General features: G+C 45.1%; 3 protein-coding genes across 7 annotated transcripts in view; 2 read left to right on the forward strand and 1 right to left on the reverse strand.

The window, feature by feature from the left end:
- The window catches only part of LOC139533804 (EF-hand calcium-binding domain-containing protein 4B-like), a 10,665-nt gene extending 8,924 nt beyond the window's left edge, over positions 1–1,741 (forward strand). For both annotated transcript variants that reach the window (XM_071332200.1, XM_071332201.1), the window contains exons 14-17: positions 1–24; positions 171–272; positions 842–918; positions 1,132–1,741. The exon at positions 1–24 is cut by the window's left edge and continues 91 nt beyond it. In XM_071332200.1, coding sequence (XP_071188301.1) covers positions 1–24; positions 171–272; positions 842–918; positions 1,132–1,219 — 291 coding nt within the window. In that variant the 3' untranslated portion in view covers positions 1,220–1,741. The remainder of the gene's footprint in view (positions 25–170; positions 273–841; positions 919–1,131) is intronic.
- A 22-nt stretch (positions 1,742–1,763) lies between these two features.
- Positions 1,764–24,240, reverse strand: LOC139533805 (protein arginine N-methyltransferase 8-B-like). Of its 2 annotated transcripts, none has more exons than XM_071332203.1 (10): positions 24,053–24,240; positions 23,004–23,228; positions 18,635–18,790; positions 16,778–16,841; positions 12,995–13,137; positions 10,735–10,822; positions 7,856–7,971; positions 6,060–6,210; positions 4,815–4,933; positions 1,764–2,552 (listed from the first exon to the last, which is right to left on the reverse strand). In XM_071332203.1, exons 1-10 carry the CDS (start codon positions 24,116–24,118, stop codon positions 2,469–2,471), a joined length of 1,212 nt encoding a protein of 403 aa, XP_071188304.1. In that variant the 5' UTR covers positions 24,119–24,240; the 3' UTR covers positions 1,764–2,468. The 2 variants fall into 2 exon arrangements, with proteins under 2 accessions (XP_071188304.1, XP_071188303.1); XM_071332202.1 differs by having other exon boundaries at positions 4,812–4,933; positions 24,053–24,239.
- Positions 24,241–41,980: 17,740 nt separating this feature from the next.
- tspan11 (tetraspanin 11) lies at positions 41,981–80,640 on the forward strand. 3 transcript variants are annotated; one of them, XM_071332207.1, is made up of 9 exons: positions 41,981–42,137; positions 44,818–44,919; positions 47,391–47,582; positions 67,311–67,385; positions 68,359–68,463; positions 68,966–69,124; positions 71,385–71,471; positions 75,515–75,637; positions 78,227–80,640. In XM_071332207.1, exons 2-8 carry the CDS (start codon positions 44,833–44,835, stop codon positions 75,590–75,592), a joined length of 783 nt encoding a protein of 260 aa, XP_071188308.1. In that variant the 5' UTR covers positions 41,981–42,137; positions 44,818–44,832; the 3' UTR covers positions 75,593–75,637; positions 78,227–80,640. The 3 variants fall into 3 exon arrangements, with proteins under 3 accessions (XP_071188308.1, XP_071188307.1, XP_071188309.1); XM_071332206.1 differs by having other exon boundaries at positions 41,982–42,128; XM_071332208.1 differs by lacking the exon at positions 75,515–75,637 and having other exon boundaries at positions 41,982–42,128.
- The last annotated feature ends 63,539 nt before the right edge of the window (positions 80,641–144,179 follow it).

The following is a 144,179-nucleotide window of genomic DNA, read 5'->3' on the forward strand; positions in this document are numbered from 1 at the left end:
CGACCCTGGCTCATCAACGTACAGGTCAGCCCACATTTGGCCTTTGGCCAGACAGGACATGACAAATAATTGTCTGTTCTAAACAGTTTAATTGTCTGTTCTAAACAGTTTATTTCTATCTGAACGTTTTAAGCAGACGCCTGACCTTTCATTGACCTCTGTTTTCCCAGGAAGCTGCGGGAGTGGGCATTCCCATCCTGCTCCTGGGCAACAAGATGGATGCGACGTCCGAGAGGGAGGTACCACTTAAAGATGCAGAGACTCTGGCCCACGTGAGTTCTCTGTTTAGGGACTCATAAGTATCATCCTATAGCACACTATGACAATAATCTCAAGAACTGAACGACCAACACAGAGTGGGGGAAATCTGTTCACTGTCTATAAATATGGACGAGACCTCGCATAGCTGTCACTATTGTCATCTGTAGGTCCTCTACAGATGCCATATCTTAATTTGACCATCCTGTTGCAGGAATTTTCTTGCACAGCAGGAAATGTAAACTTGTTGCATATTCAAGGTATAAAAAAGCTTCTAAAGTTTGTAATTTCCACGTAAAAATGTTTGACTTGCCAGCAGCATACCATCGTGCATCCTACTGCTAGCTTGCCTCTGTAGCTAAGCCGGGTCGGTCCTGGTCAGTCCCTGGATGGGAGACCACATGCTAATGGAGGTGGTGTTGGAGAGCCAGTAGCTGGCACCCCTAAAAAATAAAATGAATGTCCATTAATTATAATTAACATTTCCTGTTGCTGCAGGATTATTTTCCAACCTGGTTCAAATGAAGATCCTACAACTGTAGCTAAATTACAACCAGTGACCTGAGTCTCTTCTCCCCTGTAGGACACCCGTGTGATATTCTATGAGGTCAGTGCCTACACCGGCTACAACGTGACAGAGGCCATGATCCACCTGGCCAGGTAAGTGAGGGAGAGGGACAGCCCCTAGGTATCCAGATCTGAGTGAATTGGACAGGTATAAGCTATGTTAATGTTCCCACCTCCCCCTCTGATAAATTAGAATAGGAATTTTGTATGGATGTTAATCCTTTCAGATGAACTCAAATCTCCAGAGGTTAGGAGTCAATTTGGGGACGGTGTGTGACACGTCAATGCATCTGTCTGTGTGTCCAGAGTGCTGAAAGAGCAGGAGGATCGGGTGAGAGACACGTTTGTCTTATTGGAGGCCCTGCCCATCAAGAAGAAAGCCTGCTGCAAGTAAAGACACTCTGACAGAATAGAGAGAGAGAGAGCATTTGGAATGGCTGGAGACTCCTGATAACAAGTGAAGGAACTCTTCAATCTAACTATTTCTCTGTGCTCTCGGAGCCAAATCCTAACTTTGTGTACATGTGTTAATCAATGTCTCAAATTAGGACGGCTCTTCTTTCAGTACCTGTTTTGTTAAAGGCAAAAGAGCCCAGTTGAGCTGGATCATAGGGGATTTAGCTCTAGTCTACATTACAACCCGTTTTCTGTGTTGTTATTTGGACCTGCTGACTGTTATGAGCAATAGACATGTGTTCTACTGTAGAACTAATGGTATATTTTGTCAATTTAAAAAGTGGATCAATCATTTCAATGTCTAGAATGAATGTTTTTCTTTAGTTGTGATTTGTTGTTAATAAAAACACAGAATGGATATGTAAATAAGAGCCTGATTTAAGTTGTTAGTCTGTTACAACATAAGCACAACAAAATAATGATTGTCATAAATTGATTAAAATACTGATGTGAAATCTAATTATTTGATTCTTTCCCAACAATTCTAAGTAATTGTTCTTTATTTGTTCATCACTCCTACACCACACCCCAAAATCAAAATGGTAAAATATCTTTTCCAACTGGAAATGGAAGACAAAAGACATTTCTCACAGGTTTCTATCATTAAACATGTTCCATTAGCAATTGTGAATATCTCAAATGATCAAATCATGATACCTGAAATCAACCAAGAACAAAAAGATAAACATGCAAATAACGTACCAGTACTGATTACCAACAAAATATACCTAACTTGAACAAACACTGAATGACTTTCCTGTTAAACTCTTAGGTTCTGCATTCGTTGAACTTTGAAAGACATCGGTGAAACAGATGTGTAGTCTGTCTGTTTTCCTTGATAAAAGACATGCTCAGAGTTTGTCCTGAAAGTGCCTCTGGACTGGCATCTAAAATCCCTATAACTCCTTTAGCTCTAGTACTAATAACACTGAAACTCAACCTGAATAAAATAACAAATCAAGTTCATCAGGGATATTACATTCTCAGGGCAGCTTTAAAAATGTGGCAGGTGATGGCGCTATTGCTTCGAAATGGCTTGTTTTTATGACATCACTTAGGTGCTGGAACGCTGTCATCCAATCAGATGTGTATCGTGTCCCCCTCGGACCAATAGGAGAGCCTGTGCCCTCCCTCAAGATGTGTCCAATAGGGGGCTGAGGAGGGTGATATCGCCCTTTGCTGGTCAGCTAGCGCATCTTGTAGTCGTGGGAAATGGCCGCATCGCACAGCTGTCCTTTAAAGTCCAACTCCAAGGTGAACTCCAGGTCCCGCTGGAATACAAGAGAAGACTCTTCAGTCCACCTATAACCATTTGACAGTATCGTGTCGACCCCAACCATAGGTGCTGCCTCTGGTATTTTCTTTTCACATTGTCCTCCTACAATTTCAGCAACTATGGATGTGTAACCAGGCCAGCACAGTACGACTTGGCTTAGTAGTATGAAAAGGGTATTTGAGATGGACACAACAGTAGGGATATTTAGCCCTTTTGAATGCTTTGAAAATACATCCTTCTTTACTCCCTCCATTTAAAGTAGCCACTGACCTACAGTTGAAGTCGGAAGTTTACATACACCTTAGCCAAATGCATTTAAACTCCGTTTTTAACAATTCCTGACATCTAATCCAAGTAAAAATTCCCCGTCTTAGGTCAGTTAGGATCAACACTTTATTTTAAGAATGTGAAATGTCAGAATAATAGTATAGAGAATTATTTATTTCAGCTTTTATTTCTTTCATCACATTCCTAGTGGGTCAGAAGTTTACATACACTCAATTAGTATTTGATAGCATTGCCTTTAAATTGTTTAACTTGAGTCACACAAGCTTCCCACAATAAGCTGGGTGAATTTTGGCCCATTCCTCCTGACAGAGCTGGTGTAACTGAGTCAGGTTTGTAGGCCTCCTTGCTCGCACACACTTTTTCAGTTCTGCCCACAAATGTTCTATAGGCTTGAGGTCAGTGCTTTGTGATGGCCACTCCAATACCTTGACTTTGTTGTCCTTAAGCCATTTTGCCACAACTTTGGAAGTATGCTTGGGGTCAATGTCCATTTGGAAGACCCATTTGCGACCAAGCTTTAACTTCCTGACTGATGTCTTGAGATGTTGCTTCAATATATCCACATAATTTTCCTACCTCATGATGCCATCTATTTTGTGGAGTGCACCAGTCCCTCCTGCAGCAAAGCACCCCCACAACATGATGCTGCCACCCCCGTGCTTCACGGTTGGGATGGTGTTCTTCGGCTTGCAAGCCTCCCCCTTTTTCCTCCAAACATAATGATGGTCATTATGGCCAAACAGTTCTATTTTTGTTTCATCAGACCAGAGGACATTTCTCCAAAAAGTACGATTTTTGTCCCCATGTGCAGTTGCAAACCGTAGTCTGTTTTTTTTATGGCGGTTTTGGAGCAGTGGCTTCTTCCTTGCTGATTGGCCTTTCAGGTTATGTCGATATAGGACTCGTTTTACTGTGTATATAGATACTTTTGTACCTGTTTCCTCCAGCATCTTCACAAGGTCCTTTGCTGTTGTTCTGGGATTGATTTGCACTTTTCACACCAAAGTACGTTCATCTCATGGAGACAGAACGCGTCTCCTTCCTGAGCGGTATGATGGCTGCGTGGTCCCATGGTGTTTATACTTGCGTACTATTGTTTGTACAGATGGACGTGGTACCGTCAGGCGTTTGGAAATTGCTCCCAAGGATGAACCAGACTTGTGGAGGTCTCCAATTTTTTTTCTGAGGTCTTGGCTGATTTCTTTTCATTTTCCCATGATGTCAAGCAAAGAGGCACTGAGTTTGAAGGTAGGCCTTGAAATACGTCTACAGGTACACCTCCAATTGACTCAAATTATGTACATTAGCCTATCAGAAGCTTCTAAAGCCATGACATCATTTTCTGGAATTTTCCCAGCTGTTTAAATGCAGAGTCAACTTAGAGTCAACTTCTGACCCACTGGAATTGTGATACAGGGAATTATGAGTGAAATAATCTGTCTGTAAACAATTGTTGGAAAAATTACTTGTGTCATGCACAAAGTAGATGTCCTAACATACTTGCCAAAACTATAGTTTGCTAACAAGAAATTTGTGGAGTGGTTGAAAAACGATATTTAATGACTCTAACCTAAGTGTATGTAAACTTCCGACAACTGTATATAAAGTTGGATAAGTGATGGCAAGTTTCCCACCGTACTACTTTCACCAATCCAACCCTCTCCGATCTGTGAATACTTCGAATAAGGGAAGAAGGGAGGATGCATTTGAGGAGTTTTAACAGTTAAAGTGGGTGGTACAGCAATAGGATGGCGGTTTTGCGGCGTCTGAGCTAATACTCATATAGGGTTTCACTCTTAGAAAGACATATTCATAGATCATGTTAAAGACTTGACATCTATAGTCAGGAGTCGTTGGCTGGACTATAGAAAAACCCCATCTAGAATAAAAAAAATTAAAACAGCATTTTATTCTATGCTGGTGTGGAGTGAGCTGCAGTTCTAGTACAGCATAGCACTATTCTCACCACGTTCTTTTCGTTGGGCTTGACTGCGATGCTGCCCAGTATCTCCTCTCCCTTCCTCACAGTCAGGTAGTCCTCCAGGTAAAACACTGTCTGCTTCCAGTGGGTACTGGCGGCGTCAGGAGCTGGCCATGGGAGAGAGGGGAGGAATAGGAGGTGGGGAAGAAGAGAGGAGGGGGAAATGGAAGAGGGGGAGGAATAGGAGGAGGGGAACAAGAGAGGAGGAGGGGGAGATGGAAGAGAGGGGGAGGAATAGGAGGAGGGGAACAAGAGAGAAGAGGCGGAGATGGAGAGAGGATTAGGAGAAAATGAAAACGGTATTGAGACATAGGGGAGATCTCAATTGCACACACCTTGCGTCCTCTCTCCTTGTCTCCTTCTCATCACCCATTGGATAAGAAAGCCAGAGGTCTCTCCCCTCTGACCTATCCTATCCTGCAAAGGGTTTTGAGTAGGAAAGAGGACGCTATGAGTATGCAATTGAGATCTTCACAGAGATAGTGGAGAGTGAAATAATCAGGAGGGAGACAGAAAAAGTACCATTGGTCTGTATTTTTAACCTGTGCAGTTCCACTTAATACCACTAGAGGGGGTCAAGAGCTGAGAGCCAGAGTCAACTTCTCATTATAGGAAACAGCAAAGGATGTTATTACTACATGATTTTATGTCTAGCAGTACCTTTTGATCATCAGCCTCAAACCTACACCTCACAATAATATCGCCCTCCCCTTGTCAAAACCTTGAAGAATTAAAATGCAAAAAATATGCTGTGCTTCCACAATCTTCCAAACAAAACCAAAGGATTATTGCCAGAGACAAGAATATTTGTACAAGTGCTACAACTGACTGATTTACACAAAATGATTGATGTCTGTTTGAAATGACAACTTTCCATTGTTGCATAACCTGGACAGGACCCAGAAACCGAACACAGTGGTTCTCTCCCTGTAAAAGATCTCTAGTGGCTTCAGGTTCCAGACCTTATAACAACACAAGTGGCTTGTGTGGAAGACATGTAACTTATATTGTCATACACCTAATTTCAAAGGACCTAGCGTTTAGTGTACATGAATGTGGTCACATCGCGGGTTGTGTTCATTAGTGCACACCGTAGCAAAACGTTTTTGCAACGGAAAACAAAAGTAGGTCTTTCTTATTGGACTAGTTCAGGTAGTCCTTCCCTGTTTCAGTCTGTTTTCTGACTCTTGGTGCCAAATGAACACAACCCATTTGTGTGTGGTGAGGTCTAACCGGTAGAGAAGCCAGTCTTCTTATGACACTTTGTGAACTCGATGTTGAAGTAGGTGACCATGGCGTGGACATAGTCGTTCCTCTGGATCTGCAGGCAGAAGGCCGTGGTGAAAGACAGGTCCTCAGGCTTCACCGTGTAGATGTCCACTTCCTGGGTCATAGGTTACAAAGGAAATATGGTACAGGGAGACATGCATCGGAAGAAAGATATCTCTCTCTCTCACCTCTCTCTCTCACACACACACATACACTTCTCCTTTCTCCTCTATTTCAACATATCTCTCTCAATCTCTCTATCTCTCTCCTTACATCTATCACTCCCTCATACATAAAAGCACTGTCAGACATACACCAATGCACATCTCTCAAACACACGTCTTCGGCTCCATTCCGCCTCTTCAACCTCATTATCTATGGGATGATATTAGATTGTTGAGAAGTTTCATGACATGCTTTCTGATCCAGTGCTTTTTGCACCCCCCCTCCCACACCTGCCCCCCCTCTGTGGTGTTTTCTTCCCAGTCAGTGAACAGGTTTCTCTGCTGTGTGTCAGGAGCTCTAATGTATTCTGTCACACTAAAGCACTTCAGGCTTGTAACTGGAAGTGGAATCCACACCCTGTACCTGACTAAGCTCCCCTTCCATTTTGTGTTCTACTCTTTATTTCATTCAATTCCACCCAATATATTTGTTTATTCATTCATTCATTAATGTATCCAATCGAGTCAGTCAGTGAGTCAATCATCTTTTTTATTAATTCATTCCTTCATCTGTTCAATTCATCCATCCATCCTATCATTCATACGCCCTAGAAAGCATGGCACCTCTCAGCATCAAATACTTTCCTCCTGAAGATAATTCACACAGCATCTCATATCATGCCTCACACATTGAAATGGAGGATATATTATCTCTTTTGGATGATTCATGTGACATTGGACAGGACAGACAGGCCGTCATTGGACAGGACAGACAGGCCATCATTGACCAGGACAGACAGGCCGTCATTGGACAGGACAGAACAGCAGTGTTAAATCCCAATGTGTCACACAGACCCGGGAGTGCCAGGCCTATTTATGGCTCAGATACGGTGGCTGGCATGGGTCCCACTGTGAAGTCTGTACAGTCTAGACACATTCATTGACATGCAAATCACAGACAGGGACACGGAACCCATTTAGGGCTCATCATAATTCTTGGCTGGTAGTCTCTCTGTGACACTTCAATTTTGGAAAGTAATTTTTTTAGTCTGGATTCAGGCAATAAATAATAACAAGTGTGTATTATACGGAAGTGAGATTTAGATTTTTTGTTGTTGTTGCATATCCCTGTCACGCCCTGACCATAGATTGCTTTGTATGTTTCTATGTTTTGTTTGGTCAGGGTGTGATGTGGGTGGGCATTCTATGTTGTATGTCTAGGTTGTCTTTTTCTATGTGTTTGGCCTAGTATGGTTCTCAATCAGAGGCAGGTGTCAGTCGTTGTCTCTGATTGGGAGCCATATTTAGGTAGCCTGTTTTCCTTTGTGTTTTGTGGGTGGTTGTATCCTGTGTTAGTGTTTTCACCATACGGGACTGTTTCGGGTTTGTTTGTACTTTTGTTATTTCGTTCAGTGTTCTGTTTGATTTAATAAAAATATCAATATGGACACTTACCACGCTGCGTATTGGTCCGATCCTTGCTACTCCTCGCCAGACGAAGAGGACGAAACCCGTTACAATCCCAACTCCCCCTGAGAGTAGGGCCAGGGTCAGCCATTATCACACACACACACACACACACACACACACACTGACCTTGACTAGGCAGGAGTTGGTCACCACCTGTTTGGGGTCCACCACGTCCACCAGGGGCTCTCTCATGGCCACGTTACGGATGCAGGTCATGTCAAAACCGTACACGTTCTCCCACCCTGAATACACACACACACTCATATATGAGCAAAACTGGTACACTCTGTGTCTGAAGTGGTGGTCATCACACAACCTCTCTCTCTCTCTCTAAGTGGTGGTCATCACACAACCTCTCTCTCTCTAAGTGGTGGTCATCACACAACCTCTCTCTCTCTAAGTGGTGGTCATCACACAACATCTCTCTCTCTCTCTAAGTGGTGGTCATCACACAACCTCTCTCTCTCTCTCTCTAAGTGGTGGTCATCACACAACCTCTCTCTCTCTAAGTGGTGGTCATCACACAACCTCTCTCTCTCTCTCTAAGTGGTGGTCATCACACAACCTCTCTCTCTCTCTCTTTAAGTGGTGGTCATCACACAACCTCTCTCTCTCTCTCTAAGTGGTGGTCATCACACAACCTCTCTCTCTCTCTCTAAGTGGTGGTCATCACACAACATCTCTCTCTCTCTCTAAGTGGTGGTCATCACACAGCCTCTCTCTCTCTCTCTAAGTGGTGGTCATCACACAGCCTCTCTATCTCTCTCTAAGTGGGGGTCATCACACAGACTCTCTCTCTCTCTCTCTCTCTCTCTCTCTCTCTCTCTCTCAGTGGTGGTCATCACACAGACTCTCTATCTCAGTGGTGGTCATCACACAGACTCTCCCTCAGTGGTGGTCATCACACAGACTCTCTCTCAGTGGTGGTCATCACACAGACTCTCTCTCAGTGGTGGTCATCACACAGACTCTCTCTCAGTGGTGGTCATCACACAGACTCTCTCTCAGTGGTGGTCATCACACAGACTCTCTCTCAGTGGTGGTCATCACACAGACTCTCTCTCTCTCTCTCTCAGTGGTGGTCATCACACAGACTCTCTCTCAGTGATGGTCATCACACATACTCTCTCTCAGTGGTGGTCATCACATAGACTCTCAGTGGTGGTCATCACACAGACTCTCTCTCTCTCTCTAAGTGGTGGTCATCACACAACCTCTCTCTCTCTCTAAGTGGTGGTCATCACACAACCTCTCTCTCGCTAAGTGGTAGTCATCACACAACCTCTTTCTCTCTCTCTAAGTGGTGGTCATCACACAGCCTCTCTCTCTCTAAGTGGTGGTCATCACACAACCCCTCTCTCTCTCTCTCTAAGTGGTGGTCATCACACAACCTATCTCTCTCTCTCTAAGTGGTGGTCATCACACAACCTCTCTCTCTCTCTCTAAGTGGTGGTCATCACACAGCCTCTCTCTCTCTACGTGGTGGTCATCACACAGACTCTCTCTCTAAATGGTGGTCATCACACATACTCTCTCTCTAAATGGTGGTCATCACACAGCCTCTCTCTCTCTCTAAGTGGTGGTCATCACACAGACTCTCTCTCTCTCTCTCAGTGGTGGTCATCACACAGACTCTCTCTCAGTGGTGGTCATCACACAGACTCTCTCTCAGTGGTGGTCATCACACAGACTTTCTCTCTCTCACTGGTGGTCATGACACAGACTCTCTCTCTCTAAGTGGTGGTCATCACACAGACTCTCTCTCAGTGGTGGTCATCACACAGACTCTCTCTCGGTGGTGGTCATCACACAGACTCTCTCTCAATGGTGGTCATCACACAGACTCTCTCTCAGTGGTGGTCATCACACAGACTTTCTCTCAGTGGTGGTCATCACACAGACTCTCTCTCTCAGTGGTGGTCATCACACAGACTCTCTCTCAGTGGTGGTCATCACACAGACTCTCTCTCAGTGGTGGTCATCACACAGACTCTCTCTCAGTGGTGGTCATCACACAGACTCTCTCTCAGTGGTGGTCATCACACAGACTCTCTCTCAGTGGTGGTCATCACACAGACTCGCTCTCAGTGGTTGTCATCACACAGACTCTCTCTCTCTCAGTGGTGGTCATCACACAGACTCTCTCTCTCTCAGTGGTGGTCATCACACAGACTCTCTCTCTCTCTCAGTGGTGGTCATCACACAGACTCTCTCTCTCTCAGTGGTGGTCATCACACAGACTCTCTCAGTGGTGGTCATCACACAGACTCTCTCTCAGTGGTGGTCATCACACAGACTCTCTCTCTCTCTCTAAGTGGTGGTCATCCCACAGACTCTCTCTGTGGTGGTCATCACACAGACTCTCTCAGTGGTGGTCATCACACAGACTCTCTCAGTGGTGGTCATCACACAGACTCTCTCTCTCTCTAAGTGGTGGTCATCCCACAGACTCTCTCTCAGTGGTGGTCATCACACAGACTCTCTCTCACTCTCTCAGTGGTGGTCATCACACAGACTCTCTCTCTCTCAGTGGTGGTCATCACACAGACTCTATTGACACTGTGTTGGATTGGAAGAGTGTCTCTTGTTTTAGATTGAGATTAAAACTGTTATTCTCTATTTGCTGCCTAGGATCGATAACAACCCTCAGAAACAGTGGAAAGATAGCACAGCTCTACAGTTGCCAAAAATGTGGGCTCAGTCCTTCCACCCTCCCTTAGTGTGTCTATCTGGTGTTCCTCTAGTGAGAGACAGGGGCCTTAAATACTCTTCTACTATGTCTGGCAGCCTTGTATTATAGGTCTACTTCAGTTAGGGTTAAGAACAGAGCAGACAGGCTCTCCCTCTCTTCCCTCCATCCCTCCTCTACACAGCTCTCTGTAGTCTAGTCCAACCCAGAGGCTGGAGGAGAGAGCCTACTGGAAGAGGGAGAGGATAGGATACCTCCAGCATACATACAGTATACACACAGTAGCTAAGAAACAGAGACGGAAGGATGTTCTCACAGTGTATCTTGAAGTCCTTGTACTGCCTGTCCTCGATGGCCACCACATACAGGGCAGCCCTGTCAGGAAACATCAGCCCTCCAGGCTTCTGAATGTGAGAGGAGACACCAACATACAGTGGGGAGAACAAGTATTTGATCCACTGCCGATTTTGCAGGTTTTCCTACTTACAAAGCATGTAGAGGTCTGTAATTTTTATCATAGGTACACTTCAACTGTGAGAGACGGAATTTAAAACAAAAATCCAGAAAATCACATTGTATGATTTTTAAGTAATTAATTCGCATTTTATTGCATGACATAAGTATTTGATCACCTACCAACCAGTAAGAATTCCGGCTCTCACAGACCTGTTAGTTTTTCTTTAAGAAGCCCTCCTGTTCTCCACTCATTACCTGTATTAACTGCACCTGTTTGAACTCGTTACCTGTATAAAAGACACCTGTCCACCCACTCAATCAAACAGACTCCAACCTCTCCACAATGGCCAAGACCAGAGAGCTGTGTGAGGACATCAGGGATAAAATTGTAGACCTGCACACGGCTGGGATGGGCTACAGGACAATAGGTAAGCAGCTTGGTGAGAAGGCAACAACTGTTGGCGCAATTATTAGAAAAAGGAAGAAGTTCAAGATGACGGTCAATCACCCTCGGTCTGGGGCTCCATGCAAGATCTCACCTCGTGGGGCATCAATGATCATGAGGAAGGTGAGGGATCAGCCCAGAACTACACGGCAGGACCTGGTCAATGACCTGAAGAGAGCTGGGACCACAGTCTCAAAGAAAACCATTAGTAACACACTACGCCGTCATGGATTAAAATCCTGCAGCGCACGCAAGGTCCCCCTGCTCAAGCCAGCGCATGTCCAGGCCCGTCTGAAGTTTGCCAATGACCATCTGGATTATCCAGAGGAGGAATTGGAGAAGGTCATGTGGTCTGATGAGACAAAAATAGAGCTTTTTGGTCTAAACTCCACTCGCCGTGTTTGGAGGAAGAAGAAGGATTAGTACAACCCCAAGAACACCATCCTAACCGTGAAGCTTGGAGGTGGAAACATCATTCTTTGGGGATGCTTTTCTGCAAAGGGGACAGGACGACTGCACCGTATTGAGGGGAGGATGGATGGGGCCATGCATCGCGAGATCTTGGCCAACAACCTCCTTCCCTCAGTAAGAGCATTGAAGATAGGTCGTGGCTGGGTCTTCCAGCATGACAACGACCCGAAACACACAGCCAGGGCAACTAAGGAGTGGCTCCGTAAGAAGCATCTCAAGGTCCTGGAGTGGCCTAGCCAGTCTCCAGACCTGAACCCAATAGAAAATCTTTGGAGGGAGCTGAAAGTCCGTATTGCCCAGCGACAGCCCCGAAACCTGAAGGATCTGGAGAAGGTCTGTATGGAGGAGTGGGCCAAAATCCCTGCTGCAGTGTGTGCAAACCTGGTCAAGAACTACAGGAAACGTATGATCTCTGTAATTGCAAACAAAGGTTTCTGTACCAAATATTAAGTTCTGCTTTTCTGATGTATCAAATACTTATGTCATGCAATAAAATGCAAATTAATTACTTAAAAATCATACAATGTGATTTTCTGGATTTTTGTTTTAGATTCCGTCTCTCACAGTTGAAGTGTACCTGTGATAAAAATTACAGACCTCTACATGCTTTGTAAGTAGGAAAACCTGCAAAATCGGCAGTGTATCAAATACTTGTTCTCCCCACTGTACATTTAGTTGAGATACACCTCATAGAGAATAGAGACATCCTACAGGCACATGCATTGTCTGCACACCTGGCATCCTGTATGTAACATTAGCTCATACCCGGTCTAAAACCCTGAAGCAGCAACACTGGTTAGAAACCAGATCGTCCTCTCGCTGGGCGCTGTAAGCAGGACCTTTGTCGATATGTGGATGCACACACACACACACACACACACGCACAAACATACATGCACACACATCATTGCACATATACATGCATGGATGTACAGGTGTAGGATCTTCATTTGATCTATATTGTCACAGAAGAATTATCCTGCAGCAACAGGATTTGAACGTTTAGTCCATAATGTTGCTTGATTGGTGGTTAGGCTATTAGCTGGACAAAAGTAGGCTCCATGAAAAGTGCAATACTGTTAATATAACCGTGTGTTAGTGTGGGTTTTCACTGAATTTATGTAAATCTTCAAAGCTCATCTGCATTTCCTCTCTCTCTCTCACACACACACACCCATACACAAGAACAAACACACACGCTTACTAGCCATTTGTCCCTGGCGAAGATGACCGTATTGAGCATAGACTCGTAGAAGAGACAGTAGCCCATCCACTCTGAGATGATGATGTCGACTTTCTCCACTGGCAGTTCCACCTCCTCCACCTTCCCATTGAGGATGGTGATGACTGAAGGACAGGACACAGAATGTCACTCACAACACACACTCCACTACACTAAACACTAAACACTCCACTACACTAAACACTACACTATACTAAACACTTCACTACACTAAACACTCCACTACACTAAACACTAAACACTTCACTACACTAAACACTAAACACTCCACTACACTAAACACTACACTACACTAAAATCTACACTACACTAAACACTCCACTACACTAAACACTCTACTACACTAAACACTCCACTACACTAAACACTAAACACTTCACTACACTAAACACTAAACACTCCACTACACTAAACACTACACTACACTAAACACTACACTACACTAAACACTCCACTATACTAAACACTCTACTACACTAAACACTCCACTACACTAAACACTACACTACACCAAACACTCCACTACACTAAACACTCTACTACACTAAACACTCCACTACACTAAACACTACACTAAACACTCTACTACACTAAACAATAAACACTTCACTACACTAAACACTACACTACACTAAACACTCCACTATACTAAACACTTCACTATACTAAACACTCTACTACACTAAACACTCTACTATACTAAACACTCCACTACACTAAACACTTCACTATACTAAACACTTCACTACACTAAACACTACACTACACTAAACACTACACTATACTAAACACTTCACTATACTAAACACTCTACTACACTAAACACTCTACTACACTAAACACTTCACTATACTAAACACTCTACTACACTAAACACTCTACTACACTAAACACTTCACTACACTAAACACTCTACTACACTAAACACTACACTAAACACTCCACTATACTAAACACTAAACACTAAACACTCTACTACACTAAACACTCCACTATACTAAACACTTCACTATACTAAACACTCCACTATACTAAACACTCCACTACACTAAACACTCCACTACACTAAACACTCCACTACACTAAACACTCCACTACACTAAACACTCCACTACACTAAACACTAAACACTCTACTACACTAAACACTCCACTATACTAAACACTTCACTATACTAAACACTCCACTATACTAAACACTCCACTACACTAAACACTCCACTACACTAAACACTCTACTACACTAAACACTCCACTACACTAAACACTCCACTACACTAAACACTCTACTACACTAAACACTTCACTACACTAAACACTACACTACACTAAACACTCCACTATACTAAACACTCCACTACACTAAACACTCCACTACACTAAACACTCTACTACACTAAACACTCTACTACACTAAACACTCCACTACACTAAACACTCTACTACACTAAACATTTCACTAGACTAAACACTCTACTACACTAAACACTCCACTACACTAAACACTCCACTATACTAAACACTACACTACACTAAACACTCCACTATACTAAACACTACACTACACTAAACACTCCACTACACTAAACACTCCACTATACTAAACACTACACTACACTAAACACTAAACACTCTACTACACTAAACACTCCACTATACTAAACACTTCACTATACTAAACACTCCACTATACTAAACACTCCACTACACTAAACACTCCACTACACTAAACACTCTACTACACTAAACACTCCACTACACTAAACATTTCACTATACTAAACACTACACTAAACACTCCACTACACTAAACACTCCACTATACTAAACACTACACTACACTAAACACTCCACTACACTAAACACTTCACTACACTAAACACTCCACTACACTAAACACTCCACTACACTAAACACTCCACTACACTAAACACTCTACTACACTAAACACTCCACTACACTAAACACTCCACTATACTAAACACTCTACTACACTAAACACTCCACTACACTAAACACTCTACTACACTAAACACTCTACTACACTAAACACTCTACTACACTAAACACTCCACTACACTAAACACTCTACTACACTAAACACTCTACTACACTAAACACTACACTACACTAAACACTCCCACTACACTAAACACTCTACTACACTAAACACTCTACTACACTAAACACTCCACTATACTAAACACTCCACTACACTAAACACTACACTACACTAAACACTCCACTACACTAAACACTCCACTACACTAAACACTCCACTATACTAAACACTAAACACTACACTAAACACTCCACTACACTAAACACTCCACTACACTAAACACTCTACTACACTAAACACTCCACTACACTAAACACTCCACTACACTAAACACTCCACTCCACTAAACACTCCACTATACTAAACACTAAACACTACACTAAACACTCCACTATACTAAACACTCCACTACACCAAACACTCCACTACACTAAACATTTCACTACACTAAACACTCCACTCCACTAAACACTCCACTATACTAAACACTAAACACTACACTAAACACTCCACTATACTAAACACTCCACTACACCAAACACTCCAATACACTAAACATTTCACTACACTAAACACTCCACTAAACATTTCACTACACTAAACACTCCACTATACTAAACACTACACTAAACACCCCACTACACTAAACACTCCACTACAGCAAACACTCCACTACACTAAACACTACACTACACTAAACATTTCACTATACTAAACACTACACTAAACACTCCACTACACTAAACACTCCACTACAGCAAACACTCCACTACACTAAACACTACACTACACTAAACACTCCACTAAACATTTCACTATACTAAACACTCCACTACACTAAACACTCCACTATACTAAACACTACACTAAACACTCCACTACACTACACACTCCACTATACTAAACACTACACTAAACACTCCACTACAGCAAACACTCCACTACACTACACTAAACATTTCACTACACTAAACACTCCACTAAACATTTCACTATACTAAACACTCCAGTACAACAAAAATATATTCTAAATGTTAGAATAACATTGATCAAGTGTCAATGTTCCACTTTTTGTTCTGGGTCATTCAATTAGATGTCCATCTGTGGAGTTCCATCAATGTGACATTTCACAGTGGTAATCAGTGACATACAGCTCATTCTGATTGACGTCTCAGTTTAGGGATGTTTTGTTTGGGAGGAGAGTTGCCAGATAGAGCTGCCAGCCGGAGTCCAGGGTGAAGATGTCTGTCTGAATATCTCTCTCTCTCTCTCTCTCTCTCTCTCTCTCTCTCTCTCTCTCTCTCTGTCTCTGTCTCTGTCTCTGTCTCTGTCTCTGTCTCTGTCTCTCTCTGTCTCTCCCCTGCCTCTCTCTCCCTCTTTCTCTAACTACCTCTCCCTCTCCCTCTCTCTCCCCTGCCTCTCTCTCTAACTACCTTTCCCTCCTCTCTCTCTCTCCCCTGCCTCTCTCTCCCTCTCTCTCCCCTGCCTCTCTCTCCCTCTCTCTCTAACTACCTCTGTTCTAGAATCAGAAGTTGCCTTTAGACCCAGTTCTAGAATCAGTTTATCCTCCCCAAATCCGTGTCCCTTGACTAGTTAACTTGTAGCATGTAACTTTGACAGGACATAGCCATTCACTACCCTGTGTGAACCTATATAGATGATTGGTTTGTAGTGTAGCTCTTACCATTGTGTAGGTGGTTGGACTTGATGATCTTCTCAGAATACTCTGATATACTTGAACACTCAATCTGGGGAACATAACAAGAAGGAACAAACACAGGTTTGATGAATGTCAGTAAATAAAGAAAAGGTCTGGACTGCTCCTGTGCTTTATTCAGTGGAGAAATGTTGGATGTGCACATCACCTACATACTCGTTGATGAATGTTAGGGCTGACATTAGTTCTACAGGTACACACACACACACACACACACACACACACACACACACACACACACACACACACACACACACACACACACACACACACACACACACACACACACACACACACACACACACACACACACACACACACACACACACACACACACACAGTCTTGTACAGCTAACCTTGTGGGGACATACAATTCAGTCCCATTCAAAATCCTATTTTCCCTAACCCCTAACCCTAAACCTAACCATAATCCTAACCCGTACTCTTACCCTAACCCTAACCCTAACCTTAACCCTAACCCTAACCCTAACCCTAACCCAAAAACCTAAACTTTATCCTAACCCTAAACCTAACCCTAGCTCCTAACCCTAACCCTACAACTAACCCTAGCTCCTAACCTTAATATTTAAATTAATTCTAACCCTAACACTAATTCTAACCTTAACCCTAAACCCCCTAGAAATAGCATTTGACCTTGTGGGGACTAACAAAATGTCCCCAGTTGGTCAATTTTTACTTTGTTTACTATTCTTGTAGGGACTTCTGGTCCCCACAAGAATAGTTAAACACGTCCACACACACACACACACACACACACACACACACACACACACACACACACACACACACACACACACACACACACACACACACACACACACACACACACACACACACACACACACACACACACACACACACACACACACACACACACACACAAAGGCACCCACTGCAATCATTGCAGCTTTACCACTCATCCTAGATCCAATCTCCACTTTATCAAAAATGTTATCCATGTGCTGTATCTTTTCCCTCTCCCCTCCATTGGTGTTATATATGATTCATAAGACCATTTGGGATGCAGATATTGACTCTGTGATCTTCTGCATTAGCGATCATCTGGACGGGAGCCTGGAGATGTGCCTCTGATGTGTGTTAGCTTGTTAGCATTACCGAGGCGACACTGGTGTAGTTACATGGCATGATCTCAGAAGGGTTAGCCAAGATGCTAATGGAGGTAGAGTGTTATGACAATTTACACTATGAACCGGGTGCAGGGTGCTGGTTTGTGTGTGCATGTCTCGTGTGTGTGCATGTGCGTGTGTGTGTGCATGCGTGCGTGCGTGTGTGTGGGTGAACAAGTGTCAGTGCTACACCCACCAGGACTTGTATCATTTATATCCACTTCAACTCAACAGATCAGACGACTGTACGACAGTCGAATATCAACCATCAAGTCCTTTTGTTCCTCGCCTGGTTCACACTACAGGACCAACCCGAGCCAGGCCATGCCGATCTGGGCTGGCCTGGTTACACATCCACCATGGCTGCTTGAGCCATGCTGGAAAAGGACAATGTGAAAGGAAAATATAAAAACCAGCAGGGTATGGTTCAGCTCGGCCCTATAGTGTCCAACAGCCATTTGTTAAACGCATAGCCAGGGGCGCGTCAGAAGGACGCAACATTTTGGAACGTTTAGATAGAAATAGGCTATGTAGAACGAACATGCCTCTCCACATGGAGAATTAAGGAATCACATCAGCTCTATTCATGGAATGTCTATCTGCAACATTCGACAACATTTGGCAAATGAACAGTGTGAAAAAGGTGTTTGGTGTTTAAAGCAGGACAAGGACTCACCCCGTACACGTGCCTGGCGCCTGCGTTGGCAGCGAACATGGACAGGATGCCTGTCCCACTGCCCACGTCCAGAACTATCTTGTCCTTGAACATGTGCTTGTTGTGGTACATGGCATTCCTATAGGTCAGGGTCCGTACTTCATCCTTCAGCATCTCCTGTCCAACAGGGAACAAGATGGGATTGTTGATGGGATTGGGAATCTCACAGAGAGCTGAATCCTAACTTTTATTTAAGTCGAATATTCACTTAGAGCTGGATTCAATCCTTATCGCAGAAGTATCGCGGAATATCCAGCCTTTAGTCATGCATTGGTGTCAATGGGAGACTAAGTGAATATTTTACTTACGTGGAAGTTAGGATTTCCAGAATAAGACTTTGTAGCTCCGTGACAATGACTAGGTCCAGGAGTTTTACCTGGTCAGGTCATGGGGTCAGGAAAACATGATACCATGATACACAGAGGACGTCAAGCTCAAAAAGACTTAACCCTATCAGTCTCGAGATCCCAGCAAAGATCGGCTTTTCATTCATCTGACTTTCAGTTATCTGCATGTCCAGCCCTCACATTTAAGTGTTTTATCATTTTATTTTCAGGACAACCAGGGCTACAAGTAGAACACAAAACACAATTTGACTTATTAAACAGTTGCATTCATGAGTTTTATTGACAAATGTCAATTTTAAAACTAAGGTCTGTGTAAAATGTATATCCAACTAGACAGTGACAACTGCTAGGTGTTTGGAGTTTAACTATGTGAGCTTATTACAGTATTTTAGACAGTATGTCCTGGGATTTCCTATGATCTTCTATGTAGAAGAACCCCTTGCCTTCTAATCACTCTTGTGTGGATTGTGTGCTTCATAGAGCAAAGTGGTTTTTCATAGATAGCTTTAATAGTTTGTAGCTCAAACCATTCGGACATTGTTGTATAAAAGACCCAGCCCCAGACACCTTCGGGATCCGCCCTTGTCTCAAAAACACCCCTTTAGTGCAGCCCCCATTAATCACACAGACTAATGGTGTCTATGGGTGCAGAAGAAATGAACAAATACAATGGTACAACCCAGAAGTCTGTAACTCAAACACACTATGTTAAAAGAGGGCTGAGATGTCCAAAACGCCCAGGCAATACGGTGGGACTCATTGGGTTAATATCAGGCTAACAGAGATTCAACAGAGTGTGGAAAATGTGTATATGAATGTCCTCATACAGTACGTAATGAATATGCTACACTGAACAATTCAGAAGTGGGAGGTACAGGACATGTGTGTGTCCCAAATGTCACCATACTGTATAGCGTACTACTTTCCACCAGATCCCTATGGGCCCTGGTTGAAAGAAGTGCCCTACATAGTGAATATGGTGCCATTTGGGACGTAGTGCATGTCCTCTTAAACATGTAGAAATGACAGCTTCTGGATTTCTAATCATAGAAAACGATCATAGTGACAGAGGCAGTATTTAGGCCGCATCGCTGGCACAGGCTCTTTAAATAGAGGTAGGTCTATAACGAAACCCTGCTGGGATTATCTGATACCCATCTATCTGCACACGCACACACACTCACACATTTTATCAGGGGCAGTTCTGTTCTTGGGTCCGCTTGGCATTCAGACTGTAACCTGACCCACATGCTAAATAAGGACCTCGATAGAAACACATTTTTTGGTTGTTCCCATTCTCTTTTAGGTTACCTAGAGCATTTGGGGTATGAGTCTGACACTTCAATGGATCATTATCTGGGGTATGAGTCTGACACTTCAATAGATCATTATCTGGGGTATGAGTCTGACACTTCAATAGATCATTATCTGGGGTATGAGTCTGACACTTCAATGGATCATTATCTGGGGTATGAGTCTGACACTTCAATAGATCATTATCTGGGGTATGAGTCTGACACTTCAATAGATCATTATCTGGGGTATGAGTCTGACACTTCAATGCCTCGTCCTCTTTCCTTATCCATGCCAGGTACCAGGATGTCAGTCCCGTGATAGCCAGTCAGTTAAGCAGGCAGGCAGTCAACCAGTCAGTCCATTAGTCAGTCAAGCAGGCAGGCAGGCAGTCAACCAGTCAGTCCATTAATCAGTCAGGCAGTCAACCAGTCAGTCCATTAGTCAGTTCCTTAGTTGTTCAGTCAGTCCGTCTGTACGTCTGCTTGTCAATCCATCAATTCAATTTGCTGGCAGCTACATCTGAAAACGTGTAAAGCCTAAACCCCCCAGAGAGCAAGCAGAGGCAACAGTGGTAACAAAACATCCCAACAGGCAGGATAGTAAGAACATCCATTCGTCTCCTACCTACAGTGCCTCCAGAAAATATTCACACCACTTGACTTTTTCCACATTCTGTTGTGTTACAGCCTTTTTTTGGTCACTGGCCCACACACAATAGCGTATAATGTCAACGTGGAATTACATTTTTAGAATTTTGTACAAATTAATAACAAATGAAAAGTTGAAATGTCTTGAGCAATAAGTATTCAACCCCTTTGTTATGGAAAGCCTAAATAAATTCAGGAGTACAAATTTGCTTAACAAGTCACATATTAATGTACGTATTAATTGCATGGACTCACTCTGTGTGCAATAATAGTGTTTAACATGATTTTTGAACGACTACCTCATCTCTGAACCCCACACATACAATTATCTGTAAGATCCCTCAGTCGAGCAGTGAATTTACAACACAGATTCAACCACAAAGACCAGGGAGGTTTTCCAATGCCTCCCAAAGATGAGCATGGTGAAGTTATTAATTATGCTTTGGATGGTGTATCAATACACCCAGTCACTACAAAGATACAGGCGTCCTTCCTAACTCAGTTGCCGGAGAGGAAGGAAAACGCTCAGGGATTTCACCATGAGGCCAATAGTGACTTTAAAACAGTTACATAGTTTAATGCATGTTAGAGGAGAAAACTGAGGATGGATCAACAACATTGTAGTTACTCCACAATACTAACCTGATTGACCGAGTGAAACGAAGGAAGCCTGTACACAATAAAAATATTCCAAAACATGAATCCTGTTTGCAATAAGGCACTAAAGTAAAACTGCAAAAAAAATGTGTCAAAGAAATTAACTTTATGTTCTGAATACAAAGTGTTATGTTTGGGGCAAATCCATCACTAACTACCACTCTTTATATTTTTAAGCATGGTGGTGGCTGCATCATGTTATGGGTATGTTTGTCATTGGCAAGGAAGAGAGTATTTTTTATGTTTTAATGATAAAAAAACGAAATAGAGCTAAGCACAGGCAAAATCCTAGAGGAAAACGGGTTCAGTCTGCTTTCCAACAGACAATGGGAGTCAAATTCACCTTTCAGCAGAAAAATAACCTAAAACACAAGGCCAAATATACACTGGAGTTGCTTACCAAGACGACACTGAATGTTCCTGAGTTGCCTAGTTACAGTTTTGACTTATATCGGCTTGAAAATCTATGGCAAAACTTGAAAATGGCTGTCTAGCAATGATCAACATCCAACTTGACAGAGCTTGAAGAATTTTTTTAAGAATAATGTGCAAATATTGTACAATCCAAGTGTGCAAAGCTCTTAGAGACTTGCCCAGAATGACTCACAGCTGTAATCACTGACAAAGGTGATTCTAACATGTATTGACTTAGGGGGTTGTATACTTATCTAATCAAGATATATTAGTAATTTATTTTGTATCACTTTTGCTTAAAACAAATTTTAAAACATTTCTTCCAGTTTCACATTACAGAGTATGTGGATTGTTGACAAAAAAACAACAATTAAATCCATTTTAATCCCACTTTGTAACACAACAAAAATTGGAAAAAGTAAAGGGTTGTGAATACTTTCTGAAGGCACTATATCTACCTCATGGATGGGTCTCCTACCTACCTCATGGATGAGTATCCTACCTACCTACCTACCTCGTGGATGAGTCTCCTACTTACCTCATGGATGAGTAGCCTAACTACCTACCTGTAGATCGTTTCTCCTTGCCTTCCCTGACTGGATGGTCTGTCCCTGCCTCCTCATGATGAGTTCTGCCTCCTCATCATAGTGCTCACTCCCTGCCTCCTCATGATAGAGTCTCCTACCTACCTCATGGATGAGTAGCCTACCTACCTATTTACCTACCTCGTGGATGAGTCTCCTACCTACCTCATGGATGAGTAGCCTACCTACCTACCTACCTCGTGGATGAGTCTCCTGCCTACCTATCTGATGGATGAGTCTCCTACCTACCTACCTAACTACCTGCCTACCTACCTACCTCATGGGTGAGTCCCCTACCTACCTCATGTATGAGTCCCCTACCTACCTATCTGATGGGTGAGTCTCCTACCCACCTACCTATTTCATGGATGAGTCCCCTACCTACCTCATGGATGCCAAAGTGGGCGTAGGAGTCAAAGTAGTAGTCCTGTGATGTCATTTCCTCCGGGTTGAGCAGCTTTGCCATCTTGCCACGCCCGGGGCAGGTGGGCAGGGCCGCTACATGGGGCGTATGTGGAGGGTGTGGCACATGGTGGACAGTAGGCACAGGTTTGGGCAAGGATGCAGGCTGAAAGGACTGCGACTGGGGGGTAGTGATGGTACGCTGCCGCTAAGAGAGAGGAGGGGGTGAGGCAGAGAGAAATAGGGAATATGAAGATAGAGAGGAGGGTAGGGATAGAGCAAATAAAGAGACAGAAATAAAGATAGACAATGTGGGGAGGAAAGAGAGATGGGAGAGTGAGAGATGAAAAGGGAGGGAGGAAGGGAGATATATATATATATATAGAGAGAGAGAGAGAGGGAGGGAAATCGAGGGAGAGATTAAGAATTAGGGACAGACAAAAGTGAGTGGAGGTGTATTTGAAGAGAGGGCACATTATCAGAGAAGAGCAACAGGACTGGATCTGTTTGCAGTAACAAATCGCTTTCAATACAGTGCACTTTGATTCAAAACCATTTGTTATAGCATTACATGGCTAAATGTGTTATTTACAAATACAGTGAAGCACTTAGAACGCATTAGAGGTCACTTGGTAGGCTAGATTACATAATGTTACGCATCTACCCGTTTTCAGAGCAGCAGGAGTCCATGCGACAGATTGTGCCGAACGGATAGTGAAATCAGCACCAAGGACAGCGCACACGCTAACCACTACAGATCATTTCTGCATTGCATTTCTTTGCAAATGTAATATTTTAACGGGATATATGCCATAACAATTTACAAAAACAACTAAACGTTGCATGTGTCTGCATTGCTTTTTACAGACACCAGTAGTCGACACAATATTGATTACTTCAAAACTGACAAAGACACTAAACATTAATTAACAGAACCATCAGTATTTGATTATTATCGATTATATCAATATAACGAAAGATTTTGACCAGCATATGTCACTCCTTGGATCATTTACCAGCGAACTGACATACCTCAGAATTGTCCGGCTCCGCCATTTTTCTCCGTAGGAGCAGGCAACGCGAGTGCCTCAGTCCCATATGAGCCAACGAGATTTCTTCAACCCAGGGAGGGAAAAATCTTATATAAAATAAACTTAGTAGCTCTCTTTCGATGACCTAGATTTGTTTTCTCTAGATTGACTTTCATAAATGATGCAAACGTTTAATATCAGAAATAGTTAATATTTTAGGCTAAATTCCAACTTATTGTTAGCCCCCTAAAAAGTTATCATGCTCTTCTAAAACGTTAAAAACGACAGGTATCCAACGACAGGTATCCATCGATAAAAACGACAGGTATCCATTTTGTAAAAGTTACAGGTGGTTCCTATAGTGGCACTTGGGCATCAATTGCACCAGCACCCCGAATTAACCTTCCTCTCTCCTCTTGCGCACTGCAACATATGCCTATGATGCAAGCAAACTATACCAAAATGCCTGTAGTCCACGTTAGGAAAATACATCCTCATACTCGGCTTCTCCTCAACAGTTGTTTCCCACGTCTATCAACATATCTCACAAGTCGTTGGCTTGAAATCGCCCCATCAGTCATATTTATATTCGGAGAAGGATGCGCTATCCTCCGTTTGGCTTGGCTACGTTCTCATGGCAAAAGTTGAACTTGACTATTGAGTTGGAGCTGTTCACTAAGGCAGTCAGGCACCGGTTTTTCCAAGAACAGGCTCGTGATCAGAAGTTATAAATCGATGCCTCCCACGCGCCAGATGCCTCTCTTCACCTTCACACCAGATTTTCCGGCAGAATATAGAGAGATACTGTATATAGCGGACCAATTGCCGTACTTCTCGACTTTCGCAGGATTCCCCACCGTGCAGGGCAATTCTTATGAGCACGCAAGTGTCTGTGCCTTTGCAGCATACGTTTCCCCCCATACGGTATCTAACCAACTGTATATGAGCCATGACCTTGAAGACATGTTCTAGCTAGCCTACTTTCGTAATTAACACATGAAAGGCATTCAATCATTTGGGCAAAATGGATCGAAACTGCGTAATTGACACTCTCCCAGGCGTGCCATTCGATCTTAAATGTGAACATTTGTGAATGATCTAACTTGCAGATTCATTGTAAAGTTGGAAATCTAATCGCCTACAGGTGTTTAGTTTATTTCCCTAAAGTGTCATTATGCGTAATGAGCACTTTGATCGCCATACAATAATTGCGGCTTTTAAGGTTGCACTGCAATTTCAAAATATAAAATCTATATGATTGATGGGCAACACATACTGTAATAAGTATCATCCGTTATCATATGTTCAGCATCACACTGACCAGACCTAAGAATCAGAACCAGAAAACGTTATTGCCATGCAACAGTGTTATTACTTCTCTTGGTGTTTTACAAAACATCATCCATATATTTTTCTATCTTATTTATATCTTATATATTCATATAATAATAAAACAGAAAAAAGTAAACGTCCATTAATTTAATGACGCATATTTGCACAAACAGACTTGTATTTCAACACTAAACTGTGATACTTGCAGACACATTGTATATTATCCGCAAAACACCATATGACTAAATGTCTCTCGATTTAAGCGAAATCTTGTTCTAGAGCAGATGCCTCGAGCCTGTTCCTGATTATAGATTGAGGAGGTGTGAGTTTATTGTTAGGCAGCTATAGCAGCTTCCCCCACATTACCACTGCCTGCCTGCCTGCCTCCCACTCCCCTGCTTGTGTAATGCCTCAACAGTGGCAGCTGCTGAAGGAAACTGGGGAGCCATGCTTCCATTCACAGATGCTGAGAATGATAATACACAAGTGCGCAAACACACACACACACACACACACACACACACACACACACACACACACACACACACACACACACACACACACACACACACACACACACACACACACACACACACACACACACACACACACACACACACACACACACACACACACACATACACATACACACACACATACACACACACACACACACACACAGCTGTGGGTGGCAATAGCCTTGGGCAGCTTTTTAGTAGAAGTACCAGTACGTCTGTCTGTGCACCATGAGAGGGAGTGAGAGATGGACCATCATTGATTGCTTTTTACAAGGTTCACAAACGTTGAGGAAATAAGTATTTACGGTTGTATTAGTATGAAAATCATTGTTAGATGATACCTCAAGTCTGCACTCTGATTGTGATAGTGACATACATAGCAGTAGCATTGTTGCTACAATATTAGCCTAATTACAATGACAAGCATTATGATGTTAAAGACTCTAGGGTTGCATCACAAATGTCACCATATTCTCTCTAGTGCACTACGTTTACATTTTTAAATTTAAATGAAAGGTATTTTAACACTTTTAAATGAAAATCCAGGCCAGATGGAGAGACAGTGGATAAGGTAGACACCGGGACTGAACCCTGGTCTCCAGCGGATAGATTTGGGATGCAACCCACTCAACCACGGCTCTGCACCATTATACACTACTTTTAACCAGAACCCTGTGGGATCCAGCCTATTCTGATTACTTTGTTGAGACCAGCTTGCAATACACCACACAATATCAACGTCTCAGATGTGAAACAGTAAAAGGCCTTTACACACTGCGTTGTTCTTAGCCACAGGGAAGACTGGCCCTGGCCTAGCTTATCCTGTGTTCACACAAGCATTTGTTAACCCTGGGCTAAGCTTTAGCTCTGGGCTAAGGATTCACACGTGTATTCCAATGCCCTGGGCTAGCAGACAAACACAACATGCAACAGGTGTTGTGCCAAAAATCTCCCCCCTGCCAGAATTCCCCCTGCCCTTCGTGTGAACGCGCACACACTCAATTCTCCATTGCTGCGACCTTGTGCAGAATCATTTTGGTAACTCATGTTGACCAGTAGTGTGTGCCACAGAAAGTATTTGACTCTAGCCACAAAATTAAGGAAATTAGAAGGGGCGGGGGGGATTTCGGCAAGGCCATTTTCTTGCCTGCCGAAATTCCTTACTTTTGGGGCTAGTGTGAAATAATTTCTGTGGCACACACTAAAGGTCAACATGAGCTACCAAAAGGATTATGAAGTGTGCCAGGCCTTGCAGTCCCAAGACAGAAGGTGGAGGAGAATTTCGACAGGCAAGAAAATGGCCTTGCCGAAACCCCCCCCCCCATTCTAATTTCCTTAATTTTGTGGCTAGAGTCAAATACTCTCTGTGGCACACATCAGAGTCAAATACTTTCTATAGAACAAACTTCACGTCAAGATAGAATAAGACATGGGAGAGATTAATTTTGGCAAAGATATTTATTTGTAGACTAATACACCAAACCAAAAACTGCAGACATTACTAGTGCCTCCCCCGTGATCAAACCACCATAAAAAATCAAATGAATCTGTCACGTTCCTGACCTGTTTTCTGTTGTTTTGTATGTGTGTGATGGTCAGGGCGTGAGTTCTGGGTGGGCATTCTATGTTGTGTGTTTCTATGTTGGTTTAGGGTTGCCTGGTATGGCTCTTAATTAGAGGCAGGTGTTTTGCGTTCCTCTAATTAAGAGTCATATTTAGGTAGGTTGTTTCACTGTGTTCGTTGTGGGTGGTTGTTTCCTGTCTCTGTGATTGTCTGCACCAGATAGGTCTGTCTCGGTTTTCACGGTTTGTTATTTTGTAGATTGTTTGTAGTGTTCACTTGTTCTTATAATTAAACATGTTGAGCACTGGCTACGCTGCATTTTGGTCCTCTCCTTCACCCCAGGAAGAAAACCTTTACAGAACCACCCACCAAACCAGGACCAAGCAGCGTAGCAACGGGGAGCAGCAGCGGCCCAGTACACAGGACTACTGGACACAGGAGGAATGGTCTTGGGAGATCATGGACGGAAAAGGACCCTGGGGAAGGGTTGGAGAGAATCGCCGCTCTCGGGAGGTGAAGGAGGCAGCCACAGCCCAGGAGCGGTGGATTGAGGAGGCAGCACGTAAGAGAGGCTGGAAGCCCGAGAGGCTCACCCAAAAATTTCTTGGGGGGGGGGGGGCTAAAGGGGAGTGTGGCGAAGCCGGGTTGGATACCTGAGCCAACTCCCCGGGCTTGCCGTGGAGTGAGAGAGCGTCGTACTGGTCAGACACCGTGTTATGCGGTAAAGCGCACGGTGTCCCCAGTACGCGTGCTTAGCCCAGTGCGGGCTATTCCACCTTGCCGCACTGGGAGGGCTAGGTTGGGCATCGAGCCGAGTGCCATGAAGCCGGCCCAACGTATCTGGTCTCCAGTACGTCTCCTCGGGCCGGCGTACATGGCACCAGCCTTACAGGTGGTGTCCCCGGTTCGCCTGCATAGCCCAGTGCGGGCTATTCCACCTCGCCGCACTGGCAGGGCTACGGGGACCATTCAACCTGGTAAGGTTGGGGAGGCTCGGTGCTCAAGAGCACGTGTCCTCCTTCACGGTCCGGTATATCCGGCGCCACCTTCCCACCCCAGCTCAGTACCACCAGTGCCTACACCACGCACCAGGCTTCCAGTGCATCTCCAGAGCCCTGTTCCTCCTCCACGCACTCTCCCTATGGTGCGTGTCTCCAGCCCAGTGCCTCCAGTTCCGGCACCACGCACCAAGCCTCCTGTGCGTCTCCAGAGCCCTGTACGCACTGTTCCTTCTCCCCGCACTCGCCCTGAGGTGCGTGCCCTCAGCCCGGTACCTCCAGTTCCGGTACCACGCACCAGGCCTAGAGTGCGCCACGAGAGTCCAGTGTGCCCTGTTGTTGTTCCCCGCACTAGCCTGAAGGTGCGTGTCCTTAGCCCGGTACCTCCAGTTCCGGTCCCACGCACCAGGCCTACAGTGCGTCTCAGCCGGCCAGAGTCTGCCGTCTGCCCAGCGGCGCCTGAACTGCCCGTCTGCCCAGCGGCGCCTGAACTGCCCGTCTGCCCAGCGGCGCCTGAACTGCCCGTCTGCCCAGCGGCGCCTGAACTGCCCGTCTGCCCAGCGGCGCCTGAACTGCCCGTCTGCCCAGCGGCGTCTGAACTGCCCGTCTGCCCTACGCCGTCTGAACTGTCCGTCTGCCATGAGCCTGCAAAGCCGCCCGTCTGCCATGAGCCTACAGAGCCGTCCGCCAGACAGGAGCCGCTAGAGCCGTCCGCCAGACAGGAGCCGCTAGAGCCTTCCGCCAGACCGGATCAGCCAGAGCCTTCCGCCAGACCGGATCAGCCAGAGCCTTCCGCCAGACCGGATCAGCCAGAGTCTTCCGCCAGACCGGATCAGCCAGAGCCTTCCGCCAGACCGGATCAGCCAGAGCCTTCCGTCAGCCCGGACCTGCCAGAGTCCCTCAGCCCGGACCTGCCAGAGTCCCTCAGCCCGGACCTGCCAGAGTCCCTCAGCCCGGACCTGCCAGAGTCCCTCAGCCAGGACCTGCCAGAGTCCCTCAGCCAGGACCTGCCAGAGTCCCTCAGCCAGGACCTGCCAGAGTTCCTCAGCCAGGACCTGCCGCCCCTTATCCCGGTGCTGCCCCTTATCCCGGTGCTGCCCCTTATCCCGGTGCTGCCCCTTCATTTAGGTGGTTTTAGTTGGAGGGTGGTCATTGGGAGGGGGATACAGAAGCGGGGAGTGACTATGGTGGTGTGGGGACAGCGTCCGGAGCCTGAGCCACCACCGTGGTCAGATGCCCACCCAGACCCTCCCCTGGACTTTGTGCTGGTGCGCCCGGCGTTCGCACCTTGAGGGGGGGGTTCTGTCACGTTCCTGACCTGTTTTCTGTTGTTTTGTATGTGTGTGATGGTCAGGGCGTGAGTTTTGGGTGGGCATTCTATGTTGTGTGTTTCTATGTTGGTTTAGGGTTGCCTGGTATGGCTCTTAATTAGAGGCAGGTGTTTTGCGTTCCTCTAATTAAGAGTCATATTTAGGTAGGTTGTTTCACTGTGTTCGTTGTGGGTGGTTGTTTCCTGTCTCTGTGATTGTCTGCACCAGATAGGTCTGTCTCGGTTTTCACGGTTTGTTATTTTGTAGATTGTTTGTAGTGTTCACTTGTTCTTATAATTAAACATGTTGAGCACTGGCTACGCTGCATTTTGGTCCTCTCCTTCACCCCAGGAAGAAAACCTTTACAGAATCGCAGCCTAACGTGATCATTGACAGCTGCCTTGAAGGACACAAATAAAACCTGCTTTCTGCTACTAAGATCAGTGAAATGTAGGCTAAACTGACAACGGAGTGAAGAGCAGAAATCTCAACTAGCAAGGAAGTCGCAGCAATGATGAATTGAGTGTGTGCGCGTTCATGGAAAGGGGGGGATTCTGGCAGGGGGGAGATTTTAGGCACAACACCTGTAACGGCAGTCTAAGTCGTCCTCCTCATCGGACGAGGAGAGGCGAGAAGGATCGGAGGACCAATGTACAGCGTGGTAAGTTTCCATGATTTAATAACACGAAAACTAGACAAAATACAAAACAACAAACGAACCAACCGTCACAGTCCCGTGTGGCACAAACACTGACACAGGAAACAGACAAACTAGACACACAACATAGAATGCCCACCCAGCTCACGTCCTGACCAACACTAAAACAAGCAAAACACATAAGCACTATGGTCAGGACGTGACAGTACCCCCCTCCTGAGGTGCGGACTCCGAACGCACCCCTAAAACTCAAGGGGAGGGTCTGGGTGGGCATCTGTCCGCGGTGGCGGCTCCGGCGCAGGACGAGGACACCACTCCACCATTGTCTTTGTCCCCCTCCTTAGCGTCCTTTGAGTGGCAACCCTCGCCCCCGACCCTGGTCTAGGAACCTTCACAAAGGTCCCCCCTAGATAGAGGAGACAGCTCAGGACAGAGAGGTAGCTCAGGACAGAGAGGTAGCTCAAGACAGAGAGGTAGCTCAAGACAGAGAGGTAGCTCAGGACAGAGAGGTAGCTCAGGACAGAGAGGTAGCTCAGTACAGAGAGGTAGCTCAGGACAGAGGGGCAACTCCGGACTGAAGGGCAGCTCCGGACAGAGAGGCAGCTCTGGACTGAATGGTCGCTCCGGACTGAGTGGCAGCTCCGGACTGAGTGGCAGCTCCGGACTGAGTGGCAGCTCCGGACTGAGTGGCAGCTCCGGACGGAGTGGCAGCTCCGGACTGGAAGGCAGCTCTGGCAGCTCCTGACTGACGGACGGCTCTGGCGGCTCCTGACTGACGGACGGCTCTAACGGCTCGGGACAGACGGGCGGCTCTGACGGCTCGGGACAGACGGGCGGCTCTGACGGCGCTGGGCAGACGGATAGCTCAGATGGCGCTGGGCAGACGGATGGCTCAGACGGTGCTGGGCAGGCAGGCAGCTCAGACGGCGCTGGGCAGGCAGGCAGCTCAGACGGCGCTGGGCAGGCAGGCAGCTCAGACGGCGCTGGGCAGGCAGGCAGCTCAGACGGCGCTGGGCAGGCGAGCAGTGCAGGCGGCGTTGGGCAGACGGCCGACTCTGACCTGCTGAGGCGCACAGTAGGCCTGGTGCGTGGTGCCGGAACTGGTGGTACCGGACTGGAGACCCGCACCTCAAGGCTAGTGCGGGGAGCAAGACCAGGGCACACTGGACTCTCGAAACGCACTATAGGCCTGGTACGTGGTGCCGGCACTGGTGGTACCGGGCTGAGGGCACGCACCTCAGGGCGAGTGCGGGGAGAAGGAACAGTGCGTACAGGGCTCTGGAGACGCACAGGAGGCTTGGTGCGTGGTGCCGGAACTGGAGGTACTGGGCTGGAGACACGCACCAAAGGGAGAGTGCGTGGAGGAGGAACAGGGCTCTGGAGACGCACTGGAAGCCTGGTGCGTGGTGTAGGCACTGGTGGTACTGGGCTGGGGCGGGAAGGTGGCGCCGGATATACCGGACCGTGCAGGCGTACTGGCTCCCTTGAGCACCGAGCCTGCCCAACCTTACTTGGTTGAATGCTCCCCGTAGCCCGACCAGTGCGGGGAGGTGGAATAACCCGCACTGGGCTGTGTTGGCGAACCGGGGACACCATACGTAAGGCTGGTGCCATGTACACCGGCCCGAGGAGACGCACTGGAGACCAGACGCATGGAGCCGGCTTCATGGCACCTGGCTCAATGCTCAATCTAGCCCGGCCAGTGCGGGGAGGTGGAATAACCCGCACCGGGCTAAGCACACGTACAGGACACACCGTGCGCTCTTCCGCATAACACGGTGTCTGCCCGTACTCCCGCTCTCCACGGTAAGCATGGGAAGTGGGCGCAGGTTTCCTACCTGCCTTCGCCACACTACCCTTTAGCCCCCCCCAATAAATTTTTGGGATTTCTTCTGGGGCTTCCTACTGCGCCGTCGTGCTAACCTCATTCGCCGGTATCCCTCCGCACATTGCTCCATCGAATCCCAGGCGGGCTCCAGCACTCTCCCTGGGTCAACCGACCACCTGTCTATTTCCTCCCAAGTGGTGTAACCCAGATCCGGCTCCTGCTGCCGAGCTAGATCCTCGAAACGCCGCCTCTCCGCTTTTGCTGCCTCCAGCTCTGCTTTGGGGCGGCGATACTCCTCTGGCTCTGCCCAGGGTCCTTTCCCCTCCAAAATTTCCTCCCATGTCCAGGAGTCCTGTGTAGTTGGCCGCTGCTGCTGTCACTGCTGCCCGTTGCCACGCTGCTTGGTCCGAGTTAGGTGGGTGGTTCTGTAACGGCAGTCTAAGTCGTCCTCCTCATCGGACGAGGAGAGGCGAGAAGGATCGGAGGACCAATGTACAGCGTGGTAAGTTTCCATGATTTAATAACACGAAAACTAGACAAAATACAAAACAACAAACAAACCAACCGTCACAGTCCCGTGTGGCACAAACACTGAAACAGGAAACAGACAAACTAGACACACAACATAGAATGCCCACCCAGCTCACGTCCTGACCAACACTAAAACAAGCAAAACACATAAGCACTATGGTCAGGACGTGACAACACCTGTCTAATACAGTGCCTTGCAAAAGTATTCATCCCCATTTCCGTTTTTCCTATTTTGTTGCATTTCAACCTGTAATATAAATGGATTTTTATTTGGACTTCATGTAATGGACATACACAAAATAGTCCAAATTGGCGAAGTGAAATGAAAAAAATCAGTTATTTCAAAAAATTCGAAGAAATTAAAAACGGAAAAGTGGTGCGTGCATATGCATTCACCCCCTTTGCTATGAAGACCCTAAATAAGATCTGGTGCAACCAATTACCTTCAGAAGTCACATAATTAGTTAAATAAAGTTCACCTGTGTGCAATCTAAGTGTCACATGATCTGTCACATGATCTCAGTATATATACACATGTTCTGAAAGGCCCCAGAGTCTGCAACACCACTAAGCAAGGGGCACCACCAAGCAATCAATACCATGAAGACCAAGGAGCTCTCCAAACAGGTCAGGGACAAAGTTGTGGAGAAGTACAGATCAGGGTTGGGTTATAAAAAATATCAGAAACTTTGAACATCCCACAGAGCACCATTAAATCCATTATTAAAAAATTGAAAGAATATGGCACCACAACAAACCTGCCAAGAGAGGGCCGCCCACCAAAACTCACGGACCAGGCAAGGAGGGCATTAATCAGAGAGGAAACGAAGATACCAAAGATAACCCTGAAGGAGCTGCAAAGCTCCACATCGGCGATTGGAGTATCTGTTCATAGGACAACTTTAAGCCGTACACTCCTGTGGTATCGCAGGAGGTCTACCCCGGGGGATGGTAATAGAGGGGAGGTACGTGAGGCGACGTTGGCTCTCTCTGCTGGGAATACGGGAGCTGGGCACCCCGACATGGACAGCTAAGTGGAGGTAATTAGAGGAACGTGCCAACCAGCCGTGGAGGCTAAATAAAAGGAGCACGATGGCACACCGCGGGAGAGAAGGGAGAGAGACGGACATCAGTTAAGAGAGAGAAGAAAGACCGAGCAAAAGTTATTTCTTTGATATATTTATTTTCTGTCTTAAGTAAAGTTGTTTTCGGACTAAAGTCTCTGTGTCAATCTCTGCACGCTCAACCCAACACCCCACAGTTTACCACACTCCACAGAGCTGGGCTTTATGGAAGAGTGGCCAGAAAAAAATTAGCAAACACGTTTGGTGTTCACTAAAAGGCATGTGGGAGACTCCCGAAATATATGGAAGAAAGTGCTCTGGTCAGATGAGACTAAAATTCAAGGAAAGGAAAACGCTATGTCTGGCGCAAACCCAACACCTCTCATCACCCTGAGAACACCATCCCCACAGTGAAGCATGGTGGTGGCAGCATCATGCTGTTGGGATGTTTTTCATCGGCAGGGACTGGGAAACTGGTCAGAATTGAAGAAATTATGGATGGATGGTGCTAAATACAGGGAAATTCTTGAGAGAAACCTGTTTCAGTCTTCCAGAGATTTGAGACTGGGACAGAGGTTCACCTTCCAGCAGGACAATGACCCTAAGCATACTGCTAAAGCAACACCTCGAGTGGTTTAAGGGGAAACATTTAAATGGAATGTTCTTGGAATGGCCTAGTCAAAGCCCAGACCTCAATCCAATTGAGAATCTGTGGTATGACTGAAAGATAGATGGGTTCCGCTGGTGTACAGAAAACTTGAAGGAGCTGAGGCAGTTTTGCCTTGAAGAATGGGCACATGTGCAAAGCTTATAGAGACATACCCCAAGAGACTTGCAGCAGTAATTGCTGCAAAATGTGGCTCTACAAAGTTTTGACATTGGGGGGTGAATAGTTATGCACGCTCAAGTTTTCAGTTTTTTTGTCTTATTTCTTGTATGTTTCACAATAAAAAATATTTTGTATCTTCAAAGTGGTAGGCATGTTGTGTAAATCGAATGATACAAACCCCCCCAAAAATCTATTTTAATTCTAGGTTGTAAGGCAACAAAATAGGAAAACTGCCAAGGAGGGTGAATACCTTCGTAAGCCACTGTACCTCTGAGACTTTTATCTCTGCATTTATTAACACATTAGTTCCTCTTCTAGCCTCGTATTGTATTTGCAACAGTGATGGTTTGTATAAACCTTGCTGTCTACTTGTCTGACCTCTGGGAACAATGTTTCACTTTTGAAATTTGTGCCCCTGTATAGAGAATGCTATGCACCGAAGAGACATCAAATCGATCACATTTTATTCCTCACATGCTTAGTAAATAACAGGTGTAGACTAACAATGAAATGGTTACTTATGGGCCTTTCCCAACAATGCAGAGAGAAAGAAAATAGAGAAATAGTAGAAAGTAAAAGAAGAATAAACCATGTAATAATAATAAACCATGTAATAATAAATACACCGTAAGTAACGATAACTTGGCTATATACACGCGGTACCAGAGTTGATGTGCAGGGGTAGGAGATAACTGAGATAGATTAGATATGTACATATAACTAGTAATAAAGTGACAAATAATACACAGTAGCAGCAGCGGTATGTGATGAGTAAAACAAAATCTGTGCAAAAAGGGTCAATGCAGATAGTCCAGGTTAGCTATTTGGTTAACAGCAATATGTAGCCTAACTTATGGGAGACCCCAAAAAAATCACATAGAAATATGAGTTATAGATCTGTCGTCCTCATTGAAAGCAACTCTAGGAAGCGGAAGATCTGTTTTATGTGCCCTATTTTTATGCTTCCTCTTTTTAAGTTTAATTTTTGTATCTCTTACTTTTGGTTTTGTACACGAGCTTCAAACAGCTGAAAAAACAATATTTTGGGTTATGGAAAATATATTTCACAGCGGTTTAGATGGTACAATGATTCTCTACATTATACATGCTTGTTCTGTCACATAAACTGAAAACAGGCAAACTATTCGAATTTTAGCAACCAGGAAACCATGGAGCAATGTTTGCATAGTGCAACTTTAACTATTTAGCTAACAATTTAGCAGTGTTATGGCTTAGGGGTAGAAGCTGTTCAGGGTCCAGTTGGTTCCAGACTTGCCGTGCGGTAGCAGAGAAAACAGTCTATGACTTGGGTGCCTGTAGTCTCTGACAATTTTTAGGGCCTTCCTCTGACACCGCCTGGTATAGAGGTCCTGGAAGGCAGGGAGCTTATGTACTGGGCCGTACGCCCTACCCACTCTAGCGTCTTGCGGTCGGATGCCAAGCAGTTGCCATACCAAGCGGTGATGCAGCCAGTCAAGATGCTCTCAATGGTGCAGCTGTAGAACTTTTTGAGGATCTGAGGGCCCCTGTCAAATCTTTTAAGCCTCCTGAGGCGGAAGAGGCATTGTCGTGCCCTCTTCACAACTGTGTTGGTGTGTGTGGACCATGATAGATCCTTAGTGATCTGGACACAGAGGAACATGAAGCTCTCGACCCACTCCACTACAGCACCATCGATGTGAATGGGGGCGTGCTCGGCCCTCCGTTTCCTGTAGTCCTCGATCAGCTACTTTGTCTTTCTGAGGTTGTTGTCCTGGAACCACACGCCAGCAGGAGCCCCCCCCCCAAGAAAAATACATATTACACCCTATGTGTTGTGATAATTGCGTTGTTTGCTCTATAACCTGTTAATTCACATTCCTTGTGACCATCATATATAGGCCTAAAGGCTGAGAAGATAAGAAGGCACAGTGGCAGAATAAATTCAACCACACCTTTGTTTTATCACAAAACCGGATAGCAGCCTCTGTCCAGTGAAGTCCACAAAGCATATTGCATGTACAGTAACAGACAGTTACATGACCTATAGCATGGTCAAGCAAGTTAATCTTTCCGACATTTTAGGACCACTAAACAACTATATTGAGTTAAAACCACTGCAAGTCGCAAAGAAAGCATCATCAAATCACCTCAACCAAAAGATACCAAAAACAATTCAGTCCAAAAAACGTAAGCTAAATATGATGTGGCTGTCCATGTTTCTGATTTCTGTGTGCGTGTGTGTGTGCGTGCGCGTTAGACGCAAAGTAGAAAAACATGTTGACTCAACCTAATTGTAGAGAAACGCCAATGCCGAAACGGTCTATCACTCTGTCATACAGTACACACTTTAATTTTTTGTTGTCCTAGGCTACCTGGATAAAATGCTTGCTCGCTAGCCTAACTTCCATTCATCGGCAACGTTAGCTAGTTAATTAACATTAGCGTTCTACCTCTAGCTACATATTGAACTTCCATCCTCTCAGACCAGGGGCACAACAAAGTATTAATTAATGGTTGGATCAGAATCGCCATTACAATCATTGGCCAGTACGGAGAATTAAGTAAAGCCACAAGTCAAAAATCCCTATCTTCATCCATGGCTAATTTAGGAAAGGGTCAATTTTAGCTAGCTGGCTAGCTAGCCATCTGAGGACAACAACACAACGAGATGAAACATTTCAGGTTTTGCTGTCAAGGACATATGCTCTCAATGGGATTTGTTAGGAGTGAAGCCAATTCCAACCTAGCTTCCCTTGACACTTTTTTTTGTGTGCCAGGACCATTCACAGTTGAGCGCGCTCAGTTTAGCTCAATGCTGATTTGCACATTTTTTATACTTTTTTTGTCATAGGAGGCCAGATTCTCACTGGCTTCCCTTGCCTTTAATGCTATGGGCGGCAACAATGTCATACTCGTTTGGACCAGACAGCATCAGATAGATGGCCAACACATAGAGAGACAGAGGGGCACTGTGAAACAGAGAGGAAAGATAAATTATTTTTTTAAATGATCTTTTTTTGGGAAGCCTGGATTCCCCAAAATACACACCACTGACTGTCAGGAATACACGCCACTGACTGCCAGGTCTCTGACCTCCACCATATAGGCTTTCTCAAAATCAGTTTGTTGATCATCAAATATGGAGTTTCGCTGAGCAACTATCTTAATTTACTTGGGTTACGGCCGGTATGTATTTCCAAAAAAGGTCAAAATAAAAATGTACAAGCAACCAAAAAAACGCCTCTTCGGCGCCTCCAGTGTATTGAGCTGTTGTAAACTTCAGACCTGTGTGTGGAAGTAATGAGTGATTTATATTGGAGGTGCCGAATAGGCATTTTTTCGGTTTCTTGTACATTTTTATTTAGACCTTTTCTCTTTTCTGGAAGTACATACCGGCCAGCCTTAATGGGAGTAAATTAAAATAGTTGCTCAGCGAAACTTGGTGATCAACAAACTTATTCTGACATTATAACGCATGCAGAGCTGGTGAATGGGAGTTTGAATTGGCGCTTTCTGGGCATTAAACATATATATAACGCACAGGTACTGGTTCAGGGCCAGCTAGCTCTAGGCTAAGGTTGGTGCTAACCCACTAGAATGTGCAAGTGTGAACACTCGCTTAGCCCTGGCTAAATCTCCCTTAGCTCAGGGCTGAGGAGGCTCTTAGCCCTGGGCTAAGGTGCAGTGTGAATGCGCGTAAAGTGCATTCCCTCACGTGTTGTGTCCTTTAATCACAGTGTCTTGTTTTGAGTCTTGTTTGTTGACTATATCAATTTAATTAATCAAGTGCACCCTGTAGATTAGGCTTTGGGAGTTTAAAAAATACATATTCTGGTGAAATAATGTTATTTACCTAAGCAAAGTGTTGACTGATGCAAATCATTTCATTTGACACCTCATGCGTGAAATTAATATTTTAGAGACTGATTTGGGGTTATTTAAGGTTTTGAAAAAATGTGGTCAACAAGGAGGCGGTTCTATCAACAACAGCTCCCTCTTCATTATGCAAAGTAGTCTGCCTGTTGATGAAGTGGCGGTCTCTCCGACCCCCACAGACAAAGGTTAATTTGGTATTTATAAAGAGAGCAGAACATCATTGATTTGACTGGCGTGGTCAATTAAATAATGATGGAAGTGAAAAGGAGATTGGGTCACAGTGGCGAGTTTAGCATGTAAATCTTGGTGGGGCAAACGCTAACTATTTTTTTTAGATGCATGCCAGCAAGGTCACTACACAACACTAAACCATACATTAATTGCACTATAACGGTGACAAAAAGTGCCACAAACTGTTAGGGTCTACATAAAGCTGTCGTAACAGCAGAGCTTTCTTTCAGTGAATCCTTACCATCGCTACCCTGGCTATTAGCGGAGCCTTGTCTGGCAGCCAAACAGTTCATTCAGCCTCATTTACTGCCTTTAAATGAAACTAGCTGACATGGCTGACTTGCTTAAACAAATGGTGTTTCTACTGACAATTGAGATGTACAAACTATAAGGGAACGACGAGCTGATAAGAGGCAATCCATAATTTCGATTAAGACATTAATGAGCGAGCTAGGACGGAGGTAGTCAATATACAGTTGAAGTCGGAAGTTTACTTACACCTTAGCCAAATACATTTAAACTCAGTCTTTCACAATTCCTGACATTTAATCCTAGTAAAAATTACTCCCAAGGATGAACCAGAATTGTGGAGGTCAACAATTTTTTTTCTGAGGTCTTGGCTGATTTCTTTTGATTTTCCAATGATGTCAAGCAAAGAGGCACTGAGTTTGAAGGTAGGCCTTAAAATACATCCACAGGTACATCTCCAATTGACTCAAATTATGTTAATTAGCCTATCAGAAGCTTCTAAAGCCATGACATCATTTTCTGGAATTTTCCAAGCTGTTTAAAGGCACACTTAGTTGACTGTATGTAAACTTCTTACCCACTGGAATAGTGATACAGTGAATTATAAGTGAAATAATCTGTCTGTAAACAATTGTTGGAAAAATTACTTGTGTTATGCTCAAAGTAGATGTCCTAACTGACATGCCAAAACTAGTTTGTTAACAAGAAATTTGTGGAGTGGTTGAAAAATGAGTTTTAATGACTTCAACCTAAGTGTATGTAAACTTCAGACTTCAACTGTATATATATACTGTACATTTGAAGGTGTATGTAAACTATATATATATTTAGGTAAACAGGTGGGTTGCCACTGGTCACATAACGAATACCGAGAAGGCGAAAAACAGTGTGAATGCTCCTAAATTGCATTTTGTGTCTTTTTGTCACAGTGAGAGGGACGCACTGTTAGCAATGATCACACAGACGCCACTGTCATTACAGTGAAGCTGACTGAGACACACACACACACACACACATACACATAAAGACACACTCTATATACACACACAACCCCCCCACCCCCACCCCCTTTCACACAGACAGATAGATGTGTTTGTTGTCTCCTCTGCCAGTCCTGTCTTTGACTTTGTCTGCTCGACCGTGGCCCAAGCTTAGGCCCTCCTGCGAGACAAGGCATTAAAGAGCTTAGCGGGCTACAAACGATGGCAGATAAACTAATGACGGTGGAATGGGAAGCAACAGGCAGGTGCTGGCGAGGAATATAAATGAGTTGAGTTCTGAGAGAAGGAAGTATACTGACGCTGTTTATTTCTCTCTCATTTGAGATGCCTCCGAGTTTATTTTCAATCTCCAGAGTGTGATTAAAAGTTGCTTCAAATTCAGAGCTGTGATGATCTCCCTCTCATAAACAGCTGCTGTGTTTGTGCATTCTGCCCATTAGCTCAGTGAAACACAGAAGCCATGATAGATTTATTTGTATTTTTTATTGATCCGTTATTTTACCAGGTAAGTTGACTGAGAACACGTTCTCATTTACAGCAACGACCTGGGGAATAGTTACAGGGGAGAGGAGGAGGATGAATGAGCCATAATAATATCCCCTTCTGTAATGGAGTTTGGGGAGACTGATGTTGCTGTAGCAGGTAACATCCACACATCCTTTCTGGGTGGCACTCCATCTATTCCCAATGGGCTGTGGGGATGATTGGGTTACTGAGATGAGGTTAGAGGGGAATACACAACAGTCTTCCTGTTTGTTAGAAAGGAAGCAATCTGAAGACAACGTGTGTGAAAAACTGGGGAGAACATAACATTGAAAAAAATAAATGTAGAGCTGAGCAAGAGAGGATAAATATAACCTGGTTCCAGAATCCAGATCTGTTGGTGCTGTCATTCCAACCCCAGCGTGACAATGACCTTGTTTACATGACATCACAGACAGATCTGGAACCAGTCTAGGATCAATAGGCTTGTAGTCATAAACAATTATTGTTTTTCAATCAATTCCTATTTGGGAAAGATTAAAGGCTTACAAATCTGACACTATGACATTTGGTTAATTATTTCCCAATTACCCTAGCTATTCAGCTGGAGGCCTCTCACCCAAACCATTTCCCTCACATACACACCTGAATTATAATCTTATGTGGCACTTTCTCCCAAACCACAACATATTTCCATGTGCCATGTAATTGTCATGTAGAACCCCGTAGCCATGCTGAGGCCTAAGAATGTTCATTGACTTGGGGATGTTTGCTTCGACCTGAACTCCCCCTGCAGAAAACACCATTATTTCCAATCACACTGCTGTTACCTCCCAGTAGCGCATTTGTTTTTCCACGTCATCGTTCTGTTCATTGTGTGACCCAAACTCGCATTCTTAAAATAATTGACCACACCAGTCAAATCAATGATGTTCTGCTCTCTGTTGAAATACCAAATTAACTTTAGCCTGTGGGGTTCGGAGAGCCGCCACTTCATCAACAGGCAGACTACTTTGCATAATGAAGAGGGAGCTGTTGTTGATAGAACCGCCTGCGCCTCCTTGTTGACCACTTGATCAGAATGGATGACGTGAAGTGTTTTTTAAACCTCAAATTACCCCTAACCAGTCTCTAAAATATGCACTAACCGCATGAGGTGTCAAATGAAATGATTTGCATCAGTCAACACTATGCTTGGGTAAATAACAATATGTTCCCAGAATGTGTATTTTTTAAACCCCATAAACCTCATCTACAGGGTGCACTTGATTAATTGGATTGATATTATCAACAAACAAGACTCAGAACAAGACAACATGTAACAAACTTACTAGACTTGCACTTGTGTGAATAAACACACCACAACAATGTAATAACCGCCTGTTACATTGTATAGGCCTATAGGCCAATGCACTGTCACTGTTGCACTGCGGCTTCAATACTATCCAATCCAATGGGGGCGGGTAGTTTCATTCATTTCCTTTTCACCCCATAATGACCCCTCATTCTTCTCCACGGACTGGACGCTAGGGAAGCAACAAGCTTGATTGATTCACATAGCCTATGCTACAATAACGAGACGGCTATTTGTCCGTTTATCCTCAGAAGCAAGCCGTGCATTTGGTGAGTGAGGTAACTAAGGCTGCTTTCCTAAATTCAGATGCATGCTAAAAATATAAGCAATTTCGTGAACTCTGTCTGCTACACGCAGCTCAATGCAGGTGCATCCAGTTTGCGGTGTTTTGTTAGGGAAGCCTTCTCGGTATCCATGGCCTCCAAATGTAGCAACACGTTTTGGGAAATGAATAATGAAATCATATTTGTTATGTTTTGAAAATATTGTCTAGTGCGTAGGCACCGGTTTCCTTATTCGGTTATGTAGACAGTCAAGTTAAAAGAACGTTAAAAGTGAGTCTGCAAACCAACGTCCAGCCTATTCCACTGATCAGCGAGCGAAATGGACGATACGTAGATAGACAAACGTGATGATCTATGGCAATTTAGATTTTCATATTGACGGTGGCGATCCCTTCTCTGATATGAAGCTTATCAAGCACTCATCTCTTCATGGATTTTTTATGCGGGGGGAAATCGATTTCGCGGATCCTGCCTGCCTTCTGGTCATACATAGATTGCCGCAAGTGCCCGTAAACATACTTCCATCACATATGTTCACACAGGGTGGGTAGCCTAAATGTGATTGCATGAACCATGTTATCGTGGATATAATATTACAGGCTACATGTCGCTGGCCAGCTGACCTGGCTGGTTGCATAGGTAGCCTACTTGTGAAACATTCTGTCCAAAGCATATTCTAGAATGTTCTGTTTTTGTTTCTTGTCTGTCACATCAAAGTTACACAGTAACTGATTTGTTAGTCCGAGGACAAAACTTTCAGCTCGTTTGTTTTCAACCAGTGAACGACATACCGGTAGCCTGCAAGTCACATTTCACAGTTTGTGCGCTTTGATAATGCATGTTCAGACAGTTCAACCCATTCCCTGTGTACTGGAACTCCCTATAGCCCAAAGCCACTGGTTTGAAGGAACAGTACACACAAAACACCCATTGTGCTGAATAACGTTTGAGCCAGCAACTTCACAAAGAACTCCCCTAGAATAGAATAGAACAAGAGCCGAGTAGAGCATGAGTATAGAATACAAACAGTAGAATATAAATGTAATAGATTCGATTCACTGTATTTTCCCCAAGAGTAGAATAGAATGAATACAGAAAAGAGTAGAATATATAAAACAAACAGTGTAAAATAGAATAGCTTTATGTGTTGCAACAGTAGCCTATAAACACATACCAGCACAATTAAAGATACAGATACCAAGAAAACGAAACAGTTTTGATGCAGTTTAGGGTTTAGTTCTATTCCAGCTGACAGACAAAGCCATATTTGCAGATGTGTTACTGCAATGTTTATAGTTGGGCTGTAATGGCATGAGCTAAACTTCTCCTAGGCATCAATGTGGCTAATCTATAATTAGCAGCTTGCCATATTTTCTTATGGGAGGATGGACACACACACACACACACACACACACACACACACACACACACACACACACACACACACACACACACACACACACACACACACACACACACACACACAGTGTTATTAGCTTGAGCTAGAACTGAGAGAAGTCTTGAAAGCCTTGCAGTGGCATTCGTTGCTGTCTGTTGATTGGCAGATCAATGTGGCAGGCTTAAGTGCTCACTACCATCACCTTTTATTTAAAGTGCTGCAAGTGTGTGCTTAATGAATGATTTATGTATTTCTAGTCAAGTCCACTTGTGTGAATTATTTATTTACCTGTTGCTGTTATTGGATATGTGTGGTCAGCAGCATCTAGAAGTACTGACTCTTACACAGTGTGTGGCAGTGACTAGAACCATTCTATGCAATGCTTTGGACATAAACCTTAATGAAATTAGTTGATTAAAAGGCCATAACTATACTATAAAGACAGTCTTACAGGAATAGTTGACTCTTGTTAGTTGGTCAGTCCTATGATTGACAGGTCTGAGAAATGAAGAAGTGGATAGTCATGTCATATTAGATTAAGCTGTCCAGTGATGCTGTCCAGTGATACTGTCATGGTGATGTGTCAATCAAAGGCCTTCAGAGGCTAGGCAGCATCTTTCTCCCTCTATTTAATTGGAATGTGCGTATGTGTGTGTGGGTGTGGGTGTGGGTGTGTGTGTGTGTGTGTGTGCGTGTGCGTGTGCGTGTGTGCATGCCTCCACAAATACCTTTGTTTTGGCGGCCTGGCTTCTGTTATAACACCCAACGCGTCTTCACAGGGTGTTCACTGAGTGTGAGGATAATCAATGTCCCTTGTCTGGTGTGCTACAAGGCTACAGTTGCTAGTTATCGTGCAGAAGGGAGGAAGTAACCAACAGCAGTTTGACTGACTGCTAGTGAATCTGGGATTTGGGTTATTGTTTCTACTGATGTCATGCCTTGTGTGATGTGTTATTGTCCTCAAAATGACCCCACATTTTATGTTTTAATTTGCATTAGAATTACCGGTTTGCATTTTCTATGTTGTTAGACCGTTTTTCAGCCATTTGAAATACTATGTGAATTGTCAAGTACTCAGAACTCCTGGTTAGATTTTTTGTACCCTGTTTTTAGAATATTCTTCAAACTTTGGAGAATCTTGTGAGAACAGAAAGTCTGTGAGAACGGCTGGTTGGGGTTTTCTACCCTTTTTTCAACCCTGTTGACTGTTATGAGAACAGTCAAGTACTTCAGATTCAGAACTGCCAGTTTAAGTTTTGTACACTGTCTGTCCAGAGCTGTGGAGGGGAGATGTCGGCCATGTACAAAGACGACCAGGATGACTGGATGACCGTCTGCCTCAAATACCTCCTCTTCGTCTTTAACGTCCTCTTCTGGGTGAGTAGCACTAGCAAGCTACCCTGGATCTGTTTGTGCTGCATTAGCCAACAACCATGGGAGTTGGTCATAGGAGTTTGCTATACATGACAAACAGATCTGGGATCAGGCTATAGCAAATTAGCAAGCCCTCCTGTTTGTCTTCAACTTTCTCTTCTGGGTGAGTAGCAATCTAGCCTGGTAAGATGGCCTGGTAAACTGGCCTGGTAAGCTAGCTCGGTAAGCTAACCCGGTAAGATCTTTTTGTGTTGGGAAAGACCAAGTGAGTTGGCTTTACAGCACAAAACAGATCTGGGATCAGGCTATATTAAACCTCTAGTACACAGAAACAATACTTTTCTTCCAGTGACAGGTTCATAGTTGATTTATTTAAGAGGGGACTCAGGGAGAGAGTGAATTGGGTTAACGTTCGCGAAGGCATGCATAGGGAGGAATGATATTTGACAGGTTTTACATCAAAGGAAGCTAGTTAGACTTCTTGTGTGACTTCTTGTGTTGCTCTTTCTTAGCCAAGAGAGAGAGAGAATCAAAGAGAGAGTTACGGTGAGGAAAGAGAGGGGAAGAGTTACAGAGTGAGGAAAAAGAGACACAGAGGGAGAGAAAAAACATGACAGAGAAATGGAGTGGGGGATTACATTTAGGAGCGCTAAGAAATGGACTTGGCCCAGTGTACTCTAATATTTATGGCCTGTCGGTGTTGGACCGAGGAGCTGTGGATCAAACCTGGTCCCTGGCAGCTGCTGTACGTTTACTGTTTAATAATACAGTTAACTATTAAAGCTTTGTTCTGCTGGGCCTGAAAACAGTTGTTCTCTGTCTACAGAGTAAGGGATCAGATTCAAACAGGTTCTCTTTTATATCTCTCGCTTTACATTTCACACTAACCTAACGACTTCCCTTCAAACCCCACATTGCATAACAGTAATACCTCCCACTTTCCCCAACGGCCTCAGCCTGCTTGTTTCTCTATATTGTAACTCTGCACCCAAAGATATTACATACTAATACTCCAGAGTTGCCCATTCCTTTAAACGGTCACTTTTTCCCCTGGCATGGTGTTTTAGCACTATAGATGTCAGATCTGAATTTGAGCCAGTTTGCTACAGCAGGAAAATAATCCAATAATCCTGCAGCAACAGGAAATGTGAGTTATTATGTGAATAATAATTAATGGACATTTAATTGGGGTTGATACATTTTTCAGTGGAAATTACAAACGTCAGAAGCCTTTTTAAAAAAAAATTTAATTAAAAATTTAATTTTTTAATTTTTTAATTTTTATCCCCTTTTCTCCCCAATTTTCATGGTATCCAATCGCTAGTAATTACTATCTTGTCTCATCGCTACAACTCCCGTACGGGCTCGGGAGAGACGAAGGTCGAAAGCCATGCGTCCTCCGAAGCACAACCCAACCAAGCCGCACTGCTTCTTAACACAGCGCGCCTCCAACCCGGAAGTCAGCCGCACCAATGTGTCGGAGGAAACACTGTGCACCTGGCCCCCTTGGTTAGCGCGCACTGCGCCCGGCCCGCCACAGGAGTCGCTGGAGCGCGATGAGACAAGGATATCCCTACCGGCCAAACCCTCCCTAACCCGGACGACGCTAGCCCAATTGTGCGTCGCCCCACGGACCTCCCGGTCGCGGCCGGTTGCGACAGAGCCTGGGCGCGAACCCAGAGACTCTGGTGGCGCAGCTAGCACTGCGATGCAGTGCCCTAGACCACTGCGCCACCCGGGAGGCCCCAGAAGCCTTTTTAAACCTAAAATACGCTACAAGTTTGACATTTCCTGTTCTGCAAAAGGGTGATCAAATTTAAATCCTACATCTGTAGCAGCAGTGTTTGTTGTTTGGGAGTAGGGGCTGGCTTGGCGTGTAGAGGAGGAGGAAAGGGATGGGAGGCTGAATAGGAGCGACTCTCCCTGGGATTTCCTGCACGTCCGGGTGTGACATAGATGACAGAGATGGGGAAAACTGATTAAGGGCATCGCCACGTCACCCCTCTGATGTGACCACCATTGTTTATGGAAACAAATCACTCCACTCTGGCTCTGTTTGGCTCTCTCTCCTTTTTTGTCACTCTGCTCTCTTCCTCTCTCTCTTTCTCTCTTTCTTTTTCTCTTCCCTTCTCTCTCTTTCTCTTTCTTTCTCTCACTGTTTTTGTGTATATCCCCTTCCTCTCTGACTCACTTTATTGACACTGCGTTCTCTCTCTCTGTCATCCTCTTTGTTTTTCTATCTCTCTTTCCCCCTCTCTTTGTCTTTGTTTGTCTCCCCTTTCCCTCGCTGACTCACTTGTGGATACGCCAACACTCTCCCCCCTCCTTCTCATTCTCTCTCCCCCTCACACCCCTCCCCACACTCCTACCCTCTCTCCTTCTCAATTCAATTTCATTCAATTAAATTGACATGAAACATTTAAAGCCAAAACAACATATGGGAACACATGACATCAACCTGTCTGTCTCCTCAGGTTGGTGGAGCGGCGGTGATGGGCGTGGGCATCTGGACCCTGATAGACAAGAGTGACTACCTGAGCCTGCTGGCCTCCAGCACCTTCGCCGTGTCCGCCTACATCCTCATCCTGGCCGGGGCCCTGGTCATGGTCACGGGCTTCCTGGGCTGCTGCGCCGTCATCAGGGAGCAGAGGAGCTGCCTGTCCACGGTGAGGGAGCCCTCCCTGGGCAGGGTGACTACTCTAGGCCCCAGGCTTTCTGGATGTCTGGAAGGCCCCTGGGTCTTCTGAATGTTTATGTTGATTAAAGGGATAGTTTGCACACATTACAACATTAGTTAGATACATTATATTGAAAGTAGTGTATGGCTCATAGATAACTTTCAGGGTAAGATACTAACTAATGCTGTAGTTTGTGTGAGATATCTCTTTAATGGCAGTGTTGGTGTTTGCATAAGAAAGGGGCTGGTTATATACTGTAGCTACAGGTGACTAGTGAAATGAGAGCACACAATGAAACAAGGAGAATGGAGCTATCTGCACTCTGTTCTCCTTAAGGGAATATTCATTTAGAACATCCGTTTAGCTTGTTCCAATTCAAACTCACCTTGGTTGCACTCATCACTTTTGGGTACATTGTATACTTTCCTTTACCCCAGATACCGGTTTCCTTTGAAACGTCCCTGTACCTGACGCTCCTTCCCTGCACCCCTGCTCTCACATCTCCACTTGTGTCTTTCTCTTGTGCGTGTGTGTGTGTGCGCATGTGTATCTGTGTGTGTGTGTGTGTACACGCTGGGAGCTGACAAATGAGCTGACAATACTGTCCTCATTGTTTTAAAGATACAGGCCAGGCAGGAGAGGAGCAGGCCGGAGGTGAGCCACTAACTCTGCTACTGCAGCAGGATTGGTGTGTTGGCGTATCAACAAGTGAGTCAGAGAGGGAAAGGGGAGACAAACAAAGACAAAGAGAGGGGGAAAGAGAGATAGAAAAACAAAGAGGAGGATAACAGAGAGAGAGAACGCAGTGTCAATAAAGTGCTGGAGGCCAGGCATTAGTAGTCATACATGAAACTGATGTAGGGAGGAGAGGGGGCTTTGGGTGGTGGAGGGCAGTGGTATAAAGTACTTAAGTAAAAATACTTTAAAGTACTACTTAATATAAGGAATTTGAAATTATTTATACTTTTACTTTTGATACTTAAGTACATTTGATCAATTACATTTACTTTTGATACTTAAGGATGTTTAAAACCAAATATTTTTAGACTTTTACTCAAGTAGTATTTTACTGGGTGACTTTCACTTTTACTTGAGTCATTTTCTATTAAGGTATCTTTACTTTTACTCAAGTATGACAATTGATTATTTTTACCACCACTGGTGGAGGGTGTGTTTTGGTTGTGGGGTTAGTGTGAGTGTGTGTTTAAAGGAGAGGCTTGAGTGAAGAGTTGGTGTTCATCAGATCACTATGGCTGTGGGGTTGTATGAAAGAGAGATGTGTCTACGTGTGTGTTTGTGTAGAATACAATATAATGCAATGTTACTGCCAATCAACAATGGCTGTTAGGAATTAGCTTTAGTGTGGTGTGTAATAATACACCTCCCACCTTCCTCCATCTGCCATAACCAATATTCTGGCATAACCACACACACAATGTTTTTGTTGATGATGTGTGTGTGCTTGTGCGTGTGACTATGCGGGTGCACGTGTGTGTGTAGTGTCAGGACGTGGCCCTCTTTGGGTATAGCGAGTGCCTTCCCCCTCTCTCCCTCTTACACCCAGGTTCTGTTATATCAGGTCGTAAATTCCTAGAGGAGACTCTCCTCATGGCCAGGCAGTATAGTCAGAGAGAGTTTCACAGTAGAACAAAGGAACTTCTTCTACATCACAGAACTTGAGAACTGAACAATATCCATGTTTTGGAGAATGTGGAAACGGTCGGTGGAGAATCCAGCTACGACCGGTCCATTTTGTTTTATGATTGTATCATTACCATAATTCTGTTTATACAGGAGCCTCCGTTCTGAGGCTTGCATCTAATTATTGTATAAAATGAATGAGTAAAGATTAAACTATTTGTGAAATTGTGTAATGTGATTTTAAACCTTTAATGTGAGAGAATTGTATTTCTGTTTAAAGTTTCACTAAGTCATTGGCCCGCCCCCATGAGCACAGACATCGATCTGGCGTCATGGGACAGCTTTTCCACAGTTCCGAATAAAACTCCCACCTGGAGAAATCCTCTTTAGACCATGCCTTCCTCGGTCAGCTGAGGGAGCTAAGGTTTGAGTAGAGACCAGAAAAACCTCAGGACAAGTTAAGGTTGTAATGGTTGCTGAATTCTTAACCATACCACGTGGTTAAACTCTGAGACTATCAGTACCGACAGAATAAGAGCAAATCTTCGATACTAATTACTAGTCTGCAGCTAGGAATTATGTACCATTGAATGCGAAGACCGACAACCGCCGAAACATCTATTCTATAAGAACATTTCTGAATGTAACTCTGAAGTATCCATTCTAACCATGACGACTCCAGGGACGCAAAGAGAAGTTCAGATGAACTTTGCAACAGAAAGACGGACGATTCCAACAGAGATCATGATGACACACTGAGCGTAAATATATATATTGATTGCAATTATTCCCGAATGAGTGAGTGTTCGTGTGCAAAGGATTAGAATTTCAATTATTATAATTATCAACTGTGTAGTGTCTTTTGTCTTTCGCGCCCTTCTCAGTCCCTTTGTCTACCAAGCCGCCATACCGGTTTATGCCACTAGGGCACATCCCCTATCATGTCCTTGTAACCATATCTACTTTGTTTGTTTGTTATGCATTTCTGTGATTATTTAGTTAGTAAATAAACGATTAAGACAATTGATGTATGGATGATTTATAGTGAAGACTGGGTTTGTGCAGATAACCAACAACTTACGATGTTTGGAATGAGACTAACGTGAGGTAAAGAATGATTCATTAATTAGAAGACTAATTGCTCAGATATTCAAATATCTGAAAAGTTATATTGGAAAAATTATAACTTTGTAATCTGAAAATGTTCCTTGGTGCCCTGACTTCCTAGTTAATTACACTTACATGATTAGTTTAATCATGTAATAATAATTACAGTGAATTGATTTGATAAAATAACAGTCTTCAATTTAATGATGCCAAAGACACGACAGTAGCCTGCAAGGTAAAGAGGGAATGGCTGCTTTAACTCTGTTATAGACTATGGTCTCCTAAATGAAGGCTCCCCTACAGCTGTCTGTGTGTGTGTGTGTGTGTGTGTGTGTGTGTGTGTGTGTGTGTGTGTGTGTGTGTGTGTGTGTGTGTGTGTGTGTGTGTGTGTGTGTGTGTGTGTGTGTGTGTGTGTGTGTGTGTGTGTGTGTGTGATAAACAATGGTTTGGCATAGCTTTGTTTTTCCTCACCTCCACACGTCACATCAGCGCCAGGCTGGGAATGAGCATCTGTCTCCCGGTGATGGCCTAGAGCGCCACGCTGCATGCCAAACGCTTTGTGTCCCGCCTCTATGACAGGTGTGCCTAATTAGCCCTGGTGTGTGTGTGGGAGTGTGTGTTTGTTGCTTCATTTCGTTTTTGGATGATTAATTGTGTGTGTATTTAGTGTTTGTGTGTGTTTGTGTGTTTGTGAATGTGCATGAATGTGCATGTGTGTATAGCTCTCTAAAAAGCTCAACCACCAGTCTTGTTAGTCCATTGTTGCTTTGTGTGTGTGTGTGCGTGCATGTGTGTGTGTGTGGTTGTGTGTGGTTGTGTGTGGGCGTGTGGTTGTGTGTGTGTGTGTGGTTGTGTGTGGTTGTGTGCGTGGGCGAAACATACTCACCATTTAACATACTCTGCTGTTAAATCCAAACAGTGTTATGTCACAATGATACAGAAGAAGATTTTACACAGCAGATAATGTTTGGTTGGAACCGCCTAACCCCCAGCCACCGCCATTTCTCATTGATAAAATACACATATTGATATCTTCCAGACTAATTGGCTAATAAGGTGCTAATTAGGCCACTGAGACTTGTGTGATGTCCTCTCTTCTCCAGCAGCATGCTAATGATGGTTTCATTTTAACAAAGTGTTTTTCTATTCATGTTGCATTCTGTGGTAACGATGTCTATGAAACATCCACAGTAGATTCATTTATAGCACCTTAGTTATATCACCCCGTAACATAGACTTTATAAGCATTGCTCAAAAAAAATCCATGACAGCTCATAGCTCCTTTTAGGAATGTGTTGGATGGACATTGGTGGTACAATGCATAATAACACTTGATTCATTCATAATGGCTGATGATCCATATGAGTGAATATAAATGTATGTATGCCTCCAGTGCATCATATAGAACTCATTATTGAAAGGCAGTTTAAATCCCATGAGTTATTAGTATTATTATTAATTATCCAGAAGTGACTCAAAGAAAGTCTTACCTGTATTTTGTCTCCCGTGAAGCCTGGATTTCAGCTGTATATCAACATAATCATACAGTAGCTAATCCCTGGATCAAAGTTTATGATTCTGTCAATATTGCTGTTGTTTTCTGTTGTTATTGTTGCTCCACTGAACTAAGTACTGAATGTACTGGTTTGGAGATGTTATGTTTTTTTACTGAGGACTGGTTTGGAGGTGTTGCAGGGTTTTTTACTGAGGACTGGTTTGGAGGTGTTGCAGGGTTTTTTACTGAGGACTGGTTTGGAGGTGTTGCAGGGTTTTTTACTGAGGACTGGTTTGGAGGTGTTGCAGGGATTTTTACTGAGGACTGGTTTGGAGATGTTATGTTTTTTTACTGAGGACTGGTTTGGAGGTGTTGCAGGGTTTTTTACTGAGGACTGGTTTGGAGGTGTTGCAGGGTTTTTTACTGAGGACTGGTTTGGAGGTGTTGCAGGGTTTTTTACTGAGGACTGGTTTGGAGGTGTTGCAGGGTTTTTTACTGAGGACTGGTTTAGAGGTGTTGCAGGGTTTTTTACTGAGGACTGGTTTAGAGGTGTTGCAGGGTTTTTTACTGAGGACTGGTTTAGAGGTGTTGCAGGGTTTTTTACTGAGGACTGGTTTAGAGGTGTTGCAGGGTTTTTTACTGAGGACTGGTTTAGAGGTGTTGCAGGGTTTTTTACTGAGGACTGGTTTAGAGGTGTTGCAGGGTTTTTTACTGAGGACTGGTTTAGAGGTGTTGCAGGGTTTTTTACTGAGGACTGGTTTGGAGGTGTTGCAGGGTTTTTTACTGAGGACTGGTTTGGAGGTGTTGCAGGGTTTTTTACTGAGGACTGGTTTGGAGATGTTATGTTTTTTTACTGAGGACTGGTTTGGAGGTGTTGCAGGGTTTTTTACTGAGGACTGGTTTAGAGGTGTTGCAGGGTTTTTTACTGAGGACTGGTTTAGAGGTGTTGCAGGGTTTTTTACTATTAGTTTAGAGGTGTTACAGGGTTTTTTACTATTAGTTTAGAGGTGTTACAGGGTTTTTTACTATTAGTTTAGAGGTGTTACAGGGTTTTTTACTATTAGTTTAGAGGTGTTACAGGGTTTTTTACTATTAGTTTAGAGGTGTTACAGGGTTTTTTACTATTAGTTTAGAGGTGTTACAGGGTTTTTTACTATTAGTTTAGAGGTGTTGCAGTGTTTTTTACTATTAGTTTAGAGGTGTTGCAGGGTTTTTTACTATTAGTTTAGAGGTGTTGCAGTGTTTTTTACTATTAGTTTAGAGGTGTTACAGGGTTTTTTACTATTAGTTTAGAGGTGTTGCAGTGTTTTTTACTATTAGTTTAGAGGTGTTACAGGGTTTTTTACTATTAGTTTAGAGGTGTTGCAGTGTTTTTTACTATTAGTTTAGAGGTGTTACAGGGTTTTTTACTATTAGTTTAGAGGTGTTGCAGTGTTTTTTACTATTAGTTTAGAGGTGTTACAGGGTTTTTTACTATTAGTTTAGAGGTGTTACAGGGTTTTTTACTATTAGTTTAGAGGTGTTACAGGGTTTTTTACTATTAGTTTAGAGATGTTGCAGGGTTTTTTACTATTAGTTTAGAGGTGTTGCAGGGTTTTTTACTATTAGTTTAGAGGTGTTACAGGGTTTTTTACTATTAGTTTAGAGATGTTGCAGGGTTTTTTACTATTAGTTTAGAGGTGTTACAGGGTTTTTTACTATTAGTTTAGAGGTGTTGCAGGGTTTTTTACTATTAGTTTAGAGGTGTTACAGGGTTTTTTACTATTAGTTTAGAGGTGTTGCAGTGTTTTTTACTATTAGTTTAGAGATGTTGCAGGGTTTTTTACTATTAGTTTAGAGGTGTTACAGGGTTTTTTACTATTAGTTTAGAGGTGTTGCAGGGTTTTTTACTATTAGTTTAGAGGTGTTGCAGTGTTTTTTACTATTAGTTTAGAGGTGTTACAGGGTTTTTTACTATTAGTTTAGAGGTGTTGCAGGGTTTTTTACTATTAGTTTAGAGGTGTTGCAGGGTTTTTTACTATTAGTTTAGAGGTGTTGCAGGGTTTTTTACTATTAGTTTAGAGGTGTTACAGGGTTTTTTACTATTAGTTTAGAGATGTTGCAGGGTTTTTTACTATTAGTTTAGAGGTGTTACAGGGTTTTTTACTATTAGTTTAGAGGTGTTGCAGGGTTTTTTACTATTAGTTTAGAGGTGTTACAGGGTTTTTTACTATTAGTTTAGAGGTGTTGCAGTGTTTTTTACTATTAGTTTAGAGATGTTGCAGGGTTTTTTACTATTAGTTTAGAGGTGTTACAGGGTTTTTTACTATTAGTTTAGAGGTGTTGCAGGGTTTTTTACTATTAGTTTAGAGGTGTTGCAGGGTTTTTTACTATTAGTTTAGAGGTGTTGCAGGGTTTTTTACTATTAGTTTAGAGGTGTTGCAGGGTTTTTTACTATTAGTTTAGAGGTGTTGCAGGGTTTTTTACTATTAGTTTAGAGGTGTTGCAGGGTTTTTTACTATTAGTTTAGAGGTGTTGCAGGGTTTTTTACTATTAGTTTAGAGGTGTTGCAGGGTTTTTTACTATTAGTTTAGAGGTGTTGCAGGGTTTTTTACTATTAGTTTAGAGGTGTTGCAGGGTTTTTTACTATTAGTTTAGAGATGTTGCAGTGTTTTTTACTATTAGTTTAGAGGTGTTGCAGTGTTTTTTACTATTAGTTTAGAGGTGTTGCAGGGTTTTTTACTATTAGTTTAGAGGTGTTGCAGGGTTTTTTACTATTAGTTTAGAGGTGTTGCAGTGTTTTTTACTATTAGTTTAGAGATGTTGCAGTGTTTTTTACTATTAGTTTAGAGGTGTTGCAGTGTTTTTTACTATTAGTTTAGAGGTGTTGCAGTGTTTTTTACTATTAGTTTAGAGATGTTGCAGTGTTTTTTACTATTAGTTTAGAGGTGTTGCAGTGTTTTTTACTATTAGTTTAGAGGTGTTGCAGTGTTTTTTACTATTAGTTTAGAGATGTTGCAGTGTTTTTTACTATTAGTTTAGAGGTGTTGCAGTGTTTTTTACTATTAGTTTAGAGGTGTTGCAGTGTTTTTTACTATTAGTTTAGAGATGTTGCAGTGTTTTTTACTATTAGTTTAGAGGTGTTGCAGTGTTTTTTACTATTAGTTTAGAGGTGTTGCAGTGTTTTTTACTATTAGTTTAGAGGTGTTGCAGGGTTTTTTACTATTAGTTTAGAGGTGTTGCAGGGTTTTTTACTATTAGTTTAGAGGTGTTGCAGTGTTTTTTACTATTAGTTTAGAGATGTTGCAGTGTTTTTTACTATTAGTTTAGAGGTGTTGCAGTGTTTTTTACTATTAGTTTAGAGGTGTTGCAGTGTTTTTTACTATTAGTTTAGAGGTGTTACAGGGTTTTTTACTATTAGTTTAGAGGTGTTGCAGGGTTTTTTACTATTAGTTTAGAGGTGTTGCAGGGTTTTTTACTATTAGTTTAGAGGTGTTGCAGGGTTTTTTACTATTAGTTTAGAGGTGTTACAGGGTTTTTTACTATTAGTTTAGAGATGTTGCAGGGTTTTTTACTATTAGTTTAGAGGTGTTACAGGGTTTTTTACTATTAGTTTAGAGGTGTTGCAGGGTTTTTTACTATTAGTTTAGAGGTGTTACAGGGTTTTTTACTATTAGTTTAGAGGTGTTGCAGTGTTTTTTACTATTAGTTTAGAGATGTTGCAGGGTTTTTTACTATTAGTTTAGAGGTGTTACAGGGTTTTTTACTATTAGTTTAGAGGTGTTGCAGGGTTTTTTACTATTAGTTTAGAGGTGTTGCAGGGTTTTTTACTATTAGTTTAGAGGTGTTGCAGGGTTTTTTACTATTAGTTTAGAGGTGTTGCAGGGTTTTTTACTATTAGTTTAGAGGTGTTGCAGGGTTTTTTACTATTAGTTTAGAGGTGTTGCAGGGTTTTTTACTATTAGTTTAGAGGTGTTGCAGGGTTTTTTACTATTAGTTTAGAGGTGTTGCAGGGTTTTTTACTATTAGTTTAGAGGTGTTGCAGGGTTTTTTACTATTAGTTTAGAGGTGTTGCAGGGTTTTTTACTATTAGTTTAGAGATGTTGCAGTGTTTTTTACTATTAGTTTAGAGGTGTTGCAGTGTTTTTTACTATTAGTTTAGAGGTGTTGCAGGGTTTTTTACTATTAGTTTAGAGGTGTTGCAGGGTTTTTTACTATTAGTTTAGAGGTGTTGCAGTGTTTTTTACTATTAGTTTAGAGATGTTGCAGTGTTTTTTACTATTAGTTTAGAGGTGTTGCAGTGTTTTTTACTATTAGTTTAGAGGTGTTGCAGTGTTTTTTACTATTAGTTTAGAGATGTTGCAGTGTTTTTTACTATTAGTTTAGAGGTGTTGCAGTGTTTTTTACTATTAGTTTAGAGGTGTTGCAGTGTTTTTTACTATTAGTTTAGAGATGTTGCAGTGTTTTTTACTATTAGTTTAGAGGTGTTGCAGTGTTTTTTACTATTAGTTTAGAGGTGTTGCAGTGTTTTTTACTATTAGTTTAGAGATGTTGCAGTGTTTTTTACTATTAGTTTAGAGGTGTTGCAGTGTTTTTTACTATTAGTTTAGAGGTGTTGCAGTGTTTTTTACTATTAGTTTAGAGATGTTGCAGTGTTTTTTACTATTAGTTTAGAGGTGTTGCAGTGTTTTTTACTATTAGTTTAGAGGTGTTGCAGTGTTTTTTACTATTAGTTTAGAGGTGTTGCAGTGTTTTTTACTATTAGTTTAGAGATGTTGCAGTGTTTTTTACTATTAGTTTAGAGGTGTTGCAGTGTTTTTTACTATTAGTTTAGAGATGTTGCAGTGTTTTTTACTATTAGTTTAGAGGTGTTGCAGTGTTTTTTACTATTAGTTTAGAGGTGTTGCAGTGTTTTTTACTATTAGTTTAGAGGTGTTGCAGGGTTTTTTACTATTAGTTTAGAGGTGTTGCAGGGTTTTTTACTATTAGTTTAGAGGTGTTGCAGTGTTTTTTACTATTAGTTTAGAGGTGTTGCAGGGTTTTTTACTATTAGTTTAGAGGTGTTGCAGGGTTTTTTACTATTAGTTTAGAGGTGTTGCAGGGTTTTTTACTATTAGTTTAGAGGTGTTGCAGTGTTTTTTACTATTAGTTTAGAGGTGTTGCAGTGTTTTTTACTATTAGTTTAGAGGTGTTGCAGTGTTTTTTACTATTAGTTTAGAGATGTTGCAGTGTTTTTTACTATTAGTTTAGAGGTGTTGCAGTGTTTTTTACTATTAGTTTAGAGATGTTGCAGTGTTTTTTACTATTAGTTTAGAGGTGTTGCAGTGTTTTTTACTATTAGTTTAGAGGTGTTGCAGTGTTTTTTACTATTAGTTTAGAGGTGTTGCAGGGTTTTTTACTATTAGTTTAGAGGTGTTGCAGGGTTTTTTACTATTAGTTTAGAGGTGTTGCAGTGTTTTTTACTATTAGTTTAGAGGTGTTGCAGGGTTTTTTACTATTAGTTTAGAGGTGTTGCAGGGTTTTTTACTATTAGTTTAGAGGTGTTGCAGGGTTTTTTACTATTAGTTTAGAGGTGTTGCAGGGTTTTTTACTATTAGTTTAGAGGTGTTGCAGGGTTTTTTACTATTAGTTTAGAGGTGTTGCAGTGTTTTTTACTATTAGTTTAGAGGTGTTGCAGGGTTTTTTACTATTAGTTTAGAGGTGTTGCAGGGTTTTTTACTATTAGTTTAGAGGTGTTGCAGGGTTTTTTACTATTAGTTTAGAGGTGTTGCAGTGTTTTTTACTATTAGTTTAGAGGTGTTGCAGGGTTTTTTACTATTAGTTTAGAGGTGTTGCAGTGTTTTTTACTATTAGTTTAGAGGTGTTGCAGTGTTTTTTACTATTAGTTTAGAGATGTTGCAGTGTTTTTTACTATTAGTTTAGAGGTGTTGCAGTGTTTTTTACTATTAGTTTAGAGGTGTTGCAGTGTTTTTTACTATTAGTTTAGAGGTGTTGCAGTGTTTTTTACTATTAGTTTAGAGGTGTTGCAGTGTTTTTTACTATTAGTTTAGAGATGTTGCAGTGTTTTTTACTATTAGTTTAGAGGTGTTGCAGTGTTTTTTACTATTAGTTTAGAGGTGTTGCAGTGTTTTTTACTATTAGTTTAGAGATGTTGCAGTGTTTTTTACTATTAGTTTAGAGGTGTTGCAGTGTTTTTTACTATTAGTTTAGAGGTGTTGCAGTGTTTTTTACTATTAGTTTAGAGGTGTTGCAGTGTTTTTTACTATTAGTTTAGAGATGTTGCAGTGTTTTTTACTATTAGTTTAGAGGTGTTGCAGTGTTTTTTACTATTAGTTTAGAGATGTTGCAGTGTTTTTTACTATTAGTTTAGAGGTGTTGCAGTGTTTTTTACTATTAGTTTAGAGGTGTTGCAGTGTTTTTTACTATTAGTTTAGAGGTGTTGCAGGGTTTTTTACTATTAGTTTAGAGGTGTTGCAGGGTTTTTTACTATTAGTTTAGAGGTGTTGCAGTGTTTTTTACTATTAGTTTAGAGGTGTTGCAGGGTTTTTTACTATTAGTTTAGAGGTGTTGCAGGGTTTTTTACTATTAGTTTAGAGGTGTTGCAGGGTTTTTTACTATTAGTTTAGAGGTGTTGCAGTGTTTTTTACTATTAGTTTAGAGGTGTTGCAGTGTTTTTTACTATTAGTTTAGAGGTGTTGCAGTGTTTTTTACTATTAGTTTAGAGATGTTGCAGTGTTTTTTACTATTAGTTTAGAGGTGTTGCAGTGTTTTTTACTATTAGTTTAGAGGTGTTGCAGTGTTTTTTACTATTAGTTTAGAGGTGTTGCAGGGTTTTTTACTATTAGTTTAGAGGTGTTGCAGGGTTTTTTACTATTAGTTTAGAGGTGTTGCAGTGTTTTTTACTATTAGTTTAGAGGTGTTGCAGGGTTTTTTACTATTAGTTTAGAGGTGTTGCAGGGTTTTTTACTATTAGTTTAGAGGTGTTGCAGGGTTTTTTACTATTAGTTTAGAGGTGTTGCAGGGTTTTTTACTATTAGTTTAGAGGTGTTGCAGGGTTTTTTACTATTAGTTTAGAGGTGTTGCAGGGTTTTTTACTATTAGTTTAGAGGTGTTGCAGTGTTTTTTACTATTAGTTTAGAGGTGTTGCAGGGTTTTTTACTATTAGTTTAGAGGTGTTGCAGGGTTTTTTACTATTAGTTTAGAGGTGTTGCAGGGTTTTTTACTATTAGTTTAGAGGTGTTGCAGGGTTTTTTACTATTAGTTTAGAGGTGTTGCAGGGTTTTTTACTATTAGTTTAGAGGTGTTGCAGTGTTTTTTACTATTAGTTTAGAGGTGTTGCAGGGTTTTTTACTATTAGTTTAGAGGTGTTGCAGGGTTTTTTACTATTAGTTTAGAGGTGTTGCAGGGTTTTTTACTATTAGTTTAGAGGTGTTGCAGTGTTTTTTACTATTAGTTTAGAGGTGTTGCAGGGTTTTTTACTATTAGTTTAGAGGTGTTGCAGTGTTTTTTACTATTAGTTTAGAGGTGTTGCAGGGTTTTTTACTATTAGTTTAGAGGTGTTGCAGTGTTTTTTACTATTAGTTTAGAGGTGTTGCAGTGTTTTTTACTATTAGTTTAGAGATGTTGCAGTGTTTTTTACTATTAGTTTAGAGGTGTTGCAGGGTTTTTTACTATTAGTTTAGAGGTGTTGCAGGGTTTTTTACTATTAGTTTAGAGGTGTTGCAGGGTTTTTTACTATTAGTTTAGAGGTGTTGCAGTGTTTTTTACTATTAGTTTAGAGATGTTGCAGTGTTTTTTACTATTAGTTTAGAGATGTTGCAGTGTTTTTTACTATTAGTTTAGAGATGTTGCAGTGTTTTTTACTATTAGTTTAGAGATGTTGCAGGGTTTTTTACTATTAGTTTAGAGATGTTGCAGGGTTTTTTACTATTAGTTTAGAGGTGTTGCAGGGTTTTTTACTATTAGTTTAGAGGTGTTGCAGGGTTTTTTACTATTAGTTTAGAGGTGTTGCAGGGTTTTTTACTATTAGTTTAGAGGTGTTGCAGGGTTTTTTACTATTAGTTTAGAGGTGTTGCAGGGTTTTTTACTATTAGTTTAGAGGTGTTGCAGGGTTTTTTACTATTAGTTTAGAGGTGTTGCAGGGTTTTTTACTATTAGTTTAGAGGTGTTGCAGGGTTTTTTACTATTAGTTTAGAGGTGTTGCAGGGTTTTTTACTATTAGTTTAGAGGTGTTGCAGGGTTTTTTACTATTAGTTTAGAGGTGTTGCAGTGTTTTTTACTATTAGTTTAGAGGTGTTGCAGGGTTTTTTACTATTAGTTTAGAGGTGTTGCAGGGTTTTTTACTATTAGTTTAGAGTTGTTGCAGGGTTTTTTACTATTAGTTTAGAGGTGTTGCAGGGTTTTTTACTATTAGTTTAGAGGTGTTGCAGGGTTTTTTACTATTAGTTTAGAGGTGTTGCAGGGTTTTTTACTATTAGTTTAGAGGTGTTGCAGGGTTTTTTACTATTAGTTTAGAGGTGTTGCAGGGTTTTTTACTATTAGTTTAGAGGTGTTGCAGTGTTTTTTACTATTAGTTTAGAGGTGTTGCAGGGTTTTTTACTATTAGTTTAGAGGTGTTGCAGGGTTTTTTACTATTAGTTTAGAGGTGTTGCAGGGTTTTTTACTATTAGTTTAGAGGTGTTGCAGTGTTTTTTACTATTAGTTTAGAGGTGTTGCAGTGTTTTTTACTATTAGTTTAGAGGTGTTGCAGTGTTTTTTACTATTAGTTTAGAGGTGTTGCAGTGTTTTTTACTATTAGTTTAGAGGTGTTGCAGTGTTTTTTACTATTAGTTTAGAGGTGTTGCAGTGTTTTTTACTATTAGTTTAGAGGTGTTGCAGTGTTTTTTACTATTAGTTTAGAGGTGTTGCAGGGTTTTTTACTATTAGTTTAGAGGTGTTGCAGGGTTTTTTACTATTACTTTAGAGGTGTTGCAGGCGTTTTTACTATTAGTTTAGAGGTGTTGCAGGGTTTTTTACTATTAGTTTAGAGGTGTTGCAGGGTTTTTTACTATTAGTTTAGAGGTGTTGCAGGGTTTTTTTACTATTAGTTTAGAGGTGTTGCAGGGTTTTTTACTATTAGTTTAGAGGTGTTGCAGGGTTTTTTACTATTAGTTTAGAGGTGTTGCAGGGTTTTTTACTATTAGTTTAGAGGTGTTGCAGGGTTTTTTACTATTAGTTTAGAGGTGTTGCAGGGTTTTTTTACTATTAGTTTAGAGGTGTTGCAGGGTTTTTTACTATTAGTTTAGAGGTGTTGCAGGGTTTTTTACTATTAGTTTAGAGGTGTTGCAGTGTTTTTTACTATTAGTTTAGAGGTGTTGCAGGGTTTTTTACTATTAGTTTAGAGGTGTTGCAGGGTTTTTTTACTATTAGTTTAGAGGTGTTGCAGGGTTTTTTACTATTAGTTTAGAGGTGTTGCAGGGTTTTTTACTATTAGTTTAGAGGTGTTGCAGGGTTTTTTACTATTAGTTTAGAGGTGTTGCAGGGTTTTTTACTATTAGTTTAGAGGTGTTGCAGGGTTTTTTACTATTAGTTTAGAGGTGTTGCAGGGTTTTTTACTATTAGTTTAGAGGTGTTGCAGGGTTTTTTACTATTAGTTTAGAGGTGTTGCAGGGTTTTTTACTATTAGTTTAGAGGTGTTGCAGGGTTTTTTACTATTAGTTTAGAGGTGTTGCAGGGTTTTTTTACTATTAGTTTAGAGGTGTTGCAGGGTTTTTTACTATTAGTTTAGAGGTGTTGCAGGGTTTTTTACTATTAGTTTAGAGGTGTTGCAGGGTTTTTTACTATTAGTTTAGAGGTGTTGCAGGGTTTTTTACTATTAGTTTAGAGGTGTTGCAGGGTTTTTTTACTATTAGTTTAGAGGTGTTGCAGGGTTTTTTACTATTAGTTTAGAGGTGTTGCAGGGTTTTTTACTATTAGTTTAGAGGTGTTGCAGTGTTTTTTACTATTAGTTTAGAGGTGTTGCAGGGTTTTTTACTATTAGTTTAGAGGTGTTGCAGGGTTTTTTTACTATTAGTTTAGAGTTGTTGCAGGGTTTTTTACTATTAGTTTAGAGGTGTTGCAGGGTTTTTTACTATTAGTTTAGAGGTGTTGCAGGGTTTTTTACTATTAGTTTAGAGGTGTTGCAGGGTTTTTTACTATTAGTTTAGAGATGTTGCAGTGTTTTTTACTATTAGTTTAGAGGTGTTGCAGGGTTTTTTACTATTAGTTTAGAGGTGTTGCAGGGTTATTTTACTATTAGTTTAGAGGTGTTGCAGGGTTTTTTACTATTAGTTTAGAGGTGTTGCAGGGTTTTTTACTATTAGTTTAGAGGTGTTGCAGGGTTTTTTACTATTAGTTTAGAGGTGTTGCAGGGTTTTTTACTTTTAGTTTAGAGGTGTTGCAGGGTTTTTTACTATTAGTTTAGAGTTGTTGCAGGTTTTTTACTGAGGACTGGTTTGGAGGTGTTGCAGGGTTTTTTACTGAGTACTGGTTTGGAGTTGTTGCAGGGTTTTTTACTGAGTACTGGTTTGGAGGTGTTGCAGTTTTTTTTTACTGAGGACTGGTTTGGAGGTGTTGCAGGGTTTTTTACTGAGGACTGGTTTGGAGGTGTTGCAGTTTTTTTTACTGAGGACTGGTTTGGAGGTGTTGCAGGGTTTTTTACTGAGGACTGGTTTGGAGGTGTTGCAGTTTTTTTTTACTGAGGACTGGTTTGGAGGTGTTGCAGGGTTTTTTACTGAGTACTGGTTTGGAGGTGTTGCAGGGTTTTTTACTGAGGACTGGTTTGGATCTGTTGCAGGGTTTTTTACTGAGTACTGGTTTGGAGGTGTTGCAGGTTTTTTTACTGAGGACTGGTTTGGAGGTGTTGCAGGGTTTTTTACTGAGGACTGGTTTGGAGGTGTTGCAGGGTTTTTTACTGAGGACTGGTTTGGATCTGTTGCAGGGTTTTTTACTGAGTACTGGTTTGGAGGTGTTGCAGGGTTTTTTACTGAGGACTGGTTTGGAGATGTTGCAGGGTTTTTTACTGAGGACTGGTTTGGAGATGTTGCAGTTTTTTTTTACTGAGGACTGGTTTGGAGGTGTTGCAGGTTTTTTACTGAGGACTGGTTTGGAGGTGTTGCAGGGTTTTTACTGAGTACTGGTTTGGAGATGTTGCAGTTTTTTTTACTGAGGACTGGTTTGGAGATGTTGCAGGGTTTTTTACTGAGGACTGGTTTGGAGTTGTTGCAGAGTTTTTTACTGAGTACTGGTTTGGAGGTGTTGCAGGGTTTTTTACTGAGGACTGGTTTGGAGGTGTTGCAGAGTTTTTTACTGAGGACTGGTTTGGAGGTGTTGCAGGGTTTTTTACTGAGGACTGGTTTGGAGGTGTTGCAGAGTTTTTTACTGAGGACTGGTTTGGAGGTGTTGCAGTTTTTTTTACTGAGGACTGGTTTGGAGGTGTTGCAGGGTTTTTTACTGAGGACTGGTTTGGAGGTGTTGCAGGGTTTTTTACTATTAGTTTAGAGGTGTTGCAGGGTTTTTTACTATTAGTTTAGAGGTGTTGCAGGGTTTTTTACTATTAGTTTAGAGGTGTTGCAGGGTTTTTTTACTATTAGTTTAGAGGTGTTGCAGGGTTTTTTACTATTAGTTTAGAGGTGTTGCAGGGTTTTTTACTATTAGTTTAGAGGTGTTGCAGGGTTTTTTACTATTAGTTTAGAGGTGTTGCAGGGTTTTTTACTATTAGTTTAGAGGTGTTGCAGGGTTTTTTTACTATTAGTTTAGAGGTGTTGCAGGGTTTTTTACTATTAGTTTAGAGGTGTTGCAGGGTTTTTTACTATTAGTTTAGAGGTGTTGCAGTGTTTTTTTACTATTAGTTTAGAGGTGTTGCAGGGTTTTTTACTATTAGTTTAGAGGTGTTGCAGGGTTTTTTTACTATTAGTTTAGAGTTGTTGCAGGGTTTTTTACTATTAGTTTAGAGGTGTTGCAGGGTTTTTTACTATTAGTTTAGAGGTGTTGCAGGGTTTTTTACTATTAGTTTAGAGGTGTTGCAGGGTTTTTTACTATTAGTTTAGAGATGTTGCAGTGTTTTTTACTATTAGTTTAGAGGTGTTGCAGGGTTTTTTACTATTAGTTTAGAGGTGTTGCAGGGTTTTTTTACTATTAGTTTAGAGGTGTTGCAGGGTTTTTTACTATTAGTTTAGAGGTGTTGCAGGGTTTTTTACTATTAGTTTAGAGGTGTTGCAGGGTTTTTTACTATTAGTTTAGAGGTGTTGCAGGGTTTTTTACTTTTAGTTTAGAGGTGTTGCAGGGTTTTTTACTATTAGTTTAGAGTTGTTGCAGGTTTTTTTTACTGAGTACTGGTTTGGAGGTGTTGCAGGTTTTTTTACTGAGTACTGGTTTGGAGGTGTTGCAGGGTTTTTTACTGAGTACTGGTTTGGAGGTGTTGCAGTTTTTTTTTACTGAGGACTGGTTTGGAGGTGTTGCAGGGTTTTTTACTGAGGACTGGTTTGGAGGTGTTGCAGTTTTTTTTACTGAGGACTGGTTTGGAGGTGTTGCAGGGTTTTTTACTGAGGACTGGTTTGGAGGTGTTGCAGTTTTTTTTTACTGAGGACTGGTTTGGAGGTGTTGCAGGGTTTTTTACTGAGTACTGGTTTGGAGGTGTTGCAGGGTTTTTTACTGAGGACTGGTTTGGATCTGTTGCAGGGTTTTTTACTGAGTACTGGTTTGGAGGTGTTGCAGGGTTTTTTACTGAGGACTGGTTTGGAGGTGTTGCAGGGTTTTTTACTGAGGACTGGTTTGGAGGTGTTGCAGGGTTTTTTACTGAGGACTGGTTTGGATCTGTTGCAGGGTTTTTTACTGAGTACTGGTTTGGAGGTGTTGCAGGGTTTTTTACTGAGGACTGGTTTGGAGATGTTGCAGGGTTTTTTACTGAGGACTGGTTTGGAGATGTTGCAGTTTTTTTTACTGAGGACTGGTTTGGAGGTGTTGCAGGGTTTTTACTGAGGACTGGTTTGGAGGTGTTGCAGTTTTTTTTACTGAGGACTGGTTTGGAGATGTTGCAGGGTTTTTTACTGAGGACTGGTTTGGAGGTGTTGCAGAGTTTTTTACTGAGTACTGGTTTGGAGGTGTTGCAGGTTTTTTTACTGAGGACTGGTTTGGAGGTGTTGCAGAGTTTTTTACTGAGGACTGGTTTGGAGGTGTTGCAGGGTTTTTTTACTGAGGACTGGTTTGGAGGTGTTGCAGAGTTTTTTACTGAGGACTGGTTTGGAGGTGTTGCAGTTTTTTTTACTGAGGACTGGTTTGGAGGTGTTGCAGGGTTTTTTACTGAGGACTGGTTTGGAGGTGTTGCAGGGTTTTTTACTGAGTACTGGTTTGGAGGTGTTGCATGTTTTTTTTACTGAGGACTGGTTTGGAGGTGTTGCAGGGTTTTTTACTGAGGACTGGTTTGGAGGTGTTGCAGGGTTTTTTACTGAGGACTGGTTTGGAGGTGTTGCAGGGTTTTTTACTGAGTACTGGTTTGGAGGTGTTGCAGTTTTTTTTTACTGAGGACTGGTTTGGAGGTGTTGCAGGGATTTTTACTGAGGACTGGTTTGGAGGTGTTGCAGTTTTCTTTACTGAGGACTGGTTTGGAGGTGTTGCAGGGTTTTTTACTGAGGACTGGTTTGGAGATGTTGCAGTTTTTTTTACTGAGTACTGGTTTGGAGATGTTGCAGGTTTTTTTACTGAGTACTGGTTTGGAGATGTTGCAGGGTTTTTTACTGAGTACTGGTTTGGAGGTGTTGCAGGGTTTTTTACTGAGGACTGGTTTGGAGGTGTTGCAGTTTTTTTTACTGAGTACTGGTTTGGAGGTGTTGCAGAGTTTTTTACTGAGTACTGGTTTGGAGGTGTTGCAGAGTTTTTTACTGAGTACTGGTTTGGAGGTGTTGCAGGGTTTTTTACTGAGGACTGGTTTGGAGGTGTTGCAGGGTTTTTTACTGAGTACTGGTTTGGAGATGTTGCAGGGTTTTTTACTGAGTACTGGTTTGGAGTTGTTGCAGGGTTTTTTACTGAGTACTGGTTTGGAGGTGTTGCAGTTTTTTTTACTGAGGACTGGTTTGGAGATGTTGCAGGTTTTTTTTACTGAGGACTGGTTTGGAGGTGTTGCAGGGTTTTTTACTGAGTACTGGTTTGGAGGTGTTGCAGTTTTTTTTTACTGAGGACTGGTTTGGAGATGTTGCAGGTTTTTTACTGAGTACTGGTTTGGAGGTGTTGCAGGGTTTTTTACTGAGTACTGGTTTGGAGGTGTTGCAGGGTTTTTTACTGAGGACTGGTTTGGAGGTGTTGCAGTTTATTTTTACTGAGGACTGGTTTGGAGGTGTTGCAGGGTTTTTTACTGAGTACTGGTTTGGAGGTGTTGCAGGGTTTTTTACTGAGTACTGGTTTGGAGGTGTTGCAGTTTTTTTTACTGAGGACTGGTTTGGAGGTGTTGCAGGGTTTTTTACTGAGGACTGGTTTGGAGGTGTTGCAGGGTTTTTTACTGAGGACTGGTTTGGAGGTGTTGCAGGTTTTTTTTACTGAGGACTGGTTTGGAGGTGTTGCAGGGTTTTTTACTGAGGACTGGTTTGGAGATGTTGCAGGGTTTTTTACTGAGTACTGGTTTGGAGGTGTTGCAGGGTTTTTTACTGAGTACTGGTTTGGAGGTGTTGCAGGTTTTTTTTACTGAGGACTGGTTTGGAGGTGTTGCAGGGTTTTTTACTGAGTACTGGTTTGGAGGTGTTGCAGTTTTTTTTACTGAGGACTGGTTTGGAGGTGTTGCAGTTTTTTTTTACTGAGGACTGGTTTGGAGCTGTTGCAGGGTTTGTGGTGTTCTGTTCATTGTTGTTCCCTCAGGAGATAGAGGTGTTTTATGTCTCTCTTAGTTCTCAGTACATTTAGCTGGCGGAAATCAAAACCTCTCTCTCGCTTTTCTCTCTCTCTCTCTCTCTCTCTCTCTCTCTCTCTCTCTCTCTCTCTCTCTCTCTCTCTCTCTCTCTCTCTCTCTCTCTCTCTCTCTCTCTCTCTCTCTCTCTCTCTCTCTCTCTCTCAAATATTCAATGTATCCCCCTCCCTCTACACTCTGTTCGCTCCCTATTCCCCCCTCTCTTTCTCTGCTAGGAGGAATATGACAGACATCTCACACCCCTAATTCATATCTCCTCATTCTGCACAGTCTGTCATATTCCTCTGGTCTTTTTTCATTCTCTCTGTCAGCTTTGGGAATGCGGGTGCGTGACAATACAAAGACACTTGATGGAATGTCTTATATCTGCATTGTCACAATAACTGAGTGACTTTTGGTAGGAGTCTAAGAGTGAGTGTTGGTAAAGATGTTAAGTGAGACTGTTCTAAACAGAGACATGCAGTTAATGCTGCATTTTGTCTTATATTCAAGAGAGAGTTTTGCCTGTAAGTGTTGAACTGAACTGTGTTAAGACTGATCTCTCTCTCTCTCTCTCTGTCTCTCTCTCTCTCTGTTTCTCCAGTATTTCTGCTGTCTGTTATTGATCTTTCTCATAGAGCTGGTGGCAGGAGTCCTGGCCTACGTGTATTACCAGAGGGTGAGTGACTACTTCTCCATCTTCATATTTTATCCTCTTGTGTACCCATCTCTCCCTTCCTCCCTCTCCCCCCCGTATTTGTTTTCTTTTTAAATACTGATCTATTCATTGAGTCTGGAGTGCAGTTCTGGGACTATCTCCATTGCATTTGAGTAGCCATGTGTGTGCGTGTGCATGCTTACCTGGTGTGTGTATGATACCTGTGTAAAGACCATGTATCTGGAGCCCTGATCTCCAGACAGAGCTCAACCCTGAGCCCTGATCTCCAGACTGAGCTCAATCCTGAGCCCTGATCTCCAGACAGAGCTCAATCCTGAGCCCTGATCTCCAGACAGACCTCAACCCTGAGCCCTGATCTCCAGACAGAGCTCAACCCTGAGCCCTGATCTCCAGACTGACCTCAACCCTGAGCCCTGATCTCCAGACAGAGCTCAACCCTGAGCCCTGATCTCCAGACAGAGCTCAACCCTGAGCCCTGATCTCCAGACTGACCTCAACCCTGAGCCCTGATCTCCAGACTGACCTCAACCGACCCTGATCTCCAGACAGACTCAACACTGAGCACTGATCTCCAGATTGACCTCAACCCTGAGCCCTGATCTCCAGACTGACCTCAACCCTGAACCCTAAGATCATCCTAATCTCACACATCTGTCTGTCTTTCAGTATAATCAGAAATGAATGGTTGACTCAATATTCTGGTGAGGGGAGATCTTATTCACTGGAGTTGAGTTTCAGATAAATCTGAACATAAAGTCTCAGACAAGCAAGGCAACCCCACTGCGCTCTCCTCTTTCACGCCAACTGAGGTGTTCTCTCTCTCTCTCTCTCTCTCTCTCTCTCTCTCTCTCTCTCTCTCTCTCTCTCTCTCTCTCTCTCTCTCTCTCTCTCTCTCTCTCTCTCTCTCTCTCTCTCTCTCTCTCTCTCTCTCTCTCTCTCTCTCTCTCTCTCTCCCTCTCCCTCCCTCCCCTAGCTCAGTGAGGAGCTGAAGCAGCACCTGAATGAGACCATGACAGAGAACTACGCCCAGCCAGGGAAAGAGGCCATCACCCTGGCCGTGGACAGACTACAGCAGGACGTAAGGACTCAATCTCCCATTAGCCTTTGCTTAGTTTTTCTTGAAGGGACAGGAGTGCCAGTGGTAAAGCTGGTTCACATTAGTTATGGTACATAGTTGTTACACTCAACTGATAAAGCTGCTGTAGGACACACACACACACACACACACACACACACACACACACACACACACACACACACACACACACACACACACACACACACACACACACACACACACACACACACACACACACACACACATCCCTGTTCACCTTGAAGCATGTGAGGTTCAATGTTAATCATATGCGAGGTCACGTCCACTATATGGGTACAGTATGATGCAAGATGTTAATGCAGTCTGTAATACGTACTTGGTTTACAAAGTTTTTTTGTGATGTGTTTTTTCTGCCTCTTCATTATTTTGTTGATTGATTGGAATTAGATGTGATGGTTTTCAGACATCAACTAAGTATAGCTAATGATAAACACAATTCCACTCTTCTCCTTCTGTTGGTCAGTTCAAGTGCTGTGGCAGCAACAACTCGTTTGATTGGCTGCATAGTGTGTACATGAGCTCGGCTGTGTCGGAGGGCAGGGTGGTCCCGGACAGCTGCTGTAAGACCATCACCTTCCTCTGTGGCCGCAGAGACCACCCCTCCAACATCTACAAGACTGAGGTGGGTGGGACCATTGGAAAATCAGCACTCAACAGCAAATATGTGCCAAATGGGTTACAGCAGACTTTAGGGTGTCATAACTGGACTTCTCCACAGTGAAAATGGGTTACAGCAGACTTTAGGGTGTCATAACTGGACTTCTCCACAGTAAAAATGGGTTACAGCAGACTTTAGGGTGTCATAACTGGACTTCTCCACAGTGAAAATGTGTTATGTTGTCATTCTATTTCATAGCGATGACAGCAGAGCCCAGCACTGTCAGTGGAATGGAACGGTCCATCATGATTTCAGATCTAACCATTTGTTCATATTTAATGGATCAATACAATTCAAGTTGGATCCTAAAATATTCCTTCAAATAAATATTTCAAAAAATATAAATGGATCTCGACATGGAACAATTGATCAATATTTCAGGACCAGAAGGTTGTATTGGGCATCACATGATTTCTGAAATGGGGACAGGCAGATGATATGTCCCTCAGAGCTCAACTGTCTCCTTTCTTATTCTGTCTATAAATCTGAAACAGTCAAATACTCTGGTTTGGAAAGTCACTTTTGCCAACAACCTTTCTCTACTTGACAGGCTTTCTTATCAGTAAGGGCTGATAGCGTAAGCGCTCTGAGAATATTTAATAAAATATTTGAGATGCTCCTTTCGCTTTTATCTGTGACAAGCAGGAGAAGTCTGTGCTTGTTTCTCTCTTTCACACACACGCACGTACGCACACACGCACGCACACACGCACACACACACACACACACACACACACACACACACACACACACACACACACACACACACACACACACACACACACACACACACACACACACACACACACACACACACACACACACACACACACACACACACGTCTCGCTCCTTGGTTCCCGCTATCGTCACTCCACTTGTCAGTGTCACTGCAGTTCAGAGGAGTGAAACTTTGATAAAATCTCTTTATAATTAAACAAAGTTTATATGGGTGGAACTGAAATATTTACTGTGCATTTAGGGAGTCAGCTGTGGTTGACAGCTCCCCACACACTCGGAAAACACTTGGGTTGAAAATGTGCTCGTCAATGAGTTTTCACTTCCACAGGAAGCTGAGATGTTTTTGAAAATGTCCTCAGAACTGTGACTCACAACATGGCTTGAAACAACCTACTCAGTCAAAGCCCTTTGCTAAAACAGTATGACACGGAGGTGACTGCACATGGATGTTTACGTGCACTCCATCCAGCCATGGCTCCTCAATACCCCCTCTACCCACATCTGAGTGACGTGTGTGTGTGTGTGTGTGTGTGTGTGTGTGTGTGTGTGTGTGTGTGTGTGTGTGTGTGTGTGTGTGTGTGTGTGTGTGTGTGTGTGTGTGTGTGTGTGTGTGTGTGTGTGTGTGTGTGCGTGGTCAGAGAAAGAGCCTCCTGAGAGAGGCCTAATGCATCCCACTGTTCTCTCTACTTCTCTCAGGCCGCCTGTTAGCAGTTGATGTTACTCTTCAATAACACAGACCCCAAAGCAAATCAGGGGGAGAGAAATAGGTTTATTCAAAGAGGAAAAATCATAGATGTTATGCTGAGAGGTAGATGTTCATTATTCCCTGTCCTCAGTGATTCTCTCCACAGAACAAAGGGACAGGATGTAATTTATAACCCAACCCTAGCCTGGGGTTGACCAATTAGAATTCCTTGCAAATAGACTGGGCCAATGGCCAAATAACAAGTCTCCTACAAGTCCTCTGCGTTGTGTATTATCTTAAACTATTCTTACACTGCCCAAGCCCTATATCTTTGTTCTCTGCAGTGTAACTCTGTACCACACACACACACACACACACACACACACACACACACACACACACACACACACACACACACACACACACACACACACACACACACACACACACACACACACACACACACACACACACACACACACACACACACACACAATTGCCGCAGCAATTTGGAGACAGACATATAAAGAGCTGGAGAGGGTAGGGTTGATAAATATACTATGGTAAATGAAGAGCATAGCCCAATTTCAATTCTCCTTTTTCACACCCCCTCAAGGATTTAAAAGCATTGGATTGATCCAAATATGATAGACACTGACTACATCAATCAGGTGTGTCTGTGCATGTATGTGTGTGTGTGTGTGTGTTCATGCCTGTGTGCGTGTGCATCATACATGTGCGTGCTTGTGTGTGTGTGTGTGAAGTGATTTGACCCCTGACCTGTAACCTTTGCCCCACAGGGTGGCTGCATCACCAAGCTGGAGCAGTTCCTGGCTGACCACCTGCAGATCATTGGAGCTGTGGGGATAGGAGTGGCCTGTCTACAGGTCGGTCTCCCAACACTGACCAGCGGCTTTATTAAGAGGAAATGATGAGGTCTTATTATATTTCAGTACTGTGGTAGCACCTCGCTACAGACACAAGCTATCACTATCAGACTATCACAAACTATCATTTTGTTTTTGTGGGATTTGGGGTATCACCGATGTCATGGATATCAATATAATGTAGTGATAATAGTGGATATCATCTGCTACTATGGATATTGGTAGCCTTACTGTTGAAATGTCTTCAATAATAGCTAGTATCTAGATGGATAGGTGGGGACAAGCGAAATAGAGATTGTGAACAGAAAGGGAGAGAGAAGGCATGGTAAACTTTGCTAGTTCCTCTTAGTAGAGTAACGGGTTAAGAGATTAGACGATTGCTTAAGAAAAAAAATATATTTTTTAAAATCAGTCTCAAAATATATCCACATGATAAAAGGCTTTCCAATTTCTTTTACAAATAAACATCAATGTGGCCATAATCTTCCTAGTACCTCAAAGATGCACCCAGTAACTCCTATTACCGGTCAGACAACCTTTCAATGCACTCTATTACACCCCCCTATATCCTCTCAGCTGTAATCTGATTCCATTCACATTCTGGGATTTGATTTGCTGCGGCCTCAGATGGACCAAGCTCGTAGCCCAGTCCACTCACAGCCTGTCATCCCGTATACGGCTTCAAAATGGCAGATTTTGTCATTGATAAGTGCCTGAATTGGAACGAAGTGGCTGTACAGTAACATGCTATACCTGACTTCAGAGCTCAGGGCTTCACAGCTCTGTATGGGTTTTGACTGACAGCCATTAACTTGAGCACTGCTCGAGACAAGAAGATGCCGCCGTCCTTCCCGCTAATTGGGATACGTTTGCACATTTGTTGTTGTCTGAGTGAGGGAAATGTTGGAAATCGAGATGAGTCGATGTGTTCTGAAAGATGAAACGTTGAGGATTATAATAAATACAGCTTTGATGTCATACAAGAAAACCTCACACCTGTGAGTCCAAATGTGCACTTCATATTTCCATATTTGAAACTCGTTTACAGTATCAACGTTTCTGATCGATATAACCCTAACCCTTCTCAGCAGTATCGTAACGTTTCTGATCGATATAACCCTAACCCTTCTCAGCAGTATCGTAACGTTTCTGATCGATATAACCCTAACCCTTCTCAGCAGTATCGTAACGTTTCTGATCGATATAACCCTAACCCTTCTCAGCAGTATCAACGTTTCTGATCGATATAACCCTAACCCTTCTCAGCAGTATTGTAACGTTTCTGATCGATATAACCCTAACCCTTCTCAGCAGTATTGTAACGTTTCTGATCGATATAACCCTAACCCTTCTCAGCAGTATCGTAATGTTTCTGATCGATATAACCCTAACCCTTCTCAGCAGTATTGTAACGTTTCTGATCGATATAACCCTAACCCTTCTCAGCAGTATCGTAATGTTTCTGATCGATATAACCCTAACCCTTCTCAGCAGTATTGTAACGTTTCTGATCGATATAACCCTAACCCTTCTCAGCAGTATCGTAACGTTTCTGATCGATATAACCCTAACCCTTCTCAGCAGTATCGTAACGTTTCTGATCGATATAACCCTAACCCTTCTCAGCAGTATCGTAATGTTTCTGATCGATATAACCCTAACCCTTCTCAGCAGTATTGTAACGTTTCTGATCGATATAACCCTAACCCTTCTCAGCAGTATCGTAACGTTTCTGATCGATAAAACCCTAACCCTTCTCAGCAGTATTGTAACGTTTCTGATCGATATAACCCTAACCCTTCTCAGCAGTATTGTAACGTTTCTGATCGATATAACCCTAACTCTTCTCAGCAGTATTGTAACGTTTCTGATCGATATAACCCTAACCCTTCTCAGCAGTATCATAATATTTCTGATCGATATAACCCTAACCCTTCTCAGCAGTATCAACGTTTCTGATCGATATAACTCTAACCCTTCTCAGCAGTATCAACGTTTCTGATCGATATAACCCTAACCCTTCTCAGCAGTATCGTAACGTTTCTGATCGATATAACCCTAACCCTTCTCAGCAGTATCGTAACGTTTCTGATCGATAAAACCCTAACCCTTCTCAGCAGTATTGTAACGTTTCTGATCGATATAACCCTAACCCTTCTCAGCAGTATCGTAACGTTTCTGATCGATATAACCCTAACCCTTCTCAGCAGTATCGTAACGTTTCTGATCGATATAACCCTAACCCTTCTCAGCAGTATCAACGTTTCTGATCGATATAACCCTAACCCTTCTCAGCAGTATCGGAAGAAAAAGGTCCCTCCCCTCAGACCAATGTGTTTTGAAGAGGAAGTGAGGAGATAGGATGTAAAGAATCAAGGAAAGATACATTGAGATGGGGCCATGGACAGGACACTGTATACCTTTCTCTCCCAGCATGCTTTGTAATAACTCTTGGATGGGGCGGCTGCTCTCCACCATCGATCTGCTCTCTGCAAATAAACTCCACAGGGACTGGACTGGACTCTCCATCCCCCAAACATGGATCGATCGCCTGAAAATGGTTTACTGTTCAGCCAATGCTGTTCATAGATTGGTGTTTTCGTCAAGCTTGGGATGTGATGCTCGGGTTGAGAGGTTTCTTATTGCAGTCCGGTGATGTTTAGTAGCCAAATCTCAGATTTAGTTTGTGCTCTCTAGCCAACTCTCGTCATGCTATATCAGTCAGTTATATACAGCACACAATACGGCATCAACACATCTGGGACCAGGCTAGATGTTTTGCGGTCAGGAACAGGACATCTCCAATCTAGCTGTGGGACCACTTCACTCTGTTAATAATTCCAGACCGTGCCATTTCTTTGCTTATTTACAATATTATTGTCGTATTCTCCATAAATTATCTTTGTATGGCGAGATAACAAGGCTTAGTTAATTCATTTAGATTTTATGTAACATTTTGATACAGCCTAACTGATAAAACTGCACAGTTTTGATTTGTAAATTTAAGATAAAGTATAGTCTTGCACTTCACGATATATCGTCATTGTCAAATATCATGGTATTACATTTAATCATATATCAGCCCAACGCTAGCTTAGACCAAACCTGAACATACAGTACTGGCTCCATCTTGGCTACTCCTTCCAACCAACCAGTGCTCCCACTCGTCTGTGTTCCCATAGCTTTTCTCTTGGAATTCCACAGAGGAGTCATGTGATCTATTCACTGTGGAGACTGTCGACATGGGAATTTGGGGTTCCTAAGAAAAACAAATGTTTTATTAGCCCAAAGACCCTCCCCCTATTTGACAAAATATTCCCAAATAATATGCTAACATTTTTCCACGCACATATATGAAGCATACATGGGTAAGATAACTACTGTAGCTATGTCCTTAATATGTGTTAGCGGTCCATTGACAAATCACCCATCTTGTCCCTAACTAATTTAGACCAGCATTTGATCTAAATGGGCTCTTCTCTATTGGGATTGAAGGTCTCTGTCTGATTGTATGTTAGTTGTATGTCAGTAATGTCTCTGTGTGTGTTGTCAACTGTTCCTCTCTGTCTTTAATAACTGAAATAGTAATAGTCTCTGTGTCAGCTGTTCCTCTCTGTCTTTAATAACTGAAATAGTAATAGTCTCTGTGTCAGCTGTTCCTCTCTGTCTTTAATAACTGAAATAGTAATAGTCTGTGTCAGCTGTTCCTCTCTGTCTTTAATAACTGAAATAGTAATAGTCTCTCTGTCAACTGTTCCTCTCTGTCTTTAATAACTGAAATAGTAATAGTCTCTGTGTCAGCTGTTCCTCTCTGTCTTTAATAACTGAAATAGTAATAGTCTCTGTACCTTTGTTCTTAGTTTGGTTGTAATTACGCAAATCAATTTAGTCTCTGTCCTCTTTCAGTGTCCCCCTATACTTTGTCTAATATAGGTCACTAACCCCTCTGTGTGTGTGTGTATGCATGTGTGTGTTTACGTGTGTGTCTATGTATGTCTGTACGTGCGTGTATGTCTGTGTGTGTATGTGTGTGACATCTATAGCTGGCCGGGGCCATGTTGACGGCCTGCTTTATCTATCTGCTGTATAAAGAAGAGGAGGAGGACTTCTCTGCCGTGTGATAGGCTAAGCCTCTGTCTGGTCACACTCAGTGGGGACGGGACAAGGTTGGAGGGCATTGTGGGAAATGTGTTCTGTGTGTGTCTGTGTTCATTTTTATTTTTGTGATTGTGTCTTTTGTATTTTTGTGTAGATATGTGTTGTCTGCATGTTTGTGTGTGTGCGCCCTTGTGCGTGTGTGTGTCTCTGTGTGTGTGTGTGTGCGTGAGTGCGTGCGTGTGCGTGTCTCTGTGTTTGTATGTGTATGTGTGTGTGTGTGTGTGTGTGTGTGTGTGTGTGTGTGTGTGTGTGTGTGTGTGTGTGTGTGTGTGTGTGTGTGTGTGTGTGTGTGTGTGTGTGTGTGTGTGTGTGTGTGTGTGTGTGTGTGAAGACAAAGAGACAGTTGATCAGAGATTCATGCATGCTATATTGCCTGGCCTATGCTTTATTCTCGGTACCACCGAGCAACACCCACCCCAATAGGGACACCAGGCTGACCTCCACATGCATGTTAACCTTTGATCTTTGCATGGCTGAAAGGGCTTGACAACATTATCCACAATCCAAGGGCATGAGCAAAACAAACAGTTCACTGAAGTTCTCCCACAGACTAGACTATGAGATTAATGTCCACAGATAAACGCGAATGAAAGGTGTGCTTGACCAGATTTGAAAGAAACCCGTACAATGTATTTCTCATCATCTGAAATTGGGTAATAATAAGGAAAGAGGACACCGCTAAATGTATTCTTCATGATTTCTTTCTTCATAGCTTTTTATGATTGCAGCACATTTGATAACTTATTTCTTGTCAGTGTCTTCACCTGCCACACTGAAACTACTTCCTATATATTCCTTGTCATTCCAAATGCTAAACTAACGAGCAGAAAGGAAGTTTAGCACATTCTGTCCTCCATCCTCTGTCTCCTTCTCCCTTCTGTCTCCTCCTCCCTCCTCCATCTCTTCCCCCTCCTCCTTCCTTCCTCCCTCCCTCCTCCCCCCTCCTCCCTCCGGCTGCTCTTCCCTCCTCCTCCCTCCTCCTCCATCCCCTGTCTCCCCGTCCCTCCTCCGTCTCTTCCTCCTCCGGCTCCCTCCATCTCTCTGTGAGTTGTGAGTGTCATTCTCTACCTCCTCACTCTGTCATCTGAATTCTCAGTGGTGCTGGCAGGGTTAGAGGCATCGTAAAACCGCCCTGAGTGCCGAGCCGCAAAGGCCTTCTTTGACGAATCTACTCCCCATGTTGTGACCCCGGTCGATAAAACCCTCAGAGAGGAGAAGACTTGCAGGGGGGCCGTTGATTGAATCTCAGCCCTCCTCTGTTTGTCGTTTGTCATCCGTCACACACGCACGCACGCACGCACGCACGCACGCACGCACGCACGCACGCACACACACACACACACACACACACACACACACACACACACACACACACACACACACACACACACACGTCCAGCGAATGTGCCTCATCTAAGTCCTAACCTCTCAGCCTTTTCCCTGTGTATTACTGTAACTCTGCTTTTGTCTCACAGATCAGTGAGATCTTTCATATCCCCTATCCCTTAATAGTGATGACATGGGATGATCTTGTTAGAAATAAGGACCGGTTTAAGGCTTTTGGCAGAGTGAAAGCACAAGTGTGTGTGTGTGTGTGTGTGTGTGTTGCTATGTTGTGTGCGTCAAGGCCTGTTGTATCCTCCCATTTCTTCTCTACCTTAATCTCATCTCATCTTTTTGATGTCGGCTCCTTCATCCAAACAAGCGCCAACTAAAGCTCTCTCAGACCGCCCTGCCGCTAGCTGAAAATTACTTATTTTTCTCAGATCAACCAAAGTACCTACACAGTTCTACTGTTGTATCCCAGTATTGCTTCACTTCTTTCTTTTTCCTACACAAAGTATTCATAGGATTTTAAAGCAGTCCAAATCACAAGTGGAGTTTTGAATGTACTTTATAGAATACTTAAGGAGAAGAAATATCAAGTGTGATGTATAACCTATTAAGTAGTCAACAAAAGCAATGTTTAGGGCTTTCTCAAGTTAAGCTGGTGTTGAGAATGTGGAGTGCACTAGGCAAAATGTTTTGCATCACAAACCTCCAAAATGCCACACTTCTTGTGTCCATAGACTCCTTTGTAAGTATTTACATATGTTATATTAATATTTTTTATTTCTTATTATTTTAAATGCCTCACAGAAAATGACAAAAACATCATAAAACATATTCTTCACTTTGTAAAACATCCATTTCATTGTATCCAATATTTTCCCTCAGTTTAATCATGTGATTTTTTGTAGATTAATTATTAATGGATTATAACACTAAGTTATGGTTTTGAGAACGTTGGCAGGGCTTCAGACAGAAATGTCCTTTGAAAAATGGAAGTTGCTAAATGAATGTTTGTTCACAGATTATCTCTCTCCAACAACAGTCATAGTGGGAGCTTTAACATTCACCACTGGCCACCACAGGCCCAATTACACCACTGCTGCAATAATGGCTGCTCGGCACTCCTGTTCCCATAGTAACCACACACTTCCTCACCCTCTCACCCCTAACCCACTCTCCTCATGCTATCCCACTATGCTACCATGACGACTGACCTTTACCCTTGATTGACCTTCACAACAATTGTGTGTGTGTGTGTGTTTCAGATCTGTGGGATGGTGTTCACATGCTGCTTACACAGAAGGATTAAGTTGGATCCTTACTGAACCCTACTGTCAAGCCCCCCCAACACCATCCTGCCTCATGGGCCAGGGAGCAACGATGCCTGCTGAACACTCAACCTTGACCTCTAACCCCTCCTAACCTCTGAACCTTACGATCCAACCCTGCCTGGACCCTCCTGGATCCTTCTGCACCCCTCCCTTGGCTTGGATGCATGCACAGCCCCCCCCCGCTCTCAAAGACAAGGCCAATGAAGAAGAGGTGATTTGGTATTATGGTATTGTTATTTTCTGTAGTAAGCCTACTGCTGTTTATGTAAGGTAGTTCTTACTGTATGTTGTCAATACAGTCAAATCCTTACTGTAGATTTCACAACATTCCACACAACTGGAAGGCAAACCGAAGTGGTTGTGACTGAGAATCAAGTGTACTGTACACACTCTCATGGTGTTGCTGCTTACGAAGGGTTATTCAATTAGTGCTATATCCAGTGTGTCACGGATGTGGCCCACAACGTGCCTCTGTCATCATTTGTTATCACGCATTCTTTGATAGCAATGTTACACTAATTTAATGGTTCACCACAAAGGGAATCGCATGGTCATCGATGTTTGATCTACGTCATAAAGAAAACAATCATGAGTTGATTGATATCCACAGAATAATCAAGCAGATATAGGGAAAACCTAAACTTGAAATGAATGAAAATAGCACTAAACGCTGCTAAGAGTAACGTTGCAACATTTCTGTATGTGTTGCCTCCGTAGTTTGACTAACACATCTGGTTCTGTGTTGTATGCTATGCTAAAGGTGTTGATATCGGCGAAGTCGCCTCTCTCGCAGTACCATATAAACCTACCACTCATCTTTCAATCCCAGGACCAATTGACTTGTTTTACGACCACTTTTATTATGCTGGAGAAACATGTTGTCATTTACCACTGATACAGGGTCAGATCTTTCTCTGTCACGCTACTGGTTAAGATTAGGATTCAGGGGTTATGGTTGACGTCTAGTTGAACGGGAGAGGTTTGAACTGTCATGAGTCTGTCCTCTCCTCTGGTGTGGGTTAGTATCCCCATCCAGTGGTAGATATTGGTATTTACTCCTGTGCAGCGCTCCTGTAGTATTCTGTGTAAGGTTGCACAATTTGGAGAACTTTCAATAAATTCCCTGGTTTTACAGAAATCCTGTTTGGGGGATTCCGGATTTCCTGCTTATTCCCTCCATTTCCAGGATTCCTACAACCGAGATTTCAGGAAAACCAGGGAATTTATTGAACGTTGCCGAAATTTCGCAACCCTATTTCTGTCTGATTGGTTGTGGAGCAGCCAGGCAGCCTTGCATCGACTACTGCTTTTAAAGACTAACTACATTCCTCTGAAGGCAAGAGATATATTTACATTTTATTGTTTACTAAGACTTAGAAAATGTCTGACACATTTCCACGAGAGGACACTTTCAAAGAGAGCCTTCTTTGGTTTGACTATTGTCAAGGACACATTCAAATAGTATTGATTGCCCACTACCAAGATAGGACATTCGTCTTTGTTTTTTAGGAGTACTGGTAATTCAGCTGACAAATTCCAGTTGATACAATGACAACAATCCTTTGTCAAAGTTCTATGGATGTTTTGCTGTTATTCCAAGAGATGAAGACACGTATACAGATGGTATTTTTTCTATTCCTCCCAGTGACCAACAGAAAGCTCTTGTTGTTCATGTATTTTTCTAATCGAAATGGGTCAAAATATGATATAACATTATAGTATGTATAATATAAAATATATAATAAAACATATTCAATATGATCTGGGCTCTTTCTATACTGTAGACTGTAGTAATTAAAGTATGCCTTTGTCTGTTTAACAAAAATGTCATAATAGCTTTTGAATTTATGTTGATGGTAGTCTTTAACCGGATAAACTTTATTTGTGTTTCCTACATCATTCAATGGTTTGGTATTATTATTCTCAGCTGTTCTCTTTGCATCAATGTCTTGAATGTTTTGTTAAAGTATATGACTATTGCTACTTTAAGACATCATAAAATGTTGATATTCATACTTTGAGATATGAAGAAGGTTATACGTTCACAGACCATGTTTGAAAGAAGTGTATATGGATGGACACATTCATCTTCAGTGACATGTAGTCTATCTTTTAAGAGCTGCAAGGTAAACAAATCTGTCAATGTGCCCTTGAGCAAGGCACTTAACCCCAATAGCTCCTGTAAGTCTCTCTGGATAAGAGCGTCTGCTAAATGACTAACATGTAAATGTTTGTAAAAGCTGATGTGACAATGGTATTGGGATGCACTGTATGACTTGTTCTATACAATATGATTACATAAAGGGTTTCTAAACTTTACTCAATAAATATAATACTATATTACTGAATATATGACTATTTATATGATTATTTATTAATGTTGTGGAAGATTGTGGTTGGGTTGAATCCTCTAGTTGTGGTGGATATAGTGTATGTTATGGTGATTAGTACGTTATAGTGGTGGATATAGTATATGTTATGGTGATTAGTACGTTATAGTTGTGGATATAGTGTATGTTATGGTGATATGTTGTCACTAGGTGGAGACAAAGTTGTGCCCCTAACAAGCATTGGAAGGTAATCATCCCAGGATGTTTTGTCTTCCTCAGTTCCTGTATGGATTTATCACTTAGTTAGAAAATGTTCATGTTTATTACCACTTCCGTTAACCTGTGGGTAGGTTATTTTTCACAGGACAAAAAGTACATCCTTCAAATCCAAACTTAAAAGCCATGATCATTGTGAAATAAAACATTGTTTCTTTGTTCTATTCACCTATTCTCCTAACCTCATACAACCATAGCTCAGAGGTAATCAGTCTGGTAATACAAGGCTACTATTCTCCTAACCTCGTACAACCATAGCTCAGAGGTAATCAGTCTGGTAATACAAGGCTACTATTCTCCTAACCTCGTACAACCATAGCTCAGAGGTAATCAGTCTGGTAATACAAGGCTACTATTCTCCATCAATCTTACAGTATTGATGCTTCACTATGCTTGCTGACTGCATTTGCACTTAGGCCAACTAAATTTCCTCAACTCAATACACCATCATGTACACATACAAGAGTGCTGTGGCCATAGCAGGATTCATCTGTAGGTTAATGGTATTACCATATGACTGGGGATGTGTTCCAATATTCTTTAATAGCTCCCTTGCCTCATTTGGTTTCTTTCACAACCACTGATCTGACATGACATGTTAAGTGAGTGCATTGTGACGCAGTGTGATCCAATGCTTTAATATCTCAGTAAGGGAAGGACGCAAGGAGAGGAAGCCAGTTTAGTGTTGGGACATAGTCCAAGACATCAGTCGGTTAGGGAAGGAGATGAGGAGGGGAAGCCCGTTTAGAGTGTTGGGACACAGTCCAAGACATGGGGCTGGGGGAATCTGTCAGTCTGTCAGTACTTCCATCTCCATCAGCAAGCAGAGGATGGCTCCTATTTCCTCAGCATGTCTCACACACCCTGGAGAGAGGGTGTACATGCATGCATACACACCTACTGTACACACATAAACACACACACACACACTGATAGAGCTTACAAACACACCCACATGAAAAAACATTCAGTTGTACTATACAGTATTTACTATAGAATAATACAGAATACTACAGTTTACTATAGAATAATGCATTATTTACCATATAATTTGAGTAAATACAGTATAAATACAGTATTCTACAGACCTCAAAAACACTACAGTAAATACTACAGGAATATCCACAAAAACACTACAGTAAAAACTATAGTAAAGTCTGCAGGAACAGTGAAGTGAATCGTACAGTAAAGTCCGCAAAACTACTGTAAATACTATAGTATTTAGCCGTAGTATACTATAGTATATTTTCATGTGGGCACACACATACTGTACACACATACTGTACACACACACACACACACACACACACACACACACACACACACACACACACACACACACACACACACACACACACACACACACACACACACATTGCTGGGGCCGACACATGGGGTGAATTGGAAGCAGCTGGAGATACACTCCTCCCATAGTGGACTCTGCACATCATCCACATCATCCACATACACCCTCTCCCATATCTCACCCTCTGACAGCCAGGGGGTGGACGTTTCTTTCTCTCCCATATCTCACCCACTGACAGTCAGGGTATGGACGATGCAGAGGGACATATCCAGCAGTCAGCTACTAACACATGCTGTGGTCTCCACACACTCTCTCCATCTCTACATACCATATTGTACACACACATACACTCACACGCAGGCGTATGCACACACACACACACACGCACGCACGCACGCACGCACGCACACATACACACACACACACACACTTCTGGTCTGGATATCTTTTTACATTGATAATGTGCTGCTTGAATAGGAGTAATTTTTACAAATGACCCATATTGATTCCTATACCATGTGGAACTCAGTGTATGATGATATCATTGTGGCATTGATATCTGATGTGAGAAAAGGGTTTTGTCCTCAACACATATAATATATCATGGCACTTTACAACACAACCATTGTCCGAGCAGTAGGCCTACACCTGCACTCAATATGTGTGAAAACGCTGGGAGGCTTAGCTATGAATAAATACGGTTGATGTACAGTACAAGGAAGTGCCGTAGGCCCTGTGTAAACTGATGCATGTGTGTAAATGCAACTCCTCCTCACCTGCCTGTGGAGTCATGAGACTGACAGTGGTCTGGGTCTGTACTGGGTTTAGACTGGGCCTGGACCAGATCTGACCTTTCTGTGTGGATTGGGTCCAGATAAGACTTGGAATGGATTTGGACTAGGTCCAGACTTGGTCTAGACTTGATCTGGATTGTCTGTCTAAACATGGCCTGGACTAGGTCTGGACCAGAGATCTAGAAAGAGATTCTATGGTCTAGACTTGGTCTGGACAGAATTGGACTGTCTTAGTTTGGACTTGGTCTACTTTGTCTAGACTAGATCTGGACTGGGTCTAGGCAAGGATTTGGTCTGGACTGAATCTGGACGAGACGTATTCTAGCTGTTAGCTGTGGTCCGGACTAGACCTATTCTAGACTGTCTGGGTCCTGAGGTCTGGACTAGACCTATTCTAGACTGCCTGTTACCTCAGGTCTGGACTAGACCTATTCTAGACTGCCTGTTACCTGAGGTCTGGACTAGACCTATTCTAGACTGTCTGGGTCCTGAGGTCTGGACTAGACCTATTATAGACTGCCTGTTACCTGTGGTCTGGACTAGACCTATTATAGACTGCCTGTTACCTGAGGTCTGGACTAGACCTATTCTAGACTGCCTGTTACCTGAGGTCTGGACTAGACCTATTATAGACTGCCTGCTACCTCAGGTCTGGACTAGACCTATTCTAGACTGCCTGTTACCTGAGGTCTGGACTAGACCTATTCTAGACTGTCTGGGTCCTGAGGTCTGGACTAGACCTATTATAGACTGCCTGTTACCTGTGGTCTGGACTAGACCTATTATAGACTGCCTGTTACCTGAGGTCTGGACTAGACCTATTCTAGACTGCATGTTACCTGGGGTCTGGACTAGTCTGGACTAGACTTATTCTAGACTGCCTGTTACCTGATGTCTGGACTAGACCTATTCTAGACTGCCTGTTACCTGAGGTCTGGACTAGTCTGGACTAGACCTATTCTAGACTGCCTGTTACCTGAGGTCTGGACTAGTCTGGACTAGACCTATTCTAGACTGCCTGTTACCTGAGGTCTGGACTAGTCTGGACTAGACCTAATCTAGACTGCATGTTACCTGAGGTCTGGACTAGTCTTGACTAGACCTATTCTACACTGCCTGTTACCTGGGGTCTGGACTAGTCTGGACTAGACCTATTCTAGACTGCCTGGGTCCTGGGGTCTGGACTAGTCTGGACTAGACCTATTCTAGACTGAGTGTTACCTGAGGTCTGGACTAGAACTATTCTAGACTGCCTGTTAGCTGAGGTCTGGACTAGTCTGGACTAGACCTATTCTAGACTGCATGTTACCTGGGGTCTGGACTAGTCTGGACTAGACCTATTCTAGACTGCATGTTACCTGGGGTATGGACTAGTCTGGACTAGACCTATTCTAGACTGCCTGTTACCTGTGGTCTGGACTATACCTATTCTAGACTGCATGTTACCTGGGGTCTGGACTAGTCTGGACTAGACCTATTCTAGACTGCCTGTTACCTGAGGTCTGGATTAGACCTATTCTAGACTGCATGCTACCTGAGGTCTGGACTAGTCTGGACTAGACCTATTCTAGACTGCATGTTACCTGGGGTCTGGACCCGTCTGGAATAGACCTATTCTAGACTGCCTGTTACCTGAGGTCTGGACTAGTCTGGACTAGACCTATTCTAGACTGCCTGTTACCTGAGGTCTGGACTAGTCTGGACTAGACCTATTATAGACTGCCTGTTACCTGGGGTCTGGACTAGTCTGGACTAGACCTATTCTAGACTGCCTGTTACCTGAGGTCTGGACTAGTCTGGACTAGACCTATTCTAGACAACCTGTTACCTGAGGTCTGGACTAGTCTGGACTATACCTATTCTAGACTGCATGTTAACTGGGGTCTGGACTAGACCTATTCTAGACTGCCTGTTACCTGAGGTCTGGACTAGTCTGGACTAGACCTATTCTAGACTGCATGTTACCTGAGGTCTGGACTAGTATGGACTATACCTATTCTAGACTGCATGTTACCTGAGGTCTGGACTAGTCTGGACTAGACCTATTCTAGACTGCATGTTACCTGAGGTCTGGACTAGTCTGGACTAGACCTATTCTAGACTGCATGTTACCTTAGGTCTGGACTAGTCTGGACTAGACCTATTCTAGCCTGCATGTTACCTGAGGTCTGGACTAGTCTGGACTAGATCTATTCTAGACTGCCTGTTACCTGGGGTCTGGACTAGTCTGGACTAGACCTATTCTAGACTGCCTGGGTCCTGAGGTCTGGACTAGTCTGGACTAGACCTATTCTAGACTGCCTGTTACCTGAGGTCTGTACTAGTCTGGACTAGACCTATTCTAGACTTCATGTTACCTGAGGTCTGGACTAGTCTGGACTAGACCTATTCTAGACTGCCTGTTACCTGAGGTCTGGACTAGTCTGGACTAGACCCATTCTAGACTGCCTGGGTCCTGGGGTCTGGACTAGTCTGGACTAGACCTATTCTAGACTGCGTGTTACCTGGGGTCTGTACTAGACCTATTCTAGACTGCCTGGGTCCTGGGGTCTGGACTAGTCTGGACTAGACCTATTCTAGACTGCGTGTTACCTGGGGTCTGGACTAGACCTATTCTAGACTGCCTGGGTCCTGAGGTCTGGACTAGTCTGGACTAGACCTATTCTAGACTGCATGTTACCTGAGGTCTGGACTAGTCTGGACTAGACCTATTCTAGACTGCCTGTTACCTGAGGTCTGTACTAGTCTGGACTAGACCTATTCTAGACTTCATGTTACCTGAGGTCTGGACTAGTCTGGACTAGACCTATTCTAGACTGCCTGTTACCTGAGGTCTGGACTAGTCTGGACGAGACCTATTCTAGACTGCCTGGGTGCTGGGGTCTTGACTAGTCTGGACAAGACCTATTCTAGACTGCCTGTTACCTGGGGTCTGGACTAGTCTGGACTAGACCTATTCTAGACTGCCTGGGTCCTGGGGTCTGGACTAGTCTGGACTAGACCTATTCTAGACTGCGTGTTACCTGGGGTCTGTACTAGACCTATTCTAGACTGCCTGTTACCTGAGGTCTGGACCAGTCTGGACTAGACCTATTCTAGACTGCATGTTACCTGAGGTCTGGACTAGTCTGGACTAGAACTATTCTAGACTGCATGTTACCTGGGGTATGGACTAGTCTGGACTAGACCTTTTCTAGACTGCCTGTTACCTGAGGTCTGGACTAGACCTATTCTAGACTGCCTGTTACCTGGGGTCTGGACTAGTCTGGACTAGACCTATTCTAGACTGCCTGTTACCTGAGGTCTGGACAAGACCTATTCTAGACTGCATGTTACCTGGGGTCTGGACTAGTCTGGACTAGACCCATTCTAGACTGCCTGTTACCTGAGGTCTGGACTAGACCTATTCTAGACTCCATGTTACCTGGGGTCTGGACTAGTCTGGACTAGACCTATTCTAGACTGCCTGTTACCTGAGGTCTGGACTAGTCTGGACTAGACCTATTCTAGACTGCATGTTACCTGAGGTCTGGACTAGTCTGGACTAGACCTAATCTAGACTGCATGTTACCTGAGGTCTGGACTAGTCTGGACTAGACCTATTCTAGACTGCCTGTTACCTGAGGTCTGGACTAGACCTATTCTAGACTGCATGTTACCTGAGGTCTGGACTAGACCTATTCTAGACTTCCTGTTACCTGAGGTCTTGACTAGACCTATTCTAGACTGCCTGTTACCTGAGGTCTGGACTAGTCTGGACTATACCTATTCTAGACTGCATGTTAACTGGGGTCTGGACTAGACCTATTCTAGACTGCCTGTTACCTGAGGTCTGGACTAGTCTGGACTAGACCTATTCTAGACTGCATGTTACCTGAGGTCTGGACTAGTATGGACTATACCTATTCTAGACTGCATGTTACCTGAGGTCTGGACTAGTCTGGACTAGACCTATTCTAGACTGCATGTTACCTGAGGTCTGGACTAGTCTGGACTAGACCTATTCTAGACTGCATGTTACCTTAGGTCTGGACTAGTCTGGACTAGACCTATTCTAGCCTGCATGTTACCTGAGGTCTGGACTAGTCTGGACTAGATCTATTCTAGACTGCCTGTTACCTGGGGTCTGGACTAGTCTGGACTAGACCTATTCTAGACTGCCTGGGTCCTGAGGTCTGGACTAGTCTGGACTAGACCTATTCTAGACTGCATGTTACCTGAGGTCTGGACTAGTCTGGACTAGACCTATTCTAGACTGCCTGTTACCTGAGGTCTGTACTAGTCTGGACTAGACCTATTCTAGACTTCATGTTACCTGAGGTCTGGACTAGTCTGGACTAGACCTATTCTAGACTGCCTGTTACCTGAGGTCTGGACTAGTCTGGACTAGACCTATTCTAGACTGCCTGGGTCCTGGGGTCTGGACTAGTCTGGACTAGACCTATTCTAGACTGCGTGTTACCTGGGGTCTGTACTAGACCTATTCTAGACTGCCTGGGTCCTGGGGTCTGGACTAGTCGGGACTAGACCTATTCTAGACTGCGTGTTACCTGGGGTCTGGACTATACCTATTCTAGACTGCCTGGGTCCTGAGGTCTGGACTAGTCTGGACTAGACCTATTCTAGACTGCATGTTACCTGAGGTCTGGACTAGTCTGGACTAGACCTATTCTAGACTGCCTGTTACCTGAGGTCTGTACTAGTCTGGACTAGACCTATTCTAGACTTCATGTTACCTGAGGTCTGGACTAGTCTGGACTAGACCTATTCTAGACTGCCTGTTACCTGAGGTCTGGACTAGTCTGGACTAGACCTATTCTAGACTGCCTGGGTCCTGGGGTCTTGACTAGTCTGGACTAGACCTATTCTAGACTGCCTGTTACCTGGGGTCTGGACTAGTCTGGACTAGACCTATTCTAGACTGCCTGGGTCCTGGGGTCTGGACTAGTCTGGACTAGACCTATTCTAGACTGCGTGTTACCTGGGGTCTGTACTAGACCTATTCTAGACTGCCTGTTACCTGAGGTCTGGACCAGTCTGGACTAGACCTATTCTAGACTGCATGTTACCTGAGGTCTGGACTAGTCTGGACTAGAACTATTCTAGACTGCATGTTACCTGGGGTATGGACTAGTCTGGACTAGACCTTTTCTAGACTGCCTGTTACCTGAGGTCTGGACTAGACCTATTCTAGACTGCCTGTTACCTGGGGTCTGGACTAGTCTGGACTAGACCTATTCTAGACTGCCTGTTACCTGAGGTCTGGACAAGACCTATTCTAGACTGCATGTTACCTGGGGTCTGGACTAGTCTGGACTAGACCTATTCTAGACTGCCTGTTACCTGAGGTCTGGACTAGACCTATTCTAGACTCCATGTTACCTGGGGTCTGGACTAGTCTGGACTAGACCTATTCTAGACTGCCTGTTACCTGAGGTCTGGACTAGTCTGGACTAGACCTATTCTAGACTGCCTGTTACCTGAGGTCTGGACTAGTCTGGACTAGACCTATTCTAGACTGCATGTTACCTGAGGTCTGGACTAGTCTGGACTAGACCTAATCTAAACTGCATGTTACCTGAGGTCTGGACTAGTCTGGACTAGACCTATTCTAGACTGCCTGTTACCTGAGGTCTGGACTAGACCTATTCTAGACTGCATGTTACCTGAGGTCTGGACTAGACCTATTCTAGACTTCCTGTTACCTGAGGTCTTGACTAGACCTATTCTAGACTGCCTGTTACCTGAGGTCTGGACTAGTCTGGACTATACCTATTCTAGACTGCCTGGGTCCTGGGGTCTGGACTAGTCTGGACTAGACCTATTCTAGACTGCCTGTTACCTGGGGTCTGGACTAGTCTGGACTAGACCCATTCTAGACTGCATGTTACCTGGGGTCTGGACTAGTCTGGACTAGACTTATTCTAGACTGCCTGTTACCTGATGTCTGGACTAGACCTATTCTAGACTGCCTGTTACCTGAGGTCTGGACTAGTCTGGACTAGACCTATTCTAGACTGCCTGTTACCTGAGGTCTGGACAAGACCTATTCTAGACTGCATGTTACCTGGGGTCTGGACTAGTCTGGACTAGACCCATTCTAGACTGCCTGTTACCTGAGGTCTGGACTAGACCTATTCTAGACTCCATGTTACCTGGGGTCTGGACTAGTCTGGACTAGACCTATTCTAGACTGCCTGTTACCTGAGGTCTGGACTAGTCTGGACTAGACCTATTCTAGACTGCATGTTACCTGAGGTCTGGACTAGTCTGGACTAGACCTAATCTAAACTGCATGTTACCTGAGGTCTGGACTAGTCTGGACTAGACCTATTCTAGACTGCCTGTTACCTGAGGTCTGGACTAGACCTATTCTAGACTGCATGTTACCTGAGGTCTGGACTAGACCTATTCTAGACTTCCTGTTACCTGAGGTCTTGACTAGACCTATTCTAGACTGCCTGTTACCTGAGGTCTGGACTAGTCTGGACTATACCTATTCTAGACTGCATGTTAACTGGGGTCTGGACTAGACCTATTCTAGACTGCCTGTTACCTGAGGTCTGGACTAGTCTGGACTAGACCTATTCTAGACTGCATGTTACCTGAGGTCTGGACTAGTATGGACTATACCTATTCTAGACTGCATGTTACCTGAGGTCTGGACTAGTCTGGACTAGACCTATTCTAGACTGCATGTTACCTGAGGTCTGGACTAGTCTGGACTAGATCTATTCTAGACTGCCTGTTACCTGGGGTCTGGACTAGTCTGGACTAGACCTATTCTAGACTGCCTGGGTCCTGAGGTCTGGACTAGCCTGGACTAGACCTATTCTAGACTGCATGTTACCTGAGGTCTGGACTAGTCTGGACTAGACCTATTCTAGACTGCCTGTTACCTGAGGTCTGTACTAGTCTGGACTAGACCTATTCTAGACTTCATGTTACCTGAGGTCTGGACTAGTCTGGACTAGACCTATTCTAGACTGCCTGTTACCTGAGGTCTGGACTAGTCTGGACTAGACCTATTCTAGACTGCCTGGGTCCTGGGGTCTGGACTAGTCTGGACTAGACCTATTCTAGACTGCGTGTTACCTGGGGTCTGTACTAGACCTATTCTAGACTGCCTGGGTCCTGGGGTCTGGACTAGTCGGGACTAGACCTATTCTAGACTGCGTGTTACCTGGGGTCTGGACTATACCTATTCTAGACTGCCTGGGTCCTGAGGTCTGGACTAGTCTGGACTAGACCTATTCTAGACTGCATGTTACCTGAGGTCTGGACTAGTCTGGACTAGACCTATTCTAGACTGCCTGTTACCTGAGGTCTGTACTAGTCTGGACTAGACCTATTCTAGACTTCATGTTACCTGAGGTCTGGACTAGTCTGGACTAGACCTATTCTAGACTGCCTGTTACCTGAGGTCTGGACTAGTCTGGACTAGACCTATTCTAGACTGCCTGGGTCCTGGGGTCTTGACTAGTCTGGACTAGACCTATTCTAGACTGCCTGTTACCTGGGGTCTGGACTAGTCTGGACTAGACCTATTCTAGACTGCCTGGGTCCTGGGGTCTGGACTAGTCTGGACTAGACCTATTCTAGACTGCGTGTTACCTGGGGTCTGTACTAGACCTATTCTAGACTGCCTGTTACCTGAGGTCTGGACCAGTCTGGACTAGACCTATTCTAGACTGCATGTTACCTGAGGTCTGGACTAGTCTGGACTAGAACTATTCTAGACTGCATGTTACCTGGGGTATGGACTAGTCTGGACTAGACCTTTTCTAGACTGCCTGTTACCTGAGGTCTGGACTAGACCTATTCTAGACTGCCTGTTACCTGGGGTCTGGACTAGTCTGGACTAGACCTATTCTAGACTGCCTGTTACCTGAGGTCTGGACAAGACCTATTCTAGACTGCATGTTACCTGGGGTCTGGACTAGTCTGGACTAGACCTATTCTAGACTGCCTGTTACCTGAGGTCTGGACTAGACCTATTCTAGACTCCATGTTACCTGGGGTCTGGACTAGTCTGGACTAGACCTATTCTAGACTGCCTGTTACCTGAGGTCTGGACTAGTCTGGACTAGACCTATTCTAGACTGCCTGTTACCTGAGGTCTGGACTAGTCTGGACTAGACCTATTCTAGACTGCATGTTACCTGAGGTCTGGACTAGTCTGGACTAGACCTAATCTAAACTGCATGTTACCTGAGGTCTGGACTAGTCTGGACTAGACCTATTCTAGACTGCCTGTTACCTGAGGTCTGGACTAGACCTATTCTAGACTGCATGTTACCTGAGGTCTGGACTAGACCTATTCTAGACTTCCTGTTACCTGAGGTCTTGACTAGACCTATTCTAGACTGCCTGTTACCTGAGGTCTGGACTAGTCTGGACTATACCTTTTCTAGACTGCCTGGGTCCTGGGGTCTGGACTAGTCTGGACTAGACCTATTCTAGACTGCCTGTTACCTGGGGTCTGGACTAGTCTGGACTAGACCCATTCTAGACTGCATGTTACCTGGGGTCTGGACTAGTCTGGACTAGACTTATTCTAGACTGCCTGTTACCTGATGTCTGGACTAGACCTATTCTAGACTGCCTGTTACCTGAGGTCTGGACTAGTCTGGACTAGACCTATTCTAGACTGCCTGTTACCTGAGGTCTGGACTAGTCTGGACTAGACCTAATCTAGACTGCATGTTACCTGAGGTCTGGACTAGTCTGGACTAGACCTATTCTAGACTGCCTGTTACCTGATGTCTGGACAAGTCTGGACTAGACCTATTCTAGACTGCCTGTTACCTGAGGTCTGGACTAGTCTGGACTAGACCTAATCTAGACTGCATGTTACCTGAGGTCTGGACTAGTCTGGACTAGACCTATTCTAGACTGCCTGTTACCTGAGGTCTGGACTAGTCTGGACTATACCTATTCTAGACTGCATGTTACCTGAGGTCTGGACTAGTATGGACTATACCTATTCTAGACTGCATGTTACCTGAGGTCTGGACTAGTCTGGACTAGACCTATTCTAGACTGCATGTTACCTGAGGTCTGGACTAGTCTGGACTAGACCTATTCTAGACTGCATGTTACCTTAGGTCTGGACTAGTCTGGACTAGACCTATTCTAGCCTGCATGTTACCTGAGGTCTGGACTAGTCTGGACTAGATCTATTCTAGACTGCCTGTTACCTGGGGTCTGGACTAGTCTGGACTAGACCTATTCTAGACTGCCTGGGTCCTGAGGTCTGGACTAGTCTGGACTAGACCTATTCTAGACTGCATGTTACCTGAGGTCTGGACTAGTCTGGACTAGACCTATTCTAGACTGCCTGTTACCTGAGGTCTGTACTAGTCTGGACTAGACCTATTCTAGACTTCATGTTACCTGAGGTCTGGACTAGTCTGGACTAGACCTATTCTAGACTGCCTGTTACCTGAGGTCTGGACTAGTCTGGACTAGACCTATTCTAGACTGCCTGGGTCCTGGGGTCTGGACTAGTCTGGACTAGACCTATTCTAGACTGCGTGTTACCTGGGGTCTGTACTAGACCTATTCTAGACTGCCTGGGTCCTGGGGTCTGGACTAGTCGGGACTAGACCTATTCTAGACTGCGTGTTACCTGGGGTCTGGACTATACCTATTCTAGACTGCCTGGGTCCTGAGGTCTGGACTAGTCTGGACTAGACCTATTCTAGACTGCATGTTACCTGAGGTCTGGACTAGTCTGGACTAGACCTATTCTAGACTGCCTGTTACCTGAGGTCTGTACTAGTCTGGACTAGACCTATTCTAGACTTCATGTTACCTGAGGTCTGGACTAGTCTGGACTAGACCTATTCTAGACTGCCTGTTACCTGAGGTCTGGACTAGTCTGGACTAGACCTATTCTAGACTGCCTGGGTCCTGGGGTCTTGACTAGTCTGGACTAGACCTATTCTAGACTGCCTGTTACCTGGGGTCTGGACTAGTCTGGACTAGACCTATTCTAGACTGCCTGGGTCCTGGGGTCTGGACTAGTCTGGACTAGACCTATTCTAGACTGCGTGTTACCTGGGGTCTGTACTAGACCTATTCTAGACTGCCTGTTACCTGAGGTCTGGACCAGTCTGGACTAGACCTATTCTAGACTGCATGTTACCTGAGGTCTGGACTAGTCTGGACTAGAACTATTCTAGACTGCATGTTACCTGGGGTATGGACTAGTCTGGACTAGACCTTTTCTAGACTGCCTGTTACCTGAGGTCTGGACTAGACCTATTCTAGACTGCCTGTTACCTGGGGTCTGGACTAGTCTGGACTAGACCTATTCTAGACTGCCTGTTACCTGAGGTCTGGACAAGACCTATTCTAGACTGCATGTTACCTGGGGTCTGGACTAGTCTGGACTAGACCTATTCTAGACTGCCTGTTACCTGAGGTCTGGACTAGACCTATTCTAGACTCCATGTTACCTGGGGTCTGGACTAGTCTGGACTAGACCTATTCTAGACTGCCTGTTACCTGAGGTCTGGACTAGTCTGGACTAGACCTATTCTAGACTGCCTGTTACCTGAGGTCTGGACTAGTCTGGACTAGACCTATTCTAGACTGCATGTTACCTGAGGTCTGGACTAGTCTGGACTAGACCTAATCTAAACTGCATGTTACCTGAGGTCTGGACTAGTCTGGACTAGACCTATTCTAGACTGCCTGTTACCTGAGGTCTGGACTAGACCTATTCTAGACTGCATGTTACCTGAGGTCTGGACTAGACCTATTCTAGACTTCCTGTTACCTGGGGTCTTGACTAGACCTATTCTAGACTGCCTGTTACCTGAGGTCTGGACTAGTCTGGACTATACCTATTCTAGACTGCCTGGGTCCTGGGGTCTGGACTAGTCTGGACTAGACTTATTCTAGACTGCCTGTTACCTGATGTCTGGACTAGACCTATTCTAGACTGCCTGTTACCTGAGGTCTGGACTAGTCTGGACTAGACCTATTCTAGACTGCCTGTTACCTGAGGTCTGGACTAGTCTGGACTAGACCTATTCTAGACTGCCTGTTACCTGAGGTCTGGACAAGACCTATTCTAGACTGCATGTTACCTGGGGTCTGGACTAGTCTGGACTAGACCCATTCTAGACTGCCTGTTACCTGAGGTCTGGACTAGTCTGGACTAGACCTATTCTAGACTGCCTGTTACCTGAGGTCTGGACAAGACCTATTCTAGACTGCATGTTACCTGGGGTCTGGACTAGTCTGGACTAGACCCATTCTAGACTGCCTGTTACCTGAGGTCTGGACTAGACCTATTCTAGACTCCATGTTACCTGGGGTCTGGACTAGTCTGGACTAGACCTATTCTAGACTGCCTGGGTCCTGGGGTCTGGACTAGTCTGGACTAGACCTATTCTAGACTGCGTGTTACCTGGGGTCTGTACTAGACCTATTCTAGACTGCCTGTTACCTGAGGTCTGGACCAGTCTGGACTAGACCTATTCTAGACTGCATGTTACCTGAGGTCTGGACTAGTCTGGACTAGAACTATTCTAGACTGCATGTTACCTGGGGTATGGACTAGTCTGGACTAGACCTTTTCTAGACTGCCTGTTACCTGAGGTCTGGACTAGACCTATTCTAGACTGCCTGTTACCTGGGGTCTGGACTAGTCTGGACTAGACCTATTCTAGACTGCCTGTTACCTGAGGTCTGGACAAGACCTATTCTAGACTGCATGTTACCTGGGGTCTGGACTAGTCTGGACTAGACCTATTCTAGACTGCCTGTTACCTGAGGTCTGGACTAGACCTATTCTAGACTCCATGTTACCTGGGGTCTGGACTAGTCTGGACTAGACCTATTCTAGACTGCCTGTTACCTGAGGTCTGGACTAGTCTGGACTAGACCTATTCTAGACTGCCTGTTACCTGAGGTCTGGACTAGTCTGGACTAGACCTATTCTAGACTGCATGTTACCTGAGGTCTGGACTAGTCTGGACTAGACCTAATCTAAACTGCATGTTACCTGAGGTCTGGACTAGTCTGGACTAGACCTATTCTAGACTGCCTGTTACCTGAGGTCTGGACTAGACCTATTCTAGACTGCATGTTACCTGAGGTCTGGACTAGACCTATTCTAGACTTCCTGTTACCTGAGGTCTTGACTAGACCTATTCTAGACTGCCTGTTACCTGAGGTCTGGACTAGTCTGGACTATACCTATTCTAGACTGCCTGGGTCCTGGGGTCTGGACTAGTCTGGACTAGACCTATTCTAGACTGCCTGTTACCTGGGGTCTGGACTAGTCTGGACTAGACCCATTCTAGACTGCATGTTACCTGGGGTCTGGACTAGTCTGGACTAGACTTATTCTAGACTGCCTGTTACCTGATGTCTGGACTAGACCTATTCTAGACTGCCTGTTACCTGAGGTCTGGACTAGTCTGGACTAGACCTATTCTAGACTGCCTGTTACCTGAGGTCTGGACTAGTCTGGACTAGACCTATTCTAGACTGCCTGTTACCTGAGGTCTGGACAAGACCTATTCTAGACTGCATGTTACCTGGGGTCTGGACTAGTCTGGACTAGACCCATTCTAGACTGCCTGTTACCTGAGGTCTGGACTAGACCTATTCTAGACTCCATGTTACCTGGGGTCTGGACTAGTCTGGACTAGACCTATTCTAGACTGCCTGTTACCTGAGGTCTGGACTAGTCTGGACTAGACCTATTCTAGACTGCATGTTACCTGAGGTCTGGACTAGTCTGGACTAGACCTAATCTAAACTGCATGTTACCTGAGGTCTGGACTAGTCTGGACTAGACCTATTCTAGACTGCCTGTTACCTGAGGTCTGGACTAGACCTATTCTAGACTGCATGTTACCTGAGGTCTGGACTAGACCTATTCTAGACTTCCTGTTACCTGAGGTCTTGACTAGACCTATTCTAGACTGCCTGTTACCTGAGGTCTGGACTAGTCTGGACTATACCTATTCTAGACTGCATGTTAACTGGGGTCTGGACTAGACCTATTCTAGACTGCCTGTTACCTGAGGTCTGGACTAGTCTGGACTAGACCTATTCTAGACTGCATGTTACCTGAGGTCTGGACTAGTATGGACTATACCTATTCTAGACTGCATGTTACCTGAGGTCTGGACTAGTCTGGACTAGACCTATTCTAGACTGCATGTTACCTGAGGTCTGGACTAGTCTGGACTAGACCTATTCTAGACTGCATGTTACCTTAGGTCTGGACTAGTCTGGACTAGACCTATTCTAGCCTGCATGTTACCTGAGGTCTGGACTAGTCTGGACTAGATCTATTCTAGACTGCCTGTTACCTGGGGTCTGGACTAGTCTGGACTAGACCTATTCTAGACTGCCTGGGTCCTGAGGTCTGGACTAGTCTGGACTAGACCTATTCTAGACTGCATGTTACCTGAGGTCTGGACTAGTCTGGACTAGACCTATTCTAGACTGCCTGTTACCTGAGGTCTGGACTAGTCTGGACTAGACCTATTCTAGACTGCCTGGGTCCTGGGGTCTGGACTAGTCTGGACTAGACCTATTCTAGACTGCGTGTTACCTGGGGTCTGTACTAGACCTATTCTAGACTGCCTGGGTCCTGGGGTCTGGACTAGTCGGGACTAGACCTATTCTAGACTGCGTGTTACCTGGGGTCTGGACTATACCTATTCTAGACTGCCTGGGTCCTGAGGTCTGGACTAGTCTGGACTAGACCTATTCTAGACTGCATGTTACCTGAGGTCTGGACTAGTCTGGACTAGACCTATTCTAGACTGCCTGTTACCTGAGGTCTGTACTAGTCTGGACTAGACCTATTCTAGACTTCATGTTACCTGAGGTCTGGACTAGTCTGGACTAGACCTATTCTAGACTGCCTGTTACCTGAGGTCTGGACTAGTCTGGACTAGACCTATTCTAGACTGCCTGGGTCCTGGGGTCTTGACTAGTCTGGACTAGACCTATTCTAGACTGCCTGTTACCTGGGGTCTGGACTAGTCTGGACTAGACCTATTCTAGACTGCCTGGGTCCTGGGGTCTGGACTAGTCTGGACTAGACCTATTCTAGACTGCGTGTTACCTGGGGTCTGTACTAGACCTATTCTAGACTGCCTGTTACCTGAGGTCTGGACCAGTCTGGACTAGACCTATTCTAGACTGCATGTTACCTGAGGTCTGGACTAGTCTGGACTAGAACTATTCTAGACTGCATGTTACCTGGGGTATGGACTAGTCTGGACTAGACCTTTTCTAGACTGCCTGTTACCTGAGGTCTGGACTAGACCTATTCTAGACTGCCTGTTACCTGGGGTCTGGACTAGTCTGGACTAGACCTATTCTAGACTGCCTGTTACCTGAGGTCTGGACAAGACCTATTCTAGACTGCATGTTACCTGGGGTCTGGACTAGTCTGGACTAGACCTATTCTAGACTGCCTGTTACCTGAGGTCTGGACTAGACCTATTCTAGACTCCATGTTACCTGGGGTCTGGACTAGTCTGGACTAGACCTATTCTAGACAGCATGTTACCTGAGGTCTGGACTAGTCTGGACTAGACCTATTCTAGACTGCCTGTTACCTGAGGTCTGGACTAGTCTGGACTAGACCTATTCTAGACCGCATGTTACCTGAGGTCTGGACTAGTCTGGACTAGACCTAATCTAAACTGCATGTTACCTGAGGTCTGGACTAGTCTGGACTAGACCTATTCTAGACTGCCTGTTACCTGAGGTCTGGACTAGACCTATTCTAGACTGCATGTTACCTGAGGTCTGGACTAGACCTATTCTAGACTTCCTGTTACCTGAGGTCTTGACTAGACCTATTCTAGACTGCCTGTTACCTGAGGTCTGGACTAGTCTGGACTATACCTATTCTAGACTGCCTGGGTCCTGGGGTCTGGACTAGTCTGGACTAGACCTATTCTAGACTGCCTGTTACCTGGGGTCTGGACTAGTCTGGACTAGACCCATTCTAGACTGCATGTTACCTGGGGTCTGGACTAGTCTGGACTAGACTTATTCTAGACTGCCTGTTACCTGATGTCTGGACTAGACCTATTCTAGACTGCCTGTTACCTGAGGTCTGGACTAGTCTGGACTAGACCTATTCTAGACTGCCTGTTACCTGAGGTCTGGACTAGTCTGGACTAGACCTAATCTAGACTGCATGTTACCTGAGGTCTGGACTAGTCTGGACTAGACCTATTCTAGACTGCCTGTTACCTGAGGTCTGGACTAGTCTGGACTAGACCTATTCTAGACAGCATGTTACCTGAGGTCTGGACTAGTCTGGACTAGACCTATTCTAGACTGCCTGTTACCTGAGGTCTGGACTAGTCTGGACTAGACCTAATCTAGACTGCATGTTACCTGAGGTCTGGACTAGTCTGGACTAGACCTATTCTAGACTGCCTGGGTCCTGGGGTCTTGACTAGTCTGGACTAGACCTATTCTAGACTGCCTGTTACCTGGGGTCTGGACTAGTCTGGACTAGACCTATTCTAGACTGCCTGGGTCCTGGGGTCTGGACTAGTCTGGACTAGACCTATTCTAGACTGCGTGTTACCTGGGGTCTGTACTAGACCTATTCTAGACTGCCTGTTACCTGAGGTCTGGACCAGTCTGGACTAGACCTATTCTAGACTGCATGTTACCTGAGGTCTGGACTAGTCTGGACTAGAACTATTCTAGACTGCATGTTACCTGGGGTATGGACTAGTCTGGACTAGACCTTTTCTAGACTGCCTGTTACCTGAGGTCTGGACTAGACCTATTCTAGACTGCCTGTTACCTGGGGTCTGGACTAGTCTGGACTAGACCTATTCTAGACTGCCTGTTACCTGAGGTCTGGACAAGACCTATTCTAGACTGCATGTTACCTGGGGTCTGGACTAGTCTGGACTAGACCTATTCTAGACTGCCTGTTACCTGAGGTCTGGACTAGACCTATTCTAGACTCCATGTTACCTGGGGTCTGGACTAGTCTGGACTAGACCTATTCTAGACTGCCTGTTACCTGAGGTCTGGACTAGTCTGGACTAGACCTATTCTAGACTGCCTGTTACCTGAGGTCTGGACTAGTCTGGACTAGACCTATTCTAGACTGCATGTTACCTGAGGTCTGGACTAGTCTGGACTAGACCTAATCTAAACTGCATGTTACCTGAGGTCTGGACTAGTCTGGACTAGACCTATTCTAGACTGCCTGTTACCTGAGGTCTGGACTAGACCTATTCTAGACTGCATGTTACCTGAGGTCTGGACTAGACCTATTCTAGACTTCCTGTTACCTGAGGTCTTGACTAGACCTATTCTAGACTGCCTGTTACCTGAGGTCTGGACTAGTCTGGACTATACCTATTCTAGACTGCCTGGGTCCTGGGGTCTGGACTAGTCTGGACTAGACCTATTCTAGACTGCCTGTTACCTGGGGTCTGGACTAGTCTGGACTAGACCCATTCTAGACTGCATGTTACCTGGGGTCTGGACTAGTCTGGACTAGACTTATTCTAGACTGCCTGTTACCTGATGTCTGGACTAGACCTATTCTAGACTGCCTGTTACCTGAGGTCTGGACTAGTCTGGACTAGACCTATTCTAGACTGCCTGTTACCTGAGGTCTGGACTAGTCTGGACTAGACCTAATCTAGACTGCATGTTACCTGAGGTCTGGACTAGTCTGGACTAGACCTATTCTAGACTGCCTGTTACCTGAGGTCTGGACTAGTCTGGACTAGACCTATTCTAGACTGCCTGTTACCTGAGGTCTGGACTAGTCTGGACTAGACCTATTCTAGACTGCCTGTTACCTGAGGTCTGGACTAGTCTGGACTAGACCTATTCTAGACTGCGTGTTACCTGGGGTCTGGACTAGTCTGGACTAGACCTATTCTAGACTGCCTGGGTCCTGGGGTCTGGACTAGTCTGGACTAGACCTATTCTAGACTGCATGTTACCTGGGGTCTGTACTAGACCTATTCTAGACTGCCTGGGTCCTGGGGTCTGGACTAGTCGGGACTAGACCTATTCTAGACTGCGTGTTACCTGGGGTCTGGACTATACCTATTCTAGACTGCCTGGGTCCTGAGGTCTGGACTAGTCTGGACTAGACCTATTCTAGACTGCATGTTACCTGAGGTCTGGACTAGTCTGGACTAGACCTATTCTAGACTGCCTGTTACCTGAGGTCTGTACTAGTCTGGACTAGACCTATTCTAGACTTCATGTTACCTGAGGTCTGGACTAGTCTGGACTAGACCTATTCTAGACTGCCTGTTACCTGAGGTCTGGACTAGTCTGGACTAGACCTATTCTAGACTGCCTGGGTCCTGGGGTCTTGACTAGTCTGGACTAGACCTATTCTAGACTGCCTGTTACCTGGGGTCTGGACTAGTCTGGACTAGACCTATTCTAGACTGCCTGGGTCCTGGGGTCTGGACTAGTCTGGACTAGACCTATTCTAGACTGCGTGTTACCTGGGGTCTGTACTAGACCTATTCTAGACTGCCTGTTACCTGAGGTCTGGACCAGTCTGGACTAGACCTATTCTAGACTGCATGTTACCTGAGGTCTGGACTAGTCTGGACTAGAACTATTCTAGACTGCATGTTACCTGGGGTATGGACTAGTCTGGACTAGACCTTTTCTAGACTGCCTGTTACCTGAGGTCTGGACTAGACCTATTCTAGACTGCCTGTTACCTGGGGTCTGGACTAGTCTGGACTAGACCTATTCTAGACTGCCTGTTACCTGAGGTCTGGACAAGACCTATTCTAGACTGCATGTTACCTGGGGTCTGGACTAGTCTGGACTAGACCTATTCTAGACTGCCTGTTACCTGAGGTCTGGACTAGACCTATTCTAGACTCCATGTTACCTGGGGTCTGGACTAGTCTGGACTAGACCTATTCTAGACTGCCTGTTACCTGAGGTCTGGACTAGTCTGGACTAGACCTATTCTAGACTGCCTGTTACCTGAGGTCTGGACTAGTCTGGACTAGACCTATTCTAGACTGCATGTTACCTGAGGTCTGGACTAGTCTGGACTAGACCTAATCTAAACTGCATGTTACCTGAGGTCTGGACTAGTCTGGACTAGACCTATTCTAGACTGCCTGTTACCTGAGGTCTGGACTAGACCTATTCTAGACTGCATGTTACCTGAGGTCTGGACTAGACCTATTCTAGACTTCCTGTTACCTGAGGTCTTGACTAGACCTATTCTAGACTGCCTGTTACCTGAGGTCTGGACTAGTCTGGACTATACCTATTCTAGACTGCCTGGGTCCTGGGGTCTGGAATAGTCTGGACTAGACCTATTCTAGACTGCCTGTTACCTGGGGTCTGGACTAGTCTGGACTAGACCCATTCTAGACTGCATGTTACCTGAGGTCTGGACTAGACCTATTCTAGACTGCCTGTTACCTGGGGTCTGGACTAGTCTGGACTAGACTTATTCTAGACTGCCTGTTACCTGATGTCTGGACTAGACCTATTCTAGACTGCCTGTTACCTGAGGTCTGGACTAGTCTGGACTAGACCTATTCTAGACTGCCTGTTACCTGAGGTCTGGACTAGTCTGGACTAGACCTAATCTAGACTGCATGTTACCTGAGGTCTGGACTAGTCTGGACTAGACCTATTCTAGACTGCCTGTTACCTGAGGTCTGGACTAGTCTGGACTAGACCTATTCTAGACTGCCTGTTACCTGAGGTCTGGACTAGTCTGGACTAGACCTATTCTAGACTGCCTGTTACCTGAGGTCTGGACTAGTCTGGACTAGACCTAATCTAGACTGCATGTTACCTGAGGTCTGGACTAGTCTGGACTAGACCTATTCTAGACTGCCTGGGTCCTGGGGTCTTGACTAGTCTGGACTAGACCTATTCTAGACTGCCTGTTACCTGGGGTCTGGACTAGTCTGGACTAGACCTATTCTAGACTGCCTGGGTCCTGGGGTCTGGACTAGTCTGGACTAGACCTATTCTAGACTGCGTGTTACCTGGGGTCTGTACTAGACCTATTCTAGACTGCCTGTTACCTGAGGTCTGGACCAGTCTGGACTAGACCTATTCTAGACTGCATGTTACCTGAGGTCTGGACTAGTCTGGACTAGAACTATTCTAGACTGCATGTTACCTGGGGTATGGACTAGTCTGGACTAGACCTTTTCTAGACTGCCTGTTACCTGAGGTCTGGACTAGACCTATTCTAGACTGCCTGTTACCTGGGGTCTGGACTAGTCTGGACTAGACCTATTCTAGACTGCCTGTTACCTGAGGTCTGGACAAGACCTATTCTAGACTGCATGTTACCTGGGGTCTGGACTAGTCTGGACTAGACCTATTCTAGACTGCCTGTTACCTGAGGTCTGGACTAGACCTATTCTAGACTCCATGTTACCTGGGGTCTGGACTAGTCTGGACTAGACCTATTCTAGACTGCCTGTTACCTGAGGTCTGGACTAGTCTGGACTAGACCTATTCTAGACTGCCTGTTACCTGAGGTCTGGACTAGTCTGGACTAGACCTATTCTAGACTGCATGTTACCTGAGGTCTGGACTAGTCTGGACTAGACCTAATCTAAACTGCATGTTACCTGAGGTCTGGACTAGTCTGGACTAGACCTATTCTAGACTGCCTGTTACCTGAGGTCTGGACTAGACCTATTCTAGACTGCATGTTACCTGAGGTCTGGACTAGACCTATTCTAGACTTCCTGTTACCTGAGGTCTTGACTAGACCTATTCTAGACTGCCTGTTACCTGAGGTCTGGACTAGTCTGGACTATACCTATTCTAGACTGCCTGGGTCCTGGGGTCTGGACTAGTCTGGACTAGACCTATTCTAGACTGCCTGTTACCTGGGGTCTGGACTAGTCTGGACTAGACCCATTCTAGACTGCATGTTACCTGGGGTCTGGACTAGTCTGGACTAGACTTATTCTAGACTGCCTGTTACCTGATGTCTGGACTAGACCTATTCTAGACTGCCTGTTACCTGAGGTCTGGACTAGTCTGGACTAGACCTATTCTAGACTGCCTGTTACCTGAGGTCTGGACTAGTCTGGACTAGACCTAATCTAGACTGCATGTTACCTGAGGTCTGGACTAGTCTGGACTAGACCTATTCTAGACTGCCTGTTACCTGAGGTCTGGACTAGTCTGGACTAGACCTATTCTAGACTGCCTGTTACCTGAGGTCTGGACTAGTCTGGACTAGACCTATTCTAGACTGCCTGTTACCTGAGGTCTGGACTAGTCTGGACTAGACCTATTCTAGACTGCGTGTTACCTGGGGTCTGGACTAGTCTGGACTAGACCTATTCTAGACTGCCTGGGTCCTGGGGTCTGGACTAGTCTGGACTAGACCTATTCTAGACTGCATGTTACCTGGGGTCTGTACTAGACCTATTCTAGACTGCCTGGGTCCTGGGGTCTGGACTAGTCGGGACTAGACCTATTCTAGACTGCGTGTTACCTGGGGTCTGGACTATACCTATTCTAGACTGCCTGGGTCCTGAGGTCTGGACTAGTCTGGACTAGACCTATTCTAGACTGCATGTTACCTGAGGTCTGGACTAGTCTGGACTAGACCTATTCTAGACTGCCTGTTACCTGAGGTCTGTACTAGTCTGGACTAGACCTATTCTAGACTTCATGTTACCTGAGGTCTGGACTAGTCTGGACTAGACCTATTCTAGACTGCCTGTTACCTGAGGTCTGGACTAGTCTGGACTAGACCTATTCTAGACTGCCTGGGTCCTGGGGTCTTGACTAGTCTGGACTAGACCTATTCTAGACTGCCTGTTACCTGGGGTCTGGACTAGTCTGGACTAGACCTATTCTAGACTGCCTGGGTCCTGGGGTCTGGACTAGTCTGGACTAGACCTATTCTAGACTGCGTGTTACCTGGGGTCTGTACTAGACCTATTCTAGACTGCCTGTTACCTGAGGTCTGGACCAGTCTGGACTAGACCTATTCTAGACTGCATGTTACCTGAGGTCTGGACTAGTCTGGACTAGAACTATTCTAGACTGCATGTTACCTGGGGTATGGACTAGTCTGGACTAGACCTTTTCTAGACTGCCTGTTACCTGAGGTCTGGACTAGACCTATTCTAGACTGCCTGTTACCTGGGGTCTGGACTAGTCTGGACTAGACCTATTCTAGACTGCCTGTTACCTGAGGTCTGGACAAGACCTATTCTAGACTGCATGTTACCTGGGGTCTGGACTAGTCTGGACTAGACCTATTCTAGACTGCCTGTTACCTGAGGTCTGGACTAGACCTATTCTAGACTCCATGTTACCTGGGGTCTGGACTAGTCTGGACTAGACCTATTCTAGACTGCCTGTTACCTGAGGTCTGGACTAGTCTGGACTAGACCTATTCTAGACTGCCTGTTACCTGAGGTCTGGACTAGTCTGGACTAGACCTATTCTAGACTGCATGTTACCTGAGGTCTGGACTAGTCTGGACTAGACCTAATCTAAACTGCATGTTACCTGAGGTCTGGACTAGTCTGGACTAGACCTATTCTAGACTGCCTGTTACCTGAGGTCTGGACTAGACCTATTCTAGACTGCATGTTACCTGAGGTCTGGACTAGACCTATTCTAGACTTCCTGTTACCTGAGGTCTTGACTAGACCTATTCTAGACTGCCTGTTACCTGAGGTCTGGACTAGTCTGGACTATACCTATTCTAGACTGCCTGGGTCCTGGGGTCTGGAATAGTCTGGACTAGACCTATTCTAGACTGCCTGTTACCTGGGGTCTGGACTAGTCTGGACTAGACCCATTCTAGACTGCATGTTACCTGGGGTCTGGACTAGTCTGGACTAGACTTATTCTAGACTGCCTGTTACCTGATGTCTGGACTAGACCTATTCTAGACTGCCTGTTACCTGAGGTCTGGACTAGTCTGGACTAGACCTATTCTAGACTGCCTGTTACCTGAGGTCTGGACTAGTCTGGACTAGACCTATTCTAGACTGCCTGTTACCTGAGGTCTGGACAAGACCTATTCTAGACTGCATGTTACCTGGGGTCTGGACTAGTCTGGACTAGACCCATTCTAGACTGCCTGTTACCTGAGGTCTGGACTAGACCTATTCTAGACTCCATGTTACCTGGGGTCTGGACTAGTCTGGACTAGACCTATTCTAGACTGCCTGGGTCCTGGGGTCTGGACTAGTCTGGACTAGACCTATTCTAGACTGCGTGTTACCTGGGGTCTGTACTAGACCTATTCTAGACTGCCTGTTACCTGAGGTCTGGACCAGTCTGGACTAGACCTATTCTAGACTGCATGTTACCTGAGGTCTGGACTAGTCTGGACTAGAACTATTCTAGACTGCATGTTACCTGGGGTATGGACTAGTCTGGACTAGACCTTTTCTAGACTGCCTGTTACCTGAGGTCTGGACTAGACCTATTCTAGACTGCCTGTTACCTGGGGTCTGGACTAGTCTGGACTAGACCTATTCTAGACTGCCTGTTACCTGAGGTCTGGACAAGACCTATTCTAGACTGCATGTTACCTGGGGTCTGGACTAGTCTGGACTAGACCTATTCTAGACTGCCTGTTACCTGAGGTCTGGACTAGACCTATTCTAGACTCCATGTTACCTGGGGTCTGGACTAGTCTGGACTAGACCTATTCTAGACTGCCTGTTACCTGAGGTCTGGACTAGTCTGGACTAGACCTATTCTAGACTGCCTGTTACCTGAGGTCTGGACTAGTCTGGACTAGACCTATTCTAGACTGCATGTTACCTGAGGTCTGGACTAGTCTGGACTAGACCTAATCTAAACTGCATGTTACCTGAGGTCTGGACTAGTCTGGACTAGACCTATTCTAGACTGCCTGTTACCTGAGGTCTGGACTAGACCTATTCTAGACTGCATGTTACCTGAGGTCTGGACTAGACCTATTCTAGACTTCCTGTTACCTGAGGTCTTGACTAGACCTATTCTAGACTGCCTGTTACCTGAGGTCTGGACTAGTCTGGACTATACCTATTCTAGACTGCCTGGGTCCTGGGGTCTGGACTAGTCTGGACTAGACCTATTCTAGACTGCCTGTTACCTGGGGTCTGGACTAGTCTGGACTAGACCCATTCTAGACTGCATGTTACCTGGGGTCTGGACTAGTCTGGACTAGACTTATTCTAGACTGCCTGTTACCTGATGTCTGGACTAGACCTATTCTAGACTGCCTGTTACCTGAGGTCTGGACTAGTCTGGACTAGACCTATTCTAGACTGCCTGTTACCTGAGGTCTGGACTAGTCTGGACTAGACCTATTCTAGACTGCCTGTTACCTGAGGTCTGGACAAGACCTATTCTAGACTGCATGTTACCTGGGGTCTGGACTAGTCTGGACTAGACCCATTCTAGACTGCCTGTTACCTGAGGTCTGGACTAGACCTATTCTAGACTCCATGTTACCTGGGGTCTGGACTAGTCTGGACTAGACCTATTCTAGACTGCCTGTTACCTGAGGTCTGGACTAGTCTGGACTAGACCTATTCTAGACTGCATGTTACCTGAGGTCTGGACTAGTCTGGACTAGACCTAATCTAAACTGCATGTTACCTGAGGTCTGGACTAGTCTGGACTAGACCTATTCTAGACTGCCTGTTACCTGAGGTCTGGACTAGACCTATTCTAGACTGCATGTTACCTGAGGTCTGGACTAGACCTATTCTAGACTTCCTGTTACCTGAGGTCTTGACTAGACCTATTCTAGACTGCCTGTTACCTGAGGTCTGGACTAGTCTGGACTATACCTATTCTAGACTGCATGTTAACTGGGGTCTGGACTAGACCTATTCTAGACTGCCTGTTACCTGAGGTCTGGACTAGTCTGGACTAGACCTATTCTAGACTGCATGTTACCTGAGGTCTGGACTAGTATGGACTATACCTATTCTAGACTGCATGTTACCTGAGGTCTGGACTAGTCTGGACTAGACCTATTCTAGACTGCATGTTACCTGAGGTCTGGACTAGTCTGGACTAGACCTATTCTAGACTGCATGTTACCTTAGGTCTGGACTAGTCTGGACTAGACCTATTCTAGCCTGCATGTTACCTGAGGTCTGGACTAGTCTGGACTAGATCTATTCTAGACTGCCTGTTACCTGGGGTCTGGACTAGTCTGGACTAGACCTATTCTAGACTGCCTGTTACCTGAGGTCTGGACTAGTCTGGACTAGACCTATTCTAGACAGCATGTTACCTGAGGTCTGGACTAGTCTGGACTAGACCTATTCTAGACTGCCTGTTACCTGAGGTCTGGACTAGTCTGGACTAGACCTATTCTAGACTGCCTGGGTCCTGGGGTCTGGACTAGTCTGGACTAGACCTATTCTAGACTGCGTGTTACCTGGGGTCTGTACTAGACCTATTCTAGACTGCCTGTTACCTGAGGTCTGGACCAGTCTGGACTAGACCTATTCTAGACTGCATGTTACCTGAGGTCTGGACTAGTCTGGACTAGAACTATTCTAGACTGCATGTTACCTGGGGTATGGACTAGTCTGGACTAGACCTTTTCTAGACTGCCTGTTACCTGAGGTCTGGACTAGACCTATTCTAGACTGCCTGTTACCTGGGGTCTGGACTAGTCTGGACTAGACCTATTCTAGACTGCCTGTTACCTGAGGTCTGGACAAGACCTATTCTAGACTGCATGTTACCTGGGGTCTGGACTAGTCTGGACTAGACCTATTCTAGACTGCCTGTTACCTGAGGTCTGGACTAGACCTATTCTAGACTCCATGTTACCTGGGGTCTGGACTAGTCTGGACTAGACCTATTCTAGACTGCCTGTTACCTGAGGTCTGGACTAGTCTGGACTAGACCTATTCTAGACTGCCTGTTACCTGAGGTCTGGACTAGTCTGGACTAGACCTATTCTAGACTGCATGTTACCTGAGGTCTGGACTAGTCTGGACTAGACCTAATCTAAACTGCATGTTACCTGAGGTCTGGACTAGTCTGGACTAGACCTATTCTAGACTGCCTGTTACCTGAGGTCTGGACTAGACCTATTCTAGACTGCATGTTACCTGAGGTCTGGACTAGACCTATTCTAGACTTCCTGTTACCTGAGGTCTTGACTAGACCTATTCTAGACTGCCTGTTACCTGAGGTCTGGACTAGTCTGGACTAGACCTATTCTAGACTGCCTGGGTCCTGGGGTCTGGACTAGTCTGGACTAGACCTATTCTAGACTGCCTGTTACCTGGGGTCTGGACTAGTCTGGACTAGACCCATTCTAGACTGCATGTTACCTGGGGTCTGGACTAGTCTGGACTAGACTTATTCTAGACTGCCTGTTACCTGATGTCTGGACTAGACCTATTCTAGACTGCCTGTTACCTGAGGTCTGGACTAGTCTGGACTAGACCTATTCTAGACTGCCTGTTACCTGAGGTCTGGACTAGTCTGGACTAGACCTATTCTAGACTGCCTGTTACCTGAGGTCTGGACAATACCTATTCTAGACTGCATGTTACCTGGGGTCTGGACTAGTCTGGACTAGACCCATTCTAGACTGCCTGTTACCTGAGGTCTGGACTAGACCTATTCTAGACTCCATGTTACCTGGGGTCTGGACTAGTCTGGACTATACCTATTCTAGACTGCCTGTTACCTGAGGTCTGGACTAGTCTGGACTAGACCTATTCTAGACTGCCTGGGTCCTGGGGTCTTGACTAGTCTGGACTAGACCTATTCTAGACTGCCTGTTACCTGGGGTCTGGACTAGTCTGGACTAGACCTATTCTAGACTGCCTGGGTCCTGGGGTCTGGACTAGTCTGGACTAGACCTATTCTAGACTGCGTGTTACCTGGGGTCTGTACTAGACCTATTCTAGACTGCCTGTTACCTGAGGTCTGGACCAGTCTGGACTAGACCTATTCTAGACTGCATGTTACCTGAGGTCTGGACTAGACCTATTCTAGACTTCCTGTTACCTGAGGTCTTGACTAGACCTATTCTAGACTGCCTGTTACCTGAGGTCTGGACTAGTCTGGACTATACCTATTCTAGACTGCCTGGGTCCTGGGGTCTGGACTAGTCTGGACTAGACCTATTCTAGACTGCCTGTTACCTGGGGTCTGGACTAGTCTGGACTAGACCCATTCTAGACTGCATGTTACCTGGGGTCTGGACTAGTCTGGACTAGACTTATTCTAGACTGCCTGTTACCTGATGTCTGGACTAGACCTATTCTAGACTGCCTGTTACCTGAGGTCTGGACTAGTCTGGACTAGACCTATTCTAGACTGCCTGTTACCTGAGGTCTGGACTAGTCTGGACTAGACCTATTCTAGACTGCCTGTTACCTGAGGTCTGGACAATACCTATTCTAGACTGCATGTTACCTGGGGTCTGGACTAGTCTGGACTAGACCCATTCTAGACTGCCTGTTACCTGAGGTCTGGACTAGACCTATTCTAGACTCCATGTTACCTGGGGTCTGGACTAGTCTGGACTAGACCTATTCTAGACTGCCTGTTACCTGAGGTCTGGACTAGTCTGGACTAGACCTATTCTAGACTGCATGTTACCTGAGGTCTGGACTAGTCTGGACTAGACCTAATCTAAACTGCATGTTACCTGAGGTCTGGACTAGTCTGGACTAGACCTATTCTAGACTGCCTGTTACCTGAGGTCTGGACTAGACCTATTCTAGACTGCATGTTACCTGAGGTCTGGACTAGACCTATTCTAGACTTCCTGTTACCTGAGGTCTTGACTAGACCTATTCTAGACTGCCTGTTACCTGAGGTCTGGACTAGTCTGGACTATACCTATTCTAGACTGCATGTTAACTGGGGTCTGGACTAGACCTATTCTAGACTGCCTGTTACCTGAGGTCTGGACTAGTCTGGACTAGACCTATTCTAGACTGCATGTTACCTGAGGTCTGGACTAGTATGGACTATACCTATTCTAGACTGCATGTTACCTGAGGTCTGGACTAGTCTGGACTAGACCTATTCTAGACTGCATGTTACCTGAGGTCTGGACTAGTCTGGACTAGACCTATTCTAGACTGCATGTTACCTTAGGTCTGGACTAGTCTGGACTAGACCTATTCTAGCCTGCATGTTACCTGAGGTCTGGACTAGTCTGGACTAGATCTATTCTAGACTGCCTGTTACCTGGGGTCTGGACTAGTCTGGACTAGACCTATTCTAGACTGCCTGGGTCCTGAGGTCTGGACTAGTCTGGACTAGACCTATTCTAGACTGCATGTTACCTGAGGTCTGGACTAGTCTGGACTAGACCTATTCTAGACTGCCTGTTACCTGAGGTCTGGACTAGTCTGGACTAGACCTATTCTAGACTGCCTGGGTCCTGGGGTCTGGACTAGTCTGGACTAGACCTATTCTAGACTGCGTGTTACCTGGGGTCTGTACTAGACCTATTCTAGACTGCCTGGGTCCTGGGGTCTGGACTAGTCGGGACTAGACCTATTCTAGACTGCGTGTTACCTGGGGTCTGGACTATACCTATTCTAGACTGCCTGGGTCCTGAGGTCTGGACTAGTCTGGACTAGACCTATTCTAGACTGCATGTTACCTGAGGTCTGGACTAGTCTGGACTAGACCTATTCTAGACTGCCTGTTACCTGAGGTCTGTACTAGTCTGGACTAGACCTATTCTAGACTTCATGTTACCTGAGGTCTGGACTAGTCTGGACTAGACCTATTCTAGACTGCCTGTTACCTGAGGTCTGGACTAGTCTGGACTAGACCTATTCTAGACTGCCTGGGTCCTGGGGTCTTGACTAGTCTGGACTAGACCTATTCTAGACTGCCTGTTACCTGGGGTCTGGACTAGTCTGGACTAGACCTATTCTAGACTGCCTGGGTCCTGGGGTCTGGACTAGTCTGGACTAGACCTATTCTAGACTGCGTGTTACCTGGGGTCTGTACTAGACCTATTCTAGACTGCCTGTTACCTGAGGTCTGGACCAGTCTGGACTAGACCTATTCTAGACTGCATGTTACCTGAGGTCTGGACTAGTCTGGACTAGAACTATTCTAGACTGCATGTTACCTGGGGTATGGACTAGTCTGGACTAGACCTTTTCTAGACTGCCTGTTACCTGAGGTCTGGACTAGACCTATTCTAGACTGCCTGTTACCTGGGGTCTGGACTAGTCTGGACTAGACCTATTCTAGACTGCCTGTTACCTGAGGTCTGGACAAGACCTATTCTAGACTGCATGTTACCTGGGGTCTGGACTAGTCTGGACTAGACCTATTCTAGACTGCCTGTTACCTGAGGTCTGGACTAGACCTATTCTAGACTCCATGTTACCTGGGGTCTGGACTAGTCTGGACTAGACCTATTCTAGACTGCCTGTTACCTGAGGTCTGGACTAGTCTGGACTAGACCTATTCTAGACTGCCTGTTACCTGAGGTCTGGACTAGTCTGGACTAGACCTATTCTAGACTGCATGTTACCTGAGGTCTGGACTAGTCTGGACTAGACCTAATCTAAACTGCATGTTACCTGAGGTCTGGACTAGTCTGGACTAGACCTATTCTAGACTGCCTGTTACCTGAGGTCTGGACTAGACCTATTCTAGACTGCATGTTACCTGAGGTCTGGACTAGACCTATTCTAGACTTCCTGTTACCTGAGGTCTTGACTAGACCTATTCTAGACTGCCTGTTACCTGATGTCTGGACTAGTCTGGACTATACCTATTCTAGACTGCCTGGGTCCTGGGGTCTGGACTAGTCTGGACTAGACCTATTCTAGACTGCCTGTTACCTGGGGTCTGGACTAGTCTGGACTAGACCCATTCTAGACTGCATGTTACCTGGGGTCTGGACTAGTCTGGACTAGACTTATTCTAGACTGCCTGTTACCTGATGTCTGGACTAGACCTATTCTAGACTGCCTGTTACCTGAGGTCTGGACTAGTCTGGACTAGACCTATTCTAGACTGCCTGTTACCTGAGGTCTGGACTAGTCTGGACTAGACCTAATCTAGACTGCATGTTACCTGAGGTCTGGACTAGTCTGGACTAGACCTATTCTAGACTGCCTGTTACCTGAGGTCTGGACTAGTCTGGACTAGACCTATTCTAGACTGCCTGTTACCTGAGGTCTGGACTAGTCTGGACTAGACCTATTCTAGACTGCCTGTTACCTGAGGTCTGGACTAGTCTGGACTAGACCTAATCTAGACTGCCTGTTACCTGAGGTCTGGACTAGTCTGGACTAGACCTATTCTAGACTGCCTGTTACCTGAGGTCTGGACTAGTCTGGACTATACCTATTCTAGACTGCATGTTACCTGAGGTCTGGACTAGTCTGGACTAGACCTATTCTAGACTGCCTGTTACCTGAGGTCTGGACTAGTCTGGACTAGACCTATTCTAGACTGCCTGTTTCCTGAGGTCTGGACTAGTCTGGACTAGACCGATTCTAGACTGCATGTTACCTGAGGTCTGGACTAGTCTGGACTAGACCTATTCTAGACTGCATGTTACCTGGGGTCTGGACTAGTCTGGACTAGACCTATTCTAGACTGCCTGTTACCTGAGGTCTGGACTAGTCTGGACTAGACCTATTCTAGACTGCCTGTTACCTGAGGTCTGGATTAGTCTGGACTAGACCTATTCTAGACTGCATGTTACCTGAGGTCTGGACTAGACCTATTCTAGACTTCCTGTTACCTGAGGTCTTGACCCGACCTATTCTAGACTGCCTGTTACCTGAGGTCTGGACTAGTCTGGACTATACCTATTCTAGACTGCATGTTACCTGAGGTCTGGACTAGCCTGGACTAGACCTATTCTAGACTGCATGTTACCTGAGGTCTGGACTAGTCTGGACTAGACCTATTCTAGACTGCATGCTACCTGAGGTCTGGACTAGTCTGGACTAGACCTATTCTAGACTGCCTGTTACCTGAGGTCTGGACAAGACCTATTCTAGACTGCATGTTACCTGGGGTCTGGACTAGTCTGGACTAGACCCATTCTAGACTGCCTGTTAACTGAGGTCTGGACTAGACCTATTCTAGACTCCATGTTACCTGGGGTCTGGACTAGTCTGGACTAGACCTATTCTAGACTGCCTGGGTCCTGGGGTCTGGACTAGTCTGGACTAGACCTATTCTAGACTGCGTGTTACCTGGGGTCTGTACTAGACCTATTCTAGACTGCCTGTTACCTGAGGTCTGGACCAGTCTGGACTAGACCTATTCTAGACTGCATGTTACCTGAGGTCTGGACTAGTCTGGACTAGAACTATTCTAGACTGCATGTTACCTGGGGTATGGACTAGTCTGGACTAGACCTTTTCTAGACTGCCTGTTACCTGAGGTCTGGACTAGACCTATTCTAGACTGCCTGTTACCTGGGGTCTGGACTAGTCTGGACTAGACCTATTCTAGACTGCCTGTTACCTGAGGTCTGGACAAGACCTATTCTAGACTGCATGTTACCTGGGGTCTGGACTAGTCTGGACTAGACCTATTCTAGACTGCCTGTTACCTGAGGTCTGGACTAGACCTATTCTAGACTCCATGTTACCTGGGGTCTGGACTAGTCTGGACTAGACCTATTCTAGACTGCCTGTTACCTGAGGTCTGGACTAGTCTGGACTAGACCTATTCTAGACTGCCTGTTACCTGAGGTCTGGACTAGTCTGGACTAGACCTATTCTAGACTGCATGTTACCTGAGGTCTGGACTAGTCTGGACTAGACCTAATCTAAACTGCATGTTACCTGAGGTCTGGACTAGTCTGGACTAGACCTATTCTAGACTGCCTGTTACCTGAGGTCTGGACTAGACCTATTCTAGACTGCATGTTACCTGAGGTCTGGACTAGACCTATTCTAGACTTCCTGTTACCTGAGGTCTTGACTAGACCTATTCTAGACTGCCTGTTACCTGAGGTCTGGACTAGTCTGGACTATACCTATTCTAGACTGCCTGGGTCCTGGGGTCTGGACTAGTCTGGACTAGACCTATTCTAGACTGCCTGTTACCTGGGGTCTGGACTAGTCTGGACTAGACCCATTCTAGACTGCATGTTACCTGGGGTCTGGACTAGTCTGGACTAGACTTATTCTAGACTGCCTGTTACCTGAGGTCTGGACTAGTCTGGACTAGACCTATTCTAGACTGCCTGTTACCTGAGGTCTGGACTAGTCTGGACTAGACCTATTCTATACTGCCTGTTACCTGAGGTCTGGACAAGACCTATTCTAGACTGCATGTTACCTGGGGTCTGGACTAGTCTGGACTAGACCCATTCTAGACTGCCTGTTACCTGAGGTCTGGACTAGACCTATTCTAGACTCCATGTTACCTGGGGTCTGGACTAGTCTGGACTAGACCTATTCTAGACTGCCTGTTACCTGAGGTCTGGACTAGTCTGGACTAGACCTATTCTAGACTGCATGTTACCTGAGGTCTGGACTAGTCTGGACTAGACCTAATCTAAACTGCATGTTACCTGAGGTCTGGACTAGTCTGGACTAGACCTATTCTAGACTGCCTGTTACCTGAGGTCTGGACTAGACCTATTCTAGACTGCATGTTACCTGAGGTCTGGACTAGACCTATTCTAGACTTCCTGTTACCTGAGGTCTTGACTAGACCTATTCTAGACTGCCTGTTACCTGAGGTCTGGACTAGTCTGGACTATACCTGTTCTAGACTGCATGTTAACTGGGGTCTGGACTAGACCTATTCTAGACTGCCTGTTACCTGAGGTCTGGACTAGTCTGGACTAGACCTATTCTAGACTGCATGTTACCTGAGGTCTGGACTAGTATGGACTATACCTATTCTAGACTGCATGTTACCTGAGGTCTGGACTAGTCTGGACTAGACCTATTCTAGACTGCATGTTACCTGAGGTCTGGACTAGTCTGGACTAGACCTATTCTAGACTGCCTGTTACCTGAGGTCTGGACTAGTCTGGACTAGACCTATTCTAGACTGCCTGTTTCCTGAGGTCTGGACTAGTCTGGACTAGACCGATTCTAGACTGCATGTTACCTGAGGTCTGGACTAGTCTGGACTAGACCTATTCTAGACTGCATGTTACCTGGGGTCTGGACTAGTCTGGACTAGACCTATTCTAGACTGCCTGTTACCTGAGGTCTGGACTAGTCTGGACTAGACCTATTCTAGACTGCATGTTACCTGAGGTCTGGATTAGTCTGGACTAGACCTATTCTAGACTGCATGTTACCTGAGGTCTGGACTAGACCTATTCTAGACTTCCTGTTACCTGAGGTCTTGACCCGACCTATTCTAGACTGCCTGTTACCTGAGGTCTGGACTAGTCTGGACTATACCTATTCTAGACTGCATGTTACCTGAGGTCTGGACTAGCCTGGACTAGACCTATTCTAGACTGCATGTTACCTGAGGTCTGGACTAGTCTGGACTAGACCTATTCTAGACTGCATGCTACCTGAGGTCTGGACTAGTCTGGACTAGACCTATTCTAGACTGCCTGTTACCTGAGGTCTGGACAAGACCTATTCTAGACTGCATGTTACCTGGGGTCTGGACTAGTCTGGACTAGACCCATTCTAGACTGCCTGTTAACTGAGGTCTGGACTAGACCTATTCTAGACTCCATGTTACCTGGGGTCTGGACTAGTCTGGACTAGACCTATTCTAGACTGCCTGGGTCCTGGGGTCTGGACTAGTCTGGACTAGACCTATTCTAGACTGCGTGTTACCTGGGGTCTGTACTAGACCTATTCTAGACTGCCTGTTACCTGAGGTCTGGACCAGTCTGGACTAGACCTATTCTAGACTGCATGTTACCTGAGGTCTGGACTAGTCTGGACTAGAACTATTCTAGACTGCATGTTACCTGGGGTATGGACTAGTCTGGACTAGACCTTTTCTAGACTGCCTGTTACCTGAGGTCTGGACTAGACCTATTCTAGACTGCCTGTTACCTGGGGTCTGGACTAGTCTGGACTAGACCTATTCTAGACTGCCTGTTACCTGAGGTCTGGACAAGACCTATTCTAGACTGCATGTTACCTGGGGTCTGGACTAGTCTGGACTAGACCTATTCTAGACTGCCTGTTACCTGAGGTCTGGACTAGACCTATTCTAGACTCCATGTTACCTGGGGTCTGGACTAGTCTGGACTAGACCTATTCTAGACTGCCTGTTACCTGAGGTCTGGACTAGTCTGGACTAGACCTATTCTAGACTGCCTGTTACCTGAGGTCTGGACTAGTCTGGACTAGACCTATTCTAGACTGCATGTTACCTGAGGTCTGGACTAGTCTGGACTAGACCTAATCTAAACTGCATGTTACCTGAGGTCTGGACTAGTCTGGACTAGACCTATTCTAGACTGCCTGTTACCTGAGGTCTGGACTAGACCTATTCTAGACTGCATGTTACCTGAGGTCTGGACTAGACCTATTCTAGACTTCCTGTTACCTGAGGTCTTGACTAGACCTATTCTAGACTGCCTGTTACCTGAGGTCTGGACTAGTCTGGACTATACCTATTCTAGACTGCCTGGGTCCTGGGGTCTGGACTAGTCTGGACTAGACCTATTCTAGACTGCCTGTTACCTGGGGTCTGGACTAGTCTGGACTAGACCCATTCTAGACTGCATGTTACCTGGGGTCTGGACTAGTCTGGACTAGACTTATTCTAGACTGCCTGTTACCTGAGGTCTGGACTAGTCTGGACTAGACCTATTCTAGACTGCCTGTTACCTGAGGTCTGGACTAGTCTGGACTAGACCTATTCTAGACTGCCTGTTACCTGAGGTCTGGACAAGACCTATTCTAGACTGCATGTTACCTGGGGTCTGGACTAGTCTGGACTAGACCCATTCTAGACTGCCTGTTACCTGAGGTCTGGACTAGACCTATTCTAGACTCCATGTTACCTGGGGTCTGGACTAGTCTGGACTAGACCTATTCTAGACTGCCTGTTACCTGAGGTCTGGACTAGTCTGGACTAGACCTATTCTAGACTGCATGTTACCTGAGGTCTGGACTAGTCTGGACTAGACCTAATCTAAACTGCATGTTACCTGAGGTCTGGACTAGTCTGGACTAGACCTATTCTAGACTGCCTGTTACCTGAGGTCTGGACTAGACCTATTCTAGACTGCATGTTACCTGAGGTCTGGACTAGACCTATTCTAGACTTCCTGTTACCTGAGGTCTTGACTAGACCTATTCTAGACTGCCTGTTACCTGAGGTCTGGACTAGTCTGGACTATACCTGTTCTAGACTGCATGTTAACTGGGGTCTGGACTAGACCTATTCTAGACTGCCTGTTACCTGAGGTCTGGACTAGTCTGGACTAGACCTATTCTAGACTGCATGTTACCTGAGGTCTGGACTAGTATGGACTATACCTATTCTAGACTGCATGTTACCTGAGGTCTGGACTAGTCTGGACTAGACCTATTCTAGACTGCATGTTACCTGAGGTCTGGACTAGTCTGGACTAGACCTATTCTAGACTGCATGTTACCTTAGGTCTGGACTAGTCTGGACTAGACCTATTCTAGCCTGCATGTTACCTGAGGTCTGGACTAGTCTGGACTAGATCTATTCTAGACTGCCTGTTACCTGGGGTCTGGACTAGTCTGGACTAGACCTATTCTAGACTGCCTGGGTCCTGAGGTCTGGACTAGTCTGGACTAGACCTATTCTAGACTGCATGTTACCTGAGGTCTGGACTAGTCTGGACTAGACCTATTCTAGACTGCCTGTTACCTGAGGTCTGGACTAGTCTGGACTAGACCTATTCTAGACTGCCTGGGTCCTGGGGTCTGGACTAGTCTGGACTAGACCTATTCTAGACTGCGTGTTACCTGGGGTCTGTACTAGACCTATTCTAGACTGCCTGTTACCTGAGGTCTGGACCAGTCTGGACTAGACCTATTCTAGACTGCATGTTACCTGAGGTCTGGACTAGTCTGGACTAGAACTATTCTAGACTGCATGTTACCTGGGGTATGGACTAGTCTGGACTAGACCTTTTCTAGACTGCCTGTTACCTGAGGTCTTGACTAGACCTATTCTAGACTGCCTGTTACCTGAGGTCTGGACTAGTCTGGACTATACCTGTTCTAGACTGCATGTTAACTGGGGTCTGGACTAGACCTATTCTAGACTGCCTGTTACCTGAGGTCTGGACTAGTCTGGACTAGACCTATTCTAGACTGCATGTTACCTGAGGTCTGGACTAGTATGGACTATACCTATTCTAGACTGCATGTTACCTGAGGTCTGGACTAGTCTGGACTAGACCTATTCTAGACTGCATGTTACCTGAGGTCTGGACTAGTCTGGACTAGACCTATTCTAGACTGCATGTTACCTTAGGTCTGGACTAGTCTGGACTAGACCTATTCTAGCCTGCATGTTACCTGAGGTCTGGACTAGTCTGGACTAGACCTATTCTAGACTGCCTGTTACCTGGGGTCTGGACTAGTCTGGACTAGACCTATTCTAGACTGCCTGGGTCCTGAGGTCTGGACTAGTCTGGACTAGACCTATTCTAGACTGCATGTTACCTGAGGTCTGGACTAGTCTGGACTAGACCTATTCTAGACTGCCTGTTACCTGAGGTCTGGACTAGTCTGGACTAGACCTATTCTAGACTGCCTGGGTCCTGGGGTCTGGACTAGTCTGGACTAGACCTATTCTAGACTGCGTGTTACCTGGGGTCTGTACTAGACCTATTCTAGACTGCCTGTTACCTGAGGTCTGGACCAGTCTGGACTAGACCTATTCTAGACTGCATGTTACCTGAGGTCTGGACTAGTCTGGACTAGAACTATTCTAGACTGCATGTTACCTGGGGTATGGACTAGTCTGGACTAGACCTTTTCTAGACTGCCTGTTACCTGAGGTCTGGACTAGACCTATTCTAGACTGCCTGTTACCTGGGGTCTGGACTAGTCTGGACTAGACCTATTCTAGACTGCCTGTTACCTGAGGTCTGGACAAGACCTATTCTAGACTGCATGTTACCTGGGGTCTGGACTAGTCTGGACTAGACCTATTCTAGACTGCCTGTTACCTGAGGTCTGGACTAGACCTATTCTAGACTCCATGTTACCTGGGGTCTGGACTAGTCTGGACTAGACCTATTCTAGACTGCCTGTTACCTGAGGTCTGGACTAGTCTGGACTAGACCTATTCTAGACTGCCTGTTACCTGAGGTCTGGACTAGTCTGGACTAGACCTATTCTAGACTGCATGTTACCTGAGGTCTGGACTAGTCTGGACTAGACCTAATCTAAACTGCATGTTACCTGAGGTCTGGACTAGTCTGGACTAGACCTATTCTAGACTGCCTGTTACCTGAGGTCTGGACTAGACCTATTCTAGACTGCATGTTACCTGAGGTCTGGACTAGACCTATTCTAGACTTCCTGTTACCTGAGGTCTTGACTAGACCTATTCTAGACTGCCTGTTACCTGAGGTCTGGACTAGTCTGGACTATACCTATTCTAGACTGCCTGGGTCCTGGGGTCTGGACTAGTCTGGACTAGACCTATTCTAGACTGCCTGTTACCTGGGGTCTGGACTAGTCTGGACTAGACCCATTCTAGACTGCATGTTACCTGGGGTCTGGACTAGTCTGGACTAGACTTATTCTAGACTGCCTGTTACCTGATGTCTGGACTAGACCTATTCTAGACTGCCTGTTACCTGAGGTCTGGACTAGTCTGGACTAGACCTATTCTAGACTGCCTGTTACCTGAGGTCTGGACTAGTCTGGACTAGACCTATTCTAGACTGCCTGTTACCTGAGGTCTGGACAAGACCTATTCTAGACTGCATGTTACCTGGGGTCTGGACTAGTCTGGACTAGACCCATTCTAGACTGCCTGTTACCTGAGGTCTGGACTAGACCTATTCTAGACTCCATGTTACCTGGGGTCTGGACTAGTCTGGACTAGACCTATTCTAGACTGCCTGTTACCTGAGGTCTGGACTAGTCTGGACTAGACCTATTCTAGACTGCATGTTACCTGAGGTCTGGACTAGTCTGGACTAGACCTAATCTAAACTGCATGTTACCTGAGGTCTGGACTAGTCTGGACTAGACCTATTCTAGACTGCCTGTTACCTGAGGTCTGGACTAGACCTATTCTAGACTGCATGTTACCTGAGGTCTGGACTAGACCTATTCTAGACTTCCTGTTACCTGAGGTCTTGACTAGACCTATTCTAGACTGCCTGTTACCTGAGGTCTGGACTAGTCTGGACTATACCTATTCTAGACTGCATGTTAACTGGGGTCTGGACTAGACCTATTCTAGACTGCCTGTTACCTGAGGTCTGGACTAGTCTGGACTAGACCTATTCTAGACTGCATGTTACCTGAGGTCTGGACTAGTATGGACTATACCTATTCTAGACTGCATGTTACCTGAGGTCTGGACTAGTCTGGACTAGACCTATTCTAGACTGCATGTTACCTGAGGTCTGGACTAGTCTGGACTAGACCTATTCTAGACTGCATGTTACCTTAGGTCTGGACTAGTCTGGACTAGACCTATTCTAGCCTGCATGTTACCTGAGGTCTGGACTAGTCTGGACTAGATCTATTCTAGACTGCCTGTTACCTGGGGTCTGGACTAGTCTGGACTAGACCTATTCTAGACTGCCTGGGTCCTGAGGTCTGGACTAGTCTGGACTAGACCTATTCTAGACTGCATGTTACCTGAGGTCTGGACTAGTCTGGACTAGACCTATTCTAGACTGCCTGTTACCTGAGGTCTGGACTAGTCTGGACTAGACCTATTCTAGACTGCCTGGGTCCTGGGGTCTGGACTAGTCTGGACTAGACCTATTCTAGACTGCGTGTTACCTGGGGTCTGTACTAGACCTATTCTAGACTGCCTGGGTCCTGGGGTCTGGACTAGTCGGGACTAGACCTATTCTAGACTGCGTGTTACCTGGGGTCTGGACTATACCTATTCTAGACTGCCTGGGTCCTGAGGTCTGGACTAGTCTGGACTAGACCTATTCTAGACTGCATGTTACCTGAGGTCTGGACTAGTCTGGACTAGACCTATTCTAGACTGCCTGTTACCTGAGGTCTGTACTAGTCTGGACTAGACCTATTCTAGACTTCATGTTACCTGAGGTCTGGACTAGTCTGGACTAGACCTATTCTAGACTGCCTGTTACCTGAGGTCTGGACTAGTCTGGACTAGACCTATTCTAGACTGCCTGGGTCCTGGGGTCTTGACTAGTCTGGACTAGACCTATTCTAGACTGCCTGTTACCTGGGGTCTGGACTAGTCTGGACTAGACCTATTCTAGACTGCCTGGGTCCTGGGGTCTGGACTAGTCTGGACTAGACCTATTCTAGACTGCGTGTTACCTGGGGTCTGTACTAGACCTATTCTAGACTGCCTGTTACCTGAGGTCTGGACCAGTCTGGACTAGACCTATTCTAGACTGCATGTTACCTGAGGTCTGGACTAGTCTGGACTAGAACTATTCTAGACTGCATGTTACCTGGGGTATGGACTAGTCTGGACTAGACCTTTTCTAGACTGCCTGTTACCTGAGGTCTGGACTAGACCTATTCTAGACTGCCTGTTACCTGGGGTCTGGACTAGTCTGGACTAGACCTATTCTAGACTGCCTGTTACCTGAGGTCTGGACAAGACCTATTCTAGACTGCATGTTACCTGGGGTCTGGACTAGTCTGGACTAGACCTATTCTAGACTGCCTGTTACCTGAGGTCTGGACTAGACCTATTCTAGACTCCATGTTACCTGGGGTCTGGACTAGTCTGGACTAGACCTATTCTAGACTGCCTGTTACCTGAGGTCTGGACTAGTCTGGACTAGACCTATTCTAGACTGCCTGTTACCTGAGGTCTGGACTAGTCTGGACTAGACCTATTCTAGACTGCATGTTACCTGAGGTCTGGACTAGTCTGGACTAGACCTAATCTAAACTGCATGTTACCTGAGGTCTGGACTAGTCTGGACTAGACCTATTCTAGACTGCCTGTTACCTGAGGTCTGGACTAGACCTATTCTAGACTGCATGTTACCTGAGGTCTGGACTAGACCTATTCTAGACTTCCTGTTACCTGAGGTCTTGACTAGACCTATTCTAGACTGCCTGTTACCTGAGGTCTGGACTAGTCTGGACTATACCTATTCTAGACTGCCTGGGTCCTGGGTTCTGGACTAGTCTGGACTAGACCTATTCTAGACTGCCTGTTACCTGGGGTCTGGACTAGTCTGGACTAGACCCATTCTAGACTGCATGTTACCTGGGGTCTGGACTAGTCTGGACTAGACTTATTCTAGACTGCCTGTTACCTGATGTCTGGACTAGACCTATTCTAGACTGCCTGTTACCTGAGGTCTGGACTAGTCTGGACTATACCTATTCTAGACTGCATGTTACCTGAGGTCTGGACTAGTCTGGACTAGACCTATTCTAGACTGCCTGTTACCTGAGGTCTGGACTAGTCTGGACTAGACCTATTCTAGACTGCCTGTTTCCTGAGGTCTGGACTAGTCTGGACTAGACCGATTCTAGACTGCATGTTACCTGAGGTCTGGACTAGTCTGGACTAGACCTATTCTAGACTGCATGTTACCTGGGGTCTGGACTAGTCTGGACTAGACCTATTCTAGACTGCCTGTTACCTGAGGTCTGGACTAGTCTGGACTAGACCTATTCTAGACTGCCTGTTACCTGAGGTCTGGATTAGTCTGGACTAGACCTATTCTAGACTGCATGTTACCTGAGGTCTGGACTAGACCTATTCTAGACTTCCTGTTACCTGAGGTCTTGACCCGACCTATTCTAGACTGCCTGTTACCTGAGGTCTGGACTAGTCTGGACTATACCTATTCTAGACTGCATGTTACCTGAGGTCTGGACTAGCCTGGACTAGACCTATTCTAGACTGCATGTTAACTGGGGTCTGGACTAGACCTATTCTAGACTGCCTGTTACCTGAGGTCTGGACTAGTCTGGACTAGACCTATTCTAGACTGCATGTTACCTGAGGTCTGGACTAGTATGGACTATACCTATTCTAGACTGCATGTTACCTGAGGTCTGGACTAGTCTGGACTAGACCTATTCTAGACTGCATGTTACCTGAGGTCTGGACTAGTCTGGACTAGACCTATTCTAGACTGCATGTTACCTTAGGTCTGGACTACTCTGGACTAGACCTATTCTAGCCTGCATGTTACCTGAGGTCTGGACTAGTCTGGACTAGATCTATTCTAGACTGCCTGTTACCTGGGGTCTGGACTAGTCTGGACTAGACCTATTCTAGACTGCCTGGGTCCTGAGGTCTGGACTAGTCTGGACTAGACCTATTCTAGACTGCATGTTACCTGAGGTCTGGACTAGTCTGGACTAGACCTATTCTAGACTGCCTGTTACCTGAGGTCTGGACTAGTCTGGACTAGACCTATTCTAGACTGCCTGGGTCCTGGGGTCTGGACTAGTCTGGACTAGACCTATTCTAGACTGCGTGTTACCTGGGGTCTGTACTAGACCTATTCTAGACTGCCTGTTACCTGAGGTCTGGACTAGTCTGGACTAGACCTATTCTAGACTGCATGTTACCTGAGGTCTGGACTAGTCTGGACTAGACCTAATCTAAACTGCATGTTACCTGAGGTCTGGACTAGTCTGGACTAGACCTATTCTAGACTGCCTGTTACCTGAGGTCTGGACTAGACCTATTCTAGACTGCATGTTACCTGAGGTCTGGACTAGACCTATTCTAGACTTCCTGTTACCTGAGGTCTTGACTAGACCTATTCTAGACTGCCTGTTACCTGAGGTCTGGACTAGTCTGGACTATACCTATTCTAGACTGCCTGGGTCCTGGGGTCTGGACTAGTCTGGACTAGACCTATTCTAGACTGCCTGTTACCTGGGGTCTGGACTAGTCTGGACTAGACCCATTCTAGACTGCATGTTACCTGGGGTCTGGACTAGTCTGGACTAGACCTATTCTAGACTGCCTGTTACCTGATGTCTGGACTAGACCTATTCTAGACTGCCTGTTACCTGAGGTCTGGACTAGTCTGGACTATACCTATTCTAGACTGCATGTTACCTGAGGTCTGGACTAGTCTGGACTAGACCTATTCTAGACTGCCTGTTACCTGAGGTCTGGACTAGTCTGGACTAGACCTATTCTAGACTGCCTGTTTCCTGAGGTCTGGACTAGTCTGGACTAGACCGATTCTAGACTGCATGTTACCTGAGGTCTGGACTAGTCTGGACTAGACCTATTCTAGACTGCATGTTACCTGGGGTCTGGACTAGTCTGGACTAGACCTATTCTAGACTGCCTGTTACCTGAGGTCTGGACTAGTCTGGACTAGACCTATTCTAGACTGCCTGTTACCTGAGGTCTGGATTAGTCTGGACTAGACCTATTCTAGACTGCATGTTACCTGAGGTCTGGACTAGACCTATTCTAGACTTCCTGTTACCTGAGGTCTTGACCCGACCTATTCTAGACTGCCTGTTACCTGAGGTCTGGACTAGTCTGGACTATACCTATTCTAGACTGCATGTTACCTGAGGTCTGGACTAGCCTGGACTAGACCTATTCTAGACTGCATGTTAACTGGGGTCTGGACTAGACCTATTCTAGACTGCCTGTTACCTGAGGTCTGGACTAGTCTGGACTAGACCTATTCTAGACTGCATGTTACCTGAGGTCTGGACTAGTATGGACTATACCTATTCTAGACTGCATGTTACCTGAGGTCTGGACTAGTCTGGACTAGACCTATTCTAGACTGCATGTTACCTGAGGTCTGGACTAGTCTGGACTAGACCTATTCTAGACTGCATGTTACCTTAGGTCTGGACTAGTCTGGACTAGACCTATTCTAGCCTGCATGTTACCTGAGGTCTGGACTAGTCTGGACTAGATCTATTCTAGACTGCCTGTTACCTGGGGTCTGGACTAGTCTGGACTAGACCTATTCTAGACTGCCTGGGTCCTGAGGTCTGGACTAGTCTGGACTAGACCTATTCTAGACTGCATGTTACCTGAGGTCTGGACTAGTCTGGACTAGACCTATTCTAGACTGCCTGTTACCTGAGGTCTGGACTAGTCTGGACTAGACCTATTCTAGACTGCCTGGGTCCTGGGGTCTGGACTAGTCTGGACTAGACCTATTCTAGACTGCGTGTTACCTGGGGTCTGTACTAGACCTATTCTAGACTGCCTGTTACCTGAGGTCTGGACCAGTCTGGACTAGACCTATTCTAGACTGCATGTTACCTGAGGTCTGGACTAGTCTGGACTAGAACTATTCTAGACTGCATGTTACCTGGGGTATGGACTAGTCTGGACTAGACCTTTTCTAGACTGCCTGTTACCTGAGGTCTGGACTAGACCTATTCTAGACTGCCTGTTACCTGGGGTCTGGACTAGTCTGGACTAGACCTATTCTAGACTGCCTGTTACCTGAGGTCTGGACAAGACCTATTCTAGACTGCATGTTACCTGGGGTCTGGACTAGTCTGGACTAGACCTATTCTAGACTGCCTGTTACCTGAGGTCTGGACTAGACCTATTCTAGACTCCATGTTACCTGGGGTCTGGACTAGTCTGGACTAGACCTATTCTAGACTGCCTGTTACCTGAGGTCTGGACTAGTCTGGACTAGACCTATTCTAGACTGCCTGTTACCTGAGGTCTGGACTAGTCTGGACTAGACCTATTCTAGACTGCATGTTACCTGAGGTCTGGACTAGTCTGGACTAGACCTAATCTAAACTGCATGTTACCTGAGGTCTGGACTAGTCTGGACTAGACCTATTCTAGACTGCCTGTTACCTGAGGTCTGGACTAGACCTATTCTAGACTGCATGTTACCTGAGGTCTGGACTAGACCTATTCTAGACTTCCTGTTACCTGAGGTCTTGACTAGACCTATTCTAGACTGCCTGTTACCTGAGGTCTGGACTAGTCTGGACTATACCTATTCTAGACTGCCTGGGTCCTGGGGTCTGGACTAGTCTGGACTAGACCTATTCTAGACTGCCTGTTACCTGGGGTCTGGACTAGTCTGGACTAGACCCATTCTAGACTGCATGTTACCTGGGGTCTGGACTAGTCTGGACTAGACTTATTCTAGACTGCCTGTTACCTGATGTCTGGACTAGACCTATTCTAGACTGCCTGTTACCTGAGGTCTGGACTAGTCTGGACTAGACCTATTCTAGACTGCCTGTTACCTGAGGTCTGGACTAGTCTGGACTAGACCTATTCTAGACTGCCTGTTACCTGAGGTCTGGACAATACCTATTCTAGACTGCATGTTACCTGGGGTCTGGACTAGTCTGGACTAGACCCATTCTAGACTGCCTGTTACCTGAGGTCTGGACTAGACCTATTCTAGACTCCATGTTACCTGGGGTCTGGACTAGTCTGGACTAGACCTATTCTAGACTGCCTGTTACCTGAGGTCTGGACTAGTCTGGACTAGACCTATTCTAGACTGCATGTTACCTGAGGTCTGGACTAGTCTGGACTAGACCTAATCTAAACTGCATGTTACCTGAGGTCTGGACTAGTCTGGACTAGACCTATTCTAGACTGCCTGTTACCTGAGGTCTGGACTAGACCTATTCTAGACTGCATGTTACCTGAGGTCTGGACTAGACCTATTCTAGACTTCCTGTTACCTGAGGTCTTGACTAGACCTATTCTAGACTGCCTGTTACCTGAGGTCTGGACTAGTCTGGACTATACCTATTCTAGACTGCATGTTAACTGGGGTCTGGACTAGACCTATTCTAGACTGCCTGTTACCTGAGGTCTGGACTAGTCTGGACTAGACCTATTCTAGACTGCATGTTACCTGAGGTCTGGACTAGTATGGACTATACCTATTCTAGACTGCATGTTACCTGAGGTCTGGACTAGTCTGGACTAGACCTATTCTAGACTGCATGTTACCTGAGGTCTGGACTAGTCTGGACTAGACCTATTCTAGACTGCATGTTACCTTAGGTCTGGACTAGTCTGGACTAGACCTATTCTAGCCTGCATGTTACCTGAGGTCTGGACTAGTCTGGACTAGATCTATTCTAGACTGCCTGTTACCTGGGGTCTGGACTAGTCTGGACTAGACCTATTCTAGACTGCCTGGGTCCTGAGGTCTGGACTAGTCTGGACTAGACCTATTCTAGACTGCATGTTACCTGAGGTCTGGACTAGTCTGGACTAGACCTATTCTAGACTGCCTGTTACCTGAGGTCTGGACTAGTCTGGACTAGACCTATTCTAGACTGCCTGGGTCCTGGGGTCTGGACTAGTCTGGACTAGACCTATTCTAGACTGCGTGTTACCTGGGGTCTGTACTAGACCTATTCTAGACTGCCTGGGTCCTGGGGTCTGGACTAGTCGGGACTAGAACTATTCTAGACTGCGTGTTACCTGGGGTCTGGACTATACCTATTCTAGACTGCCTGGGTCCTGAGGTCTGGACTAGTCTGGACTAGACCTATTCTAGACTGCATGTTACCTGAGGTCTGGACTAGTCTGGACTAGACCTATTCTAGACTGCCTGTTACCTGAGGTCTGTACTAGTCTGGACTAGACCTATTCTAGACTTCATGTTACCTGAGGTCTGGACTAGTCTGGACTAGACCTATTCTAGACTGCCTGTTACCTGAGGTCTGGACTAGTCTGGACTAGACCTATTCTAGACTGCCTGGGTCCTGGGGTCTTGACTAGTCTGGACTAGACCTATTCTAGACTGCCTGTTACCTGGGGTCTGGACTAGTCTGGACTAGACCTATTCTAGACTGCCTGGGTCCTGGGGTCTGGACTAGTCTGGACTAGACCTATTCTAGACTGCGTGTTACCTGGGGTCTGTACTAGACCTATTCTAGACTGCCTGTTACCTGAGGTCTGGACCAGTCTGGACTAGACCTATTCTAGACTGCATGTTACCTGAGGTCTGGACTAGACCTATTCTAGACTTCCTGTTACCTGAGGTCTTGACTAGACCTATTCTAGACTGCCTGTTACCTGAGGTCTGGACTAGTCTGGACTATACCTATTCTAGACTGCCTGGGTCCTGGGGTCTGGACTAGTCTGGACTAGACCTATTCTAGACTGCCTGTTACCTGGGGTCTGGACTAGTCTGGACTAGACCCATTCTAGACTGCATGTTACCTGGGGTCTGGACTAGTCTGGACTAGACTTATTCTAGACTGCCTGTTACCTGATGTCTGGACTAGACCTATTCTAGACTGCCTGTTACCTGAGGTCTGGACTAGTCTGGACTAGACCTATTCTAGACTGCCTGTTACCTGAGGTCTGGACTAGTCTGGACTAGACCTATTCTAGACTGCCTGTTACCTGAGGTCTGGACAATACCTATTCTAGACTGCATGTTACCTGGGGTCTGGACTAGTCTGGACTAGACCCATTCTAGACTGCCTGTTACCTGAGGTCTGGACTAGACCTATTCTAGACTCCATGTTACCTGGGGTCTGGACTAGTCTGGACTAGACCTATTCTAGACTGCCTGTTACCTGAGGTCTGGACTAGTCTGGACTAGACCTATTCTAGACTGCATGTTACCTGAGGTCTGGACTAGTCTGGACTAGACCTAATCTAAACTGCATGTTACCTGAGGTCTGGACTAGTCTGGACTAGACCTATTCTAGACTGCCTGTTACCTGAGGTCTGGACTAGACCTATTCTAGACTGCATGTTACCTGAGGTCTGGACTAGACCTATTCTAGACTTCCTGTTACCTGAGGTCTTGACTAGACCTATTCTAGACTGCCTGTTACCTGAGGTCTGGACTAGTCTGGACTATACCTATTCTAGACTGCATGTTAACTGGGGTCTGGACTAGACCTATTCTAGACTGCCTGTTACCTGAGGTCTGGACTAGTCTGGACTAGACCTATTCTAGACTGCATGTTACCTGAGGTCTGGACTAGTATGGACTATACCTATTCTAGACTGCATGTTACCTGAGGTCTGGACTAGTCTGGACTAGACCTATTCTAGACTGCATGTTACCTGAGGTCTGGACTAGTCTGGACTAGACCTATTCTAGACTGCATGTTACCTTAGGTCTGGACTAGTCTGGACTAGACCTATTCTAGCCTGCATGTTACCTGAGGTCTGGACTAGTCTGGACTAGATCTATTCTAGACTGCCTGTTACCTGGGGTCTGGACTAGTCTGGACTAGACCTATTCTAGACTGCCTGGGTCCTGAGGTCTGGACTAGTCTGGACTAGACCTATTCTAGACTGCATGTTACCTGAGGTCTGGACTAGTCTGGACTAGACCTATTCTAGACTGCCTGTTACCTGAGGTCTGGACTAGTCTGGACTAGACCTATTCTAGACTGCCTGGGTCCTGGGGTCTGGACTAGTCTGGACTAGACCTATTCTAGACTGCGTGTTACCTGGGGTCTGTACTAGACCTATTCTAGACTGCCTGGGTCCTGGGGTCTGGACTAGTCGGGACTAGACCTATTCTAGACTGCGTGTTACCTGGGGTCTGGACTATACCTATTCTAGACTGCCTGGGTCCTGAGGTCTGGACTAGTCTGGACTAGACCTATTCTAGACTGCATGTTACCTGAGGTCTGGACTAGTCTGGACTAGACCTATTCTAGACTGCCTGTTACCTGAGGTCTGTACTAGTCTGGACTAGACCTATTCTAGACTTCATGTTACCTGAGGTCTGGACTAGTCTGGACTAGACCTATTCTAGACTGCCTGTTACCTGAGGTCTGGACTAGTCTGGACTAGACCTATTCTAGACTGCCTGGGTCCTGGGGTCTTGACTAGTCTGGACTAGACCTATTCTAGACTGCCTGTTACCTGGGGTCTGGACTAGTCTGGACTAGACCTATTCTAGACTGCCTGGGTCCTGGGGTCTGGACTAGTCTGGACTAGACCTATTCTAGACTGCGTGTTACCTGGGGTCTGTACTAGACCTATTCTAGACTGCCTGTTACCTGAGGTCTGGACCAGTCTGGACTAGACCTATTCTAGACTGCATGTTACCTGAGGTCTGGACTAGTCTGGACTAGAACTATTCTAGACTGCATGTTACCTGGGGTATGGACTAGTCTGGACTAGACCTTTTCTAGACTGCCTGTTACCTGAGGTCTGGACTAGACCTATTCTAGACTGCCTGTTACCTGGGGTCTGGACTAGTCTGGACTAGACCTATTCTAGACTGCCTGTTACCTGAGGTCTGGACAAGACCTATTCTAGACTGCATGTTACCTGGGGTCTGGACTAGTCTGGACTAGACCTATTCTAGACTGCCTGTTACCTGAGGTCTGGACTAGACCTATTCTAGACTCCATGTTACCTGGGGTCTGGACTAGTCTGGACTAGACCTATTCTAGACTGCCTGTTACCTGAGGTCTGGACTAGTCTGGACTAGACCTATTCTAGACTGCCTGTTACCTGAGGTCTGGACTAGTCTGGACTAGACCTATTCTAGACTGCATGTTACCTGAGGTCTGGACTAGTCTGGACTAGACCTAATCTAAACTGCATGTTACCTGAGGTCTGGACTAGTCTGGACTAGACCTATTCTAGACTGCCTGTTACCTGAGGTCTGGACTAGACCTATTCTAGACTGCATGTTACCTGAGGTCTGGACTAGACCTATTCTAGACTTCCTGTTACCTGAGGTCTTGACTAGACCTATTCTAGACTGCCTGTTACCTGATGTCTGGACTAGTCTGGACTATACCTATTCTAGACTGCCTGGGTCCTGGGGTCTGGACTAGTCTGGACTAGACCTATTCTAGACTGCCTGTTACCTGGGGTCTGGACTAGTCTGGACTAGACCTATTCTAGACTGCATGTTACCTGGGGTCTGGACTAGTCTGGACTAGACTTATTCTAGACTGCCTGTTACCTGATGTCTGGACTAGACCTATTCTAGACTGCCTGTTACCTGAGGTCTGGACTAGTCTGGACTAGACCTATTCTAGACTGCCTGTTACCTGAGGTCTGGACTAGTCTGGACTAGACCTAATCTAGACTGCATGTTACCTGAGGTCTGGACTAGTCTGGACTAGACCTATTCTAGACTGCCTGTTACCTGAGGTCTGGACTAGTCTGGACTAGACCTATTCTAGACTGCCTGTTACCTGAGGTCTGGACTAGTCTGGACTAGACCTATTCTAGACTGCCTGTTACCTGAGGTCTGGACTAGTCTGGACTAGACCTAATCTAGACTGCCTGTTACCTGAGGTCTGGACTAGTCTGGACTAGACCTATTCTAGACTGCCTGTTACCTGAGGTCTGGACTAGTCTGGACTATACCTATTCTAGACTGCATGTTACCTGAGGTCTGGACTAGTCTGGACTAGACCTATTCTAGACTGCCTGTTACCTGAGGTCTGGACTAGTCTGGACTAGACCTATTCTAGACTGCCTGTTTCCTGAGGTCTGGACTAGTCTGGACTAGACCGATTCTAGACTGCATGTTACCTGAGGTCTGGACTAGTCTGGACTAGACCTATTCTAGACTGCATGTTACCTGGGGTCTGGACTAGTCTGGACTAGACCTATTCTAGACTGCCTGTTACCTGAGGTCTGGACTAGTCTGGACTAGACCTATTCTAGACTGCCTGTTACCTGAGGTCTGGATTAGTCTGGACTAGACCTATTCTAGACTGCATGTTACCTGAGGTCTGGACTAGACCTATTCTAGACTTCCTGTTACCTGAGGTCTTGACCCGACCTATTCTAGACTGCCTGTTACCTGAGGTCTGGACTAGTCTGGACTATACCTATTCTAGACTGCATGTTACCTGAGGTCTGGACTAGCCTGGACTAGACCTATTCTAGACTGCATGTTACCTGAGGTCTGGACTAGTCTGGACTAGACCTATTCTAGACTGCATGCTACCTGAGGTCTGGACTAGTCTGGACTAGACCTATTCTAGACTGCCTGTTACCTGAGGTCTGGACAAGACCTATTCTAGACTGCATGTTACCTGGGGTCTGGACTAGTCTGGACTAGACCCATTCTAGACTGCCTGTTACCTGAGGTCTGGACTAGACCTATTCTAGACTCCATGTTACCTGGGGTCTGGACTAGTCTGGACTAGACCTATTCTAGACTGCCTGGGTCCTGGGGTCTGGACTAGTCTGGACTAGACCTATTCTAGACTGCGTGTTACCTGGGGTCTGTACTAGACCTATTCTAGACTGCCTGTTACCTGAGGTCTGGACCAGTCTGGACTAGACCTATTCTAGACTGCATGTTACCTGAGGTCTGGACTAGTCTGGACTAGAACTATTCTAGACTGCATGTTACCTGGGGTATGGACTAGTCTGGACTAGACCTTTTCTAGACTGCCTGTTACCTGAGGTCTGGACTAGACCTATTCTAGACTGCCTGTTACCTGGGGTCTGGACTAGTCTGGACTAGACCTATTCTAGACTGCCTGTTACCTGAGGTCTGGACAAGACCTATTCTAGACTGCATGTTACCTGGGGTCTGGACTAGTCTGGACTAGACCTATTCTAGACTGCCTGTTACCTGAGGTCTGGACTAGACCTATTCTAGACTCCATGTTACCTGGGGTCTGGACTAGTCTGGACTAGACCTATTCTAGACTGCCTGTTACCTGAGGTCTGGACTAGTCTGGACTAGACCTATTCTAGACTGCCTGTTACCTGAGGTCTGGACTAGTCTGGACTAGACCTATTCTAGACTGCATGTTACCTGAGGTCTGGACTAGTCTGGACTAGACCTAATCTAAACTGCATGTTACCTGAGGTCTGGACTAGTCTGGACTAGACCTATTCTAGACTGCCTGTTACCTGAGGTCTGGACTAGACCTATTCTAGACTGCATGTTACCTGAGGTCTGGACTAGACCTATTCTAGACTTCCTGTTACCTGAGGTCTTGACTAGACCTATTCTAGACTGCCTGTTACCTGAGGTCTGGACTAGTCTGGACTATACCTATTCTAGACTGCCTGGGTCCTGGGGTCTGGACTAGTCTGGACTAGACCTATTCTAGACTGCCTGTTACCTGGGGTCTGGACTAGTCTGGACTAGACCCATTCTAGACTGCATGTTACCTGGGGTCTGGACTAGTCTGGACTAGACTTATTCTAGACTGCCTGTTACCTGATGTCTGGACTAGACCTATTCTAGACTGCCTGTTACCTGAGGTCTGGACTAGTCTGGACTAGACCTATTCTAGACTGCCTGTTACCTGAGGTCTGGACTAGTCTGGACTAGACCTATTCTAGACTGCCTGTTACCTGAGGTCTGGACAAGACCTATTCTAGACTGCATGTTACCTGGGGTCTGGACTAGTCTGGACTAGACCCATTCTAGACTGCCTGTTACCTGAGGTCTGGACTAGACCTATTCTAGACTCCATGTTACCTGGGGTCTGGACTAGTCTGGACTAGACCTATTCTAGACTGCCTGTTACCTGAGGTCTGGACTAGTCTGGACTAGACCTATTCTAGACTGCATGTTACCTGAGGTCTGGACTAGTCTGGACTAGACCTAATCTAAACTGCATGTTACCTGAGGTCTGGACTAGTCTGGACTAGACCTATTCTAGACTGCCTGTTACCTGAGGTCTGGACTAGACCTATTCTAGACTGCATGTTACCTGAGGTCTGGACTAGACCTATTCTAGACTTCCTGTTACCTGAGGTCTTGACTAGACCTATTCTAGACTGCCTGTTACCTGAGGTCTGGACTAGTCTGGACTATACCTATTCTAGACTGCATGTTAACTGGGGTCTGGACTAGACCTATTCTAGACTGCCTGTTACCTGAGGTCTGGACTAGTCTGGACTAGACCTATTCTAGACTGCATGTTACCTGAGGTCTGGACTAGTATGGACTATACCTATTCTAGACTGCATGTTACCTGAGGTCTGGACTAGTCTGGACTAGACCTATTCTAGACTGCATGTTACCTGAGGTCTGGACTAGTCTGGACTAGACCTATTCTAGACTGCATGTTACCTTAGGTCTGGACTAGTCTGGACTAGACCTATTCTAGCCTGCATGTTACCTGAGGTCTGGACTAGTCTGGACTAGATCTATTCTAGACTGCCTGTTACCTGGGGTCTGGACTAGTCTGGACTAGACCTATTCTAGACTGCCTGGGTCCTGAGGTCTGGACTAGTCTGGACTAGACCTATTCTAGACTGCATGTTACCTGAGGTCTGGACTAGTCTGGACTAGACCTATTCTAGACTGCCTGTTACCTGAGGTCTGGACTAGTCTGGACTAGACCTATTCTAGACTGCCTGGGTCCTGGGGTCTGGACTAGTCTGGACTAGACCTATTCTAGACTGCGTGTTACCTGGGGTCTGTACTAGACCTATTCTAGACTGCCTGTTACCTGAGGTCTGGACCAGTCTGGACTAGACCTATTCTAGACTGCATGTTACCTGAGGTCTGGACTAGTCTGGACTAGAACTATTCTAGACTGCATGTTACCTGGGGTATGGACTAGTCTGGACTAGACCTTTTCTAGACTGCCTGTTACCTGAGGTCTGGACTAGACCTATTCTAGACTGCCTGTTACCTGGGGTCTGGACTAGTCTGGACTAGACCTATTCTAGACTGCCTGTTACCTGAGGTCTGGACAAGACCTATTCTAGACTGCATGTTACCTGGGGTCTGGACTAGTCTGGACTAGACCTATTCTAGACTGCCTGTTACCTGAGGTCTGGACTAGACCTATTCTAGACTCCATGTTACCTGGGGTCTGGACTAGTCTGGACTAGACCTATTCTAGACTGCCTGTTACCTGAGGTCTGGACTAGTCTGGACTAGACCTATTCTAGACTGCCTGTTACCTGAGGTCTGGACTAGTCTGGACTAGACCTATTCTAGACTGCATGTTACCTGAGGTCTGGACTAGTCTGGACTAGACCTAATCTAAACTGCATGTTACCTGAGGTCTGGACTAGTCTGGACTAGACCTATTCTAGACTGCCTGTTACCTGAGGTCTGGACTAGACCTATTCTAGACTGCATGTTACCTGAGGTCTGGACTAGACCTATTCTAGACTTCCTGTTACCTGAGGTCTTGACTAGACCTATTCTAGACTGCCTGTTACCTGAGGTCTGGACTAGTCTGGACTATACCTATTCTAGACTGCCTGGGTCCTGGGGTCTGGACTAGTCTGGACTAGACCTATTCTAGACTGCCTGTTACCTGGGGTCTGGACTAGTCTGGACTAGACCCATTCTAGACTGCATGTTACCTGGGGTCTGGACTAGTCTGGACTAGACTTATTCTAGACTGCCTGTTACCTGATGTCTGGACTAGACCTATTCTAGACTGCCTGTTACCTGAGGTCTGGACTAGTCTGGACTAGACCTATTCTAGACTGCCTGTTACCTGAGGTCTGGACTAGTCTGGACTAGACCTATTCTAGACTGCCTGTTACCTGAGGTCTGGACAATACCTATTCTAGACTGCATGTTACCTGGGGTCTGGACTAGTCTGGACTAGACCCATTCTAGACTGCCTGTTACCTGAGGTCTGGACTAGACCTATTCTAGACTCCATGTTACCTGGGGTCTGGACTAGTCTGGACTAGACCTATTCTAGACTGCCTGTTACCTGAGGTCTGGACTAGTCTGGACTAGACCTATTCTAGACTGCATGTTACCTGAGGTCTGGACTAGTCTGGACTAGACCTAATCTAAACTGCATGTTACCTGAGGTCTGGACTAGTCTGGACTAGACCTATTCTAGACTGCCTGTTACCTGAGGTCTGGACTAGACCTATTCTAGACTGCATGTTACCTGAGGTCTGGACTAGACCTATTCTAGACTTCCTGTTACCTGAGGTCTTGACTAGACCTATTCTAGACTGCCTGTTACCTGAGGTCTGGACTAGTCTGGACTATACCTATTCTAGACTGCATGTTAACTGGGGTCTGGACTAGACCTATTCTAGACTGCCTGTTACCTGAGGTCTGGACTAGTCTGGACTAGACCTATTCTAGACTGCATGTTACCTGAGGTCTGGACTAGTATGGACTATACCTATTCTAGACTGCATGTTACCTGAGGTCTGGACTAGTCTGGACTAGACCTATTCTAGACTGCATGTTACCTGAGGTCTGGACTAGTCTGGACTAGACCTATTCTAGACTGCATGTTACCTTAGGTCTGGACTAGTCTGGACTAGACCTATTCTAGCCTGCATGTTACCTGAGGTCTGGACTAGTCTGGACTAGATCTATTCTAGACTGCCTGTTACCTGGGGTCTGGACTAGTCTGGACTAGACCTATTCTAGACTGCCTGGGTCCTGAGGTCTGGACTAGTCTGGACTAGACCTATTCTAGACTGCATGTTACCTGAGGTCTGGACTAGTCTGGACTAGACCTATTCTAGACTGCCTGTTACCTGAGGTCTGGACTAGTCTGGACTAGACCTATTCTAGACTGCCTGGGTCCTGGGGTCTGGACTAGTCTGGACTAGACCTATTCTAGACTGCGTGTTACCTGGGGTCTGTACTAGACCTATTCTAGACTGCCTGGGTCCTGGGGTCTGGACTAGTCGGGACTAGACCTATTCTAGACTGCGTGTTACCTGGGGTCTGGACTATACCTATTCTAGACTGCCTGGGTCCTGAGGTCTGGACTAGTCTGGACTAGACCTATTCTAGACTGCATGTTACCTGAGGTCTGGACTAGTCTGGACTAGACCTATTCTAGACTGCCTGTTACCTGAGGTCTGTACTAGTCTGGACTAGACCTATTCTAGACTTCATGTTACCTGAGGTCTGGACTAGTCTGGACTAGACCTATTCTAGACTGCCTGTTACCTGAGGTCTGGACTAGTCTGGACTAGACCTATTCTAGACTGCCTGGGTCCTGGGGTCTTGACTAGTCTGGACTAGACCTATTCTAGACTGCCTGTTACCTGGGGTCTGGACTAGTCTGGACTAGACCTATTCTAGACTGCCTGGGTCCTGGGGTCTGGACTAGTCTGGACTAGACCTATTCTAGACTGCGTGTTACCTGGGGTCTGTACTAGACCTATTCTAGACTGCCTGTTACCTGAGGTCTGGACCAGTCTGGACTAGACCTATTCTAGACTGCATGTTACCTGAGGTCTGGACTAGTCTGGACTAGAACTATTCTAGACTGCATGTTACCTGGGGTATGGACTAGTCTGGACTAGACCTTTTCTAGACTGCCTGTTACCTGAGGTCTGGACTAGACCTATTCTAGACTGCCTGTTACCTGGGGTCTGGACTAGTCTGGACTAGACCTATTCTAGACTGCCTGTTACCTGAGGTCTGGACAAGACCTATTCTAGACTGCATGTTACCTGGGGTCTGGACTAGTCTGGACTAGACCTATTCTAGACTGCCTGTTACCTGAGGTCTGGACTAGACCTATTCTAGACTCCATGTTACCTGGGGTCTGGACTAGTCTGGACTAGACCTATTCTAGACTGCCTGTTACCTGAGGTCTGGACTAGTCTGGACTAGACCTATTCTAGACTGCCTGTTACCTGAGGTCTGGACTAGTCTGGACTAGACCTATTCTAGACTGCATGTTACCTGAGGTCTGGACTAGTCTGGACTAGACCTAATCTAAACTGCATGTTACCTGAGGTCTGGACTAGTCTGGACTAGACCTATTCTAGACTGCCTGTTACCTGAGGTCTGGACTAGACCTATTCTAGACTGCATGTTACCTGAGGTCTGGACTAGACCTATTCTAGACTTCCTGTTACCTGAGGTCTTGACTAGACCTATTCTAGACTGCCTGTTACCTGAGGTCTGGACTAGTCTGGACTATACCTATTCTAGACTGCCTGGGTCCTGGGGTCTGGACTAGTCTGGACTAGACCTATTCTAGACTGCCTGTTACCTGGGGTCTGGACTAGTCTGGACTAGACCCATTCTAGACTGCATGTTACCTGGGGTCTGGACTAGTCTGGACTAGACTTATTCTAGACTGCCTGTTACCTGATGTCTGGACTAGACCTATTCTAGACTGCCTGTTACCTGAGGTCTGGACTAGTCTGGACTAGACCTATTCTAGACTGCCTGTTACCTGAGGTCTGGACTAGTCTGGACTAGACCTAATCTAGACTGCATGTTACCTGAGGTCTGGACTAGTCTGGACTAGACCTATTCTAGACTGCCTGTTACCTGAGGTCTGGACTAGTCTGGACTAGACCTATTCTAGACTGCCTGTTACCTGAGGTCTGGACTAGTCTGGACTAGACCTATTCTAGACTGCCTGTTACCTGAGGTCTGGACTAGTCTGGACTAGACCTAATCTAGACTGCATGTTACCTGAGGTCTGGACTAGTCTGGACTAGACCTATTCTAGACTGCCTGTTACCTGAGGTCTGGACTAGTCTGGACTATACCTATTCTAGACTGCATGTTACCTGAGGTCTGGACTAGTCTGGACTAGACCTATTCTAGACTGCCTGTTACCTGAGGTCTGGACTAGTCTGGACTAGACCTATTCTAGACTGCCTGTTTCCTGAGGTCTGGACTAGTCTGGACTAGACCGGTTCTAGACTGCATGTTACCTGAGGTCTGGACTAGTCTGGACTAGACCTATTCTAGACTGCATGTTACCTGGGGTCTGGACTAGTCTGGACTAGACCTATTCTAGACTGCCTGTTACCTGAGGTCTGGACTAGTCTGGACTAGACCTATTCTAGACTGCCTGTTACCTGAGGTCTGGATTAGTCTGGACTAGACCTATTCTAGACTGCATGTTACCTGAGGTCTGGACTAGACCTATTCTAGACTTCCTGTTACCTGAGGTCTTGACCCGACCTATTCTAGACTGCCTGTTACCTGAGGTCTGGACTAGTCTGGACTATACCTATTCTAGACTGCATGTTACCTGAGGTCTGGACTAGCCTGGACTAGACCTATTCTAGACTGCATGTTACCTGAGGTCTGGACTAGTCTGGACTAGACCTATTCTAGACTGCATGCTACCTGAGGTCTGGACTAGTCTGGACTAGACCTATTCTAGACTGCATGTTACCTGGGGTCTGGACCCGTCTGGACTAGACCTATTCTAGACTGCCTGTTACCTGAGGTCTGGACTAGTCTGGACTAGACCTATTATAGACTGCCTGTTACCTGGGGTCTGGACTAGTCTGGACTAGACCTATTCTAGACTGCCTGTTACCTGAGGTCTGGACTAGTCTGGACTAGACCTATTCTAGACAACCTGTTACCTGAGGTCTGGACTAGTCTGGACTATACCTATTCTAGACTGCATGTTAACTGGGGTCTGGACTAGACCTATTCTAGACTGCCTGTTACCTGAGGTCTGGACTAGTCTGGACTAGACCTATTCTAGATTGCATGTTACCTGAGGTCTGGACTAGTATGGACTATACCTATTCTAGACTGCATGTTACCTGAGGTCTGGACTAGTCTGGACTAGACCTATTCTAGACTGCATGTTACCTGAGGTCTGGACTAGTCTGGACTAGACCTATTCTAGACTGCATGTTACCTTAGGTCTGGACTAGTCTGGACTAGACCTATTCTAGCCTGCATGTTACCTGAGGTCTGGACTAGTCTGGACTAGATCTATTCTAGACTGCCTGTTACCTGGGGTCTGGACTAGTCTGGACTAGACCTATTCTAGACTGCCTGGGTCCTGAGGTCTGGACTAGTCTGGACTAGACCTATTCTAGCCTGCATGTTACCTGAGGTCTGGACTAGTCTGGACTAGACCTATTCTAGACTGCCTGTTACCTGAGGTCTGGACTAGTCTGGACTAGACCTATTCTAGACTGCCTGGGTCCTGAGGTCTGGACTAGTCTGGACTAGACCTATTCTAGACTGCATGTTACCTGAGGTCTGGACTAGTCTGGACTAGACCTATTCTAGACTGCCTGTTACCTGAGGTCTGTACTAGTCTGGACTAGACCTATTCTAGACTGCCTGTTACCTGAGGTCTGGACTAGACCTATTCTAGACTGCCTGGGTCCTGGGGTCTTGACTAGTCTGGACTAGACCTATTCTAGACTGCCTGTTACCTGGGGTCTGGACTAGTCTGGACTAGACCTATTCTAGACTGCCTGGGTCCTGGGGTCTGGACTAGTCTGGACTAGACCTATTCTAGACTGCGTGTTACCTGGGGTCTGTACTAGACCTATTCTAGACTGCCTGTTACCTGAGGTCTGGACCAGTCTGGACTAGACCTATTCTAGACTGCATGTTACCTGAGGTCTGGACTAGTCTGGACTAGAACTATTCTAGACTGAATGTTACCTGGGATATGGACTAGTCTGGACTAGACCTTTTCTAGACTGCCTGTTCCCTGAGGTCTGGACTAGACCTATTCTAGACTGCCTGTTACCTGGGGTCTGGACTAGTCTGGACTAGACCTATTCTAGACTGCCTGTTACCTGAGGTCTGGACAAGACCTATTCTAGACTGCATGTTACCTGGGGTCTGGACTAGTCTGGACTAGACCTATTCTAGACTGCCTGTTACCTGAGGTCTGGACTAGACCTATTCTAGACTCCATGTTACCTGGGGTCTGGACTAGTCTGGACTAGACCTATTCTAGACTGCCTGTTACCTGAGGTCTGGACTAGTCTGGACTAGACCTATTCTAGACTGCCTGTTACCTGAGGTCTGGACTAGTCTGGACTAGACCTATTCTAGACTGCATGTTACCTGAGGTCTGGACTAGTCTGGACTAGACCTAATCTGAACTGCATGTTACCTGAGGTCTGGACTAGTCTGGACTAGACCTATTCTAGACTGCCTGTTACCTTTCGGTCTGGACTAGACCTATTCTAGACTGCATGTTACCTGAGGTCTGGACTAGACCTATTCTAGACTTCCTGTTACCTGAGGTCTTGACTAGACCTATTCTAGACTGCCTGTTACCTGAGGTCTGGACTAGTCTGGACTATACCTATTCTAGACTGCCTGGGTCCTGGGGTCTGGACTAGTCTGGACTATACCTATTCTAGACTGCCTGTTACCTGGGGTCTGGACTAGTCTGGACTAGACCCATTCTAGACTGCATGTTACCTGGGGTCTGGACTAGTCTGGACTAGACTTATTCTAGACTGCCTGTTACCTGATGTCTGGACTAGACCTATTCTAGACTGCCTGTTACCTGAGGTCTGGACTAGTCTGGACTAGACCTATTCTAGACTGCCTGTTACCTGAGGTCTGGACTAGTCTGGACTAGACCTAATCTAGACTGCATGTTACCTGAGGTCTGGACTAGTCTGGACTAGACCTATTCTAGACTGCCTGTTACCTGAGGTCTGGACTAGTCTGGACTAGACCTATTCTAGACTGCCTGTTACCTGAGGTCTGGACTAGTCTGGACTAGACCTATTCTAGACTGCCTGTTACCTGAGGTCTGGACTAGTCTGGACTAGACCTAATCTAGACTGCATGTTACCTGAGGTCTGGACTAGTCTGGACTAGACCTATTCTAGACTGCCTGTTACCTGAGGTCTGGACTAGTCTGGACTATACCTATTCTAGACTGCATGTTACCTGAGGTCTGGACTAGTCTGGACTAGACCTATTCTAGACTGCCTGTTACCTGAGGTCTGGACTAGTCTGGACTAGACCTATTCTAGACTGCCTGTTTCCTGAGGTCTGGACTAGTCTGGACTAGACCGATTCTAGACTGCATGTTACCTGAGGTCTGGACTAGTCTGGACTAGACCTATTCTAGACTGCATGTTACCTGAGGTCTGGACTAGTCTGGACTAGACCTATTCTAGACTGCCTGTTACCTGAGGTCTGGACTAGTCTGGACTAGACCTATTCTAGACTGCCTGTTACCTGAGGTCTGGACTAGTCTGGACTAGACCTATTCTAGACTGCATGTTACCTGAGGTCTGGACTAGACCTATTCTAGACTTCCTGTTACCTGAGGTCTTGACCCGACCTATTCTAGACTGCCTGTTACCTGAGGTCTGGACTAGTCTGGACTATACCTATTCTAGACTGCATGTTACCTGAGGTCTGGACTAGCCTGGACTAGACCTATTCTAGACTGCATGTTACCTGAGGTCTGGACTAGTCTGGACTAGACCTATTCTAGACTGCATGCTACCTGAGGTCTGGACTAGTCTGGACTAGACCTATTCTAGACTGCATGTTACCTGGGGTCTGGACCCGTCTGGACTAGACCTATTCTAGACTGCCTGTTACCTGAGGTCTGGACTAGTCTGGACTAGACCTATTATAGACTGCCTGTTACCTGGGGTCTGGACTAGTCTGGACTAGACCTATTCTAGACTGCCTGTTACCTGAGGTCTGGACTAGTCTGGACTAGACCTATTCTAGACAACCTGTTACCTGAGGTCTGGACTAGTCTGGACTATACCTATTCTAGACTGCATGTTAACTGGGGTCTGGACTAGACCTATTCTAGACTGCCTGTTACCTGAGGTCTGGACTAGTCTGGACTAGACCTATTCTAGACTGCATGTTACCTGAGGTCTGGACTAGTATGGACTATACCTATTCTAGACTGCATGTTACCTGAGGTCTGGACTAGTCTGGACTAGACCTATTCTAGACTGCATGTTACCTGAGGTCTTGACTAGTCTGGACTAGACCTATTCTAGACTGCCTGTTTCCTGAGGTCTGGACTAGTCTGGACTAGACCGATTCTAGACTGCATGTTACCTGAGGTCTGGACTAGTCTGGACTAGACCTATTCTAGACTGCATGTTACCTGGGGTCTGGACTAGTCTGGACTAGACCTATTCTAGACTGCCTGTTACCTGAGGTCTGGACTAGTCTGGACTAGACCTATTCTAGACTGCCTGTTACCTGAGGTCTGGACTAGTCTGGACTAGACCTATTCTAGACTGCATGTTACCTGAGGTCTGGACTAGACCTATTCTAGACTTCCTGTTACCTGAGGTCTTGACCCGACCTATTCTAGACTGCCTGTTACCTGAGGTCTGGACTAGTCTGGACTATACCTATTCTAGACTGCATGTTACCTGAGGTCTGGACTAGCCTGGACTAGACCTATTCTAGACTGCATGTTACCTGAGGTCTGGACTAGTCTGGACTAGACCTATTCTAGACTGCATGCTACCTGAGGTCTGGACTAGTCTGGACTAGACCTATTCTAGACTGCATGTTACCTGGGGTCTGGACCCGTCTGGACTAGACCTATTCTAGACTGCCTGTTACCTGAGGTCTGGACTAGTCTGGACTAGACCTATTATAGACTGCCTGTTACCTGGGGTCTGGACTAGTCTGGACTAGACCTATTCTAGACTGCCTGTTACCTGAGGTCTGGACTAGTCTGGACTAGACCTATTCTAGACAACCTGTTACCTGAGGTCTGGACTAGTCTGGACTATACCTATTCTAGACTGCATGTTAACTGGGGTCTGGACTAGACCTATTCTAGACTGCCTGTTACCTGAGGTCTGGACTAGACCTATTCTAGACTGCATGTTACCTGAGGTCTGGACTAGTATGGACTATACCTATTCTAGACTGCATGTTACCTGAGGTCTGGACTAGTCTGGACTAGACCTATTCTAGACTGCATGTTACCTGAGGTCTTGACTAGTCTGGACTAGACCTATTCTAGACTGCATGTTACCTTAGGTCTGGACTAGTCTGGACTAGACCTATTCTAGCCTGCATGTTACCTGAGGTCTGGACTAGTCTGGACTAGATCTATTCTAGACTGCCTGTTACCTGGGGTCTGGACTAGTCTGGACTAGACCTATTCTAGACTGCCTGGGTCCTGAGGTCTGGACTAGTCTGGACTAGACCTATTCTAGCCTGCATGTTACCTGAGGTCTGGACTAGTCTGGACTAGACCTATTCTAGACTGCCTGTTACCTGAGGTCTGGACTAGTCTGGTCTAGACCTATTCTAGACTGCCTGGGTCCTGAGGTCTGGACTAGTCTGGACTAGACCTATTCTAGACTGCATGTTACCTGAGGTCTGGACTAGTCTGGACTAGACCTATTCTAGACTGCCTGTTACCTGAGGTCTGTACTAGTCTGGACTAGACCTATTCTAGACTGCCTGTTACCTGAGGTCTGGACTAGACCTATTCTAGACTGCCTGGGTC

The sequence above is a fragment of the Salvelinus alpinus genome, chromosome 11 (genome assembly GCF_045679555.1).
Source record: "Salvelinus alpinus chromosome 11, SLU_Salpinus.1, whole genome shotgun sequence".
NCBI classification, from domain to species: Eukaryota; Metazoa; Chordata; class Actinopteri; order Salmoniformes; family Salmonidae; genus Salvelinus; species Salvelinus alpinus.

Bases quoted from the DNA above. Each gene is read 5' to 3' on its own strand.
- LOC139533805 (XM_071332202.1), bottom strand. From the start codon at position 24,118: ATGGGACTGAGGCACTCGCGTTGCCTGCTCCTACGGAGAAAAATGGCG. The intron at 16,842-18,634 runs GTGAGTCCTTGT...TATGTTCCCCAG, and splicing joins GCGCCAGGCACGTGTACGGG to ATTGAGTGTTCAAGTATATC. The intron at 4,934-6,059 runs GTTAGACCTCAC...TCCCATGGCCAG, and splicing joins GAAGACTGGCTTCTCTACCG to CTCCTGACGCCGCCAGTACC.
- tspan11 (XM_071332207.1), top strand. From the start codon at position 44,833: ATGTCGGCCATGTACAAAGACGACCAGGATGACTGGATGACCGTCTGC. The intron at 47,583-67,310 runs GTGAGGGAGCCC...CTGTTTCTCCAG, and splicing joins AGAGGAGCTGCCTGTCCACG to TATTTCTGCTGTCTGTTATT. The intron at 71,472-75,514 runs GTCGGTCTCCCA...TGACATCTATAG, and splicing joins TAGGAGTGGCCTGTCTACAG to CTGGCCGGGGCCATGTTGAC.